The sequence below is a fragment of the Chrysemys picta genome, chromosome 20 (genome assembly GCF_011386835.1).
Source record: "Chrysemys picta bellii isolate R12L10 chromosome 20, ASM1138683v2, whole genome shotgun sequence".
In the NCBI taxonomy this organism is placed as follows: domain Eukaryota; kingdom Metazoa; phylum Chordata; order Testudines; family Emydidae; genus Chrysemys; species Chrysemys picta.
The window spans coordinates 20,529,257-20,651,152 of NC_088810.1; the positions used below are offsets into that span (position 1 = coordinate 20,529,257).

Genomic DNA, 121,896 nt, shown 5'->3' on the forward strand with positions numbered 1-121,896 from the left:
AGAGCGCTAATTACTGGGCGGGAGCAGCTTGGGTACTGCCGGATCCCTAGAAAACAATGGGTTAACCGCAACTCATTTTCCCCTTGCATGGATGCACCTGGCTTCCCAGTCATGGTGGGAGACTTGGGCTGGCTCCCAGCTGGGGCAGTTTCTCTTACTCCATTGATTTTGGCTTGGTGATCTGCTTTGATTTCCTATCCTCTGAGGAAACCCTTCACTGATTGCACCTGGTATGTGCCACACCAGCTCACCAGCCCTCCAAAGACACAGGGTCTGATTCTCATGCTAAGGCCCCTTTATTCTGCTTTGACAGCATGAAGGGGCCGTAAAGTAAGTTTAACTGTCATTTTATGCCCACTTTAAGGGCCCTTTATGCTACCAGAATGGGGCAAAGGGGCCTTAGTGACCATGAGAATCAGAGCCCTTTAAGAACAATGTGGATCACACACAGCTTCTGCTTCAGGTGCGGATTTGTTTCCTCTGCTCCTTTGCTAGCTATGGCCCCACTCAGCCAGGTAAGCATGTCTGTGGAGGTGCAAGACATGAGTTGTTTTCCCAGATTCTTCGGTTTAAGCATTTTAAACTCACTTTGCACGGGTGTAAACGAATACGCCAAGTGCAGCGGAGAATCAGGCCCCACGTGACTTGGATGGCAGACTCAAGCTCTAACTATAAATACGTATCGATTGCAGAATCAGAGAAGTAAATAGGCAAACTGCACCTAAACCTCATTTGCAAGGCCAATGGAAGTCAGGACTCCTGGGTTCTATTCCCAGCTCTGGGAGGGGCGTGTTCTCTAGTAGATAGAGCAGAAGCTTGGGTTCTATTCCCAGCGCCAGCAGATGCACGTTGCAGAAAACAGCTCCATTTCCAACACACACCCTCATGAAAAGCATCCAGCCCCGCCATTAGCCTACCTGTAAACAAAGCTGGGACCACGGAGCTGGCATGAACTCTCCTGCCAACAGCTGATGCTCTGTCGCAGCGCAGACCCCCACCTGTGGTCTTGGCCGCTGCTGGGTGTCTTGTCTGGCCCACAGGTACCATCTCAGCAGAAGCAGGAGGATCTGAGTTCTCCCTGCATGCGAGCAACCAGGACACAACAGGCATCCTCGCACCATCTCGCTGCAGATCTCTGTACCAGAGCCAGCGTCAAACAACAGCGCTGGTCCCGGGAATTGCTGAATGCTCCGGATCGCTGTCTTCCCCTTTTGCAACAGAGCGGAAAATATAAGGGAGACAGAAACACTCTGTTAAAAAGCTTTGAAGGCTCCCACTCTAACTACGAACAATAAAATAATTAACAGCAGCGGCTTTTGTTCAAGGATCTCATGGCACTTTATTACTGTTATTTTTATTATTATTTATTATTTCTCTTACCGTAGCACCCAGGAGCCCCAGTCACGGTCCAGGACCCCATGGTGCTAGACGCTGTACAAACACAGAACAAAAAGATTGTCCCTACAAATGTTAATGCATTTAGTCCACTATCCTCCGAGGATGCTGATATGATTATACAGGTGTGGAAACAGAGGCACAGAGAGGGGACAGGATTCACTCATGGTCACAAAAGAAGTCAGTGGCAGAACAAGGAATAGAACCCAGGAGTCCTGACTCCCACTTGCCTGCGCTAATCGCTAGACCATGCTTTCCACACCCGAACCAGGAATAGAACCCAGGACCTATCGGCTCATGTTCTAACCACTACATCCCACTCTCCTGAAGTAGGTGGGATGAGATTCATAGATTCCAAGGCCAAAAGGGACCATTGTGATCATCTTGTCTGACCTCTTGGATAACACAGGCCACAAAACTTCCCCAAAATAATTCCTAGAGCAGATCTTTTGGGAAACCATCCAATCTTGATTTAAAATGTTTCAATGATGGAGAATCCACCACGACCCTTGATAGATTGCTCCAATGGTTAATTATTCTCACCGCTAAAAAACGACACCGTATTTCCAGTCTGAATTTGTCCGGCTTCAACTCCCAGCCATTGGAGCATGTTAAACCTTCTTCTGCTAGATTGAAGACCCCATTATTAAATATTTGTTCCCCAGATAGACACTTATAGGCTGTAATCAAGTCAGCCCTTACCCCTCTCTCTGTTACATTGAGCTCTTTGAGTCTAGCATTATAAAGCCTGTTTTCTAACCCTTTAATCAGTCTTGTGGTTCTCCTCTGACCCCTCTCCAATTTATCAACATCCTTCCTGAATTGTGGGCAGCAGAACTGGACACAGTATTCCAGCAACGGTCGCACCAGAGAGTAGAACCCACCCACTCGAATGCTAGACCACGCTGTCTCATGTAGCCAGCGCACCTGAAACTGAAACAAAATTACAAAGTTATCCACACGCGTGGGTGTGGGCGGGGTGGGGAAGCAGATACAACGGTACAGGATTTTGTCTGCTGATGGCTCTCCCCTCTCCTGCAGATCCCGGGGATCCACAACATTTAAGGGTGGACCCCGGGATCTCTGGGCAATGCCCTGATGGTGTAACGAGGGGGTGGGGGGATCTCTCTGTGACAGGGGAAGGTCTGGCCTTCAACACAGAGCACCTGAGCCTTGGCAGTCTTTAAGGGCCAGCTCACCCCCCTGCCAGATCTGCTTAGATCATAAGCATTTTGGGGGAGCAGGGAGCTTGTCGGCTTTATGTGTCTGTAAATTAACCAGCGTCTTTGCGTTGCTAGGGAAGCAAATACAGGAAAAAATAGCTAACAATAAGGAAAGGGATCAATTAAACAATAACTACAGGAATAATTAATAATTGGCAAAAATAACGAATAATAACGGCTAATAAGAACACAGCGCAACGCAGCAGCCCGAGAGCCGCTCATCCAGTGCAGAGATGTGTATGATGGGGCAGAATGGCACATCCGAAGGGGAGCACAAGGCCAGGGTGTCTGCTGCCTGCGCTCAGTGCCTTTGAAGCCCAGAGAGTAACAGAAGTCAGGAGGGATCAGACATTTATCTGGATAATGAGAACATCCAGATTTATCACAGGCTTGACTCGACTCGGGGCCCGATTCTGCCTTGCCCTGAGCCTCGCACGGTCACTGACATCAGTGCAAAGCGAGCGTGAAACGCTGTCACCCTGCCCCCACTTTGCACTGGTGTAAATGACTACACAAGGCACAGGGAGATGCAGAATCAGGCCTCAAGCGTTTGGGAAGGGTTGAAAATCCTCCTGCTTCAGGGCATAAACCACCCCCTAGCCGGTGGGGTCAGGAGGAAGCAGCCGCAGAAGGCAGGTTATCCCGAGATGAAGGCGCTCTTGCAACTTGTGTTGCAGCAGCTGGTGCTGGTCATTGTTGGGTCCGGGACATTGGGCGAGGTTGGCGGACCCCAGGCCTAATTTGGGATGGTAACTCTTATGTTCCTGTGCTATCCCAGCAGTTCATCCTGTGTTGCTGATTGCCCCGATCACCGCTGATGTCCTAGAAACGTCATGCCCCTTTGCTTTCCATTTCCCCACTAATCAGTGACAAGCCGCGAAATCGGAGACTCTGCCTCAAATACTCAACAGCCAATTCATCGAATGCATGGAATATGTCTCCAGCCATCATTTGCTTGACAGCCATGGCCACTCGGATGTACAGTGTGGTTTCTCTCTTGTATGCTCTTACCTCATGGATTCTTTCCGCTTTAGGCTTCCAGCTGATGCTCTAATTCATCTTTATCTGTTCTTCTCATTGTTCCATCAGCATGGAAAAGGGACATAGGTACAGGTCCTACTGGGCAACTAAGAACCATTGCCACTGAAACTTTACCGCTGCATCTTGCTAAGGACAGGGCTCTGCAGAAAACAATTGCTGGATTGATGGCTGCTGTGATTGTCCCTCCCTAGCCAGACTCAATTTTGGTCTTCTTGGCCATGTCAGCAAGTGTTCTGATGCCAGATTTATTGATGGGGCTGAGGGAGCTACATGTCCCAACAGAATCAGGTGCACCTCTCACAAGTCTCTCCATTTGTTCTTCACCAACATCTGCTATTTTCACTAGAGCCTCTTGTCCATCTGATGTTCCATGAAGTCCACTAGATATGTTGATAAGCACCTCTGGATGCGCTTCAGGCCCAGATGGGTTTGTTGTGTGGTTGATTGCATGGTTAGTAAGGTTTGTAACATACTCTTCATCCTCCTTCAGTGCCGAAGCTTGTGGACTTCGTCTTCACTACTTCTTGTTAGGCCACTTTGTTCACTCCTAGCTTTTGGATATTCGTAATATGAAGCTGTGTATTGTCATTTCTAACACTAATACTGACCTGTGCATGAGTGTCATCAAATTAAAAAGCTAGTTTCTAGAATATTTCAAAGGCTAGTACTACAGGCATAGGCAATTACAAATGAAAACCTTCTTCCAGGGAGACTAGATGCTACAGTGCATGTACAAAAGCCTACAAATAGAGAAGCATTACATTAGGAATTCACAAACATTTATATGTACCCACTATTCAGTGCAAACCATGGGCACGCAATCTACTGCTACGGGTGCACAACCTTCAGTGTGAGACTGATCTAGTTAGCAAATCTCAATTGGAAATACAGAAAACTATTATAATTACTTCGGAGATATTTTGACAATTAGGAATATGCGATGTGAAAACATTTCATGTTAGTATATTGCACAATGTTGATCTTTGCCATTTTTTCCATATGCTAAACAGCTTCATCATTTTTGAAAAGACAAACAAACAAAACTTGCCCATGTAAAACCAGTAAAAATCTTTTAATACAGTGTCTTTTGGTAGCTCTGACCAATGAACTCAACATTAAGGTGTTGAAATGAACTTAAACAGTGAGTTTAGTCATGTTGCAGTGTTTCTGGAACTGTGCACACAATGGCATTTTCTCATTTGGGGGACCATTGTTTCACCTCACCTATAGGCTTATGCCACCGCTTAACAGCTCGACATTAGGCACCTCTCTGAAATGAGTTTGCTGAGTCTCAGCCTAATTCCTAGCAGACAACTGCCCACATCGCCAGATTCACCAACACACCAGGTGAGGGCTGTCCTCCTTGTTAGCTGTCTCATCACAGAGGCTGAGGAATGAATGAACCGGAGAGGCTGAATGTCATAGAATCATAGAATAGAATCATAGAAGATCAGGGTTGGAAGGGACCTCAGGAGGTCATCTAGTCCAACCCCCTGCTCAAAGCAGGACCAATCCCCAACTAAATCATCCCAGCCAGGGCTTTGTCAAGCCGCGCCTTACAAACCTCTAAGGAAGGAGATTCCACCACCTCTCTAGGTAACCGGTCACTTTGGATCAAGGTTGAGGGAGATTTTGAACATCTCAGCCTAAATGCATGTGATCATGTTGCCCACGCTGGCTGGGCCAGCAAGGAGAAGCACCTGCTGCTTTGTGACTGCCAGCAAAGCTCTTTAGCTCAAGTCATAGGGCTCTGTGGGTGCTGACAGCCACCACTTCAGGCCCCATCGATGACCATGTTTATAGGCGTTGTTCTATTTCCTTTTAAATGTCTCATGAGATGTCACTTCCACTGCTCCCCTTCGGAGTAATTGTTAATTACTAATCGACCATCACTAATCATTAGTTAATTTTAATAGCAACATTAACTATTAATAACACGAATTAATAGTAATTAGTATTAATATTAATATTATTTATTTACTATTGCTGTAGAGCCTAGGAACCCCCGAGTCAGAGATCCGAATCCCATTGTTCTGTTTCTGCACAGCACCCCGCACAACAAGAAAGCAGTGGTAGTTTGTTGCAATCTCTACCGGGTGACTAAAACTAGCCTCAACAGAAAGCATGCCACAGCCTCCCTGACTGAAAGGAACAATTAAAGCATCTTCCGAAAGGAGAGAATACCTAATGAAATGTAATAACATCCTTCTCCATCCAGAGCACTAAGGGCGACAGTGTGGAATGGGAAAAGGGAGGTAACCCATCTCCCACAGTTTAAATCTGAGCAGAGGAAGGATTTTTTAAATACAGATTATTCTGCCCCAAGGGGCAAAAAATTAAGAAAAAGCAGCTACCTAAATGAATAAATAAAATGTCAATGCATAAAATGAGAATACTACTAACAGGAAGTAACTGTTATCAAGACCAGTGTTTCTCAACCTTTTTGATACCAGGGACCGGCTTGCTGCCTTCCTGAACTGTGTCAGGGAGATCTCAGGGACCCACGCCAGTCCACGGACCTGTCCTTGAGAAACACTGGTCTACAGGTTGCAGGAACTGGGAGCAGCTACAACACCTGGGTTCTATTTTTGGCTGTGCCACTGACTCACTATGTGACCTGGGCCAAATGACTTAAAGGGACGCCATGAATTTACGGCTCCTGCTACTGCCTGAATATTCGTCACCTGCTTTGGTTATGAGCAAAACTCAAGATTAGAGGATAAACAAAATAACTTTCTCTTTCCTTGCTGTTTAACTTTGTCCATTGGACAGCATTGTGTGTATAGTCAATTTCACAGTTTCTCCTGTACAGTCCGCTAGGGCTGGGGTTCTCAACCTGTTTCTTTCGGAGGCTCCCCACAACATGCTATAAAAACTCCTCGGCCCACCTTTGCCACGACTGTTTTTCTGCATATCCAGTAGATTAAACGCCAGGGCCAACATTAGGGGGTAGCAAGCAGGCAATGGCCCGGGGTCCGACACCACAGGCAGCCCCGCGATGCTAAGTTGCTCAGGCTTGGGTGGCAGGGCTCGGGCTTCGGCTTTCTGCCCTGGAACCAACAAGTCGAACGCCGGCCCTGCTCTCTGATTTATGTTGACGAACCCCCTGAAACCTGCTCACGGCCCCCCCGGGGGCCCCGGACCCTTGGTGGAGAACCACTGCACTAGGGCAGTGTGTGTAGGGGTATCAGAATCTGGCTCTTGGCTTTCCTTTTTTAGCCCAATTCCACAAACAAGGATTAGTGCAGTCAAAACTGGGCACACCCGCCTGCATTCTCTTGAAAGTCGTTGGGATCTGCGATGGGCTTCAGGGTTTCCTTAATCCCTTAGCTATTTTAGCATAAAAATCACACCCCTAATGGAAATAGGTAAATTGGCATTAAAACTGTGCGTAGAGCAAGCCTTAGAGGGGGAGGATAGTTTAGTGGTCAGGCTGTTAGCCTGCAGCGGAAGGGTATGTCCACACTGCAATAAAACACCCCCGGTGGGCCCATGTAACTGACTCGGGCTCATGCTGCAGTGTGCAGCGAGTCAGCTGATGCGGGCCAGCCATGGGTGTTTTATTGCAGTGTAGACATAACCTAAGAGGCCACAATACAATTCCCAGCTCTGCCACAGACTCAGGGCCGGCTCCAGGCACCAGCCCACCAAGCTTGTGCTTGGGGCGGCACCTGGAGGGGGGCGGCGCGGCGCTCTGGCTGCCGGGGAGAGCGGAGCCGCAGTGGGCTCGCCGCCCTCCCCCGGCGCTCTGGCCGCCGGGGAGAGCGGAGCCCCGGCCGGGCTCTCCGCTCTCCTCCCGGCGCTCCGGCTGGTTGGGGAGAGTGGCCCGCGGCCGGGCTCGGCACCCTCCCCTGCCGCACTCTGGGGGGGGGGGGGAGGACGGCGGCGGGAGGCTTTTTTGCCTGGAGCGGCAAAAAAGCCAGAGCCGGCCCTGCACAGACTGCTGGGTGAGTCTCAATTAGGCTCAGATCCTCATCAATATTTAGGTGTCTAACTTCCACTGGGAATGAGGTGCTTACATGCCTTTAAGGATCCAAGTCTCAATCTCTCTCTGCTTCAGGTCCCCAGCTGTAAACTGGGAATAACAACACTGCCCTCCCTCACAGGAGGAGAAGTATATTAAAGATGGCGAGCTTGCTCAGATGCTACAGTAAATAAATCGACAGCCGCCTTCCACTGCTGTATTGTAGGATTGGGGCCTTCGTTTGTGTGGGTCCAGCGGAGAGAAACATAGTGTTCTTTAAATAAGAAAATGTAGTTGTAAAACCACACAAGCTGGCAGTGAGACTCAGGGCCAAGTGCAATCCCTGTTGCACCAATGTTCAAAACTGACTAGATTTCGAAGTGGGCAGATTTCCCCAAAAGCTCAGGGTCAGGTTTCCAAGCGTTCAGCACCCTCAATAACTTCACTGAGCTTTGAATTAAGGCCTTGACAGATAATATTTACTTATCTCACACAGGGGCTTAATGACCGAGTGTTTGTCGAGCACTTTGGGATCCTTGTCTGGAAAGCACGGTCACTGCAAGATCTCTGTTGCTGTCAGCCCATGCTACAAAGCAAACAGGTTTAAGAGCAGTAGGTTCCCAATGAATTGTATGAACATCAGCTACCACAGGTGGGGATGTAATGCGGCATCTGTAGGTAGCTCAGGGTTTGAGCCTCAGACCTCTAGTTCTTAAAGCACGAGCCGCTATTGCTGGAGCTGACGGACCCAGCTCTGTTAGCCAAGACCTTAGTAGGCTGATCAACCTCTACATGTGGCTCAGGCACAACTGGAGGGGGCAGAGGGGCATGGGTTAGGGGGACAAGCCGCTAAGGGTATGTCTACACACAGCAGCTGGGAGTTGTGATTCCCAGAATGCCAATGGGGAGATGTACTTGCTCTACCGCTGGTCGCGCTAGTGAGCTAACAATAACCGCGCGGCTGTGGCTCGAGCTGGGTGGTTGGGTGCGATGGTACTTGGGCGGGATTGTACTTGGGCAGCTAGCCCGAGGTGTCGCCGGGGCTACACTGCTATTTTTAGGTGCTAGCTCGAGCAGAGGTGGCGTAGGTGTCTACCCGTGCTGGGCATTACACCTCCCAGCTGCTGTACCCTCACACCCCAATCCCACTCTTCTGCCTGGGTAGACCCCCTGCACCCATGTGCAGTCTGACTGAAGTCACTGGGGCATTACGTGGGCACAGCTATTCCCACCACCGGGAGCAGCTTGCAGGATCAGGGCCAAATTGTGGATCTAAATTCGCTGCCCCAAAAGTTAGTTAATGTAACATTAAGTTTCACTGGCAGTGCCCCAGGCCCTTCCAGAACTGTCAAGTATGCTGCTATGCTTAAACCTCTGAAAACCAAGAAATACAGAGTTAAGGTGCACCCCTACCCCTCTGGCTGTTACACAGTAAACTAGTAACCACAACTATGGCGGTGCTGCTGCTCCACCATAATCCAGATCAGGATTCTGAACACCCATCAAACTCAAAGGCATGTTGGGTGTTGGCGTGACCTATTTGTATTCAAATCCCAGTTTGGATTTTCAAGCATAGTAACCCTTCCTACAAACAGAAGAACGGCCATACTGGGTCAGACCAATGGTCCATCTAGCGCAGTGTCCTGTCTTCCGAGAGTGGCCAATGCCAGGTGCTTCAGAGGGAATGAACGGAACAAGCCATCATCCAGTGATCCATCCCCTGTCATCCACACCAAGCTCCAGGCAATCAGAACATGGGGCTGCATGAGGTTAGGCACACTCAGAGCATGGGGCTGCATCCCTGACCATCTTGGCTAATAGCCATTGATGGACTTATCCTCCATGAACTTTTCTAGCTCTTTTTTGAACCCCAATATAGTGTGGACCTTCACAACATCCCCTGGCAAGGAGTTCCACAGGTTGACCTTGCGTTGAGTGAAGAAGTACTTCCTTGTGTTTGTTTTAAACCTGCTGCCTATTAATTTCATTGGGTGACCCCCAGTTCTTGTGTCATGTGAAGGAGTAAATAAACACTTCATTATACAAACGCTTACTCATGTGAGTAAGTAACAAGAGAGCCCTTTGCAAGTTGCCCCTCTGACATTAATGGGGCTATTTGCCTGAGTGAGCCAGTATTTGCAAGATCAGCCTATAAACATCAGAATTACTCTCCCCCCTCACTTTCATTGCTTTAGGGGTCACAGTTCTGTTCCTGAATTATAGGATGGATCATAAAATGGGGGTTGCAAGAGAAACTGTCTCCCTAAAATGAAGTGATACCTACAGACAAGGCACCTCTGTCTGTCTCTCTAAAGAGATCAAACTCTGACCAGGTGGAAAACAATTCTTGAATGCTGTAATTTAGAAGACAAGTACATTGTTTTTCAAATATATATATTCTGTCACTCACCCCAAAAGCTATAGTGTGTGTGTATGCTCACACAACTATATATATGTATTATATGTACACACACACACTTGACCCAAAAATATATACACTAAGTATGCCCACACACTATATATACGCACTCACACACCTTACACACACTTTATGCACACAAATATATGCACTATTATGCATTCATGTACACAGTACATATCTATATATACTCACATAATTTATTCTCTCTTTATATATCATTGTCTATGTGTGCATTTGTGTCATTGATATAGATCATGTGTGCATGTGTACGCGTGATTGCGTGTGAGTATATGAATATCTATATTAAATAAATGCACTTATAGACTTATCCTGTATTATATGTGGTGTTCATGTCTCATACATGAGTATGCATGTGTTATGTATACAATGTGTGTGCGTGATGCGTGTAGGTTTATATGTATGTATATACATACACATTACACAATTCTAAAATCATGGTCAAAACAAGATGCATTAAATATACCCCGGTGGCTTTTTTGTTCTTGTTATACTTGGGTTTTTTTCCGATCGCATCATAAACATGAAATATTGAAACAAAAATCAGAATCATTTCATATGTTTAAGTAAAACAAAACATGCTGGGCTGTCTGATCTGACGGTGTTGCAGCATCCGGCTGACTTTTTGCCATGGATCAGGGAGGCTGGTTGGAAAAGACGCAAAATACCCACTCCCAAACTGTCCAGGCAAAGTTGCAAAGAAAGCTGTAGCAACACCTTACCTTGTGAGTCACTGGATGAGACATTTCCTTGTGCAGTATCCCTCATCTGCTTAGTTCATTTGCAAGCTGAGATCTTCTGCCGCAGCAGAACCAGAAAAAGAGAGAGAGCGAGCTAGTTGCAAGGACCTGAGAGAGAGAGAGGAAATAATGCAAAATACAGTGCGGGGTAGCAAATTCCTGCTTCAGTAACAAGGCTACCCCTCTACACACACACACACACACACACACACAATTCCCTCCAGCCAGAGAGGCAGACGTGGCCTCTGCCAAAGCTGCAGTGTAATGTGGCTCAATGGGGTCTTGCATCTTTCTGCATTGTCTCTCTTCAGCGTGAGCTCATGCAATCTCATTTCATGGGAGAGACATCTGGTTTGATTCAAAGGGAAGAAAGGGGAAGGAGGGACGAAAACAGCTTTGCGGGCTTGGAGCTGAAAAGCGATTTTCAATGCTCCCCTTCCACCAAGTCACCCCTCATTTCAATAAGAAAAGGGAGCACTGTATTTCTACCACCCCCGATCTCTAGATTTGGGGGAAAGGGAGGTTGGGTTATTGCAATCAATTCAAGAGTTTTCTGCGTTTGCATTGAACAAATAGCACATGAGTTCCTTTGCCCCCATCCCCCACCCCAGCAGCTCTGCCAAGTCTGGCTCATGTAGAGAATCCTTCATCGGGGAGTCATCTGAAAGCAGGGTTGTTCGTCTTTTCTTTCCAAGGATCTCACTTCTTTTGGTAGATGGCAAAAGATTTTTTTTTTTTTTTTAAGCTGGGTCTCTGTCCGTTAAGAGGTTTAAAAAAATCTTGTCTGAGATGGCCCAATACCGCTTACTGGGCTCGATTCTCCTGCCCCTTGTGCTGTCATTTACACTGGTGCAAAGCAAGTGTTACCAAACGGAGTGGTACAAAGGACTAGTGCACACGGCAGTGGTGAATCAGCCCCCCTCCCCGCTGCCTTTTTCTCTCCATGGGCCAATTCACTGTCACCCTACGACTTGAGTAGTAATTTACACCCTCAGGAAGTGGGAGCATTCTGATCTGGTAGTGTTTTGCACTAGATTCACAAAAAGAACAGGAGTACTTGTAGATTCACAGATTCCAAGGCCAGAAGGGACCATTGTGATCATCTAGTCTGACCTCCTGGATAACACGGGCCATAGAACTTCCCCAAAACAATTCCTAGAGGAGCAGCTCATTTAGAAAAGCATCCAATCTTGATTTGAAAACTGTCAGTGATGGAGAATCCACCAAGATACTGGGGAAATTGTTCCAGAGGTTAATTACCCTGGTGCAAACAGCTGCACAAGGCTACAGTGAAATGACCCTGTGTGTCTGCTTCTCTGGCTCTGGGTCTCTTTCTGTGTTGCTTTCTCTACAGGGCCCCGATCCTGCAATGAATGTGTCGATTCCTCTGTCAACTGGAGCTCCCCACGGAAGTCAATTAGACTCTGCACAGGCACAGAGCACCCACATGCAGCCCCGTTGCTGAATCAGGGGCCTGTGTGCATGTATTCCTTTCTGTTCCCAGATAGCTTCTTTTTCCCCCCACCCCTCCTTCTAGCTTCTGGGGTTTAGTGGACTCACTCCCCATTTGCCCAGGTCTCTCTCTCTTTACTCCTGTCTAGTTTCCTCTCCCTAGTACTTATCACGACAGGATCTGAGCCCCTCGCTGTCATTCATGGATTTTATCCTTACGGCATCCTGTGGAGATCAGGAAGGATTATTGTCCCCATTTTACAGGTGGGGGGATCAGATGCTGCAAGATGAAGTGACTGGCCCAAGGTCACAAGGGGAACCAGTGGCCAAAGCCAGATCTCCTGCGTCCCAAGCCAATGCCTGACCCACAAGACCAGGCTTCTTACCTTCTTTCATCCGTTCCTCCCTCCCTCCCCTTCTTTCTTTCCCTCTCTTTCCTAGACCGCAGAAGCAGCAGGAAAAGGGGGTGTGTGCGCCCGGGTGCGAAACTACATCCCCCAGCAGCCTCCGGGGCCCTCCGGAGTGTCAGTTTCATGCTGCAGCCAGGGAATTTAAAACAAAAGAGTTCCCCCCCCCCACCCCCACCCCCGTCTCGTCTCCCTCCTTTTGCACACGCTGGCTGGTGCGGTTTCTTGCGCCTCTCCCTCCGCACACCCCTCAAAAGCCAGGCGGGGTCTGCCCAAGGGGGGGGGGGAGGGGGCTGTGTGGGGGAATCTTTTCTGTGCAAAGGTGGGAGGGGATCCACATCGGAGTGGAAGTGCCTGGGAGAGAGAGAGAGAGAGAGATCAGGTTACAGAAAGGAACCGAGAGAGACAGAGAGAAAGGGGCTTGGCCAGTGCGAGGGGAGGTGGGCGGAGGGTCCCTTTCTCTCTCTCCCTCTGTCTGTTTCTCTCCCTCTGCCTTTTCCCCCCTCCTCTCTCTCTCTCTCTCTCTCTCCCAAGCTCTTTGTTCCCCCCCCCAACTCCCCTCCTCTCTCTCTCACACTCCCCCCCCCCCGCCAGCACCACACACACACACACCCTCCCCAACCCACCACCACCACCCAACCCCCCTCTCAAGTCTTTGTTAGCCATGCCTAGCCTGGTAGTATCAGGGATAATGGAAAGGAACGGGGGTTTCGGCGAGCTAGGCTGTTTCGCGGGGAGCAGCAAGGACCGGGCGCTGCTGGAGGATGACCGAGCTTTGCAGCTCGCCCTGGACCAGCTGTGCCTGCTCGGGTTGGGGGAGCCGTCCTCCTCCTCCTCCTCCTCCGCCGCGGTGGGAGCGGAGGACAGCAACAACAACAACAGCCACCCGCCGCCGCCGCCCCAGCCGCCCCAGCCGCCGCCGCCGCAGCCGCCCCAGCCGCCGCCCCCGCCGGCCCCCAAAGGCTCCGCGACCCTTTCGTCCTCCGCGTCCCCCGCCGGGGCGGCCGAGACCAAGTTGTGCGCCTTGTACAAGGAGGCCGAGCTGCGGCTGAAGAGCAGCTCCAACACCACCGAGTGCGTCCCCGTGCCCAGCTCCGAGCACGTGGCGGAGATAGTGGGCAGGCAAGGTACGCGTGGGAGTGGGGAGGGGGGGTTGTGTGGGGGTGCCCTAAGCGTGCCCTGCTCCTGCGCCCCCCCCGGCCGAGCGACCCCCCCTTCTTAACCTGCCTCCACTGCTCACTCTCCCCCCTCTCCCCTCCCAGACACCCCCCCCCCCAGGGCTCGGGCTCCTCTGTCCTTCCTCCACGCCCCCCATCTAGCATCCCACCTAGTTCTTTTGTTAAGATGGGGGGGGGGAGGCGTAGAAGTGGTAAAACTTAAACCACCCGCTCAGTTGGCATCACTTGGGAAACACCCCCCCCCCACACACACACACACACCGGTTTTTCCCCTTCTTTGGGGGGGGGGCGTGGTGGAACTCGAAGTGGGTTTTAAAGTTAAATAGTGTCCGCTTGAGATTATCTTCCCTCCCCCCCCCCGCCCCATTCTGAGGCCTCCTCTCCCATTGTTATCAACTAGGTCCATCTATTAGGAGTATTTCCACCCACCCTCTCCGGTGCTGAATAATGGCCACTGCAGGGGGAGGGAAATGCTCCCCCCATATCCCTTCTCCTTTCCCCCCCGCATCCCGTCTCCTTCCCCCCATATCCCTTCTGCTTCCCCCATATCCCTTCTGCTTCCCCCCCCGCACCCCTTCTCCTTCCCCCCATATCCCTTCTGCTTTCCCCCCCCGCATCCCGTCTCCTTCCCCCCATATCCCTTCTGCTTCCCCCCCCATATCCCTTCTCCTCCCCCCATATCCCTTCTCCTCCCCCCCCCGCATCCCTTCTCCTTCCCCCCATATCCCTTCTGCTTCCCCCCCCGCATCCCGTCTCCTTCCCCCCATATCCCTTCTGCTTCCCCCCCCCCGCATCCCGTCTCCTTCCCCCCCATATCCCTTCTCCTTTCCCCCCCATATCCCTTCTCCTTTCCCCCCCGCATCCCTTCTCCTTTCCCCCCCGCATCCCTTCTCCTTTCCCTCATATCCCTTCTCCTCCCCCCCGCATCCCTTCTCTTCCCTCCTCCCCCCATATCCCTTCTCCTTTCTCCCTCATCACCCTCCAAAGTGTTTCCTAATGCCAAGAAACAAAGAGGGGAAATCTGGCTGTTCCGCCCCCGGGAGAAATAAAGCTCACTTCTGATCCCCCCCCCCCCCCCCGACTGAAACGAGAAGGACTTCTCTGGGCCGAAGTGAATGGAGGGATGGTCCGGAGTTTGTTTGTTTGCTCGCTTGCTCTAAAACCCGGCCGGATGAAATCTGGAGGAATGTGTGTGAGATCATTCCGCTCGTTCGGGGGGAAAAAACCCTCCTTTTTGCTACTTTGCTGGTGTGAAATATGTCTCTCCCCAGCCACACTCCCTGCCTTCCGGCTGGGGAGACTCGTCTGCTCATTCCTTCCACGGGGGCAAGGCGGGGCGAGGGGAAAATCCCCTTTGTTGGGCTCCGTGCGGGAAGTCGAGGGGTTGTGCTGTGGGTTGGGGTGGGGGGGGGGAGGCGTTCTTAAGGCCTATAAAGGATTCAAATAACAGATTAATGAAAGTTGAACTCTTTCTGGAATCATGTGACTGGAGGGTTTGGAATTTAACAATCCTGCTTGTGCCCTATTCTTCATTTTCCATCCTCCTTTTCTATCCCCCCCCCTCCCCCCAGAGCTGACCAGAATCTCTTTGACAGTGATGCTTTTGTTCTCTTTACGGGCTCCATTCGAAGCGAGGTAGAATGGAGGAGGGCTTAAAAAATTATATATATACCACACCCACTCTTAAGTCGCCCATCTCTCCCCCTCCACCCCCTTCCAGTCTTCCAAGTAGCAGGATTATTGCTGGAAGCCATCAGTCCGGTGCTAACGCAGGGTTAAAATTAATACGTCTGGCGGAGAGAAGTTTTATGTTGTTTGGGGTGGGGGGGGGAAGCAGTGTGGGCTAAGTGGGATGTGTTTTTTGTTTCTAAACAAGTAACTTGATGCACTGTGTGATTGGTAAAAACTGCAGTTCAAAACCCAAATGCCTCCTTTTGGGTCTTGAGTCAAAATTGCCATGAGCAGGCAGTTCTGCTGTTGGACAGATGTGGAGAGAGTAGAAAGGCAAAGGGGGTCCTTTCTTGAGGTTGATGCTCCCAGAGGGGAAGGTGTGGGGGGGAATTAGAGAGGGAGAAATATGGATGACTAATGGTTGTGCATGGTTAAGTGGAACATGTATTGGAACAATAGGGCCTTCGGTGGCTTGACTTTCTTCCGTGAAGGCGAGTTTTAGGCCTTTTGCCATCAGTGAGGTGCCTGCTGCCTTGAGAGGACCCCAGCGTGGGCAAAAGTGCCTCAGGGGTCTGATTTCGGTGTAAACCTAGGGCAATTCTATTAAAGTCAGTGGATTTCACTCTGGTTTCATACCACCAAGCTCAGAATCTGGCCCAGTGTCTCTGCGAATAGAGGGGATGGGGGTATGTTGCTACCAAAGAAGATCTCCCTGGGCCCAATTCTCAATGGCCCCACACCATGTGAAGTCATTTACACCAGAGCAGAGTGAGCGTGGGCAGCAGGGTAGTGTTTGCACCAGTGTTAACGATTGCACAAGGTGCTGGGCAATGGAGACTCAGGCCCCCTTTGTTTAATAAAGTTAAAAGAGAGAGAGATTTGTTAGGCCGAATCAAAACTGGACATGTTCTATGGTGCCAGAAAGATGCCTGTGTTGTTTTCTGTCTGGGTAGCATCGCTGACCCAAACTCTAAAGCAGAGGGGTGTGTTTTGATTTGTTTTGCATGCAGCAGTGTGTGTGTTGTGAATGGAGTGATGGAAGGCAACACAGAAACCTGCTGCAATTCTCCCACTAGCGGTTTGCCTGTGGGGAGGGAGGGTTGCTTCCAATGTCTGGGAAACTGGTAAGTATCCATGGGCCAGATTCCCAGCTGGGGTAAATCAGCATTGCTCCATCTAAAGTCAACATGACACAGTTTCAGCTGGTTTAAATCAGTTTCACTCCATTAAAGTCTATGCAACCACACTGATTTACCCTAGCTGCGGATCTTTCTTTCTTTCTTGTCTAATTTTATGCCTTTGGGGGTCTGTTTTTTGTTTGGCGGTTAGATGATGGAGTACAGGTTTCCAAAAGTGCTGGGCATCCGTTGAGGACAATGGGTGCTGCTTGGGTGCTAGGCACTTTTGAGAACCTGGTCACTTTGGTTAGGTGAATGGGTGCTGAGTTCTTTTGAAAGGCCTGCCTGGAGTCTCTAGAGAACCCACTGCATGAAGATTATAAATGAGGTCCCTTGTTTAATAGAGTGGATGAAGCCAATGCAAGCCTGTGATACATTAAAGGGGAATGGTTGCTTTCAGTGGATATCTGAGGATAAGGAGATAAAAATGTATGGAAAAGAGATATAAATATCCTTAAAAAAAAAAAAAAAACTTGTTTGAGGATTTTTAATCAAAACCAGTTTTTCTTTTAAACTTGACATTGTTCCAATTAAATACATTGCTAAATTTCTTGATCTTTAAAAAAACTTTTCCCAGCTGTCAAAATGCAACTTATTAAAAACGTACACACACAGGGCCTCTTTGCACACTTCTGGCAGTGCAATGTATGCCCACTTTAAGACCCGTTTGCACTGCCAGAACAGTGTAAAGGGATCTTAGTGAAAATGAGAATCAAGCCCCATGTCTTTTTATTTGAATGGTTATAACTCTCTTTGCAAAGTGGTTTAATTTGGGGGCGGGAGGGGTGGATCCAGTTTGAATGATAGACGCTCCAGGAAATAAACTTGTGCTTGATGGATATGCACGTTCCATGGGAACTGCTAATATGCCCTTAAAGAGCCAGTTGCATTCTGTAAACTGCACTTGAGTTGTGGTGGTGCCGGTTGCTGTGCTGAGAGCCTCATTAATGATGCAACCCCAGGCTATGTGGGCTGTGGACTTTAAAAGGGACAAGATTCTGAGTCACTGGGACACTGGCTTTTTCCCTGGAGAGCCTGGTTTTTGGAGGAAGCGGCTAGCCATGTACATAGGGCCGCCTCCTCCCCCATCTTGCCACAAAGGTCAGCAATCAACCTGGATGTCTGGTGGGATGAGCCAGTTGCTGCCTTTTTAAATCAGAGTGGATGGAAGGAAACCAGAGAAGGTTCGACAGGGAACAAAGTAATAATGATTCTTGAGAGTGGCATTTATGAACTCCAAGTGCACAGGGATTGGAGGGGAGGCAGAATCCACCCCCCAAGCCATGGTCAGTACCTGGACCAGCCAGGTATTCCCTTCCACAGCTAGAGTGGGAGCAATGACCCCTAGGCAAACCCCTACTTGGCTGCTTATGGCCACTGGAGGTGCAAACCCACTGCGGGCACCTCTGCCTGGCCTGGCCCCCAGTTCAATAGGTTTGCAGCCTTTGCAGGTGACTTTGAAGAGCAGAGAGACCAGAGTTGCAAAGGAGAAGGCTCTTGTGCCCAGACTGTCAAGATTGTCCTAGAGGGGACTGATGCCAGATGAGAGTGGAGGGGAGCGAGAGGTGTGACCCCTGGCTACACATGCCTGGGTCTTTAAAAGGGACAAAATTCTGAGGCGCTAAGACACCTGGGTTCTTCCCTGGGGAGCCCAGGGCCCAGTTGTGGAAAGGCCCGAGAGAAGCAAGGAGCTGAATTTTTTGCTGGGGTAAATTGGTGCCATTCCCACCCACAGGGAAGGTAGGCCCTGGGGCTGGCTGGGGGCTTCCAGTTTTTGAACAGCATCCTGAGCTGATAGGCAGTCGCATTTCTTTGTATGTATGGTGGGGGGATGGGGGAGGATTAGGTTTGCTTTCTAATGCTCCCAGCGGTAGGTTTGCAAACTCTGCGCCCCCACCCTGTCTGAGAAAAGAAGTCCTCTGTAAGATCTAGGTATAATTATAATAACAATGAATAAAATATCATTTATGATGATGATTTATTATTTTATTAGCAATGGCAACATCCTTACTCCCTAAATCCGGAGAGACTCTCTAGTGAAGCCTCTCCCCGCCTGCTCTTACTCGCCCTGTTGTCAACAGAGACGAGATTATGCTGAGAGGGAGCTTAACATAAATTGTGCTTTCTTGGTGAGGTGAAGTCAAATAACAAGAGGCCCCAGTAACCCCAGGTGATTGGGCTCTTTGTGTCGCTGTGAACATGCTCTAACGCTCTCTGCATTTAAAAATAGTCCGAGGGAGCCTTTTCATTCAGGCGGCCTGATGATTCTATCTCCTCCCCTCCGCCCCCCATGTGGAGGTGTGTCTAAAAGAATCAGGGAAGCAGCTCTGGGTCAGATCCTGCTGTCTGCTCGGCCGTGGAAATCCCAGATTTAGCTCCTTTCGGTGCAGTGGGGCCTGATTCTCCCTCTGGCAGTGCAAAAGGGCTTTAAAGTGGGTGTAAATTGGGCTGTGTGCCCGAGCGGGGTCAAGGAGAATCAGGCCCATCTTAGTCTGGATTTACACCAGTCGATGCAAGAGGGGAATCTGCCCTGAGTGGGTCTTGAGAACCTAACCAAAAGTGTGTGGCAGGAGGAGAAAGTGAAGCCTGGAGAGACAAAGGGAATTTTCCATGTGTTGGGCTGGCTGCTGGCTGTGCTACTGCCGACCAAATGAACCTCGCTGCAGAGTGGGGTGGCTGGAATCTAGGGCGGCAGGAAAACATGTTGCTGTTTGGTCCTTGGTCCCCTCCCTCCAGATTCCCCACCACCACCACCAATTTCCCACCTTTGTCTGGCAGCCCCCCATCCCTGTGCAGTTCTCCTGGCCCCGTTCTCCCAGCGAGGTCTAAAACATGTGACAAAGTCAGACGTCAGGATTGCGCCATGCGGGCACAACAGTGACACACCCACCTTACCCTGCATGATGATGCCTTGCTGTTTGAGATCTGCTGCCGAGGTTGGGTTTTTCTCTAGCATAACTTCCATCTGCAACACAACAAGATGGTGATTGTTTGTGGTGTCTTGGGGTGTATATGCGTGTGTTTGTTGAATAACTTCAATCAGCTATGCAAAAAAGGCCTCAACCACACGGAAATTCAGTGACTGCTTATTTTGGGGTGTGTTGGTTTTTCTTTAACACAACTTGCATCAGCAGGGCACTAAGGCCTCGCTGCAAAGAGATTTAGTTGTTGTTTATTTGTGGTGCTTTGTGTGTATGTGTTTTTCAAATACAGTTTTCATCAGCAACGCAACAAAATCTCACCCAACAGTTAATTAGTGGTTGCATGTCTCTGGTGCTTTGTGTATGTGTTTTGAACTCAACTTTCACCAGCAACGCAACAAAGTTTTGCCACACAGATATATTTGATGGTTGTTTATTTTACAGGCCTCTTTTAATGTTATGAATATTACAGATAAGGGGCCAGGTCCTCATTTTCTCTGAGGCCCCTTTACGCTCCTCTGGCCGCCTAAAAGTGCCTTAAAGCAGGTCCATACGTATGTAATTTACACCAGAGCGGTCTAAAGGGGCGGCGTGAAAGAGAATCAGGCTGAAAACTTTTGTCTGTGGGAATTATTTATATCTTAAAAATATACGTGTGTGTAAAGACCAATAGTGATTTGATGGGATCTGTTTAAAAACCTCAGGACCAGATTAGCAGCTGATGTAAACTGGCATAGAATCATTCGCTCCTTGATCTGAGAGTCTAACCCCCTGGCTTCAGTGGAGTTAGACCAGTTTACACCAGCTGTTGGCTTCAGTGGGGCTAAAGCGGCTAAGGATCTGGCCTTCAGTCCTTGGAAATGAAAAGCTGCATTTGGCTATCAGTGACATTAACTTTGGATTTACACGGGTGTGCACTTCCAGTGGCCTGATTCTCTTTTGCCCCGCGCCTTGCGTCAGCATTTACACCCAAAGTGAGTGCATCTGTCATTTAGATCCACTTTAAGGCCCCCTTGACGCTGCCAGAGCAGTGCACAGGGATCTTGGTGTAAACAAGAATTGGCTCTCAATGGAATCACACTGGTGTAAAACCAGTATGAGAAGAGTATTGGGACCAGTGTGTGCAAACGATAGCATGTTACACCCACACTGCGCTGATTTACTAACTCCTCTAGGTGCAAGGCAATGACAAATCAAGCCCTTAATCTCTGATCCCTCAACTTCCATGTATTTTTGGAGCAGGCTCTTACATTGGGGTAACAGAGAGGAGAATTTGACTCAGTCTATCCCAATCTTCCAGCATTTCTAATCACCATATTTGGGACATAGCCAGACTAGACTGTTTAGCTGGAGTTAACTGATTACCAATTGCCTCCAGTTAGCTAACTCGTTTGTAGGTGCAAGTCTGGACATGCCGCAAAGGTTTGTTCTCCGACAAAGGTTTGTAGTTCAGTGAAATAATTTACAAATTTGTTAGTGAACTTGAGTTAATTGGCGATCAATGAACTTGAGTTTTTTTTTAAAAAAAAAAACACAACCTGTATAGACAAGCAAGGGCTTATTTCCCTTCCCAATATAAAAACCTAGCTGACAGGGATAAATTAGGTGATGTTTGTGCAATGCCTTAAAGAGTACTGCCCTATAGAAATGTGCTGGAGGTTCTCTTCTCGACTTAGTTTTACATTCTTAATAGCGTAGTGGGTAATTCTGCCCCTTTACTAATCCACTAACTAAAGAGGTTTGTTCTGTGTTGTTAGAGATGAGAAAAAGCCTTGAATAGCAAAAATGGGGGAAAGGAGTGTATGTGTGTTGTGGGGAAAGGAGACCCTCCTTATTGCTCATTCCAGCTGGGATGAATAGAGCTAGAGCCTGACCCGGCTTTGTGCTGCCCAAAAGTGCACCCACTGAAGTCAATGGAGTTAAACCCCTCATTTACACTGGCATAGAGTGAGATCAGGATTGGGTGTGGGCTCAGGATTAGGGCCCCGTCATAGGTATAAATGGATAAATCAAATATAAGAATGGCTAGATTTTTAGCGGGTGTAATTCAGCGTGGCTCCCTTTGGAAGTCAATGAGCTGTTTACATGAGCTGCGGATCTGGCCCATTGGCCTGTGAGGGGCCTCCTGGCTTAATGGTTGGGTGTAGGTCAATCTTGTTTCCTGTGTTTTTCAGTTTAAAGCAAAGGTTCCCCCATCTGTCTGTCTCTGCAAAGCCAGCTCTCCTGTCTGCAGGCCGCTTGGAGACCCTCCCTCCTCCCCCCTGCTTCTCACACCATCAGCTGCACCATGCGTCCTTTTGTCCGTTTCCAGATCTTCCCTCCCCCTTTCTCCTGTGCTGTCTCCTTGCCTGTGTCCCCTTTGCCATTCCGTGCGTCTCTCCTTCTCCCCCGCCCCCATCACTGTTTGTCTCTCGCTATCAATGTAACCTCTTCCCACCCGCTCCAGCTTATATGATCTTGTTCTACATTTGTCCCCATTCATGTATATCTTGCCTTGGTTTCCTTCCATCTGTCCCCAGCGTGGAGCCCCCTTCCTTTGTCTCTGCCTGCATGACCCTTTGCGTCACCTGCTTGATTGTTTCCTACCAGGCTGGGCCTGGATCTCCCTCCATCTGTGTGCAACCATTGTCCCAGGTTCTCCTGTTAGCAGATCCCAGGTCCACCCCGGCAAGTGCGTAACCCGACATCCTATTTTGGATGCAAACGGGACTCTTGCTCCTGGGATGCAGACCTGTTTACCTAAATACCAGGGCGTTTAGGCAAACATAACTTCAGTCCCACACAATAGGTGGACGTTCTCCCCAAGGGAGAAGCATGTCCTTAACGATATAATGGTGGGGTGATCTCCCACAGGACATCATGGCCTCTCAGTGAATCTTATGAAGATGGCGAGCTCCGTGGGATAGGGACTGTGTTTCTGTTCTGTGTTTGTACGGACCCGGATCCCTGACTGGTGCTACTGCAGTACAAATAGTAAATAATAATCAGTCCACGTGAGCCATTTTAAACCTTGACTGGACAAAGCACTGCAAATCTACTGCAGGGCACAATCTCAATGGGGAATAGCATCAGGCTAGATAGCACTCAGTAGGGTTTCTAGCTGGCCTGGATTTTCTGGGAATTGTCTTGATCTTTCTCAGGGTTGCATCTAGCAACCCCCCTCCATGGGGCTCCGTGAAATCAATGCCTTGGCAGAGAGTTAGGTGTAATGCAATGTTGTCACATTACTTATTGTGCTAGGCTCTGTACAGATTCATCGTAAGAGACAGGCCCTGCCCTAAATAAAGGACAGCGGAATATTTTCCCTAGAGAGGCTAAGTGACCTGCTGTAACTCATATTGAGAGTCTGTGGCAGAATTGGGATGTAAACCCATGTTTCCTGAGTGCCAGGCCAGTGCCTGAACCACCAGACTATTCTTTATTCATGAGCTAGTGATGTTTCGATGTGGAGTCATTGTATTTCATAGCCACACATTCTAATCCAGCCCACATGGTCGTGTTGCACCGTAGTTGACTAGCATGATGTGGTGGTCCAGTATGCTTTATATGGTTCAGTCACTAGCTAGGGTTGCATAAACAGTCTACCACTATTGCCAGCTGACAGAGGGCACATCTACAGGGCGGGGGAATCCCACAGCAGTGACTCTCAGAGCCTGGGTCAGCTGTTTCAGGCTTGCACTCCTGAGCGAAAACGAGCAGTGTAGGTGTTCCAGGCTTCAGTGAAACCCAGCGACGGGGCCGTATCTAAGAGCCCGGGCTCCAGCCTGAGCGGGAACAGCTACACTTCTATTTTTATCCGCGTCGCACAAGCCCGAGTCAGTTGACAATGCAATTGCTGCTGCAGGTCTTAAAAAAGGAGGAAAAAACGTGGCTGTACCTAGAGTTATCCTTGCAGCTCAAGTGGGTGGCCTTGCACGGAAGGGGCAGGGTTCAATCCTTGCCGCTGACCCCGGCAAGGAGAGTGTTACATCCGTGTAAATGCTGTGATGTCACCATAAGCCAGTGTCTTGCTAGACTAACTCCAGTCCAGAGCTCCCAGCTCAGAAACTTGCTGTTACTTATTAGGAACTATATAAATAATAATGTTCCAGCCTACGAGCTGAGGAGTCCCAGTTTTTTGGGTACTGAGCACCTCTTTGTAGGCCCTGGTGTGTTAAAGGTGTAATGTAAAGGGAGGAAAGGAGGTTGGGACCGGAGGGCAGTAGAAGGAAAGGAAGTGGCTTATCTTCCAGGGAAGGGGGTTACAGAGGTGGTGGAGGGCAGTCTCCCAATACAGATAATGCCAGTCAGAGGATCAGAGCCTTGTCTCCTTGCTCCACCAGGAACCCTATTGGGCCAAGTGCTCCATTGTCCTGCACCTCATGCAGTCATTTGCATCGGTGCGAAGCCCTACAGACAGTTCTGAGATGGAAATGACTGCACGAGGCGTGGCGCAGCAGAGACTAGGCTGCCCTGAAGTTTGCTTTAGAGTTTGGGGCTAGAATGAGCTACAGAACCTCCCGCTGGATTGTGCCTGATTTCCATCTGAATCTGCTGGGAAGGAACATGGGGCCAGATATTTTAAAGGGCTGATTCCCAGGCGAGCACCTTAACCACACCACCACTGTTCCTCTGTTCATTGGTTATGTTCCGATGTGATGTCATCTCACTTGGTGCCACTCAGTCTAACGCAGCAGGGTGTATTTAGGCCCCTAACAGTGCAGATAGGCACATAGTGTGATTTACATAGGCACTTGGGGGAATTGGGTGCCTGGGTGCTTTTGAAGATCCCACTAGGCACCTACCTCGATCATGAGGCTCCTAAATACCTTTAACATCTAACCCTTGGTCTATCTCAGGGGTAGGCAACCTATGACACGCGTGCTAAAGGCGGCACGCAAGCTGATTTTCAGTGGCACTCACACTGCCCGAGTCCTGGCCACCGGTCCTGAGAGCTCTGCATTTTAATTTAATTTTAAATGAAGCTTCTTAAACATTTTTAAAACCTTATTTACTTTCCATACAACAATAGTTTAGTTCTATATTATAGACGTATAGAAAGAGACCTTCTAAAAACGTAAAAATGTATGACTGGCACGTGAAACCTTAAATGAGAGTGAATAAATGAAGACTCGGCACAGCACTTCTGAAAGGTTGCCGACCCCTGGTCTATCTAGGAGGTACATTTTTGGCCCTCACTATAGTATCTGAGCATCTCACAATCATTAATGGGTTTATCCCCATTTTACAGATCATTTTCAAATCTCATTCTTTCCCTGGTATAAGGCTATTTGTACCATGTCTCCTTCCTATATCAAACCACCATGAATCTCCTTTCCCTCCCTTTGGAAAGACAGGAAGCAATTTTGGACCAAGGGCGAGGGGACTGGTAATGGGGTAGGTACCCTTTCCCGTTTAGGATGGTGTGTAAATCTCACCCAGGTTGATTATGACCAGAAGCCTCGCAACTGTTCCGTGGCCTGTGTGGAGTGAGTGTGGTGGGGCTAGTCCAATTCCATACCAGAAAAACCACCAGGCTGCCTGAGTAGAGAAGCTGAGTGACTGGACCTTGGAGATTCAGTTCTCCTCTTTGCTCGTTGATGGGGTTCCTCTAGCGTCTAGGATATTGACAGGCAAGTAGTTTAGGAAGGAAGCTCACCTTGCTACCGTTCATGCTGTACTATCAGCGGCCAGGGCTGTTTATTTTGCATATCTCACCCCTCTGAAATTCATCCAGGGCAAAATGCGGCCCCCTCTGTGGCAGCAGATGCTGCAGATTTGAGGCTGTTCCACAGGGAGATTTGGGGCTCACGGGCAGGGCCCAAGCCTCAGGCAGTCCTGCGCTGTGCACTTCTTCACTGCGGGGCTTTGGAGAGCGGGGTGGAGCTGGTAGATGCGCTGATCCCGCACAAAGCCTGGGGGTGCAGCTGCTGGCTACCTGCAGGCTTGGTGCTGCAATGGGAGAGGGAATGGTTAGCCCTAGACAAAGTGAAAAGAGGAATTTCTAGGTGAGCCGCAGCTTGGCAGAAAGGCTGCGAGCCAGCTGGTGAGATCATGTGCCCTTGGAGCACTAAACCTGGCCAGTGACTGGTCTTTCCAGGAACTTCAGGGTGCGGGCAGAGCTGATCATCTGCAAGTTTTCAATACCAGCATAGCAGTGGCAATGCAAGGTTCTACCCGCCACCCCAAACGTACCACGCTTGCCAATGTGCCTCAGCTCTGTCTGAAGGGGATCATCTCTCTGACCGAGAGGGGCACATTCAATTCTCTCTCCACGGAGGCTGACAATAAGGGATCCAGTGACAACACCCGGTTTTGTGCTGCTGAGACCTGCTGAACTCGTTTCTCACAAGGAACCCAATAGCCTCCAGATGTTAACAACACTGGGTCACTACCAAAACGATTTGAACGGATGGGTTAGAGGTGAAAGGCTCCATCTGCCATCCCCCTTGAGCTTGCCAGTCCCCCGGCTTCGTTATTTCAAACAGATCAGTGCCTGACATGATTTGTCCCCGAAGTTGAGATGCTTTAAAAAGGAGTTTTTAATAGAATCTCTGTCCTACAGGAATGCCCCCAGGAAGAATTTTTCTTTCAACTTACAAAGGACACATTTGTTTTTCAACTAGTAATTATCCCTTATTGCCACCTAGAAGAAGGATGGTCTTGTGGCTGAGGTGCTGGGCGAGGACCCGGGACATCTGGTTTCCTGCCTCCACCACACACTCCTGGTGTGCCCTTATGCAAATAATTTACTCTCTGTGCCTTGGTTTCCCATCAGTAAAAGGGGGATAATAATTGTTCCTTTGTCTATTTACATTGTAAGCACTTCAGGGCAGGGATTGTCTCTCACCATGTCCCAGCACAATAAATCCCAATCTTGGGAGGGGCCAGAGATGCTACCATAACAGGTAATCTCGAAGGCCTAGCAGGCCTACTGTATCTGTGAGCCAAGCCAATGGAAAGTGGATAAAGGTTCATGAATTGTTACAATGACCTGTTACATAAAACTGTTTTAAGAAAAGATTTAAGGAGACAGAAAGACTGAATTAATTTCAGCAGAGGGGGCTTACTGATATTACCCAAGGACTGCATTAAGATTATGACCGGTAAACAAGGGGAGCAGCGGACCAGAAATTAATAAGCCAAAACTGGTGCTTTGGAACTTAGGCCTAATTGGTGGGCGAAATAAGGAGAGAATGAGCCGTTCCACCCATCACGCTTTTTGGGGCACTAAAAAGAGGCTTGGGAGGAAAGGGAACTGCTACAACCATTGTGGCTGCAGTATAGGGATTTTTACCTTGGTACTCCATTGGGGACGCTTGGCCACCATCGCTGCTCCAGTGGGGAACCCAGGCTCACACGAGTGAGATCCTGCTCTGTCTTCCCCTCCTTCATGTGTCTTTCTGTCCCCCACTATATTCCTTCTGTCCTCTCTCTCTCTCTCTGCTTTTTACTTGATCTTGAAGTCAACTGTACCACACTGCAGACTGACATAAGGCAGTCTATTCAGTCCTGCAAGGCCTGAGATGGACTGGGAGAGGGACCTGACCAGATCAGTGAGATGATTGGAGGTGAGGCGGGGTTGAGAGCATCCATTCCTGACTGACCTGCCACCCTGTACCCTAAAACCATGGACAAAACTGTATTTTCCCCATGTTGCCCTCCTCTCCCTTCTGTGTTGAGGCTATCATTTCCAACTCAGAACTGAACACCAGAACTAATCCTTTTCCCCCCACCAAGGACTGTCTGACAGAATAAAAGTCTTTAACCAGTATTCGTCCTCTTTAAAAAGCGGTTTTGATTAAATTTGTTTTGCATAATCACTCAATCTCAGTTCCAACGCCTTTTGCCGCCTTTTGATTCTTTTCCTTTTGTGTGTTTCAATCAATACATTTCTAACCTTTGGCGTGAATTTCCTAGCATGTTTGCCATGGTACTTAGCAGGCTCTGTATACCAAACCCCAGAGGTTATTTAACACTGTTTTATGTGGGACAGTGACAGACAGGGTCAAGTTAACAGCTTTAACTCTTCGGGCCCATATATTCCATCTAAATTAATATAACAAGACTCACCACTGGCTCGCCCCCTCGTCGCTGGATATGACATAGCAGCTCTTTCCTCAGTAGCACTCCCTGCCAGTGATCACTCCAGTCCTGCAGTGGGTTGTCTTTTGCTGCAGTTCAGCTCTTCGGACAGGCCATGTTTTTAATTCCACCCCTTCCAGGGTAACAAAGTCCATTGTCCTCACGTGTGGTCCTCAGTCCAAACTCTCAGCCCCTTGGCCTTACCACCCTTCGCTCAAGGGTTTAAATCATCCTTATCCCCTTTTGTCGGGGGGGGGGGGGCGGGGGAGGCTTCATGCCATCTTCCCACTGGCTGTTTGGGGAACCCAGGCCCCGCCATTTGCATTATCCCTTCCTCACCTCTTCCTCCTGCTCTCTGCTTCATGCTTTCCATCATGCTGCCCCCTAGGCCGGGACACTTTTCTGCCAGGCACCTGATCCGTCCTTTAAACCCATCTCTTCAAGCAACCCACCTCTTTTTCACCACTAATCTCCTCTCCCAACGTTACGTTCAGGAGCTGGACCTTCAACGTGCTGAGAGGGGCTTAGCTTCCCTCGTCTGCAGTCGGGGTCCCGTTATTCCCCCATGGGAGTCAATGGGATGAGGCCTGTTAATGTCAATGGGAATGACGGGTCGCCCCTCGGCGCATTAGGCAGGCTGAATCCTGCGTTGCCATGGGAGCCGTTTAATCCCCCTCAGGGCCCAGGCAGTGTGTAGGGAAGAGGACAGGGTTCTCAGGGTGACATGATGGGACACCTGGCCTGGGGGAGAGGGGGAGAAGGGGACCGGGGGCACAAGCCACTGTGGGGCAGAGGGCAGGTGATTTCCTGAGGCCTCTACATGCAGTGTTTATGTGGGGGGCAGGGGTGGGGGCCTCTCCCCAGTGTGTGGCTGAGAGGGGTGGGGGCCTCTCCCTCCCCTCTCCCCAGTGTGTGGCTGAGGGGGGTGGGGGTCTCTCCCTCCCCCCTCCCCAGTGTGTGGCTGAGGGGGGCGGGGGCCACTCCCTCCCCAGTGTGTGGCTGTGGGGGCCACTTCCACCCCAGTGTATGTCTGGGGAGGTGGGGGCCTCTCCCTCCCCACTTCCCAGTGTGTGGCTGAGGGGGTGAGGTGGGGGCCTCATTCATTAAGTGACCTATCCCTGCAGTGGTGAAATGAAGCTTTCCTCCCCAGTGGTTGCATTAGCCCCTTCCTCTCCTGGGCTGGGGTTGCTGGTCTGAAGATGGTGCCACCACCAACAGTCACCAGCCTTGCCTGGTCGCCGGGGGCTGAGGGTCAGGGCTGATGTAAGGGGGAGAGAGGAGGGCAATTGTACTGGGACCCTGAGCTCAGGGGGCCCCCAAAACACTTGTGATGTCTGTGCAAATAAAATGAAATGGGGAGAGGATGAGGCCCCAGCGAAGGATGTACCAGAGCCTCATATTTCTCTCAACAGACCTGCTGGGTGGAATCGCTACCCAGCACCCGCTGCTGGGGAGGGAGGAGTCGGGGGAGGCTGCTGATCATAAAACGCTGAGCTATATCGCGTTAAGGCCCTAAATTTCTGGGGGAGACCATTGGACAAACTGGTCACTATGCACAGGCCTGGGAGTGTAGAATATATGTCTCTGGTCATTTGGCCCCTGGCAGGGCTGGGCCTTGAGTGGGAGGTTGCTTGGCCTCTGATGGGGCTGGGCCCCAGGGTAGGCCTTGAGGGAAAATTGAGTCCCAGGTGGGGTTTTGTGCAGAGGATGTTGGGGAGAAGGCCTTGACTCTAATCCCTCTCCCTTGTTTTCTTTCTTTGCTTTTCCCCAAGGCTGTAAGATCAAAGCTCTGAGGGCAAAGACCAACACCTACATCAAGACCCCGGTGCGTGGCGAGGAACCAGTCTTCATGGTGACGGGGCGGCGGGAAGACGTAGCCATGGCTAGGCGGGAGATCATCTCGGCAGCTGAGCACTTCTCCATGATCCGGGCCTCCCGCAACAAGGCCGGCACCACCTTTGGCAGCGCCCCTACCCTGCCCGGCCAAGTCACCATCCGGGTCCGTGTACCCTATCGTGTGGTGGGCTTGGTAGTGGGTCCCAAAGGGGCCACCATCAAGCGGATCCAGCAGCAAACCAATACCTACATCATCACACCCAGCCGGGACCGGGACCCCGTCTTTGAGATCACAGGAGCACCCGGCAACGTGGAGCGGGCCCGGGAGGAGATTGAGACCCACATCGCAGTGAGGACGGGCAAGATCCTGGAATACAACAATGAGAATGACTTCCTGTCCAGCAGCCCTGACTCGGGCATGGAGAACCGATACTCAGAGGCGTGGCGGGTCCACACGCCTGCCCCAGGCTGCAAGCCCCTCTCCACCTTCCGACAGAACAGCCTTGGGTGCATCGGTGACTGCTCTGTGGACCCGGTCTACGAGACACCCCGACTGAACGACCAAAATGACTTCAATTATGGTTACCTCTTTCCTAACTATGGTGTGAACAAACAAGATCTCTATTATGGGGTGCCAGAATCTGGTGCCCCCATGTGGGCCGGGCAGGAAAACACCAACCCCGTCTCAGTGCTCTTCTCTAAGCAGCAACGATCCGGCAGCACCGGCGCCGTCCATCCTAACTCGCATCGCTCCCCATCCTCTTCTATCCAAGAGCCTAACCTCTCTGGGCTCCCCAGAAGGTCTCCAGGGGAACCACTGCAAGGATTTTCCAAGCTGGGAGCCAACACCACCGCCCGGACATCCATCTCCAGCAGCCGGGAGTGCATGGTGTGTTTTGAAAGTGAAGTGACGGCCGCCCTGGTGCCATGCGGCCATAACCTCTTCTGCATGGAGTGCGCTGTGCGGATCTGCGAGAGGACCGACCCGGAGTGCCCGGTTTGCCATGCTGCAGCCACTCAGGCTATTAGAATATTTTCTTAAAGAGACAGGACGGGGTGGTGGGGGGAAGTGGGGACCGAAATGGGGAGGGGGTGGGAGTCCAATAAAAAGATAATGATGATGATAATAATTAATGACATCTGAAGAATAAACAAATGAATGAAAGAATAAAATAATTAATTTAAAGAAGAAGAAAAAAGAAATTATTTTACGAGCAATGTACATTATTTTTTAAAAAAAGAAGTGAATAATAATAAATTAAAATGAATAGAAAAGCCAGAAATTTTGAAGGGCAAACGATGCTCCAGCCTACGATGTCTTTTTAAAACAAGTACTCTGAACGCACACTTGGATCTCGGAAGCAAAGCGGTTTAGTTAATTTTTTTTTTTTGTGGCGAGACAGGACTCACAGCTCTTCTGCATTGACCAAGCTTGGTCATCTTTATTTGACCGAGACACCAGGGGCACGTGGAAAATGAGGGGCTTCCCCAACAGCTCTTCCTTCCCCACCAACACTCCCTCTTTTAACTTGGTCTGCAGCTGCCCCCCGCCCCCTCCCGGGGACATCAAACCAACTGGCAGAGGAGAGCTCGGAAAGAAACAAACAGAAAGAAAAGAAAACAGATGGCAAAGGGGGGAAAAAGAAAGAAAAAAAACATCAACCTCTGGGAACCTGTTAGAACGAGGGCACAACTCTATTACCTCAAAGATTTTAAAAAATACAAACAAAAAAAAAAAAACCACAAAACAGCAGCTAAAGAACTTTTATTGTTTTCCTTTTTTTTCTAAAAAAAAGAACATTGAAAAAACAAATAAAAATGACGCCGGTGAAACTGAAGAAGGTTTGGAAGAACCTGTAGGAGTCACACTGGGTGCTTAGCATTTATTTTATTATTCTGAGCCACCGCGGAGTTTGGAACTCTGTTTGTTTTTTTTGTTTTTTTAAAATCCAAACTGGGATTTGTTCATCAGTTGAATCAGGAGTCACTAACAGGGTATTTCAAAACCAGTCTTGAGTTCCCATCCAAGGGCAAGGATTGACTTCCATGTTTCCATAGTTCACTCTTCTTTGCTTTTTCCAAGTGATGCCAGCTGCAGCTCTACACACAGCTCTACACACACACACACACACACACACAGCATTGTTTTTTTCTTAAAGTACACACACACACACGCTAACATTCTTTTCTTTTCTTAAAAAAAGTATACCGCACCAAAACCTAAGAAAGACGATCATGCAATACAGGCGATGAGCCCATTTGAAACCAACATGCATCCCGACAGAAAGCAAAAAAAAATGAGTTTATATATATAATTTTGTCGTCGTCGTTGTTTTTAAACTGGACCAAAACTTTTGTTACCCAAAACCAAGTGGAAAATTTAAAAAAAAAAAAAAAGGAAGAAGAAAATATTTCTTTATGGACCAAAACCTCTTCAACTGTCCTTAACCTGGATCTTCCGGAGGTTGCCACTTTTATATATTATATTTTTTTCAGAACAAAACAAAAAAATAAATAAATGAATTGCCTTGTTGAACATCCTTTTAATCGTTTGAAGACTCCTGGTTTTGTTAAATCAGATACTTTTTAAACTGTTGGGAAGTGGGAGAGACGGGCTTCGAATCTGGCCTCGACGCCAATCACAATCCAGCATCTTAACGTGATCAGGTTTGTTCAACCAGTACCTGGATGCCAAATTGCCATGGTGGCAAAGTTACATGTGTTGGATTAACCTACCAAGTACCAATATATATATATATATTTACCCCCACCCCATTCTCTTCCTACCCCCAAATTACTTCTACTCACGAATCCTGGACCCTGATTTAGAACTGTGGACCAACGAGCTTAGCAACTTGGGAGAGACAGTTCTGCGGCCAAAAAGTAAATAAATAAAAATAGCCAGAGATGTTCTTTGATTTACAGGAGACTTTAATTTCATCGTAATGTGCTTCCTGGGACTATCCCCTCTTCCTCTTGGTTCCTTGCCACTCGACCCCAACTGAGCCCCTTTACAATTCGTTCAAGACATCCTTCGGTCACATACAGGGGGTGGATTGCTGATACTGAGGCAGGCCTCTGTTTGGACTCTAGGCTCGGAAAAGGTCCATGTATGATCTTCAGATGTGAGGTGGAGGGGCGTGAAATTTTGTACTTATAACACTTTGCATTGATGGTGGATTGTTATACAGGGCAGGGGATAGACGGCGGTAGGAGGTTGTGCTCCTAGCTTCTGCAGCGGATGCTGATAGAAAATGTTGTACAAAAGGGGACACTGTCATGTCAAAGTTATGACCCCTCTTCTTCCCCTCACAGCTTTAACAAACCTTAAGTAGCCTAATTCTCCATTGCCCTGCACCTTCTGCAGCCATTTATACCACTGCAAAGAAGGGGGCAAACTGCTACCAAATCATTTCCATAGCATTTTAGACCCACTTGCTCGTGTCGTCGTTTACTCCAGTGCTGCAGGGCAATGGCGAATTGGGCTAGTTGCCTTCCATAGGAGCAAGAGGCTAGTACCACTCAAATCTTGAGGGCTTATATGGTGGTGCATGGGATTCGGGCTGTCTCCAATGTGCAGCAGTGAGATCCCCTCCCAGCCACTTCAATGGAAACACGGCCTCAGTGAAAACTTGAGGATCTGTCCTGTTCTGACCACGTCCTTTTCAGAAAGGGTCCAGTTATTATTTGAAATCTAGATTTGTTTCGATCCCAATAGAAGAGAAGGAAAGGTAAAAAATAAGTTTTTCTTTTTGGGGAGTAACCTCCACAATTCTGTTCCTCTTTGCGCAGACCTTTCCTACTGATGTCAGGAGAGTGGTTGGGGGGAAAAGCGAGTTGGAAATCAGACCACCCTTCCAAAGGGGCGTTCAGAAATATCTGTGTTGGTAACGGATGGGATTACAACGCAACAGCCGGTGCTTCCCTGGCTGCGTCCCATGGGGCCAATATCTTAGTTGAGTGACTAGTCATTATTGGCTAAGTGAAGTCTGTTCGTGGTAATGTGAGCGAGTTTTTGATCAATGTTTTTCTTTGATGCCAGGTTGTGAAGAGCTTTGGGTGGGGTGGGATGGGGTAGGGTGGGAAGATACCTGGACTGGGGACCTGGGTGGGACGGGGGCCATATTCTAGCACTGACCCTAGGGAATGGTGGGGAGGAAGGTCTGAGAGCTTAGACTCTCTCCCTCCCCTTCATGAAGTAAAATGATATAAAAGCCTCCTGCATGCTGAAAATGTTAGAAAAACCTTTCTAAAGAAAACAAAAAAAAAAAATCTAACCCAAACAACTATCCAAGGTTGCCGATCGGAACCAGGAGGGGAAGCCATCCGTATGGCCAGTAGGCAGCCTGTCCATATCTCCATGGACTGGGCATTCCCACTCCAGCTTCCAAGTTGGCCTTTAATGAAATCTTTAGTTCCAATAACCTTTATATATATATATATATATATATACACACACATATACATATATATTAAAAGAAAGCTTGATGTAGCAGTTCTAGTTTATACAGAGTAGCAGTATTGCGACCTGTTTTATTTTGTTCTCCCTTCCTTGCCCCTCTTCTCCCTCCCCATATTTTGATGTAGCAACTTCAGAAGAAAACAGGCTGCAGGTGCACCAAGAGCTACCTCTGGTCTGAGAGGGGGCTATACTTTGGGGGGGAGGGAGGCACAGGGGGCCTAAATCCTCTTGAACGCCTGTAGGGGGTATCCAACTGATGGAATGCCCCAGGCCCCGTCTCTTAGTAGCTCGCCAGGACCCCAACGTGCGGCAGAGCATAAATTTGAATAACTCCTTATTTTCTTTTTAAATATATGTATATATATTAAAAAAAATCTTTAAAAAAAAAACCCACAAAAAAAATAAAAAAAATCAACCACACAAAAAATGCCCATGACCTTAACTATTTGCTCTGACTTATACCTTCCTGGATAGGTGACTAGAAATGGCTTGTTGGTCCAATTCACCAGCAATGAGGATAAAAGAAAGAAATGCCCCCTCTCCAGTCTAATCTGTCTGTACTGGGTTTTAGTTGCTAACTTACACTCCGTGTAAATCTGAGTGGGTGTATTTGCGGTGAGGGGTAAGATACTGGGTGACCCATCTTGCAATTGTTACACCCGTGCAAATGTCTTTAGTTTAGACAAATCCTTAGTGTCTCCACCTCGCAATCATGGGAGAAGGGACGTATTTTAGGACTCCATGAGGCACTATTTGGGGTGCTAAATTTATGGGGATCTCCCTTCCCCCTTCCCTCCCCTAAAACATCCCTAGTGGAAAGAGGGCAATGTTGGACTGAAATGGAACCCAGCAAATGGGACCAGTATCGGGTCTCATTTGAGATGTTCCACCCTCTCCCCACCTCAGGGTTTAAGAACAAAAGGAATGCTCAGTGGGAACTGGATCAGTCCCCAGTCCTGCAAACACTTGCACTTCGCTATCATGAGTCATCCTGTTGTAATCAATTAGGCTACTAGTAATAGTAAAGTTACACATGTGCCTAAGTATTTGCAGGATCGGGGCCTTAGAGGGTAGGTCTCTACTAATGCTGCTGCGGCTCTACCTCTTGGCGCTGCTGGACAGGCTAGAGGTGGGTTGCAACTTCAGCATCGGGCGATACTAGATTCCAATGGGCTCCTGGGAGAAATGGAGCAGGTGGGGGCTTGACCCTATAGAACAGCAGTGACCATATAGAACACCTAGGGAGTCGCATGAGGGGCTTGATCCTGTCAAGGTGCTCAGCGGTGCAGGCACGTGTTTAAGTGCTTTGCGGGGCAGGGGGCAGATTGCACAGCAGAGGGCAGGACAGAGCCCTCGTTGTGTGTTAGCGGCCAGGCCTGCGGGGTGATGGAGTCAATAGGAGGTGAGATGGCTCCGATACCATGCTGATGGGCGCGCTCCCAAAGAACTAGATCGATTAGATGCATAGGTGGATGGGGAGAAAGGGACATCTCTGGTACATGGGACCTGACTTATGCAAATAGTCCTTAACTCATACGAGTAGTGACATTAACGTCAATTGGACTTGAGAGTGCTGAGCCCTTTCTCCTGAAGCGCTCAGGACCTGGCAGGATTGGCCCTTAGGAGTCTGAGTGGATAGAGAAAACAGGGACATATCTGGTACCCAATTCAGCAGAGCCTTGGGACTTAAGCACATGCTTTGTTGAACAGGAATGGATTTAAGCCTGTGCTTAAAGATAAGCACACGCTTAAGTGCTTTGCCTAATCCTGCAATCTTTACTCACCAAGCCACCTTCAACAAGTAGTCCTGATGGGCGAGTAAAGATTTTCAGGACCGGAGGGGAGATCCCTTGGTGTTGTATATGGTACTGCAAGGTTTTGGCACAAATCACCCCTTGATGGTGGACTGTGACACTAGAAGATGGGGGCTGTGACAGGATGTTCAGAGGAGGGGTTAATTCATTAATAACATCTGCTTTGCCTGTGAAAGGAGACACAAATATGCTATGTCTTTGGCCATTATTTTAGAGGTATCGGGGAGGGGTTGTGGGGGTGGAGGGGATGACTTGGGGAGGAGGGATGATAAATGTAACAAAGGGGCAGGGAGGGATATAAAATATACTGTGATATCCTCATCATCATAAATTATATAGAGAATAGTATGTATTATAATACATAAAATTAAAAAAAGAACCAAAATTGGATTTATATTTAATGAGGAGATACTATAAGAATATCTTGTCCTAGCTCCCATTTGCAAACATATTTTTCAGCTGGAGGGATATCTATTCTTTTTTCTCTTTTCTTTCTTTTTTTTTAAATCTCCATACATGCAAAGGCTAAGACTGTTAACATTCAGAACCTCTTAAATCGCAAATATTCAACTTGCTTATTTGGTGTTTGACTTTTTATTTCGGTTCGTTTACAGGCGTTTTTTAAAAATAAAAAGAGAGAGAGAAAGAGGAGGAAAAATAAGATTTAAAAATTAGAACATTTCTTTATAATTTAATATTCTATTTTAATAAATGCATTTATTACATGTAAATGTAGCAAGGAACTGGGCTAATAAAAATACTTTTTATTAGGTAATTTATTATAAGAAAAAAAAAAGGATATTTTATTTTATGATAAAGTGATCCTTAAAAAGTTTAGAAGGGTTAGAATATATGTAGGTTAAAAAAAATACATTTGTATCCAGAGTATTGCTTAAAAAGTGTTTTTAATATATGTTTCTTTTTTGTGTGTGCGTGTGTGTATGTAAAAGGTGATAGTTACCGTGCAAATGGCCCTTCCCTGAAATAAAAAAGTTACACAAAGTTGTATGTATTTTAAAAAACTTAAAAATCAGAGAAGAGAAAAACCACTATGAATTCAAAATCTTGCTGCCATTTAAAACCCCAATCCTCCGAACAGCTCCTCATATGTGTCACTTCACGTATAGGGGTAATCCTACTGCCTGGGGGAGTAAAGTTATCAGCAGGCATGAATCTGCCAGATTGGACCCTGAGTCATTGCAGGATCGGGCCACAAGCCTTCGCTAAATCAGTGGCATATTTCACTATGGCTCCAGTCCAGGAACCCATCCCTGTATGGGAAAGCACTTAAGCATATGCTTAATTGCCAGTAGAGTCAAGGGTTAATCATGTGCTTGAGCCTTTTCCTGTCTGGTGCAATCATGCTGTCATTTCAAGCCCTGATTCAGTGAAGCACTTAAACACGTTCTTAAGTCCCGTTGACTTGAGCAGGACTTAAAGTTAAGCATGCACTTAAGGGCCTGAGCCAAAGCCCATTGCGTGAATTCCTGGCCTCACTGAAGTTCTGCCTTTGACTTCCGCAAGGCCCGTTTTTCACCCCTTTGGATCAAGCCCTTTGTGAGGAGCAGAAGCTTGACCCTGAGAACTGTAGGGAGCGGGATTATTGATTTACCACAAGAGCCCAATCTTGCAAACATTATCAGGTGCCTGTTGTCATAAGTGGTTCCGCAGCGCCCAGTAGCTTTTACAGGACGGGGGCCTTAATGCAGCCTTCTTAGATTATAGTAAGTGATACGACCAAGCCAGAAGGATGGGGAAGAGGGTACGCAGAATAGAGCCCGGTCTCTATCTTTTTTTATTTGGATTTCTGGCTACCCTGACCTTGCCCTCTTTTGACCCCCTACAAGCTAGAACATTAGCAGCACTTGGTGCAAAAACCTATAAAGATAATGCATCCTCTTTAAGAAAACCGTGGGCTTTTGGAGGGGAGGGTGGGCATGTTAATTCCCCTGCCCCCTTTTAGCCATTAAGGTCCCGATCCAGCAAGGCGTATGTTTAAATCCATCCCTGGTCAGGAAAGCACTTAAGTTTTAATCGTGTGCTCAAGTGTTTTGCATGATCTTGGCTCAAGGACCTGACTTGCAGAAGTGCTGAGCACTCTTGACCCCAGTACAAGTCAGCGGGAGCTGGGTTTTTTTCAAGGCATCAGAAAGGTGGTAGTGGGGTGTTTCTAATCTGTTGCCTTCTAAAGAAGCATTTTAAAATAAGACTTGTTTGTTTTTAACCAAAAAGAGGGGGGGGGGAAGTTTGAGTTGATGGGTATAAAAATGTTAAAATAATAATAAACATTGAAATTTATTTCATATAATCCTATAGAAAAGATTAAAAAATAAATAAACTTAACTAGTTCATATAGTAGATGCTATCCATATTGTTTTATCTATAGTAGAGGTGATGATCCCAGACAGAACAGAATGTAAATTAGACTTGTAAACAAGGTCAGTTGTTACTGTTTTAATTTCCCCACCGAGTCCATCCATTTTTGCTCAGTACTATTTTCTGAAACTTAAAAAAAAAAAAACAAAGCACCTAACAAAAATTCAAACCTCCGTCTGGTACCTTCTGTTAATCAAAGTCCTGAAGTTATTTTTATAGAGGGGGGGGGGGGAAATGGGATCTGATAATATGTATTTTTTTAAAAAAGATCAGTTTGGGGTTTTATGTTCCTTTTTTTAATATATAAAAATTGGCTATCCACTGAACACACAAAACTGGCAAGTGAGGCCCTTGTTTTTGCCTTATTCTGACCTCCAACCTTGGGCTAGCATGGGTGGAAGTGGAGATTTCAGAGAAAGAAGGGTTAAAATTAAATATCTCGTGGTCGTTATGTTTCTTGTACTATTACTTTGGGTTTTTTAAACTTCTCAGAAGCACTAATGGTTTTGGAAGGTCCCTGAAGCAGGCTGGTGGAGACAAGTTACATTATACATAGGCAGAGAGGCAAAGGAAAATAAAATCCCTTCTGTAAAGGCAAAGAAACGTGCTGTAAAAGGATGGTGCTTTTTAACCTCTTTCTTCTACCAAGTGTCTTGAGGTCAGAGGAGTGCGTTCACCACCTCGTGGATCATGCAATGTTGGGTTTGGGGCCTGAGTTTCATTTGCACCTAAGGCCGGTGCCTTCAAGTGACTGGAGTAAACGAGAATCAGGCCCTCTGACACTGTTGTATGGCTTCTAGGTGGGCATGTGGGATTCATGTAGGGTTCTGTGTGATGCACCGGCCGAACGCACACGCTGTGCAACTCTCAGAGCAAAAACTGATGGCAAGTTTCTCTTGGAAATTCTAAGTCCAGCCTGCTAATATTCTGCACCCTGACTATCTGAGCCACACAGGGAGAGCATCAGGCCAGTAAGCCCAGAGATGAATGAGGTGCGCATCCAAAGTCTCGCGTGTCTGTCTCATAGCGTTACTGACCCTGTCCATTAGCGGGCGACACTAAACTGCAGAGGGATGGAGGGATGGCGCAAAAATGAACCTTGGCCCTTTGTCACGTGAAAGTCCCCTGCTTGCTAGACAATCTGCAGATTCTGGCAGAGCCAGTGGCATTGTGAGGGGAATGTCATACAATCCACTTTTCCATCCCAAACAGCTTAGTGTGCGTGGAGAAGCCAGTGGAATGACTGCTCAACCCCCCGGGCTTTTGCTCAACTGCAAGTGTTTGGGCTCCCTTCAGGAATCACCAGGTGAAACGTTCTGGCCTGCGCTATGCAGGAGGTCAGACGAGATGATCGTAATACCCTGGAAAACCGTGACCAGTTTCCATGGACAACTAGCATTAGCGGGTAGACCTAAGCGTTTGTACCATTCTGCCGGGGCTCAAGCGCTGGAGGGCACAGAGGTGTCATGTTTGGGGAGAAGAGTCTTTTGGACTTGCTGGGGTGGAGGGGGGAGCTGGTTGCTCAACTCTCTTGTGCACCCATCTACGCCAGTTTACATCGGAGCTGCCAGTTCAGGTCCTCTGTGGGAAGGTTAATATTTATGCTCCGGTTCCTAGATAGAAACGGAAAGACAGCAGTGTTATCTGTTGGTTAGAGAGAGGGACTGGGAGTCAGGAGTGCTGGGTTCTATTCCTGGCTTCGGGCTGGGAGTGAGGTCTATTGGGTAGAGAAGGGGGCACTGGCTGTCTGGATTCATGGGTTTGATATCCAACTCTAGAGGGGACAATGTGATTTAGAGGCTAAAGAAGGAGACGTATGTGTTCTTATGCTGGGCTTTGGAAGGGCAGTATGATCTAGGGGCTGATACAGGGAATCAGGATTTCTGGGTTCTGTTCCAACCTTTGGGGGAAACAGTGTTATCTCGGGGTTAGAACAGGGGATTGGACATCAGGACTCCTGGGCTCTCCCAGGTCTTGGAGTGAGTGTGGTCTAGTGGTTAGAGCACAAGTCCCACGCAAGGACTCTGGGATTCTATTCCCGACTCTACCTCTGAATTCAGTGCAAGACCTTGGGCAAGTCACATCCCCTGGCTCTGTGCCACAAGCTTCCTCTGCCTTTAAACTGGGGATAAAGCAATTTGAGATGCTCGAATGGAGGGGGCCGATGGAGCGCAGAGTACCACTATGGTGCAGGGATGGAAGTGAATGAACCACATACCTATTTTATTTTTATGGCTAATCTATGAATCCAGAGTGAAAGACGGAACTATTCCCAGTTCTGCGGCTGAGATATTATGATCTCAGGGACAGATCAGCCTTGCGCTCCACATGCCTGACTTCCCCCTATGTAAAAGGGGAGGCAGGACTCCTGGGTTCTTTTCCCGGCTTTGGTAAGGGGTGTGGCCAACACCTCCCTACCTGGCAGAACAGTGTTCAGGTTTAAGGGTCTGATCCAAAAAAGCCATTGAAATCAATGTGAGCTTTTACACTCAGTTCATGGAGCTATGGATCAAGGACTCGAGCTTTGAGATCTGCCGATGGAATCTTATCCGGTGTCCTGGGCATTCACTCAAGGCAGGTTTTACTGTAGGAAACAGCCCAGAGGGTGCATTGGACAGCTGTAGATGGGACAAAGGTTGCCCAGCAACCTTGAGTATTGTCATGCTACACCCTGTGTCCCACAGCAGTGGCGATGGCACCAAAATCTCCCATTTATATGATATTATTATAAAATAAATAACATAGTTTTAAAATATATAGGTGTTACGAGAAGAAATTAACTACCGCAAAAGAGATGCCTCAGAGAAGTAGGTGTTGCCTTTGTTTTTAGTTTTTAATATTTTGTGCTGTGATTCATCCACAAAGAATCCAATAACATCCTACAGTTCACTAGCACCCGGCAAGATCCCAAAGCATTTCCACAGGCAGTGCAGTTGCTGCATCCCTCCCCCCAACTGCTGGAAATGCAGCTGCTTCTGGGGTGGGACGTAGCAGCTGTTTAACAGCGCACAGTAATGCCGTTTGGCAGTTTAGGATGGAAGTGAAGACAATTGGTTCTTGTTACTGCACTGCAAATCAGGAGTAACTCCATTGGGCCTGGTTTCTCTCTCTGACACTGCTGTAATCAGGAGAGCAGAAACGGAGCCCGAACCACCATCGCCCAACTTGCAACAAAATTTAAACGGTGACAGCTTTTTGAAAGCAGAGGGTGACCGTTTCTGGTTTGTGTGCCGGCCCTTGGAGTTTGTGGTGGGTGGAGTGAAGAGGTCTAGTCCTTCCCAGCAGGGGGTCAAGAAACAGGCTGTTTGCTCGTTTATTTTTATTTTACCTCATTTTTGTTTTTAATACTTGAACTGTCAGTGATTGAAGTTATGCAGTGATGCCCTGGACTGGAGATCAGATGCACTTTATATTAACTTTTACACTGGTCCCATCCTACCTCTGTTAAGTCCATGGCAAAATTCCCATTGGCTGCAGTGATAGGAGTGGACCAGGAAAGGTTAACTAGTCAAAAAGTCGTTTCTAGGATTTTAGGAGGGATTTGTATTTTTATTACTATTTTTCACATACTGTAGAAGCTGAAGGCCAGATTCTGCTTTCTCTGGTGGAATTCCAGTGTCACTCCATTGGAGTCAATCTAGAATCACCTTACTGGAGTGACTCCAGATTCTATGCTGGGGTGACTCCATTAAAGTCAATGGAGATAGAGACTCCAGATTTTTAATCTATTAACTTCAGTTGAGTTGCACAGTGGAATCTGACATCCATGGAGTAAATCCAGAGTCACTCCACATGTGTCAGTGGAGTTATACTGGGATAAAATTTGGAGCCACTATTGGAGTGACACCAGATTTAGCCTGGCAGCTAACGGCAGAATTTGTTTTTCAGTCTTATGATTTTCCAAGCTTGTTTTGAAACAACTTGCAAAGAAATGTAGCAGCAACACCCATCAACTCTCTCTAACTCCTTGGATCTCCGCTTAAATTTGTTCCTTCTGCAAGCTCTCTGGAGCTGGTGGTAGAAGGTCTGGTTCTTGCAAACTGCTTTGCTATTCTGTAAAATAATCAGCACTTTTTTTTTCATAATTACGACTGACTTGCTTTTCAAAATACAACTATTCAGGGCCAGATCCTGTTTTGCCTACAGGATTTGCTCCTAGATTAGAAAAGATGTTAAGCAAACATGAAGGGCTTCAGGATTATGAGGATGAGTTTTGGACACTGTTGGCTCCTAAAATGACAGTGCCGTTTTCACCTCAATCTCAGCAAATTCTATTCTCCCGTTCACACTGTTCCACTCTCCTCCGACTGAGCCAGATTCTGATCTCGCCTCTGACATATCTGCACTGAAATTACACTGGAGTCAAACTGAAGTTAACATGGGAGATTCTTCTCTCATTTGTCCGACTGCAAACCACATTTGCCCCACTGAATTCAGTGGAGTTACTCCACATTTCACTGGAGCAACAGAGACTGGAATCCCGATCATGGACTTCAGCGTGCTCCACAGGGACCCGGCGTTGCAGAATTGGTGAGATGAGCGAAATAAGAAGAATCACAATTATCAGTGGGCCAGATCCTCAACTGGTGTAAATTGGGTCCGCTAACTTCAGTGGAGCTATGCAGATTGGCACAACTAACGAATCTGGCTCAGTGCATTCAAAGTAAATTACAAATGTCCCTTCAGCCCTTCCTGTATTTTGCTTAACAACAAAATTACCATCCTCTTGTCTGAGATTGCACTTGCAGTGCAAACTTGTGTGTGCGCTTTGTTTTCCTTCTTACCTGGGCACCGTTGTACGTTCCTATCACTCGGTCTAAAACAAAATCTCTCTCTTGATAAACCAGCCAGCCACAAAATTCCCCAGCGTTAGCCTTGATTTCCCAGTTGTGTGGCCACTCTGTTGAAAGTCCATTCCTTGTTTTATTTTGTTCTCATCATAGGAAACCTGTAGTTGGGATTGTTACTAGCAGAAACAGATCACATGTTCCATCCAGCTATTTTCATCTCTCCAGCATCTCGCAAAAATAAATAAATTAAAGGCCTGCGAGAGATATAACCGAACATAGAAAAGTAGAGTTAGGCTCGATGTCTGAGTTTTGAGGCATATAGTAAAGGGGAGAAGAAGAAAAAAAAATTAAAATAAAATAAAAAATTAAAATGATGTTGCACAACTTGTAGAAAACAAAGAAGGGAAAGGGTTAATGTATTAAATGTGCTAAATTACATTAAGAACTTAATTTTATTAAAGTATTATTACTTAAGAAACTTGGTGTCATGTGTTCATTGTTTCCTGCATCTTCCTGCCTTCGCTTTGAGATGGGAGAAATTCAAAGACTTGTTGACTGATCCAGTCATTCGAGCTGCCCATTGAGGGTGGCCTCCATCCAGGTCTGGGATTTAAACATAGGAATTGCCAGATTGAATTACACCCAAGGTCCTTCTAGTCCAGTATTCTTTCTCTTACAGCCCTTTCAAAATTGTTTGTCATAATTATGTCATCTCTGGATATTGAAATCCATATCAATGTCCAATCTCTTTCAGAGTCTTGGTATGTTTTTGGCCTTGTCAACTTCCTGTAGCAATGAGTTCCGCAGTCTAAATGATTAGTTATTGGTTTTGAATTTCCCACCTTTTGATTTCATTGCATTGAATTAAAGATTTGGGATTTCCTCTTTGAGCTTTAGCTCAATCCCAAAAAACATTCAGTGGCTGAAGGTGTCTTCCATGGAATATGTTTTTAGAATCAAAATCCATCAGACTTAGTTACAAATTTGAAGTATGGTGGTGATTGGCCAGGAGGTACCTGAGGCTAGCGGGCTCTTTAATCTAGCAGACAAAGGCAGGACAAGAATCAACGGTTGGAGGATGAAGTTAGAAGAAATCAGAGCAGAAACAAGGTGTATGGGTCATTAATCATCAGAGCAGCTTGGAATTCTCTCTCATTTGGGTTGATTTCAATTGAGATGGGATGGTCTTTCTAAAAGCACCCGAGTTACTTAAGAGTCTCTCTCCCTTTTTCAAAAGTCACATTTGGGATTGAGAAGTCTAAAGCTCATTGATTTTCAACAACACTTCGATACACTCAAGACCCAGGCCCTCCAAGGTTTTCAGGCACCTGACTCCCTTTGATTTAAGTGCTTTGTTCAACCCTACAAGGACAAAGAAGGGAGCAAGTGCCCCAAAAGGGTCCCAAGAAAAAGAAAACCTTATAAATCACTCGCACCAAGGAAACGGAACCTTCTTACCCCGCACGTTGGGCAAGTCACACCCATGCTCTATGCCTCAGTTTCCCCTCTTGCTCTTTGTCAGTCCTGTCTATTTAAACCTGTTCTACACATAGTTGTATAACTAAGCTGTTAGGGATATGATTTTTTTTTAAATCAATGTACTTATACGAGTTCATGCCCCAATGTGGACACAGTTATATAAGGAAAAAGGTGCCTTATAACAGTATAGCTATACCAATATAAAGTACCTTGATATCACTATAGTTGTGTTCACACAAGTGAGGCTGTACTGGTTTCACTATACCAGGCTAGCTAAAGCAGGGCAAATTCTGTGCGTAGACCAGGCCTTAGGGGCACGTCTACACAGCCAAAAACCACCCACAGCAGCAGGTCTCAGACCCTGGGTCAGCTCACTTGAGTTTGCAGGGTTCATGCTGTAGGCTAAAAATACCAACATAGGCATCTAGACAGGCTGGATCCTGGGCTCTGAAACCTGGCGACGGGAGAGGGTCGTGAAACCCAGTCTCCAGCCCTAGCCCAAATCTCTACCCTGCTCCTTTTAGCCTGAGGCGTTGGAGCTGGGCGCCGAGACGCGCTGCCACGGTTTTGGGGTATTTTTGCTGTGCAGTGTGTATGGTCCAGATCCTCAAAGGTAAGGAGACTTCTAATTTCCACTGAAATCAATGGCAGTCAGGTGTGTAGAGAGCTTTGAGGAGCTGAGTCCAAGCTCTGTGGGCCAGGGACTGGGACAAGCAGGGGTGAGACTTTTTACACACTTTCCTAAACTCCTTTTACCGTGGGAAACTGACCTGTTGCTCTGCCCCTAACCAATTCAGCGCTGCATCCAGATCCCCACTGACCATGTGACCCAGTCACCTTTCCATGGGGAGGGACCCGTCTCGCACCTGTTCCGGCTCCATGCGGGAAGAATGAGTCACCAGCCACGGTGTGTTAGAATAACATCACCCTCCTCATCTCCACCCTGGCAGCGCCAGTGGGCGAAGCAGTTGGGGACTAGGATGACATCACCATTTGGCACTGAGTCACGGTGTAGGCAGATGGTGGCAAGGAAGGTGTGTATGTGTGTGTGTGGGGGAAATAACACTTGGCTGCTCCATCAGCGTGATTGATGCAGGCAGAGTAATCGCAGCCACTTAGTGCGTGGCCGAGGTGCGACTGCCTCTTCCACGCTCCGTTCGGAGGGTTATTTTTGTGTGTGGGCTCAGTGCGGAGTCATGCTAGCTAATAATAATATCCCACCTGGAGACAGTCATCTTCAGCTGGCAGGGCCCCAAAGTGCACCACAAACAACACATGGCTAGGGATTGGCTGGTGCACCGGGGATTGAACTGGTGACCTCCAGGGTTAAAAGCATGAGCTGAAGATCCCCAGCTCTAAAGGGGGAGTTGTAATTACTGATATGCGCTGTGGCTCAGCATGGGGGGAGGGGATCTGTCACGCACACGCCCCGGCGGTTATAATTGCTCCATCTGGCACTGAAATGCAGCCACTTCTACGGTGGAGCATGGCAGCTGTTTAAGAGCACACAGTAACATTGCACTGGGATTGTTTCACCCGCTGCTGAAATGCAGCCACCTCTAGGGTGGAATGCACCAACTGTTTTGTTTTTTAAACAGCACTCAGCAACACTCAGAGGTGAAAGACAATTAGGAGTCAAGTTCTCCGTTGTTTTAAGTGTCTGTAGCCAAGGGAGCTTTGCCACTTTGAACCAGCTGAGCATCTCTTATACAGCCCCATTGTTCGTGAGCCAGGATGGGATGGGGCAGTCGCCTGATTTTCCTGGACCAGTCCAGAGCTATGGAGACCTGTGAGGTTGGGAGCGAGCCATTTCCATGGGCTAGTGGACCACTGTCCCCTGCATGGAACAGCACAGGGGGAGCACCAGTTAGACAATGCAATTGCCTCTCTCCCCCGCTCCCCAAGTTCCCCTTGCAAAAGGCCTGACAACAGCTGTTCAAATGCCAGCCACCAGCTTGGCCAACGCTGGAGATCAGCCCAGGGACCCTCCAGAGCTGAAAGCACAAGCCCCTCTAGCTTCAGCAGTTGGGCAACTATCAGCCCTCTCTCCGCTACAGCTGGGGTGTAGAGGAGGAAGCACGTCATACTATGCCCATTTGGCTACACTAGCATTTACATTCTGTCTGTCACACAACGGGGCTCCAGGTGGCTTCACAGGGTCATTGTTCCTATTACACAGATGGGGAAACTGAGGCACAGAGTGGGGCAGGGACATGCCCAAGGTCACCCAGGGAACGAGTGGCATCATTGGGAACAGTGCCGGCCCAGATGCCTCCTCTTCTGCCCTGTCGCCATGGGGGACCCTCGGCCACCAGGGCTCGGTTCATGGCTGGCCCTCGCCGACTCTCACCTGGGTCTTGCCTTCCTGCGCTGGCTCACGACAAGTGAGGTGGGAATCTGGCTCTAACGGCTCTGCTGGAAGGTCACTTGTTCCCCTCCCTCCCATCCCCCCGCTGTCCCCTCACCCTATGCTAAGCCACAGGGGGGCCCCGTGCCCACCACCGAAGCAGACAGGAAGGGACTGGAGCCCAGCCTTCCCTCCAGCTGACATTGGCAGGGGGCGATCTCCCCCCCTGGCACCCACACCCTTCATATGTGGTGCTGCTGCTCCACCACGCTCCTGGACTGCAGCCCCCCCCGCCAGTCCAATCTGGGGCCTCTCTTGAATAGCCGCTGCCCATCACACCAGGGTGGTTGGGGTTTTTTTTTTTTTTTTTTTTTTTGCAATACAGGGAATCATGCACCAAGGGGCTGCGGCACAGATGAGATAAATGGTGCCATTTGCCCCAGCAGCCTAGATCCACAATCAAACCCCGAGCTGCAGAAGTGAAAGGCTCATTTGTTCCCCTGGGCCCTTCTTAGGCAGGGGATAAAGGAGCAGCGATCATTGATTGGCGTTTCAAGCCACCTGTTGAATGGACAAGCACCCACTGTCACCCCCTAAAACCAGCAAATTGCGCCACCTAGTGGCAACAAGGGCATATAGCGACTTGATGCTTCCCTTCCCATTCACCCTCCCTTAACAATTGAGGGGGGTGACAAAGGACGGGTGTTCAGAGCCCTTTGGGAGCACACTGCCCCTGGAGCTGAAATGCAGCCAGTTCTGGGGTGAAGCAAAGTTTGCAGCCATCTGGGAAGTGCATGGCACATGCACATGAACCTGAACGGCAGGTGGGGCATTGAGTCTCCAGGCCACTGCTTGTCACACCACGTCACCTCACGGGCAGCCTTAGCAGAGAGCGACGGAGGCTTGATTGTGGAGACTGCACGCGGGGCCGCCAACTCAATGCTTTGCATAAAGCCCCAGCTGCTGGAGTCATGTGATTTACAGCAGCATGGCAGTTTTCCTTTAAACAAATAAAAACCATAAAAACATTTCCAGCCCTCCTGGCTGAGGAGTAAAGCTTGGTGACACAACCGGGCTAAGTATGACCTAAAGCCTCGGAGACCAGCAGGCAAAAGACAGAGCATCCCAATAATCTTATTTTGTAAATGGATCTCACAATATTTTTGAGGCCAGCCACATGATTTGTAAATGCCTGGGATCAATCCTATGAAGTCCCGCTCTTGCCCCTAGCCGGGGTCTCTCCAGAACAAAATGCTTTGCTCCTGGGGGGGCAGGGAGGGAGAGAGAGGGTTGCTTGCAAGGTGTTGCCCATATGTCAATCCCCACAGAGTTTGCGATCTGGCATCCTTCACCACCCTTTTAAATAGGAACCTCAACTCCTCCTCCCCCAGCTGGTTTATGCTGGGGAGTGTCCACACCATTGACCCCTAGAGGATAACAGCCTACTACCGCTGCCACTTAGGAGTTATCCCCTTGAGTAGGAGAGGCTCAGGCTTTTTAAATGCAGAAGGTCCCCGGGTTCTGACCCCACTGATGAGCCCGGTGGTGCAGGCTGAAGTCCCACGCCCCGTGACAGAGAGAGGGAGGCAAGAGGGAAAGATGTTAGATATTTTATTTAAACCTTTTTTTTAATACACACATTCAACAAAAACCAAGACGCAGTCAAGAGCAGATGTTAAAAGGCTCCATGATATTTACACAGGTTGGGTGATGGTGGGGTGGGGTGGGGTGGGGTGGGGTGGGGCAGGGCAGGTTCAGAGCTGCACACAATCCAACCACAGCAGACAAAGGAGGGGGAAATAAGCCACCACCAGTTACCCCCCCAGCCCTGCTCATCATTGGCTGTGGCCCCAGCAGACAGGCCAATGACCATACAGACTCAACAGCCCAAACTCCCTTCTCAGCCCAGGTCCCTCTGAGACAAGCACTGGGGAATCTTGCCCGGACCTTCTCCATTCTTGGCTCAACCAGGAATGAGTTTCCAAGACTGGCTCCAGACAAGGACATGCTTAAGCTAACCAGCAGCCCCTGGCTTGCCCTTGTCTACACGTAGGGCTGAGCATAGCTGCGGCCACACCAAAGGCTGAGTAGGGGGTACTCTCCAGGTGGGCGGGATCACACTGGGCAATTTTAGTAGGATTGGTGCCGAAGAGAGCAAAGCTTTGGTTGCAGCAATGAAGTGACACCAGTTGACAATCCCGAGACAGCAGCTACCCCGTTTAAAGCGGGGGCAGAAAGACCATCAAGTTCCTTTATCTTGAGTCCAAGGCTCTGCTAGGACAGCAAAGAACAGCGCCGGCTCTCCACTCCTTGCGGGAAACAGCCCCGCCCCTGGGGGGCGCCCTCGGCTCTCGGGGATGTGACGGAGACACTGAGCACCCACCGCGCTGGGTGAAGCCAATGGGAGTCGAGGCTCAGCCCCTCTGGAAATCCCGCGCTAGCCGGGGACCAAAACGGTCAGACGTGGGTGCCCGAAACGGAGGCACCGCAAACCACTAGTCACTCGCCTCGTCAGTGCTCAGCCTGTGACAAAAGGCCGGGGATTCCGACGCCATTGATACTGGAGTAAATCCGGAGCGAACGCCGCCGGAACTCAAATCTAGCCCGACTCAGGAAGGACCAGAAAATCGTCAGCCAATCTGGGCTGGGCTCTTAGTGTGTCGCCCCAGGGCTTTCAGCGGAGTCACTCTGGATTAAGGCAGGTGTAACTGCACTCTGCGTCCAGCCACCTCACTGCAAACAGAAGGGCTCTCCCCAGTGTCCTAATCAGACCTGTCTAGCAAGCCTACCTAGCAGCCACACCTACAGGGTTGGGCCGTCAGGGCCCTTTGAGTCTTGTGTGAACCACACACATGCACTAGGCGATCAGGGATCTTAAAGAGGTTTTTTTGTTTTTGGTTTGTTTGTTTTTAAAGGAGAGGCAGGGCCAAAGGGGAGATCCCCACAATGTGTCTTCTCCCATTAGAGTAGGCCCTATATAAACATACGTCCAATAGTGTGCGGGAAGAGAGGGACATGATACCAGAGGAAATGATGATCTCAAATCGATAACACCTGTCTCCCCAAGGAAACAGCTGTGGCCCAGTTAGGTTTACGTAGGAGTTACATTAAATACAACAGTCCATGGGTTGCGGGAGGGAACAAGAGACAGGGAAATGACAGGATCTTATACAACACATGCTCCGACACCCCCCACACACACCCAGGGAAGCAGCCCCGGCGGGGGACGACGGCAGGGGTCCGTCTGCCTCTGGTGTCTCCCCTCAGGATCATATGTTCTGGCAGCAGGGAGCCTGTTTCCCCTCCTGGTGAGTGGGCAGGACTTTGATAGGGTCAATGGCCGTGCTGGACCCAAACTCCGGCTCCTGCTGGCCAGTCATCTGCCTCTGCGACACGATGCGGTAGATTTCTGCAGGCGGGAGAAAGAGCGAACCCAGGCGGTGAGGGGGGTTTGTGTGTATCCCTTCCCACCCTCCCCCCACAATACGGGCCGCGGTCCCCACCCCACAGGAGCGAGGCCGCTGTGGGCCCCATACCTGCCAGGCTGCTGTGAAAGGCTGTCTCCACGTTGGTGGAGTCCAGGGCAGACGTCTCGATGAAGGACAAGCCGTTCTTCTCTGCAAGGAGAGAAAGCGGAGGGTTAAGACAGACGGACGCACCCAGCAGAACTCCCAGGCCACTGGCAGTTCCCAGTTACCCAGTCACTCGATCCCCCCCCCAACAGGACTCCATCCACCCACCCCTGGGGGAAATTCCAGCTGACTCCTTTAACTGGCCTCTCTTAGAGGAACTGGTGCAACCCGCAGCCCAGCAGACCCCATTGCTCATTGGGCAGGTCGGGCTGGAGATGGGACGTGCCGCTGGCTCCCCAGCTGTGACTGTCCAGAGCCCCCCTCTGGGTACCCAGCCACTGGACGGCAGCGCCCTACGGACACGCCATCCATCCACGTCCGCAATGCCAGGCACATCCTCGGGTGAATGAGGAGGTGCCCGCTGCTGATTTACCTGGGGGGAGGGGAGAAGAGAGCAATCCCCATCCCTCCCCCTTTTCCTGATGTCCTCTGCTAATTCGCCTCCATCTGCATTAGAGCAGCCCTGACCCCTCGCCTGGGCCGTCAGCCCCCTCCACACAACTGCCCCCCGACCCCCACTCACGCCAAGGAGCAGGGCTGGCCGGGCAGACCCAGAGGCTGGGGTTTGAGAGAGTCTCTAGGGTGAAATTGGCATGAAAAGCCATACAGGCCCCAGCTGAGCGGAGGGAGAATCTCCACCACTGGCGAGGGCCTATGACACATGGTTATGCAGTGCCAAGGCCACCCAGAGGAGGGCAGTGCGCTGGCTCGCTCATGCGCCCCCAACATTCGACAGTATTGAAGAGGCAACACAAACCGTGTCAGGCTTCCCATGCACACCGGCCAGCTGCTACCCCCGAGTATCACCCTCACCATTTAGCCTGTCCCCACTGAACCCCAGCCCTGTCCCCTCCTGGGATGCCAGCCTTGTCTCCCCAGGCGGGCCCTGCTCTGGGTTTGATCCGGTGGGTAAAGCAAAGAGAAACAGGAGGGAATTCCGGCGCTGTTCTCCCTGCAGCTCCCGGAGCAGGGAGCCGGGCCCGTACCTGCAAAGCTCTTGGCCTCGTCGGTGGGCACGGCACGGAGATGCCGCAGGTCGCTCTTGTTGCCCACCAGCATGATGACGATGTTGGCGTCGGCGTGGTCCTGCAGCTCCTTCAGCCAGCGCTCGGCGTTCTCGTAGGTCAGGTACTTGGCGATGTCGTAGACCAGGAGGGCACCCACCGCCCCCCGGTAATAGCTGGGTGGGAGAAAGAGCAGTGGTGTTGTCACGGGCGAGGCAGGAGGCACAGGGTGCCGGAGTGGAGCAGGTCAAGCTGGATCCAGCTCAGAGCAGCACGGACAGGGGTTCGTTCCTGCTTCATACGGGGAGCTGCTGTGCTGTGAGAACAGTGGGAGACTGGGAGTCAAGACTCCTGGGTTCTATTCTCAGCTCTGGGGAGGGGAGTAGTGTCTAGTGGGTAGAGATCGGGGGGGGGACTGGGGACTCCTGGGTTCTATTACCAGCTGCGCCCAAGGGGACATACCAAGCTATGCCTCAGTGCACAATTAGCCTGTGGAACTCACTGCCACAGGATATCACTGGGGACTTGTAACAGGCTGCTTTGCCCCTTTAAGGGTTATCACACACAGGTGCCAGGGAAGGGAGCAAGTGATTATAAAATGCCAGCGAGTGGCTCAGTTGTGGAGGAGACACAAGCAGCTGTATTGAAAGGGAGGGAGTGTCTTTTCAGCACAGAGAGCCAAGGGGGGCTGGGAGCTGTGGCCCAAGAAGCAGCAGGTGCTGGCTGTTCTCCGAGACAGCATCCTGGACTATCTGAAGCTTTGCTCCGATCCAGCCCGTCAGTTTCTATGTTACTGTGTGCTGCTAGGCAGCTGCCGTGTTCCACCCCAGAAGTGGCTGCATTCTGAAGGGACTTACTGCCCCTGCAACCCAGGCTCGAGGGTGAAATGCTACTACTCACGCCGAGGTGATGGCGCGGTAACGCTCTTGGCCCGCCGTGTCCCAGATCTGAGCCTTCACGGTCTTGTTGTCCACCTGGATGCTCCGGGTGGCGAACTCCACCCCGATGGTGCTCTTGCTTTCCAGGTTGAACTCATTGCGGGTGAAGCGCGAGAGGAGGTTGCTCTTCCCTACGCCGGAGTCCCCGATCAGCACCACTGAGCGGCACAAAGCGCAAGGTTAACGGCGGCCTACGGCACAAGGGTGCTTGCAATCTTCAACTCTCACCTGGCATCGGCTGATGCAGAGCGAGTATTGTCCCCATTCTGCAGCTGGGAAAACCGAGGCACAGAGCAGCAATTTGGAGCACACTCTCAGGGCCTAGTCTACCCTGGCACTGGCCCTGAGCAGCTACACCAGCGCAAACCCTTCCTGTAGGTTTTGCACCAGCGCATACAGTAGTGGGAAGCAGCATTGCCCGAAAACACTAGGGGCTCCAGCCGCGTGGCTGTCCTGCTGCAGTCGGGCCTCACGTTAGCACGAAAGCCGGATTAGCACCAAGCGTTCTCCGTTTCGTGGCCCGGCGCCATTGAACCCAGCTCTGACTCATGCTGGGTTTTGGCCCCCGGAGCAGCCCGGTGGTGTAAAGCCATGGCCCCCAGTGCACCTTGTCAAGGAGCAGCCCGCAGTCAGACCCTCGATCTTACCCTAACGTGTCCCCGGTTGCTGCTGTTGTCAGGGCGCGTGTGGCCGGGATCAAGGGGAGAGGCGACAGTTTCAGCAGTTGGGTTGTAAGGGACAAGGACGAGGGATAGCTCAGTGGTTTGAACATGGGCCTGCTAAACCCAGGGTTGTGAGTTCAATCCTTGAGGGGGCCACTTAGGGATCTGGGGCAAAATCAGTACTTGGTCCTGCTAGTGAAGGCAGGGGGCTGGACTCGATGACCTTTCAAGGTCCCTTCCAGTTCTAGGAGATAGGATCATTTAGTGGAACCAGCAGCAGGGACTTGGTAAGGCAAGGCTGACTCTTAAAGGGGTGCCTGAATCCAGCCCACCCCAGAATAATCTCAAATAGCCCTGAGCAGGCTCCGACCCCTTTGACTCCATCAGCCAAGCCTACTTGGGTCAGTAGTTTTGTAATAGCCACATTAAACCATTTTTTAGACAACAAATCCTGCGCCTTGCCAGGGGTCAGACTATCCGTGTTTCTCAAGGACCAGTCCGCGGACCGGTGCCGGTCCCCGAGAGCTCCCTGACGCAGCTTAGAAAGGCAAGCCGGTCCCTGGTATCGGAAAGGTTGAGGAACAATGGACTAGATGACCCCTTGTGGTACCTTCTAACCCTCTGGTTCTATGATTCTATGAAATGTGATCCCAGAACCCCCCGTTCTCGGACATTGGAACCAAACACCACAGACACTCCACAGGCTTTAAACAAGGTCTCAGGAAAATTCCTGCCAGAGCTGGAGAGATTGCAAAGGTTTCAATCTTCTGCCTCCTCCTCCCCCAATAAGACACACCCAAAGCAAGAAGTTGGCACCTGATGCAAATTTGGAGCCAGGGTTTGGGGTGGATGGAATTTGATGGAGAACTATAAGCAGCAAGAGGAAGGAGGGGCTTGTGGCTAAGACACTGGGCTGGTTTTTGGAAGACGTGGGTTCCATTCCCACCCTCTGCCACTGACTCCGTGCGTGACCTTGGGTGAGTCACCTGGTCTCCCTGGGTCAGGTTCTGATTTATACCACAGAGCAGTGTGAAAGGGCCTTATTGCAATTGGCCGTGTACTGTCACTTCACCCTGATGTGTAACTCCAACATTCTGATCTGGAGCAGCTACCAGCTGGAGCTCTGGTGGAATGAGTTTGCTGGGTCTCAGTTCTTTCCAGACAAGCATCAGAAACTGCTGCTACCGATGGCATATACAGTCCCTGTCTGAAGAGCTTACAATCTAAACGGACAAGACAGATGGGGAAACTGAAGCACACAGTAGAACGGACTTCCCCAGAGTCAGAGCCCGGACTAGAACCCAGGTCTCCTGAGTCCTAGTTGTGTTCTAGCCACTAGGCCACACTGCCTCTTGAAGACAAAGGCCTGTCTTGCCACAGAGAATAGTGGCCTACTACTGCTGCCAGCTAATGGAGTTGCTCCTTCATCTCAATTCGCAGAGAGGCCTCCGCACTTGGTGCTGAATGCCCAGAGGGTGGGTTAGAAAAAGCATTTCCTAGGAGTCCCAGCTTAGCCCTGTTCCGGGAGAACCCATGCATTAAAACGCCTCAATTAAACAAAAAGTGGTGCCCTGGGTTTTCTCTCTGTGGTTTCCACATCAAGTTTGTTCCGTTTATGACTCAGCAGAGAATGATTTTCCCCAACCACCGGCTCTGCAAACCCAGCTTGGGAGCGGAGACACAAAACTGCTCTGTCTCCCCCATAAACCAATGCTCCAAGGCAAAGCATTGTGTGTGTGTGTGTGTGTGTGTGTGTGCGCGCAATTAAACCCAAAGGGGGTGAATTCCAAACCAATGAAAGGAAAATACTTTTCTCCACACATACCTACAAGAGTTCTGTGAGCTCCGAGCAGGGTTAAACAAAGATTCAACATTTATACAGAGGGTTAGACAGGAAGATCTAGAGTTAGAAGATTGAAAACTTTGGAAAGGACAGAAAGCTGAGAACTGTGAATCAAGTTCTAGCTAATGGATGGTAGGGGGGGGGGGGATATCCCCAGAAGCAGATTCCAGCCATGGCAGAAATTCTTGCACTTCTCTCTGGTACTGGCCACAGGACAGTCTCGGAAATGGTTCTCTGGCTCCCCTTCTCTGAGCACCTCACAATCTCTAATGTATTGCTCCTTAAACCCCCTTGTGAGGCAGGGCAGTGCTATTATCCCCATTGTATGGATGGGGAAACTGAGGCACAGAGCGAGAACAAGTGACATGCCCAGGGTCAGACGACTGTGGCAAACTAGGGAATTGAATGCTGCTCTCCCAAGTCCCAGGCTAACGCCCTAACTACCACACCATCCTTCCTCACTGGTCTAATCCACTATAAATTACTACATCCCCAAAAAACCCATTTCAGGCTTCCTTTTATCCCCAGAAATGCCAAGGTAGGGGACTGCTTGTTTGCCGAGTCAGACGACCAGACTCTAAGCCACAGGGAACAGCGAGAACGTTTCATAAAAATTACTTTTTCTGACTAAAATCTCTTTTTAAATAAGCCCCAGATAACTGAGTAACGCAGGGCCAGGGCGTGGGGAATCGCTTGACTGCAAGTGAATGACAGCAATCTATGAAACCTATTGTCGTGTGAAATGAGTCGCTGTTATTAGCAAGGTCGTTTGGAAGGCATGGAAGCATCGTTAATGATTGCAATATTTTTTAAAAGGTAGGACGTAACCAGGAGGGGCTGGACTTTGGAAATCCAGAATCAAAAGTCACCTGGTGTTAGGAGGCCAGAGAGGTAGCTGGTTTCTCAGCATATCAGGAGTGAGAATTGTACCTCGTATGACGGCATCAGGCAGCAAAAATACAGACCCAGGGGCCTGATTCTTATTCACGTTAAGGCTCTTTTGCACAGCTCTGGCATTGCTCATTCACCGTGGGGGCCATTCACATCACTGGCAGCATAAAGGGACTTTAAAGTAAGAATCAGATCTCTAGATATCACCACCTAGCTCTCATCCAGCACGCAAAGGAGGGCAGTATCACTATCCCCATTGTACAGCTGGGGAAACTGAGGCACAGAGGGAGCTGTGACCTGCCTGTGGTCACCCAGGAGGTCAGCGGTAGAATTGGGAATATAACCCATAGTCTTCTGAATCCCAATCCAAAGCTTTATCTGCTAGGCCAGACTGGCTCCCTTAAGGAGAATAAGGAGTCTTCTGAATATTTCACACTGCCTGCATGGCCTGGAATTCAGAAGGCCTTTCTTTCTGTTCTCAGCTTTGCCACCAGCTTGCTGGGTGATCTCAGGCAAGTCCCTTTCTCCCATGGCTTGGAACAGAGCTGCCCAGAAAACAGATTTTCCATCCCGCAAAAAAATTCAAGACTGGGGGGGGGGGGAAAGAGAGGGGTTGTCCTTCCTGATTGAGAAGAAAGAAAATGTCAGACATGTTTCTGGCAAAACAAAATTCCAAACACAGTTTTGTTTCGGGTGAATTTCATCGCGCTAACCGTGAAATATTTTCATTTGATTGTGACCCTTGGCACTAAAAACATACAAAAGCACATTTCAAAATGAAAATGCTTTTGAAACGATAAATCCCAAACTTGTCATGCTGATAGCTGGACATTTAGACATTTTCAACATGCCCTTTATAAAAATAATTGTCCAAGTTGATCGGATTTTGCCAAAACTTTCTGGTTTTGTTGAAACTGCATTTTCCAAGGGAAAACTGTTTCGAGGAAAGTTTTCCCACGAGCTGTATCCAGGAAGTGATGAAGAGCGCACACAGTCACTCCAGAAATGAAGACACTACAGGAATAAACCAGATTCAGTGAGCCCTAGCAGGCCTCTTTGGGATTTGCCAATCAGCATTCATCAACAGGAACGTATCACTTCCCCTTGCTTAACCGCAGGGCTTCCTCCAGTTGCTGGTACTGCTAGTGTAACAGGTGATTCTGCCAAAGGAAGTAATGCCCACGCCTTTCCTCTCTGCCTACTTGAAAGCCTGAACTGATGGCTTTCTCCCCATGCTACAGGTGGGTCAAGTTGAGGAACGGAGAGGTGACGTGACCGACCTGGGACAGCAGGCATCAGACCTCACTATACATACCCTCAGTAAGAGAGTCCCTGCTTCTGAGAATTTACAGTTTAAATAGACAGGCAAAGGGTGTGTGGGTAAACTGAGGTACAGACAGGGGACATGACTTGCCCAGCATCACCCAGCTGGTCAGTGGCAGAGGCAGGAATCCAATTCTCTCCTCAGCTACACACCACAGGGAAAGGCATTACAATAGCAGTGTAGATGTGGGAGGCGCTGCTTGGGTGTGTACAGAGCTGGGTAGGACGTATACCCTTGGGGTTCAAGTGTGTAAGGCACTCTAGTGTGCGCACCCAAGCCGTTCCTCAGCATCTACATGGCTATTTATACCCAGGCTAGCCGGGCCTGCAGTGTCCCTGCTCACACGCCAATGTAAGTGTAGACGCGCCCTCAGACACACAGGACTTGGGATCAAGTTGGTTTTCCCCATGAATTAGCTATTCGGTGTCTTCTGCCCAGATGGACTGCCATATAGGGTGCTTCTGCGGTTCCCATCACCATAGCAACTGAGCAGGAGTGCCCCCAGAAATATTTCACATGGCCCAGGGCTCCCCGCCCCCTTCTCCCCATGCTTGTAGCCACTCCGGAGGTTGACGTGACGTGTATACGGCTGCGGGCGCCATTGTAGGGGAGTAACTTGCAACTGAGCATCCCCTGGGAAGGAGGGAAGTCATTTCCTCCCCCATTGGAGGGATCAAAGAGGTTGATTGTGAGATCTCTGGACAGCTGAGAAGAGGGGGGAGTCTCCTACCACGCATAGCAGCTGCCCTCCAATACAGTGACAATTTCTCACAAGACAGCACACCTGAAGGATACTGGGATGCCTACCCACAATGCAACATGTTTAGGCCAAGCCGAGCCTGATGCTATGAGGATGCAACCCAGTGAGAACCCCCAAAATATCTGTGCCGATGGCCAACAAAACTATTCTCCAGGACAACTGTCTAGTGCAGACCCGGCCTGTGCAACTTGACACACATGGAGCCCACGACACAGCAGGGAATTGACCCTGGACCTTCCTAGTGTTAGTGTCTTAACCCCCCGGCCATCTTTCCTGTCCTTGCAAGCCTCTCTAACCATCGCTTCCCCAAAAATCATACCCATTTCGCTAGCTGTTTTCTTGGGTCCGCTCTGGCCCAAGGAGAGGTGGAACAGCGACCCAGCATCTTGCCTGTTTCTTTCCGATGATTGTCCAGGTTTCACACATCTCCTAAGTACTGAACGACTCAGAGCTCCACGCTAGGGTTCGTTTGCTGTATAAGAAGTGCTCGGATCTAACTCTCCTTGTTTGTCTCTAGCCCACAGAGGAGTATTGGGGATTGACGCTGCAGTAATTTGTCACCGCCTAAATTCCTATCTGGTGACGGGAAAACGTGTCACCGTGGTAAAACCTCAGAAGATTGGGTGGGGAAAAGGAGAAAGCAACAGGTCTGAATTCTCACTTACGGTCAGGTTTGGTCTGCACCAGGCTTTTTACCAGCATAATTCTGTTGGTCGGGGGCCTGTAGGAGTGATCCTTGACAGACACGTGCTGTGGACTTTGCCAGTCTGGAGTGTAACTAAGAACTCGGGTCACGGGCTTTGTACCTTTGGATACATTGTGAGAAACAATGACTCTTACTCTAGCCACCTTTCATGCAGAAAGCATCTTACAACCGCATGAGACACAACACCCCTGGGGAGTTGCACCTGTTTCCCAGGTGGGGAAACTGAGGCACTAATGCAACTTGCCCAAGGTCACGCAGCAAGTCAGTGGCAGAGCTGGGAAGAGAATCCAGCAGGCCTGTGGTCTCTCTGCTCAAGGTCCCCATGCTGCTTGCCTGCAGTAGCGGAGGAGAGACGAGAAGGCAGGATATAGGGGAAGAGTGAAGAGACTGAAAGGGGCACGCAAGTGGGATTTAACAGAATATGGCTGCAAGGGAAGAGTTCTGGAGCACATTAGCTCATCGTCCTCAGAGGTGAGGTGTGAGCAGTGGGCTGGGAGCCAGGAACTCAGAGCTGTAATCCCAGCACTGACACCCACATGGTTGCAGGATCCTGGCCTCTGTGCCTCTATTTCCCCATGGGTGAGCCAGGGACGAGGACTCTGACCCCCAATCACAGCACGGGTTTAATTCAGATTTGCAAAGTCGTCTGAAATCAGAAAGGCCGATGTCAGTACCGTGAGTGTGTACGTAGCAAATGCGGTTATTAATAGGACAAGCTTGGGAGTCCAGAAGGAATCGAAAATAGCCTGTAAGTCACCTAGGAACTATGGTAAGCCCCAAGCTGCTCACATGGCCGTTTGGAACGTCACAGCAACTGTGGGAATAGACTAAATCGAGGCCCTGCCGTCTGAGTTAAAGAAGAGTCGCCACTAGGTGTTAGCAGTATAGGGGCTATGACCTACAGCAGAGCAGTTCGGATTCCACCCAACACACAGAGCATATGAAGAAGTGAAAGCACTGCAAAGCAGGCTACCCGTCAAAAGGGCATGTGGTCTAGGGAAGGCTTCCTAGCCTTGAAAATAAGCAGTTATAGGTTCAAGTCCCATTTGATTATTTATAGAAAGGGGTTAAAAACGCTCTGTCCGGTGCTTTGCAGGAGACCAGAACAGTCCTTTCTGGCCTTAACATCTGTGCAATCGGATTTAAATAACTTCCATTCTGCTGCCACCTTGCAACCCTGCGCAGAATTCACCCTGCCTTAACCTTCTCTCGGCAGTGCCTTTTGCACTGAATAGCCCGTGTCCTTCAAAGCCTCGGTAGCGGGCACCATGGATATTCCACTGGAGAGAACAATGGATACAGCCTTGAGCTTACAGGAGCGCCAGGGAAGAAGTGGAGACTGAGAAGGGTTGGAAGAAAGACTGAATTCACAGCCCCTTTGCATGGCCAGAGCAATATAAGAACGGCCATACTGGATCAGACCAATGGTCCATCTAGTCCAGTACCCTGGGTCAAACAGTGGCCAGTAACAGAGCTTCAGGGGGAGTGTACAGAACAGGCAAATTTGGAGAGATCCACCCAGTCTTCCCCTCCCAGTTTCTGGCCGTCAGAGGTTTAGAGTGGCTGGAGCATGGGATTGCGTCCCTGATCCTCTTGGCTAATATCTTTTTAACTTATCTAGTTCTTTTTTGAACCCAGTTATGCTTTTGGGCATTACAATGTCCCACGGCAACGAGGTTAATTGTGCGTTGTGTGAAAAAGGACTTCCTCCTGTTTGTATTAAACCTGCTGCCTATTAATTTCCTCAATGAAAAACAGCCATAATTTGGGGAGAATGGGCCCAATTCAGATCTCACAGACACTGATTTTAAAAGGTTGCAACTCCACTGATTGTAATGGAGTTATTCTCGATCACCATGGGGGTAACCGAGCTCGGACTCCGGCCTGAGGTTTCCTGCATGTGTAGCAACCTGCACGGAACTGTGGAGGGAGGAGCAGAGGCTGCAGGAGGGAAGAGTTTGGAGGAGGCACCTGGAAGTCAGTCTGTGTGCACATGGCTGGAATGCTAGCTGTAGCATTTGCATGAACAGCTCTCTTAAGAGTTTTAGAAACCTGGAGGCCTCTCATGTGTGTGGTACGTGAAACAATGGAGATTTAGGGCCTTATTCTCGTTTATATTCAGGCCCCATTTACAATCCTCTGGCAGCATAAAGGAGCCTTCAAGAGGGTGGTGATGATAGTTGTACATTAAGGCCCCTAGAGAGGAAGGATGTCCCAGTGGTTAAGGTGCAAGTTAGGACCTGAGAGAGCTGGGCTCAATTCCCTGCTCTTCCACGGACTCTGTGGGTAGCCTTGGGCAAGTCATTTAGCCCCTCTGTGCTTCTGTTCTCCCTGGGGCACAATGGGGATAACAGCTCTGCCCTGCCTCACAGAGACGTTGTGAGGATAAATACCTTGAAGATGGTGAGATGCTCCAATATTACGGGGATGGGGCCAGTTACGTATCTTAGCACCTGTTGCCAGAGGGGTGTCAAGGAGAATCAGGCCATAGCCCTTGTCCACACCCAGGCTTAACTAAAGGTGGGGCTGTTTTAAAGTCAACTAGTGAAAACCCCGGTTTATAGCAATTTAGCTCAAGTCGATTTCTTGCCTGTGAAGCTATCACATGCTGCCGCCTCCAACTGACCAGGAACCCCCCTCAAATCCCCTTTACCTTCAATGGGCTGGCAGCTACAGAAGGCGGGCACCCCCAAGTCTTTCACTAGCGAGTGGGGTGAAGTTTGAGTTCCATTGGATTCGTATGTTTCGGGTACTGCAAATACCCCAGGGTTTTCAATGATCTGCCACAATCGGGGTGCACAGAAGCCATGAAATGCTTGAATTAAGGGAAAACGAGCTGGGAAGGAGGCTCTCTTCACCAAAGCACCGATTCTCTGCCCCCCGCTATCTTATCATTTGCACCAGTGCGAAATGCTACCATGCCGGAATGGAAGCATTTTGCCTCAGTGTCAAGTGACTCCATGTGTAGGTGCGGGGCAATGGAGATTCAGGCCTAGGTCTCACCCCCCACCTTTAGGTCAGTTTCCCCATTGCCCGAAAGAGCTCTGCACAAGAGACAGGTGTGTCCGGGAGGGAGCCAGGCAAGGAGCTGCTGGTTTGATAGGAAACCACCTGAAAGGCACAAGCGGCTTGAGCCGTTTATAGCCTTTCAGAGAAGTGCTTGGAAAGGGAAGTGACTCATCAGGAGCAGAGCAGGATGACTTCATGCATCCTGGGCTTGATTCATCAGTAGAGGATATCTTGCCACTCCAGCCTCTCCTTGCTTCCAAACCCTTTCTGTGTCCTAATTCACCTGTGGCCGGCTACCGCTAGATGGTTGCTAATCGGCCCCATGGCAGGCACTTGGAACGTCATGGCAACGACGGGGATAGAACCCAGGTCCTCTAGCACAAGAGCCTGCCACCTGAGCGACAGGAGAATCCCCATCAGCTGGCAGCAGTAAATAGCCTATGACACACAGTGGAGCAGTGCTGGTTCCATCCAGCAAAGGACAGTGGCACAGGGGGGAGGGATAGCTCAGTGGTTTGAGCACTGGCCTGCTAAACCCAGGGTTGTGAGTTCAACACCTTGAGGGGGCCATTATGGGGGGGGAGTCTGTCAGTGACAGTACTTGGTCCTGCTAGTGAAGGCAGGGGACTGGACTTGATGACCTTTCAAGGTCCCTTCCAGTTCTATGAGACAGGAATATCTCCATGTAGTATAGTAGTATACATGCAATAGCATGATAACATGTTGAACAAATCTATGTTCAAAGCATTTTAAGTCCCCATAGCCTTTGCTGGAACTTCGAGAGAGAAGTGTGTTGGAGGTCAGAGACACACACAACTAGCAGCAGCTAGTGCCTGGTATCCACGGGTCTCAAAGCACTTTGCAAACATTAGCACATTAACCTTTGCATCCCCCCCCCCCCGCGAGAGGTCAGTATTATTCCCATTGCACACACGGGGAAACTGAGGCACAGAGCATTGCTGGGACTTGCCCAAGTCACCCAGTGACTGGGTGTAGAGCTGGGAGTAGTAGAACCCAGGAGTCCTGACTCACAGCCCTGTGCTCCAGCCACAAGCCCCTCCCCTTCCCAATTGCAGCAGAAGTAGTGACATCACTTGTTTCAATATTACTCACTTAAAGAAACCAGCATCACCTCTGTGCTTTGTGCACCAGGTCAGCTCAGAACAGGCTGCTGAAACCTGCCGGGGCAGGCAGATACCGAGGGGATGGGCACTGCTCAGACACCGGGGCTGCGTGGTGCAGGGGGAGGTATACGCGGCAGAACTGTGAGGCTGCATTGAGCTGACTGGGCTAGCAAGGGGTTTTCCCCTCATCACAGCCCAGCTGGGGCATCCCCCCACTGATTTTCCCTCACACACACACACTCTGGGCCCCACACCCAGGCCAGTAATCAAGGCAGGGTTGCCAGTCCAGTGAAGCCAGAGAGAACCACATGGGCTGTCAGTATCCAGCAGCCTCCATAAAGTAACCCACCCACCCGCCCTGCTAGGACGCTCTCTAGGTCAGGGCATCTTTCCATTGTAGATTTGTACATGTACCTAGCACCCCCTGATCAGGCTGCTAGGCACTACTCCCCTCTCCCCCCCCCCCAGACAACCACCACCACCAATGCCCATCACTTCCCCCCACCGACCCCCTGCAATGCACCTGGCCGTAAAGGACTCTTGCCTCAGTGAGCAGTCCTCTTCCCATCCCCCAGCATCCGAGCAGGTGCCATAAAGTCAAGGGGATGCCCTCCCTCCCCCCGATTCCGGATTCAGAGCAACCCACGCAGGCGGCTTTTTTCAAGTGGGATCATGGATGATGATTATTTGCATTGCAGTAGCGCCGGGAAGCCCCCATCTTGGCCCAAGATCCCACGGCGCTAGGTGCTGTACGAATACAGAACAAAACGACATCCCTTGCCCCGCAGAGCTTGCAATCTAAACATGGGCCATGGAAGGGGGATGGGGAAGACAGAGTTAGACCAGCAGGATCCCCAGGTGAGCTGAGTCAGGGGGTTCTGGTTCCGGGCCATCTCCGGGTGGAGGAGAGAGCCGCTGAGACTGGTAATAACTCATCTCCCAGCCCAGGCTGGGCAGGTGCCTCCCAGGGATGGAAGCAGCGAAGCCCGGTTGCAAAGGAAGCCCAAGGAGGAAAGTTACCTTTGAAGAGATAATCATACTCATCGTCCTTGCCACGCATCCTGCCGCCCGCTCCCTAGGTGAGGCGTCCTCCCCGTGCACACCTGGGCTCTGGTCCCCCTGCCCCCAGACTCTGGCCAAGCTGATCTCAGCACTCTGGGATTTCCTGGGCTGGGCCAGCAGGCCTCACCAAGCCTTCCCTGCACGCCCATTGGCCTGCTGCTCTCCGCCTCTCCTGCTCTGACTGGCCGGCGGGGCTGTCCCTCACTGGCCAGGCCGGCAAGGCACTCACCTGGCACAGGTATGCGGGGTGGGGCTTACATGATTTTTTTTTAAAGGAGCCGTGTCTCTTTTTTCCTCTCTCTCTTGGGTGTGATGGGAGAGGGTCAGAAGGCAGATGAATGGGATGGGCGGAGCAGGGAGGCTGGCTCTCTCCCCTAGCTGGCAGCCCCTTTGAGGGAGAACTTGTAAAGCACACCCAGTGCCTGTCATATTCCTTTAACTCTTTGTCTTGAACATGCAGTCACACATGGGGGGGGGGGGAGGGAGGAGATGGGGGGAGGGTTTTTTTGTGTGACTATGTTAATAAAATGATCTGCCTGGCATGTGTATATGTGTGCACCACTGCCTCTGCTGGATGGAATCAGAACTGCTGTTCTGTGTGTCACAGACCCTTCACTGCCCGTGGCTCTTGAGCTAGGAGGATCTTTTGTTCTAGCCGTGGTAGAGCAGCAGAGGTCAGCTGCCCCCTCCAAATGCACATGTGTTTGCTCAGACACGTGCATACCCACTCTCACTTGCACACTCATGTGCAGGCACATACACATTTATTCATAGAATCATAGGGTTAGAAGGGACCGCAAAGGTCATCTAGTCTAACCCTCTGCCAAGATGCATGAGTTGTGTGTTCACTTGCACACTCACTCTCATGTTCACTCACTTGCACACTTGTATGAATGCGCACACACTTTCTTTGCACAGTCAGTACTTGTACTCGCACTCGTGTGGATGCACACTCACACTTGCACACTTGTGTGAATGCACACACTTGCTTTGCACAGTTGTGCAGGCGCACCTGTACTCGCTTGCACTCTGCGGATGCACACTCACACTTGCACACTCGTGCATGCACACACTCGTGTACACTCATACTCACACTCATACACGTGCATGCTCAATCATACTCGTGTGCATATGTACGCACCCGTTTACACACGTGCATTAATGCACACACACCCACACACCCCGCGTGGCTCTCCCCCACACACCAGTTTTGGGTTTGTTCCAATTAGCCCCAAAATTTCAGCACAAACTCTAACCCGGCTCCCCTGGGCTGGCTGGGAAGCAGGGCCCCAGCGCTCAGCTCCGAGAGCCTTGCAGCTAATCTGACCAGACCTTCGGGTTGATGGCTCATCGGCGGCCCCTGAGGCTGATGTCATTAGCCAAGGTCCCTGCAGCTCTAGGGAGGGGCTGATTGACATGGCTGCTCCCTGGGAGGCGGGTCTGTATGCAGTGAACAACCTCTGGCCTCCCTCCCTCCCCCAGCCCATGACCTGCCAAGAAGGCAGTTCAGCCCCCCCCCGCCCGTAGCAGACCAACACTAAGCAGCCCCCATGGGTGAGATACAGTCTCCCATCCCCCATCCCTTAGCGTAACCAGCTCCTCTTGGGCCACTAACAGGGCTAGAACTGAGGACTTTCAGGGCTCAAAGCAGGGAGCAGCAGCCAACCTATAAAACCTCTTCCATGGACCAGGCACTAGAGGGCAACAAAGAGACAAACTCTGAGCTACGACAGCCTTGGGGTCCTTAACTAGGACCCCCGGTTACCCAGAGCTCTGGGGGAACACCCATGACTTTCCGTGTAGCTGACCAGCAGGCTTTGAAGTCTGAGCTTAGAAAGTCCCCTGACATGGAGTGCAAACTTGCAGCGGTCTCTGTGCAAATCATGCCCTCTGCACCCCGTTTCTCTCCTGAGGCATACAGAAGGGGTGGGGACAATGCAGTTTTCCCAGCCTTGGGAAAAGCCAGCCAGCCCACTGCCTGAGCCTCACTGCTGGGGTTCTCCGCACAGGAATGGCCCTGCTCCCCAGACATAGAATATCAGGGGTGGAAGGGACCTCAGGAGGTCATCTAGTCCAACCCCCTGCTCAAAGACAGATCCCCAGACAGATTTTTACCCAAGTTCCCTAAATGGCCCCCTCAAGGATTGAACTCACAACCCTGGGTTTAGCAGGCCAATGCTCAAACCACTGAGCTATCTCTCCCCCCATGAAGTCTCGCAGCGCTGCAGGGAAGTGATCTCCAGGGCCCTGTAGTGCCATGGTGCAGCAGCAGCTGCAGGACACAGGGATGCTGCCTGCTAGTTTAGGACAGGACATGAAGGACTGTCTCCCGTTGAAATGGCCGGGGGCAGCGTTCCCTGGTTTGGATGGGGGCACTGGATGTTCTGGGCCTGGTTCTCCGTCCCAGTGAGGCCCCGCCAGGCCATGCTGGAAGTGCAAAGGGGGCTTAAAGTGGGTCGAAACAGCCCCCAAAGAATCCCCCCTGTGCGAGGGGCCTCCCCGTTCCATCGGAGTCAGGCCAGCGTCCGGCAGCGACACGGGGCACGACCCCTGGGCACCGGGACTGCAGGGGGCGAGGGGAAAGCACGAGCAGCGTGGTCGCTAATACTGTAGTGGACGGAGCCCAGCTCCCGAGTGGAAAAGGCAGGACATTTGCTCTGCCCCACCCCTGACTTACAGTGATGTTGCAAAACAGGATGGAGAACATTGCTCAAGTTTCCCTGCCGTTGTAGCAACCTGGCCTTCTAGCCCACTTTTGCTGCCAGCCTGGCCCTCTGCCTGCCATGCTGTGTGCGCTGTCCCCTCTGAGGGCAGTGCGGGGGGCCCAGGGCGAACCAGCTGTTGTCCCCGGCCTGGCTTCTCTAAGAACAGAAACTGAGGCAGGGTGACTGCTGTGCTGAGGCCCGGCCAGCCCTATGGGACTGACCCTGCTACCCTCCCTTTAAACTTGGATGATTCCATGTGTGATCTTTGCAGCCCGGCCCTGTCTCTGCCATTTAGACTTGTAACAAGGCCTTGGGTTGACCCAGATCTCCTAGCGAACAGCTGTGGGGTAGCTGTGCTGAGACCAATGGAGTGATGCTGATATACACCACCTGAGGATCGGCCCCACTCCTCAGAGCCCTGTGGGAGCTAATACAACACAGGGAAAGCCGCTGAATTCTTCTCCCACCCAGGGTGAGAGTCACCTCTCTGCACTGCTTTGAGCCTGTTTAGTTGGAGGGTAGGGTCGGGGTTGGGCTTTTCCTTAGATGAATTGCACGAACCGTCAGCGGAGATCAACTCTTGCTCCCCTTCAGCCCATGGGCAGAGTTTCGTCACAAGGCAAAGTATGTATTTTCTTTCTTCTGCGTAGACCAAATGCAACTGGGAACCATGGAGAGGGAATAAATGAAGCCCCCCCACAATGGCTATAAAAAAATCTCGCTGGGGGAACCCAGGGCTGGAACAGCTGGGGGCTGGAGTGGGTTGGAATGAGGGGCATCAGCAGAGCCAAATGAAATTAATTGGCAGCAGGTTTAAAACAAATAAAAGGAAGTTCTTCTTCACACAGCGCACAGTCAACCTGTGGAACTCCTTGCCTGAGGAGGTTGTGAAGGCTAGGACTATAACAGGGTTTAAAAGAGAACTGGATAAATTCATGGAGGTTAAGTCCATTAATGGCTATTAGCCAGGATGGGAAAGGAATGGTGTCCCTCGCTTCTGTTTGTCAGATGGTGGAGATGGATGGCAGGAGAGAGATCACTTGATCATTATCTGTTAGGTTCACTCCTTCTGGGACACCTGGTATTGGCCACTGTCGGTAGACAGGATACTGGGCTAGATGGACCTTTGGTCTGACCCAGTATGGCCGTTCTTATGTTATGAGCCCAGGGGACGCTGAGGTGGGGCTACGGGTGAGGCCTGAGATGTGCTATCAGAGCTGTGTGCTGTGAAATCTCCCCACACGACCACCCCCGCTGATGGAAGTAGAGTTACAGGGCCACTGCAGAGCTCACAGACACTTGGTCGTCCAGTCTGAAACCCCATATCTTGCAGGTTCACCCCACATCCTGCCCATTAACATCCCTGAGGAAAGGGAAGGGGAATGAAAAAGATGGAAAAATTAGATGAGATCCTAAAGGGAAACCCAGCAGGAATATGCAGGAAGTCAAGGTAGGCAGACCGCTGTCTTTGAAACGTTCTCTAAATGTTTTAATGTTTGGGTCAAGGTCCTATAGTCCATCGCATCACGCACACTCCCTCACCAGGGCTGCTCGTGAGACGATCTGTACAAAAAGATCCAGCCCCGCTCCAGCGATCATATAAATAATTCCCACTGAATTCAGACGTTCACAAGATGCTGCGGTTAGATTAACAGCGGGCAAAAGCCAGGTTTAGACACGAACGAGAGGCGTAACAGGGATTTAGTGTTTCTGTCTCAGCACAGAAACTGCCCCAGTGAGTTAAATTGCACCAGTGCAAATCCAGAGTCACCCCCCTAACTCCAACGGCGGTGGGCCGCGTCTGATCTCGGCTACCTTGGCACACACGGAGCCAGAGGTCAACCCACTGGGCAGGTGTATATCGGCATAACTTGGGCGGAGTTTTGCCAATTGACACCTGCTGAGACGTGGCCCACTGACGTCAGCGACGTTAGATTCTGGTGTCTGTGGATTTGCTCCACTGAAATCAGCACGACTCCAGCTTCCCCAGAGATCACAATCCAGCCCAGGTCCCGTAAAGAGCTCAGACGTTCAACCATTAATTACAGGCAAGCCCCTCCTCCCCCCGCCACTCCCTTCTCTATAAACTGGATCCAATGCCCATTGAACTCCCTGGGGAGAACCCTGGTGACATCAAGGGGCTTTGGGTCAAGTCCTTAGAAGCCAGAAGTCAGTCGCCCCATGTTCAGTGTATATTGATGGAAGGGATGATTTGGTGAGGTAGTCACAATTCCAACCGCCCCTCTGAAATCCAAGCCCTTCGTTGAGTTATTTTAACAGAGTTCCTCCCTCCATGTCACCCTCCCATCTCCAAGATCTCAGACCTTAAAGCAAGGCTGAAGCAGAAGTTAAGACTAATTAGGCAACCCACGCCCTAGAACTGGAGATGTCTGCTTTCTCTCTCTCCACTCCTGTATTGCCACTCGGTATAGGGCACAGTCATATTTTCAGAGGCTGTCTAGTCAGAGGAAGAGATTCTGTACCCAGGGGCGAGGACAGCGGGGTTGTACGGATCTCACTAGGTGAACGAACAGGTTATGGGAGACAGCAAAATGGACGGGATGTTTAAAGCGGCAGCATCCGGGCGAAAATCGTGGCTCCGATCCTGGAATCGGAGCCATGTGGCCGCACCCTCCACTGACTTCGACAGGGAGGGCCGGGTTCTGAGCTCAGATGCAGCTGTGTGAATCTGGTGCAAGCCCCACTGAGCTGAGCGGCGTTGAGGCCAGATTCGGAGCGTGCGTGGATCCAATGGCAGGATCAGACCAATATATTGATCATATTTAAATGCCTTCCTTGAAACCTCACGGTTGCAGGAAGAGAGGAAGGACTGCCCAGCCGTTAGGGTGTGAGCCTGGAACTTGGGAGACCCAGGTTCAATTCCCAGCTCTGCCACAGACACCCTGTGTGACCCTGGGCATGTCACCTAGTCTCCCTGTGCCTCAGTTTTCCCATGTGTACACTGGGGATAATAGCATAATAGCACTGCCCTATCCCACAGAGGGTTGTGAGGATAAATACATTAAAAAGATGCTCAGACACTGTGGTAATGGGATCAGGTAACTAAGATAGATGGGCGTGTTCCTAAGGCTGATTCCCCCTCTGCTAGGGGGAAGATTGGCCCGCCGACCCCTCCCTGCCCCAAGATTCCCCCTGCTGTGGCTTGGCAGACCCCAGCGGGCAGAGGTCTGGGTATGCAGCATCCCCTTCTCTAGTGGTGCTGCCTGCAGGATGGGGCATGGGTAATGGCTTTGCGGAGGGGGCGAAGGGACCGATCCATTGTAGACGTGTTTCTGTGGCCCAGCCCCGGCCTGGCTTGGTGCAGTTACGGGGCGTTGAGGGAGAGGACGGGCATTCCCCCTGGTCAGAAAGCAGAGCGGACGGAGGGGCTCGTGCCTCCACGGCGAGTCCCGGGCCGGCTCCCGCCCTGCTCTCAGAGGCTCACGCAGCACGCTCGCTTTTCCTCCGGGGTCTGGGAGGCGCCGTGGGGGTTCTCGCTGGAGAGCGACACCTTGTTGTCCTGGGGGCTTCTCTGCTGCTGTTTCTGCACTTTGCTGAAAATGTCTGGAAGAGGGAGCGATAATAAGGGATCCTGGAGCGTTCCCCCTGGCCCAGGGTAACCCCCACCGGGTGGTGCTGTGTCCCCCTCGAGCCGGGGCTGGGCCACAGACAGAGGCTGGTGAACCTCCTACTGCCTTAACCAACTCAGCTGGCGCTATTAGCCGGACCAGCTCCTGCTTAAAGGGCTAGCGGTCCCTGCTGGGGCTTGGCATAATATGGGTGGATCTACAGGGCCTGCTAGGTTTTCACTGTGGTGCAGGCCCATAGAGAGAAATGAGCGGCCCTGATACAGCCTGTTTGCTAGGGTCCTACCTCCTCCCATTTCACTTTATTTACACAGACATTTTGGGGCCCTCCCTAACCCTGCGCTCAGGGCTCTGGTACGACGGTAGAAAGCGAATACGGAAAAGTTATTTACTTGTTCCCATAAGATAAAAACTAGGGGCCACCAAATGAAATTAATGGGCAGCAGGTTTAAAACACAGCACACAGTCAACCTGTGGAACTCCTTGCCTGAGGAGGTTGTGAAGGATAGGACTGTAACAGGGTTTAAAAGAGAACTGGATAAATTCATGGTGGTTAAGTCTATTAATGGCTATTAGCCAGGATGAGTAAGGAATGGTGTCCCTAGCCTCTATTTGTCAGAGGGTGGAGATGGATGGCAGGAGAGAGATCACTTATTGTCCCCATATTACGTCCGCCCCACATCAGCCCTGCTTCGGGGTGTTCTTTAGTCGTGTCCCCTTGAACCGTGGTGGAAACAGGCAGCATGAGGGTAACTCCTTGCCCAAACCTGCTCCCCAGCCTTCTCTCTCTCCAGAGTGTCCCACGGTGTTAGGAAAATCCCCTCTCTAGACCAGTTGGCCTAGTCGTTAACCTGCCCCCCTTGGTGCAGAGAGAAGCTCCAGGGGCAGACAAATGGGCTGGTTTGTCATGGCAGGAGGTGGGATACCGGATTCCACTCGGTCTCCTTAGCGCTCCCTGGTGGCGGGGCAGTTGTCACATGGCATCTTGAGCTCTTTCTATGGAGAGTTCACCCCCCTGGGTGCTTCTCCGTCAGCCATCCCCAGAGCGTGCTCTGCTCAGATTCCAACCCCCCCGACTCCACGTTCCCCTGCCCCCGGCGCACCTCTCAGTATGGTCTCGAAGGCCTGCTCGACGTTCGTGGAGTCCAGCGCAGACGTCTCGATGAACAGCAGCCCGTTGTTTTCTGCAAGGACAGGGTCACGCAAGAGGCATGGGAATTGTGGTACCCTTTGGGGATCCGGCTACTCGAGCATCCCCCTTCCTGCCAGAGCAGGGCAGGCCCTTGGCCCATCTAGCATGGCATCTCCCCCAGCAGAACGACACTGGGGCATCAGGGTCAGGGAGGGGAGAGCACCCCACAGTACAGCCCCCCCCAGGGTCCTATCAATACTGAGTCAACAGGGAGAGCGCCCCCTACTGAGCCCCCACCTCCTTGCAGCCTGGCACCCCTTGGTCTATCACATTATGGACCCTGCTTAGCTCATGCGGACCCAGCACCATGAGTTCTGGCTGGAACAGGAGGCTTTCAGGACGTGTTCTCGGGGAGGGGTAGCAGAACCCAGCGGGCACTGGCTGTCTCGGGATGGGTCCACCCGGGGAGGCGGCTCCATACCTGCAAACATCTTGGCCTCCTCGGTCGGCACCTCGCGGGCCTGGGCTAAGTCCGTCTTGTTGCCCACCAGCATGACGATGATGGTGGCCTCGGCGTGGTCATACAGCTCCTTCAGCCAGCGCTCCACCACGTTGTAGGTCTGGTGCTTGGTGATGTCGAAAACCAGGAGGGCGCCCACTGCTCCCCTGTAATACCTGCCGAGAGGGAGCGGGCGGCCTTCACCACAGGGTCTGAGCTGGAGCCTGTCACGGCCCCACCGCCTCCAGTGGGGTCAGACCTCTTTGGGTGTGTCTCCACTGCACACTAAGCCCAAGCTCTGACTCAGGATTGAGCCCAAATCTCTCTTCCGTCCGCACACAAATCCGTCTGACTCGGGTCAGTGAGCCCTCAGGACCTAGGTCCAAGGACTCTGCGAGGGGGGTGGTTCAGACAGACCCCGAATCCTGATGCACCTCGGGTCCAAGCCCTGTCAGTTTGCTGTGTGGATGCAGCTCAAGCCTCAGACCTGAGTCAGAAGATCTGCGCAGGGCAGTGTGGACGCGTTAGCAGGGCTGTGAGACCTGGGTCCAGCAACTGTAAGCCCAGGTTTACAGTGCAATGTGGACGCTCAAGCACAGGCTTGGAAACCCGGAGTCCTCAAGGTCAGGTCCCACTGACTGTGGCTCACTATGCAGTGTAGACATACCCACAGTGCGCCTACCTATAACCCAGTACTGCTGCTCCAAGAGCCGGCCCACAGAGTGGCTAGCGCATCCCTGTCTTGCCCCCTCACTCCCTGTGGTTGAGCTATTAGGATAACCGCCTACTACTGCTGCCAAGCAGTGGAGTCACTCCTTTAACTCCACCGGTAGAGATCTGTGCTGTGCCTGTGAAGGGCTGGGGTTCAAATGCTGCCGGGCGTCAGTCACGGTCAAAGAAACACCCTGGTGTCGCTGACTTTTCCCCCCTTCATTTTCACAGTAGTGTCCTAAGCCCGTTTTGCACGCATGGAAATGACTCAGGAAGTGCAGGGCAATGGAGAATCAGGCCCTGCGGCTTCATTTGGGTGAGACACTCTCCATCCCACCTGCTCTAGGGGTACCATGACTCCTCTAAGCAGGGGGGCTCCAACCCAAGAGCTTTGGCTCTAAATGCACAACATCTACCACCTGAGCTAAAAGAGCTGTTAGCTCAAAGACTGTAGCGGACTCATAAACCCCAGTGTGGCCCAGCCGCTGGAGGGAGACCGTGAGTCACGCTGAGTATGGGCAGGTCACATACAATAGCCCCCTGTGCCACCCCCGTGGAGTTCTGTGTTCAGAGGCGCTTGCCTCCCGTGGGGAGTCGCCCGCGCCTAGGAACCGCGGCCGCCATCGCCACCCCTCCCGCTGTTGCACTGAGCCACGCGGCCCGCTTACGCTGAGGTGATGGCACGGTACCGCTCCAGCCCGGCGGTGTCCCAGATCTGTGCCTTCACCATGGCATTGCCCACCATGACGGTGCGGGTGGAGAACTCCACGCCGATGGTGGTGCGGCTGTCGTGGTTGAATTCATTGCGGGTGAAGCGCGAGAGCAGATTGGTCTTCCCCACACCGGACTCTCCAATCAGGACCACTAGGGAGACAAGAGGGGAAACTCCTAGCAAAATGAGATGCAAATGGGACTTGTGCACCAGGGATAGAATTCTGATCCTTCTAATCCAAAAGCACAGGAAGATAGAGAATCCTCATGAGCTGGGAGCAGTACAGGGCATATGACACCCAGTTCTGATTTCAGTAGAGAGCTATGGAACATGACTTTGACTGTAAGCTCTTTGGGACAGGGACTTTTGTTCTTCTTGTATCGCACCTATCACAATGAGGCCCTGATCTACGACTAGAGCGTCTGGTGCTACCGCAGTATAAATAATCATACATACCAACCAGTCCATCATTGTTTTATTAACAATGTACTGAACTCTCTCATGGTGCACGGTGCTGTACAAACGCAGAGGAATCATTATCCCCAAGGTGGCTGCAATGCAAATATTTGGGTGCCTGATTCTCCACTGCCTTGCGCCTCGTGCTGTCATCTACACCACCAAAAGTAGGCATTGTGTGCTACCAAGGCAGAATCACCATTGTTCACTGGTGCAAATGATGACACAAATTGCAGGGAAATTGTGAGTGAGGCCAATACTCTAGTGCAACAGACAACTGCTGCATCTAGGAACATAGCAGTTGCCGCGTGGGAGCAGCTCATGTGTCCATTTAGTCCAGTATCCTGTCTCTGCATTAAGCAGTTATGGGAAAAACATGCCCGTAAGGAAAATTTCTTCCTAGCCCTCATCTGTTTTGTTTTTCCATATGCAAGGAGCAGATTTCAATCAGAATCAGATTAAGGAAACCAACCGAAAAAGAAAGAACAAAAGGAAAGTCCCTTATGAGAGAGAGCACAGTGTATACAGCTCCTCTAACAGTCTGCATGGAACTGACTTCACAACAGCTGCTGTCTCTGCATCCAGGGAGAGTTCTTAGAAATACGGTGGTGCAGGACACAGAAAACAAAAGTTTTCTAGCTACACGCACCATTGTAGCCACATGATACGGCTGCCAATGCTGTCCCAAGTTTCTCAATTTTACAGCAACTCTTGAGCTATTTGGGCGAGCTTAAAGTCCCAGCTGCTGGAGTCAGCTGACTTTGTGATGTCAGCTTTCATCTAAAAAAACCAAGGACGTTTCTAGCCCTTGTGTTGGTGGAGAAAAACTAGAAAACGTGAAGCAAATGAATCCAGAAGACAAATAAAAAAAAAAAAAAACCCAAATTATTTATTTTTAAAATCTCAAGATTTTAAGCCAGTCATGATTTGGGGGGCCCAGTTCATGATTTTTGAATACTTGGGGTTGGTGATTCTGGATCACCCTAGACAACAATCACATTGTTTGCTGGAACTTTCATAAAATACTCCAAATTTCTTCTGCTGGGCTACAGTTTTCCTTCTTTTCATGCTACAGCCTCTTAACACACCTGTATTAAGCCAAAGTGAAAATAAAACCTGAGAGCGCTTTCTCTCTGCCTCTCTATTCTAAACAGCAACCGAAAAACCTTTATGGAAGATTTGCCTTTTCTTATGTTGCTGTATCTTCTGATCTCTCTGTTTGGTGGAATGCACTTGAATTTTCTAGCACAGAGCCAGGAATGTGGCTTAGTATCTAGGGGTATGTGTACAGAGCAGAAAAATACCTGCAGCAGTGCGTCTCAGAGCCAGGGTCAAATGACTTGGGTTCATGCTGGGGGACTAAAAATAGCAGTGTAGACGTGCGGGCTCCAGATGGAGCCTGGGCTCTGAGACCACCCCTCCCCTCCGTCCCGCAGGTCTTTTTTTGTGGTGTGGACACACCCTATCGAGCTAAGGAACTTTTTCTGGCCCCCGTTACCTACCTGAGTGCCTCACAAGCTTTAATATGTTTATTCTCCCTCCTTGTGAGCCCGGGCAGTGCTATTATCTCACTGTACAGGTGGGGAAACTGAGGCACTGACAGGCTAAGTGGAGGGATAGCTCAGTGGTTTGAGCATTGGCCTGCTAAACCCAGGGTTGTGAGTTCAATCCTTGAGGGGGCTATTTAGGGATCTGAGGCAAAAATCTGTCTGGGGATTAGCCCTGCTTTGAGTAGGGGGTTGGACTAGATGACCTCCTGAGGTCCCTTCCAACCCTGATATTCTATGATACATATAGCAAATAATCTGTGGAGCTGTACCAGTGCAAAGTAACTTGCCCAAGGTCACATAGGGAGTCTGGGGCAGAGGAGGGACTCCTAGAAATGCAGGGCTGGGACCTTGAGAAGTCATCAAGTCCAGTGCCCTGAGCTGAGGCAGAACCCCGTAAACCTAGACTGTCCCTGACAGGTTTTTGTCCAACCTGTTCTTAAAACCTCCAGGGATGGCAATTCCACAACCTCCCTTGGAAGCCTGTTCCAGAGGTTAACTACCCGGAGATTTAAAAGTTTTTCCTAATATCTCACCTAAATCTCTCTTACTACAGATTTAGTCAATTACTTCTTGTCCTGCCCTCAGTGGACATAGAGAACAATTGATCAAAGTCCTCCTTATCACAGCCATTAATATATTGGAAGACTATCAGGTCCCGCCTTAAACTTCTTTTCTCAAGACTAAACATGCCCAGTTTTTTTAACCTTTCCTCATAGGTCGGGTTTTCTAAACCTTTGATCATTTTTGTTGCTCTCCTCTGGGCTCCTTCCAATTTGTCACGTTTCCTAAAGTGCTGGACACGGGACTCCAGCTGAGACCGCACCAGTGATAAGCAGAGCAGGACAATTCCCTCCCGTGTCTTACCTGCGACTCTCCTGTTAATATACCCCAGAATTCTATTGGTCTTTTTCGCATCTGCATCACATTGTTGACTCATATTCAATGTATGATCCCCCAGATCCTTTTCAGCCTAGCCGCCCCATTTTGTAGCTGTGCATTTGATTTTTATTTCTTAAATGCAGGACTTTGCCCTGGTCTTTATTGAATTTCAGACCAAGGAACATAAGCCAGATCGCCCACCTCCTAGACTACGCCCCCAACCACTGGGCCAGACTTTCTTCTCCTGTCTCAGCCCTGTCAAATCTTTCACAGTTTTGATGGAATTCATTTATTTACAGCACTGATTTTATCTCTTAGAGACTCCACTGCAATTAAAGTAACAATTGTCAACCCACAAATAAACTCCCTCCCCAGTCCTTAAAAAACGCATTAAAGGACCAGTGGGTGCTCACCTGATCATCACTGTCGTAATAATAACTCATGATCAAACCCACCTTATCCGCTCCTCCCCTCCCTAAATACCTGTGTAAACTTGCTGCCTGTGTAGCCTGCCTGGGAAGTTAACAAATCCCCCCCATTTTAAACGGACACTGGCACTTGGGAGTTTAATCCGGATTAAGCTAACTCAGGGAAAAGGCACTCTTATTCTAGAATAAGAGTGTCCACCTGGGAAATTAGTTCAGAATAGTTTATTCTGGGCAATCTCCCCATGTAGACAAGCCCTTAGTTTCAAACCAGGAGTTCATAGTCGTTCCAGGCCCAGCACATGCCCTTGAATCCCTTCGTCCACTGTTGCAGCTTTATAAATGCATGCTCCTATTTCTCTTCAGTGCTTTTACCCTCTTCTCCACCTGCCACATGGGAGATCCACACACGCGACAGGGGAAACTGAGGCTGTGTCCGTATTGGAAGAGAAGTGGTGTGATAAGGCAGGTAGGGCAATCTGTAGACATGAGTTCTATTCTTGGCCCTGCCACTGACCTGTGGGGTGTCTGTGGGCATGTCCCTTCCTCTCCGTGCCTCAGTTTCCTCTCCCACCCAACGTCTATATAGATTGTTAGCTGTTCAGGGCTAGGCATTGTCCATGTGTATGAACGGTCTCTAGCACACAGTAGGGTGCAGATCAAATGTTGCCAACTTTTGCAAATGCTCATGATATTTGGTGCTTTTCTTAAAGCCCCAGCGCCCAGGGTCACGTGAGTAAATGAAAGCTGAGATTCGCATGTCAGGAACAGAAGGCAGTTTTTGGCCTTCATGGTTACAGAGCGAAGCATGAAAATGTGACCTCTAAAGCCTTCAACATCAGAAGACAAACAAAAACAACCCCCCACTTCACTACTGTTAAAATCTCATGATTTTTAACACAATCTCATGATTTCTACGGCCTTGATTTATAAGTTTGAAGACATGGGATTGAAAATATTGGTGATCTAATAATAACCAAGGGCTTGCCCTAACGTAATCTCCTGGCATAGCTGCACTTCTGCAAACCACTAAATTAGACAGGAAAAACAATGAGGAGTCCTTGTGGCACCTTAGAGACTAACATTTATTTGGGCAAAGTAGACAGGGTAAACCTATATATGCCACGATTTGCACTGGGATAATTTACCCTGGCTTCCAGAGTAAAATCCCCAGTTGGACTTCATCTTCATCAAGACTGGATATGTTTCTGAAAGATCTGCTCCAGGAATTAGTTTGTGAAGTTCTCCGGCCTGTGTCCAACAGGAGGTCAGACTAGATGATCACAATGGGCCCATCTGGCCTTGGAATCTGTAAATCTCCTCCCATTGTGCATCACCACCCTGGGACTGCCACAATACACCACCTCCCCTTATCAAGAGCAGAGACCACAGTGCATCTTGGGAGATGTAGTCTGATTAGAGAGCCTGGCCTGTAGAGGAGAATGGGAGCACGAGGAACTCTAACTACAGCTCCCATGAAGCACCATGGCAGTATTCTGAATGGAAATATTTTGGATTTTAGCTGAAATATTTTGCCAAAACCTCAAAATTTTCCATGGGGGGAGAGGAGAGGAGAGGAGAGGAGGGAAGGGAAGGGGAGAGAGACAAAAAATTCCTGACCTGCTCTCCATCCTGATTCAATTCCTGAGCACCTCATGTCCTGACTGTTTGGCGCATGGGCCCATTTCAAATGTCAAGGCAATTTTGCTTCTCATCAAAATGGATTTTTGCTACGTGTTTCGGTGACACGTTTAAGATCCCGCCCCTTCAAACGGACACAACCTAACTGTCCTGGGTTTGTCCTTATTCATAGTGACTGGGCCTGATTCTCCCATCAAACTGTGTCATCAATTACACCAGGGCCGAGCAAGTGCGAAACGCCTCCCGTTCTGAGTCAGAAACATTTTACCCCCCACTTTGCCCTGGCGTAAACACCGGCATGAGGCGCAGGGAGAATCAGACTCATCGTTGTCTTTTTACGGCCAAGAAGGATCATTCTGGTCCCCTCAGTCTGACCTCCAGCACAACACAGTCCATAGAATTGCACCCAAGAGCCAGGATAGTTTCTGAGTAACTGGCCCACCAGCTGGGAATAGGCGGTAACAGCTGGGCAGGGCTAGTCCTAGAGGTGACTCCCTAGGCAAATAGGTTTTGGCTGTTGGCTTTCTAACAAATCGAATCCTCCATCTTTTTTTCCTTTCCCTCCTAAGCCTTCTCCGGACTGACCCCATCTGGCCTCCACTCCCCACTCCCTACAGTGAGGGATTTGTCTTCATGTCAGCCTGCCTCCTCCTGCAGTTGGCGCTTTGCGAATGGGCTCCCTAAGTGTGTGCACGCGTGTATGTCTTTTGTCCAGATGGCTTATGTAGTACATATTCCACCCAGGTGGCAATGGAGACCGTCTCCACCCTGTTTCAAGCCACCCGGCAGCGTATCTGATCTGTGTCCGCTCTGTTTGCAAAGCAAGCCAGTAGCTCTGATCTTCTGCTCCCTGGGGAAGGGGGGCAGCTAACCGGGCAGTGGCTGCTTGAAACCTGGCTGAAGAATCCCATCTGAGCTTGCCTGTGCCCTGATACTGTCAGGCTGTGTGGCTCGCTCACGCAGGTGTGGCAGGCGGCAGCGTGTGCAAAGTCTGCACAAACACCAGCCTTCCCGCGCCGTCGCAGCTGTGTGAGTGGGACATTAAAGGGCCAAGCAGCCGTTTGTCTCCCTGGCTTTGTTCTGAAAAGGACACCGCCAGCTTCAAATGCACGTAGCTAATCTGTGGCTGCCTAGGATGTGGAACTTCACGGTGACCCGGGGGACAGAACTCCGATTCCCCCTGCTTCAAAAGTTCAGGCCCCTAGCACCCAAGCTAAAGGCAACTCCTCATTAGCACCTGGCAATATAGGGCCTGTGACACACAGTTGAGCTGTTCTGATTCCATTCAGTAGGGGGCAGTGACACATACCAGAGAGGCAGTGTTATCCAGTGACTAGAGCACTGGACTGGGAATCAGGAGATCTGGGTTCTTGGCCCAGCTTTGCTGGTGCCCTTGCCCAAGACACCCGCCTTGTTCTGTTTCCCCTTCAACTATCTTGCTCTAAGCTCTGCCTGGCAAGGGCTGTCTCTTATTATGTTTATGTACAGCACCTAATGTACTGTAATACAAGTGATGACACACACACCGGCCAGGTCATTATAATATTTCTAAACCCTAAATTGCTTTACCTACAATGCTAATGACAACTCCCAAGATTACTGAAGCAGAATGACTTTTAAATGTACTTTCCCCATTTAAGCTGCTTGGACAATGTTTATGTTTTGCATTCCACTCAGCTGTGTTGGTCCAGTTTGCTTTTCTTTGCCTCTCCTGCACTGTCCCAATTCCCCACCAAAAGAGTTTTCCCCACCATCATCAGCACTTAATTCCTGAGTCCTACAGAACCCCTGGACCATACGAGGCAGCACCAGAGCTGGGAAAACCTTCCTGACCCTGGAACCAGACAACACAAAATGAAATAACAATGAATGTAAATTACACCTCAGTTGGGATTTGAACCTGCAGCTCAAGACCATTCAGAAGCTGAAGCTAATGCAAAATGCTACAGCCTATTTATTAAGGGGAGTTGCACGTTGGGAGCCCATCAGTCCATGTTCCATGTGACCAACACTTGCTCCTGAAAAGCTTCTGGGTGGAATTCAAGGTGTTGGCTTTCACTAGGGAGGATCAAACATTTTCCATCCAAGCCGCTTTTCTCCAGTAAGTTGGGGTTTTCCATTAAAAAAAATTTTCACAGGAAGTGTTTAATTTCCTCAAAAAATGTTGATTTTTTTTTCTTGTTGGAAAAGCAAAAAAAAAAAAAAAAAAAAATAGAATCTTTGGGCAAAATCCAGTTTTGTACAACATTTTTTCAAATGTTCATCTGAAAGTTTTGAGGATTTTGTTGTTTGTGTCTGTTTACCATGGAAGGCCCCATCCCACCCACCCCCAACATTGTCCGGTTAGCTCTAGTTTTAACCTATCAAGCCCTGCAAGGTTTGGGATCTGGTTGCCAGAGCAACTGTCCTTCTCCCAGCGAAATATGGGCACACAGAACCGGCTAGAAAACAGTAAACATTTCCTCAAAAGATTTCAAATTTTTTTTAATGTAAAAAATTTTTTCCCTGCAAGTAAAATTTTGGTTAAAAAAAATTATTTTTTTTTTCCAGAAAAACAGAACACTTTCCTTTTGGGGGAAAATGAATGCGTTTTCGGTTTTTAACAAATGCAATTCGGTCGAGCTTTTGTTGCAAGGCCAGTTACTGAACACGGCCTTGGCCGGGTTAGAATAAACTGTCCCTAGAGGGGTGCAATCCCGTCAGGCCCTGATCCTCTCGCTGGGCATTACGCTGTGGGGGCATTATTATTTTTTGTATTACGGGAGCACCTGGAGGCTCGTACCAAAACTGAGGCTCCAGCGTGATGGGGCCTGTGACTACACATAGCAAGAAACAGTCCCTTGCCCCTTATGGGGCCTGAGAAGCACAGACTAGCCACAGCACGGGGCATTCTGGCCACACCCCTGAGCCACTGTCTATAGCCCTTACCTCAGCTCCACACCACCTGGGGCAGCCCCATGTGCAGGCAGGATCCTTACGGGGCTATTTCCACCCGTTATGGCTACCAGCTCCCCATTCGCCACTGCTCTCCACCTCGTGCAGGCGTTTGCACCGGGGTGACCCGTTCGGATTCGGTAGCACTTTGCATGGATGTAACTGAGCACTCGCGGTGCAGTGTGAAGGAGAATCAGCCCCCAGAGTGTTCAGGCCGGACATCCATCAGGATCCCTGCAAATCTCTGGGGAGCTGGGTTGCCAGAAGCCCACGTGCCTCCACAGCGACCTCGGTGCCCTCCCTCCGTCCCACTCCACTGGTTCCCCAGCAGTGTCCCCACTGTAAGGCCACATCCGATTGGCCCACCCATCCAGCTAGGTCAGTACCTAATGCTTAAGAGGGAGGTGTCAAACCCCCTGACTGCACCCCACAATGCAGCTGTCGGCCCAGGCACTGAGCTGGGCTGTGGATTTACTGACAGGATGCTCGGTGGGTTCCCAAAGACAGTCACAACCTTGCAGTGACTGTGGGGGGAGTGGCAGAGGGGCTCATCTGACCCAAATTCCTGGTGCATCTGCACTGACTTCACTGGGGCTTATACCCAGGCGTGGTGGGATTTGCCCTCAAAGATCCACCGCCAAGGACTCCCCACTACCACAAGAGAGAGACCCAGCTGCCCTTCTGGATGGCTGCTTCCCCTCCACCCCTTGTTGGCGCTACGTGCCCCAGCCCACCGCCGCCGCTCCATCCGGCCTCCAGCACCCACCCCACATCCCATCCATCCTCTGCCCGCCCTGCCCCGGGCCCCCAATTCCACCTCTTTCAAAAGGCAGAACCAGCCCGTTGCAGAACACGCAGCCCAGCCTGAAACCAGCCACGGAAAGGGGGTACCAATAAAACTCACCCTTAAAGACAAAGTTATAGTCCTCCTCCGCCGTCCCCATCTCTCCCAGCCACACCTGGCCCCCTCCGGCTTGGGTTCCTCCTCTCAGTCTTCACCTGCTTCCTTAGCAGCCAGGGTGTGTGTGGGGTTTTTTGGGTTTTTTTCTTGCCACGATCTGATAAACCAGGAAGGCGGAGGACAAAATTTCCTCCCAAGACAGGGAAGTTGAAAGCGATTGGGAGGAGAGTTGCCAAACGAGGGGAGGAGACCCACAGGGCCAAGTTCCCTTTGCTGCACCAGCCAAACAAACAAAAAATAGCCAGCCCTGTGCTTCCTAGGCCTCTTTTCGAAGGGGCCGGGCGGGGAGTAGATCCTTGCTAGGCAGGTTGAAGGTGCAGCTCCGCTGGGTGGCTGACTCAATGGGGTGTGACCTGGGTGTCGCCATACAGGTTTGTCAGGTAGTGCTCACCGCCCCCACCAGTGTCACATGGCTGCTGAACACACCCACGCACGCTGCCTCTGCTTGTGTTCATGCTGGACTAGGCCAGGGTGCCAACTGTGGTCGGACACAATCCCGGGGGTTTCACCGCAGGACATAATCTCGAACGAAAGATTCAGCTTTAATTCCTGGGCACTCCAGGGCAATCCTGGAGGCTTGGCAACCCTAGGAGGGTGGGCCTGATCCTGCACTTTCTTTGCTCTCCCGTGGAAGTGCCCACGACTTGCAAACTGGCCCAGGCTGCAGAAACCACAGGCACTGCGTTTTATTGATGAGCTGGCATGTTAGACCCCCACCCGCCCGCCACAGGACCTCCTGGCCAAAGTGCAAGCTGCAGGAGGCCAGAGAACAGGGAGTGGGAGGCTGAGGATGGAGAGAGGAGCATTGTGCAGTTTGAACCAACTCTGCTGATCTGGGGACAAGTGCCTTAGCTGCTTCTCTACGTACCGCTGGCTCAGCTCCCCTCGCAACAGCTAGTGGCTGTCTAGTGGCTGATACCCAGGACTGACTCCAGTGTGAAAAGCCCTAGCCCCGATCGCGTGAGCTCCGCTCTGTAGGCAGGGGCCGTAGCAGAGGCCTGTCCGCTGTGGCTAGGGCAGAGAGAGAGGCCCATCACACACTCTGCACCGTTTTTTTTCCTGGAGCACTCCTTGGAGGAGCAGAGAGCCAAGGGGATGTTTATATCACATGAGACAAACGACTGAGTATTTGGGAGGAGAAGGGATGAGCTGACAATAAGATTCTGGCCAAGGTTGACAAGAAGGGAGGGAAAGAGGGTCCAATTGTACCAGGGCTCCTAGCTCAGGGAGCCCCCAAATACCTGTATAAATAAAGTGAAATGGGAGGGACCCCAAGGAACACAATGTACTTGGGCCCCAAATTTCTCTTGCTGCCCTGCAGACGGTCCCCCTGATACTGCTAAAGTGAACACAAGGAGCCTGAGGGAGGCATTCTCTATCATCAGTATTTATATGACTATAGCACCTAACTGTCTCCATTGAGATCTAGGCCCCGCGGTGCAGGGTGCTGTACATAGACACAGTGAGAGACAGACTCTGTCTTTAGAGAGTTTACAATCAAAACAGAGGCACGAAGGTGGGACAGGGAGTGATTTCCCTCATGGTTAACAGCAGAGCTGGAAATAAAACCCAGCTCACCAGAGTCCCAGGCCAGGGCTCAATCCACTAGGCCAGGCTCTCCTCTCACACACATGGAGTGTAATTGCATCAGCATCTGCTCTGGGAACTGGTAGAGGAGAACTGGGAAGCCCTCTAGAGAGGTTGATGGGAAAGGATTTAAACCCAGGTGTGTTGGTGGGGAACCCCCAATATATTTGTAGATCGTTAAGCGAAGGGGTTTCTGAGGTCCTAGTCTTAGAGCCACTATAATCCAGACAGCTGGCGCCCCAGAGCAGTGGCTGCAAAAGAATCCACCATAGGCTCTTAGGGGAGGGAGGGGGCATGACAGAGCCAACAAAGGCCTTATTCTGTGATTGGGACCACACCTCTTTACTGGTGGGTGGAGAGCTGTGTGTGCTAATGCCACCGCCTACAAATGCAGGTGAACATTCAGCAGGGATGGGAGAGGCCAGGCTCAAGCAGGAGAAACCAGACGCATTAGGGGATTAACGCTGCTCAGCACTGACGCCACGCTCCAGCAAGCCACTGAATGTCCGTGCAGTGGGTGTGACACAAAGTCCCGTGGGCTGATTCTCAGTTGCACTAAGGCCCTTTTACACTGCTCAGGCACTCCACTCCACTGCAGTGGCTGGCAACGCTCCCACTGGCCTCACTTGGGCCAGCTTTTCCCTCTGTAACTATAGCCCAGATTTTTCTCCTGCCAATCTCAAAGTGCTGTACAAAGGAGGCCAGTATCATTATTCCCATTTTACAGACAGGGAAACTGAGGCACAGAGCAGGCAAGTGACTTGCCCAAGGTCACCCAGCAGGCCAAAGACAGGAATAGAATTCATGGCTCCTGACTTTCTGTCCAGTGCACTATCCACTAGGCCACACTGCCTCCCCCTTAGCTCTCAGGTAGCAAATGTCCTTCTATGTCCAATCATTTGTATTGATGGGAGGGAAGGGGAGCGGGGACACACAGGGTGTGTGAATTGGCGCGTGCTCTCCGGTGTTGCACTCGCTCTGCCCTGTGTAGACCCTGCTGGTGTGAACTACAGGGTACCTAGTTCCTACTGATGTAGTCTTGTGTCAGACAGGACAGGCAGAACATACCCCTGAGGTCCTTGGTGTGACCCAAGCCTGCAGCCTGAGCACAGCGCTAGATTAATTTGCTAGTTTCACTTTAAAAACCACCAGGCCAGATTTGCCAGCTGCTGGTGTAGATCAAGAGTGATGCCAGTGACTCGCTCCAGATTTACACCGGTGTTACTGGCAGCAGAATCTGCCCCTGTGCATTTTGTCTTAGAATATGAAAGTTGTGTTCCTTATCCTCTGCTGCCATCATGTGAGCAACAGAGGGAAAAACTAGACATCACAGCAACCCCTGAATCCTCATAGGAGTTAACTCCCTGCTCCAGGTCAACTTGTTCAGAAATCCACCTCCAGCAGTGACCAGCACCAGCTGCATCAGAGGAAGATGTAAGAACCTCCTTTCTCCCCCACCAATGGGCAGCTATGGGATAATCTGCCCCCAGCCCCTTGAAGAGCTCCTCCCACTCCCTCATTGTTAGAGACTGATTGAAGCCTTGAGGCGAAGGCTTTGCACTGTAGACGGGCTCGATCAGTCTTAACTATTCTAACTGAGTCTCTTGTGCGTGACATGTTAGTCAGGCCGCTTAACGTACTAGAGCACAGTTACTAGAGCGATGACCTCAGTACAAGGGCCTATGTAAGGGTAGTCCCTCTTTGCTAAATTCTTGCCCTCTATATGATCTTGTGGCAGAGAGTTCCAAAGTCTAATTACACAGTGGGTTGCGGGAGTGGGGGGGGGGAAGGGGGAATATCTGTGAGATTGTGGCACAGAGGTCTATGTACATTACAGGACCACCCAGAGGCACCAACCAAGATCTGGGCCCCAGTGTGCTAGGCTATATAGAGAAACATAGCAAGGGGTAGCCCTGTCCCAGAGAGCTTGCAATTAAAAGAGAGAAGGCGGGAGGGGAAAACAGGAACAGAGAGGGGAAGTTACTTGCCCAATGTCACCCAGGCAAGTCAGTGGCAGTAGACCCCAGGACTCCTCATCCAACACTCCACCTTATGCTGCTTTCCCTGGACTCACAAAGTCAGCTTTGTGCTGGCTTTCTGCAGAGGGGTGAGTTGAGCCCAAAGTGAACACTTCAGGGCCCTTAGCATGGGCAAAGCTCATTTAAAGATCCAGCCAAGTGGTGGTGGGGAAGTAGTCTAGGCTCCAGGTAGCTGGAGCCTGCACCTTGTTAAAAATATATATATATTAACACCACGATCAGCTCAGGAGAGGGGAATATTGCTCAAGAGGGATGCAGCCGAAATCTGTCCCACTGGCTGAGCCGGGCTACTCCATCCAGGCACTGCCTCTGATGGACAGAGCCTAGGATCACAGGCACGATGCCGCTCGGAGGTTGGGTGGAGATCCAGATTGACAGGCTTCAGCTGTTACACCATCCTTGTCAGATTTCAGTCCCCCTCCACCACGCGCTGATACATCCATCAGTCTGTGGCTTAGGGACACAGCTGCTGTAGGAGCCCAGCCTAGGTTTAGATCAGGCCTTAGACACGTGCCCTTGTTTGCATATCAGAATGGGAGGGTGTAGACCACTGGTTCTCAACCAGGGGGACACGTACCCTTGAGGGTATGCAGAGGTCTTCCAGGGGGTACATCAACTCATCTAGATATTTGCCTTGTTTTACAACAGGCTACATAAAAAGCCCTAGCGAACTCAGTGCAAACTAAAATTTCATAGAGAGCAGTGTAAACAAGTCATTGTATACTATACACAGAAAATGTAAGTACAATATTTATATTCCAAGTGATTTATTTTATAAGTATATGGTAAAGAGGAGAAAGTCAGCAATAGTGCGCTGTGACACTTTTGTGTTTTGCTGTCTGATTTTGTAAGCTCATAGTTTAAGTGAAGTGAAACTTGGGGGTACACAAGACAAAGCAGACTCCTGAAAGGGATACAGTTGTCTGGAAAGGCTAAGAGCCACTGGTGTAGACTAGAGCTGGTCCGGAGTACTCAAAAATCACAAAACGCCCATTTATCAAAGACAAATTGTGGGGAAAAGGTTGATTGGGCCAAATCTCACTTCAAAAGAATGCTGAGAAGAGTTTCAGAGGGGTCAGGACGCTCCATTTTGATTTTTTTTTTTGTAAATGAAAAGTTCTGTTTGAGTCAAAAATAACTGTTGCAAAAGTTAACATAGTAAAAATAAATAAAGGTTGAAATAGACAAAATGTTGCCATTGCCCCAACTGAAATTTGTTGGGAGATTTTTCAGTTCACAGCAACTTGCAGGATTTTTAACTTTTCCATCCCAATTTGCCATGGGAAAAAGTTTTGAATGTCATCCTAGGACAGGAGACCTGATTCTGACCCAGCTCTCGTACAGGCCCATGCGCCTCTCCTTTTCTTAACCACCTCCTTCACAGACTCCACTTTCCAGCTCTTTTTAACCTCTTGAGCCTGGTCTACACAAAAAACTTAGGTCAACCCAGTTGCACCCCTGAGTGACGTAATTAAGCCAACCCAACCCCTGGTGTAGACAGCGCTAGGTCGACCAAAGAACGCTATGATGACAGGAGAATCCTGCCCATCGGCGTACATTGTGTCTACACTGCAATGGCGCAGCTGTAGCGTTTCAAGTGTAGAAGAGCCCTAGGATGAAAGTCCCCAGCCCCTTCCTCATCTGAAAGAGGCGAGACGGGACTCAAGTGTTAAATACTCAGTTTTATTTTTCTTTTTAACGATATATAAAAAAAGGCCCCAGGTGCCCTCCACTGCTGTCAGCTGGCTTTCAGTGTGATACCAATGCCTGGATTGCCCATGGAACCATTCACGTGCCCACTTCACCGGTTCTCCGTTATAAGAGCTTTTGGGGGAAGGGTTCTTTGCCCTTGAGCTGTGACGGCCCCATTCATCCTCCGCTCTGCCCCGCCGTAGTTTGTTCAGGACGCTGCCACTTGCGTGAGCGGTTCTTCCAGATACTGGACAAGGGCCTGGGCCTGGGCACGGATTATTACACAGCACAGTGAGACGAGCATTAGTGAATGGGTAATAAGCCACACTCAGCCTTGACTACAGCCGAACTGCTCAGAGGTAGGGAAATATCATCCCAATTTTACAGTGGGGAAACTGAGGCAAACAGCCTGCCTGGGGGTACAGTGGCCCAGAATTGGGACTGTTGCGCTAGGTGCAGTACAGACACAAAAGACAACCCAGGCCCTACCCTGAAGTCACACGGATTTTGTAGGCCGTTATAAAATCTATGCTATACACCACGGATCCCACATTCACTAAGCTCTGGTAGCTTACAGAGGCCTTAAAATGTAAGTGCAACTTGTTCCCAATTTTAGGCTCCCCCTTTGCTAGATTGGGGTTAAGGGGCCTTTGGGTAAAGTGAGAATGAGGCCCTTTGGTTCCCCAAAACTTCATCTAGGTTCCCCCCCCCCAATGCCATTCTACAAACCCCCCCGTTCCCCCAACATCAGTTAGAAATCCGCTCATCCTATGCAGAGCTCACTAATCCACTTTTCAAAAAGAACAGGAGTACTTGTGGCACCTTAGAGACTAACAAATTTTCAACGTACAAACCACTTTTCAAACTGCAGCTACACAGCCGGCTACCAGCAGCCCCTGCCCTCCCCTCAGATGAGATCAGTCAGCGCAGCATCACCTTGGCTTTCAGCATCCCAAATCCAACGGTCTCTTTTGCATACATGCACAGCAAGAGATTCGCCACCCGGGTGATAGCAACACGACCCTCCTGCAAAGGGGGAAGAAAAATGCATTTGATTGATAGGTTTGCAGAATTCTGCCCTCGCACCCCATGTCCCAGGGTCCATAGGTACCCTAGAATAGCCATTTTGACCTTCTGCTTTTAGAGTCAAGATACTGGGGACCTGGATTCTCTTCCCAGTTCTGCCACTGGCCTACTGGGTGACCTCAGAAACCCTCTGTAAGACTGGAGACTGTGAATGGCTGAGAGATCTACTGATGCCAGTGTTCTGCTTCAGAGCTAGGTACCACGTTCCTACTGCCCTGCACACGGTGGTCAAAACAACTGTACAATGTTATCCAATCGGACTGTCCAGTCACACTTGAAAGTCTAGATCATTCTTAAAAAGCAAGGCATTTGCTCTGAAATAAGCCCTTTCAACTATGTGAGGGTGGGGAGAGGGGAATGACAACCTTCTTAAAGTTTTGGCTTTCGATAACTTGCATTCTTATAGCACGTTCCATTATAGGATCTCGGAGCACTTAATTTCTACCTCCACTCCACCCCATGAAGCAGCTATTAGCCTTGTTTTACACCTGGGGAAACTGAGGCAGAAAGAGGCAGTTGCCCAATGTGAGTCGGTGGCAGAGCTGGGAACAGGAGTCTGTAGTCTTGTGTGCTAATTCCACACTTGTTTCAGGGATCTATGGGTTAAACTGGGAAGAGTAGAGACTTGCAGCTCCCCTCCTGCAGAGAAACTCAGCCTTCCGTATGGGAATTCAGCCCTTGCCCCATTCCTCCCCTTCCCCCCTCCCAATGTACCATGCAGTCCATAAGAATGAATTTCAGATTATCCTCGTTGAAAGCCTGGTGACCATTCTTGTCATAGGCCACCCAAATGTTACTGGCAATGGCCGCAGTGACCCTGGCATCTGTGTCTCCATAACCAGAATACGCGAGCAGAGATCCCTCATTGTTCAGAAGCCTACAAAGGAGAGAGGAGGAGAATTTGAGCCAAACACCCACAGGGCTTTACACCACGTCTGCTTAGGCATGGGCTTTATTCATAGGGGTTTCTATGATGCTCCATCACCTTAGTACCCGATCAGACAGATCATGCACTGACCCTCCTGACACAGGTCTCACCCTCCTTTTACTGAGAAGGAATCTCAGGCTCAAGGTGAAGTGACATACCCAAGGTCAGACGGGAAGGCAGTGGCAGAGTTTTTTCTTTATCCACCAGACCATCCTTCCTCCTAGCAGGGATGCTCTTTTTCCATGGGTGCAGCTACTAGGAAGAAGGAGTTAAGGGGGAATGGACCCACCCCCCCCCCCCAATTTTTTTTACCATCTAGTGGATATTTCTCTGGATTCAGCCACAGCAGTTGTGCAAGCTCAGGATTTCCCACCCCCAGTTCTCATGTGGCTGGAGCTCTGCCCGCCCTCAAACTCCACCCGTCTACAGTGGGAAGGGGTGTATTAAACATATTTACACAGATCCCACTGTTACCCACTCCCATTTCTTTGCACTGGTGTAGCTGCCCTCATGCAAACTCCCAGCATGGCTGGCCTAAGCAAGGAACACAGACAACGGTCATGTGATGATACCAAAGCGCGCTGCAACGGTGTCCCTCAACAGGGAGAATACTAGTAATCTGTTCTCCAAGTCCCCTCCCCACAATGCCTTTTGGTGGGGGGATGAGTATTCCTTATTGGGGTACACTGGGCTGCCCCCTCCTCCCCACTGCTTTCAGGTAGGTTGTATTGCACAATTCCTTGTGTGTGTGGTGGTGGGGGAGGGGGGGACACGAGACGAACACGGAGATGTCCCTGTTCCTACCTGGGCACCGAGTGTGTGTGTGTGTGGGGGGGGGGGGGGGGAGATGGGGAAGACCATTTGCACCCGGGGGGGGCACTAATCCTTAATGGGACCACTGATCTAGCCACAATACTTTAGGGTGAAGGCTCCCTGACCCATACCCAGCCACCCCACACTCCTCCCCCAAACACCTTTATACTCACAGGGTGCTCTGGACCCCTCCAGTGTTGGCCTGGCTCAGGACCTGGGTAAGGGCCTTGGGGCGCAGCATGGTCGCAACAGACCCTCTCTCCTCCCTGTGGTGGTGGAAACACACAGCTCAGAGCTCCTACTTCCCCATCAGCTGATCAACCCATGCCGGGGACCTCCGCCCAGAGCATGCTGGGAGTTGTAGTTCCTGACCAGGTCTTTGCATAGTCAGGCCCATGTGGAAGGACATGGCATTTCATTCACACAGATTGCTGTGTAATTTCTCTGTATGTTACACACATACAGCTCGTGCTATACACCAAAGGAGCCCAATCCTTAAGCAGTTCGCACAGCAGTATGTGATCTCCTGTAATCTCACTACAGGAAACAAACATAGCATTTATTGACATACAAGCTACAAACACTGATCATGGAGGCAACTCACACTATTTGGGGTTTAAAAAACAACCACCACCATCCCCAGCTCCTGGAGTCAGGTGAATCTCAGCTTTTGTTAAAACAAAGTTTCTAGCCTTCATGTTTGCAGCGTAGCAAATCCCAAGCATTTAAAAAAAGAAAGAAAGAAACTCATGGGCCAGACCCTGAGAAGTTATAATAGATGTTGGGTTCTTTTTATTTGCTTTCTGTGTTTTGAGCCTTTAGGAACACCCAGGTCACATTTTCAAGTTTTTTCCCCAAAACCATGAGATCCAGATCTATGTGTGATTCTCACGTGACTCCAGGAGCTTGCACTTTAAGTCAGACACCAAATATGGCAAGACTTATGATTTAAAAAAAAAAAATCTAGTTTGGTAACATTGCAGTTGCAAAGAAAAGATTACAAGCATGACATCTAAAGACTCAGAAAAAAGAAGTAAATACGTGTTATTTTTGGAAGAGCTTGTCCTTAAGCCAATCTCATGGCTTTTGGGGGGGCTCACTCATGATTTCAATCATTTGGGGGGGTAACACTGCTGTCCCATCAGTTTATAATTTTCCTCACTACTACCCCAGGTACCCCAAAATCCTGTGGGACCAGTGGAAGAAAAGCCTAGGTGGCTGGATGAGTTAACTGGGAAACTTGTGTCTTCTTAGCACTGCACCTTTTAACAGCAGAGAATTCTGGATCTACGCAAGGGCACCTGTCAGTCTATGAGGCAGCAGGTTACTGCCAGTCACATTTCTTGCCAAACGTAGAGATACAGCAGTTTTCACTCCACCACTGTGATCAAGGGGGGACAATAAAAATGCAGAGGCCCTTATTCAGGTTTCCAGAGGCACACACATCCCATTTTATACCCAACTGGTGACTTTTTTTCTTTTTTAAAAGAATAGAAGAGTTCAGCTGGGCTGGACACAGGCAGACACGTTATAGTAACACCTCAGAGCTCTAATCATGGAGCAGGATCAATGCTATAGCACCTCAAAGACTTTAGGACTTAAATAAGTCCAGCTATAAGTATCCCAGCCAAAGCTAGTCACTTTGACAAAGTCTGCCCCCAGTTGAGAGTGCTGAATATCAGGGGATTGGGGTGGGGAGGGAAGGGGAACTAACTTCACACAAACTCTGCTTTAACAACATTGTACCCACAATATAACTACATTTGTAGCACAGGTACCCCCTAAAATCAAGGCTCAAATAACTAATTAAGTCACTTTTACACTGCTACTTACATTAAGAGATTCATTTTCTATCAAAATACTACCATCACCCTCCTTCTACATTCACTTTCCCCAGGAGTACCTCACAGCGGGGCTTTTTATAGTTCCTCTACACCAGCAAACTAGTGTGGGTATGTGGGAGGAGCCTTTCAACCCTCCCTCTGACAGGCTTTGTAGCTAATTAGAGTGGGACTCGGGGATTCCCTGCTCTGCCATAGACTTCCTGTGTGACCTTGGGGAAATCATTTAATCTTTCTATGCCTCAGTTCCCCATGTGTAAAAAATGGGGACAACTGCCCTGCCCTGCCTTACGGGGGTTATTTACAGGATAAATACACCATAACTTGGGAGGGACTCACATACTAAGGCAATGGGGCCAATGGGCCATATAAGTACCCTAGATAGATACACACATTAGAAGAAACAGCTGGGCCCTTGCCTTTACTTACTGATCAGCCCCAGGCCAACTGCCCCATTGTTGCCGTTACTGAAATACGGGGACCAATTTTGCTATGGTAGACATGTCCTAAAAGGGCAACTTGTATTTCTCTCTGTGTTTTTGTTGCCATCTCAGCAAACCTACGGGGTGGCTCTTGAATAATAATAAAATGCTATCCCTTGCTGATATCCCTAGGCCTTGCCCACAACAGCGGACTGCACAGCCATAATTAACCACCCGCGCAGCTCTGGAAATGGATGCTGTAGTATAGACAGGGCTCTCACCACACTTAATTCACACTTTTCCTTCTCACTCCAGATGCCCATTCCCAGCTATCAGTCAGAACTGTCTTTTCCTATCTGTTCCTTCCCAGCTGCCACGGAACCCTCTCATCCCGACGTTCCGTCCCCGCTACCACAGAACCCTCTGATCCCAACATTCCATCCCCAGCTACCACGGAACCCTCTCATCCCGACATTCCATCCCCAGCTACCACGGAACCCTCTCATCCCAACATTCCATCCCCAGCTACCATGGAACCCTCTGATCCCGACATTCTGTCCTCGCTACCACGGAACCCTCTCATCCCAACATTCTGTCCCTGCTACCACAGAACCCTCTGATCCCAACATTCCGTCCCCAGATACCACGGAACCCTCTCATCCCGAAATTCCGTCCCCGCTACCATGGAACCCTCTGATCCCGACATTCCATCCCCAGCTACCATGGAACCCTCTGATCCTGACATTCCATCCCCAGCTACCACGGAACCCTTTGATCCCAACATTCTGTCCCCGCTACCACAGAAGCCTTTGATCCCAACATTCTGTCCCTGCTACCACAGAACCCTCTGATCCCAACATTCCGTCCCCAGATACCACGGAACCCTCTGATCCTGACATTCCATCCCCAGTGGCCACAGAATCCTCTGATCCCAACATTCCGTCCCCACTACCACGAAACCCTCTGATCCCAACATTCCATCCCCAGCTACCACAGAACCCTCTGATCTCCACATTCCATCCCCTCTCACCACACTTAATTCACACTTTTCCTTCTCACTCCAGATGCCCATTCCCAGCTATCAGTCAGAACTGTCTTTTCCTATCTGTTCCTTCCCAGCTGCCATGGAACCCTCTCATCCCGACGTTCCGTCCCTGCTACCATAGAACCCTCTCATCCCAACATTCCATCCCCAGCTACCACGGAACCCTCTCATCCCGACGTTCCGTCCCCGCTACCACGGAACCCTCTGATCCCAACATTCCATCCCCAGCTGCCACGGAACCCTCTCATCCCGACGTTCCGTCCCCGCTACCACGGAACCCTCTCATCCCAACATTCCATCCCCAGCTACCACGGAACCCTCTGATCCCGACATTCCATCCCCAGCTACCATGGAACGCTCTGAACCCAACATTCCATCCCTAGCAGCCACAGAACCCTCTGATCCCAACATTCCATCCCCAACTACCACAGAACCCTCTGATCTCCACATTCCATCCCCGCTACCACGGAACCCTCTGATCCCAACAGTCCATCCCTAACCATAGGTGCTGGAACTAGGGGGGCTGGCTGCTGGAGGTGCTGCGGTACCCCCTGGCTTGAAGTGGTTTCATTATATACAGCGTTTACAGTTTGGTTCAGTGGCTGTCAGCACCCTCACTGTACAAATTGTTCCAGCAGCCCTGTCCCTAGCCGCCAGGGAACCCTCTGATCCCGACATTCAGTGCTTCTCCTGTTCAAGGGACATCACCCGACCTATTCTGCCGGCTGTCAGACTAGGAACCCAAAGGAAAGAATGCCACACGGTCAACCCCACCCCCCGCCCCAGTTACCCTCTCCTGCCCCGAGTCCTTCCCCCACCCTGCACCGTGAGTCTACCCCTCCCTCCCCCTGCAGCTCCCACTCCGGTCCGAACCCTCCGTGGCTCGCCCAGCACTGCAGCTCCCTCCCTGGTCCCCCTCCCCTGTTGCCCCCACTGAGATCCCCTCCCCGCCCCCCCCCCGGCTGCAGTTCCCCGCCTGGCCGCGCGGGGGGCGGTGTGCGCCGGGCTCTCTCCCCCGGCAGCGGCCGGGCGCCGCTCTCCCCACGCCGGCTGCCCCCGGGCTGGCTGGCTGGGCGGGCGGCGAAGATGGCGGAGCTGAGCGGCGGCGGCGGCGGGGGCCCGGGCCCCGGCGGGGAGGGCGAGGCGGAGCTGGGCGGCTCCGGGCCCGGGGGGCTCCTCATCCGGGTCACGGTGAAGACCCCGAAGGACAAGGAGGAGATCGTCATCGGGGACGGCGCCTCCGTGCGGGAGGTGGGGCCGGGCCGGGCCGGGGGGTGCGGGCGGGAAGTGGGGCCGAGCCGGGGGGTGCGGGCGGGAAGTGGGGCCGGGCCGGGGGGTGCGGGCGGGAAGTGGGGCCGGGCCGGCGGTGAGACCGGGCCGGGGGGTGCGGGCGGGGTCGGGGGCCTGGGCTGCGGGCGGGAAGTGGGGCCGGGCCGGGGGTGAGACTGGGCCGGGGGCTGCGTGGGAAGGGGGGCGTGGGGGGCCGGCTCGTGGGCTGTTGCGTGGGGGGGGGGCGGCCCGGGGACTGCGTGGGAAAGGGGGCGTGGGGGGGTGGCCCGGGGGCTGCTGCGGGGGGGGGGGGCTCTGCTGCGTGTATGGCGGGGGGGGCTGAATTTGGGGACGGGGTCTGCAGGCGGGTAGTGGGGCTGGGGGGCTGCGGGCGGGGGCTGGAGCCGGGGTGGGTTCGGGCCGGAGGGGAGTGAGGCCGGGGACCGATCTCTCCGGGGTGGGGGTGAAGGGCCTGGGGCGTGTGAAACCAGGGAGCATTTGGGGATTTCACTAGGGAGCATTTGGGGAAAGTGAAAGGGCTGAGAGGGGCTGGATCTGGATCTGGAGAGGTTGGGGTGGGTGCACAGGAGAGAAGGGGGTGGACTGAGGCACGGGTTGTGGGTACTTGTAATCTGGGCGCCCCTGAGTGGGACCAAGGGGCCCAGAGTGGAATCGCCGCTTGGGCAGCGGGGGGGGGCCCCGGGCTGGGGAGTGAGGTTTGGAGGAGAGGGGCTGGGGTTCCGCTGGGCCTGGGGGCGGACGGGGTTTTAGGGCACGGAAGCACAGGTTGTGAAAGGATTTAAAAGGCACATCCGGTGTTGCAGAAACATGTGGTCATGGCCACCAGGGCAAAGTATGCCTGGTGCTGCTTGTGGTAGCAGAGGCCGTGGCAACCTCGGTTGGATTCTGGTCTAGGATATGGCGGCTGAGCTGACGGTGTAGTGGATGTGATGACTGTAGCAGAGTCCTTGGTATTAGACACTTCTGGTCCCTTTGAGATCCCCACTTCCCCGCCTTCAATTCCTAGCGGCCCCTCGGTACAAACACGGCATTAAGTGAATGCGGCATTCAGAGGAGGGTATGAGGGATGCCTTTTTAGTTGTGTGCCCTGGATGGCTTCGGGCTTCAGAGCTGTATGTTTGCTGGAGTTGAGTTCAGCGGCTGGGCGCCAGTGTAGAGCAACTGGCTTTTTGAATTTTGAGAACAACCCTTTCCCTTGCAAAGTCTACCCCCATGGTGTGTGGCTACCAAAAAGCAAAGCTGAGGAATTAGCCGTGCAGGGGGTAATCCCACTCCGTCCCAAAGAGTAGTCGTCAGCTAGTGTTATACCATGTGGCATGCTGAAAAGGAATATGACGGTAGAAGTTAGACCTAGGAAAGACCATTTAGTTTGTTTCCCCTGGCTAATGCAGCGTTGTTCCCTGGTTTCTAGCCCTGTTTTAAAATCACTCAAGAACTGGGTTTCCCTTTATGAAACTCAAACGAGCAGAGAGACAAAAAAAGTTGTAGACGTTCAGAGGATAAACAGTGTCTTTGGATGAGATCAAAAAGAGACAACTGGTCTGGCTTTGTCAGCCCTCGTTTCTGTTTGAGGTGATTGCACTGTGGCTTCCTCCCTGCCCCTTCCCCAAACCGGAGCTGCGCTCCCCAAGTGGATACTGTTAAACAGCTCAGGCAGAGACACTCTAGAAATGTCAGCTGTTGGTAATGTCTGTGTAATGAGTGTGATGTTCTGCGGCAGACACTTCCACATTTTAAAATCGCTGCTTTCATTCCTTTGCCTGCAAAAAAAGAATTAGATAAGTTCCTGGAGGATAGGTCCGTCAATGGCTATTAGTCAAGATGGTCAGGGATGCAACCCCGTGCTCTGTGTCCTCAGACTCTAACTGCCAGAAGTTGGGCGTGGACGAAGAGGATGGATCACTTGATAATTGCCCTGTTCTGTTTGTTCTCTCTGAAGTATCTGGCATCGGCCGCTGTCGGAAGACGCGATACTGGGCTAGATGGACCGTTGGTGTGACCCGGTGTGGATGTTCTTATGTTCTTAAATGGCCTTGTTGTCTGTTTTCCAGTTCAAAGAAGAGATTTCCAGGCGGTTTAAAGCCAAACAGGATCAGCTGGTTCTGATCTTTGCTGGAAAGATACTGAAGGATGGAGACACTTTGAATCAACATGGGATCAAAGACGGGCTGACTGTGCATTTGGTCATTAAGACCCCACAGAAGTAAGAAATCATTCCTTCCTGGTGCTGTCAGAAACTTACTTTGTGAAGAAAGTATGTTCGAAAGGCAGTGTTTTGTCCAGGGGCTAAAACAGGGTACTGGGAGTCAGAACTCCTGGGTTCAATTTCTGGCTCTGTGGCGGTGCTTGATTTTATGTTTAGAGAAGGGGAACCGGGGTTCCGTTCCCCTTTCTGACACGAGTGTAAGTCACTTAACCTGATTTTGCCTCATTTTAACCATCTGTAGAATGATTATTACTGCTTCTTGGGGTTTGAGCTTTTGTCACGATAATTCTTATGTAGAGCTTTACATTTGAAGAGAATTTATGATTTACAAGCATTAGTTAAGGCTTGCGCTAACCCAGGCAAGCAGGTATCATCCCTATTTTACAGATGGAGAGACTGACAGAGGTTAAGTGACTTTCCTACAGGCAGATATAGTGTCAGCACTGATGCCAAGGACGAGACCCCAGCTCCCCTGACTCCTGTTCCTTGACCTTTAGTTCATGCTGTCTCAAGTGCTTTGAGATCTATTGCTGAAAGACATGTAGTGAATACAAAGCTTTATCCACAGTATGTAGTTCGGGGAGCTAAGAAACATATATGAAAATCAACATATCAGGTGCCACCAGATGAAACTTAAGTAAATGTCCTAGATGTCAAATGGTCCCAAGAGCAGTTGCTGCATTTTAGATGTGAACACGTGTCGTTGCTTTCTAAATGCCCTTCGCAACAATTTCATGGGTCCCCATTGCTGCCTGAGCAGCCGTGTGCTGGTGAACAAACCGGCTGCGTCTCTTTGTGAAGCTGCATTGCTCCCTTGGGAGTCCTTGCTCACTGGCTCATTAAAGATCAATGTTTTTTTTAAAAGAAGTATGGGTATTGTCAGTCATTGCCAAAGGCCCGTATGCTAAATTCTGCATTTCTGTGTAGCGTGGTAGGTTGATGCCGTTTTCTGCTCTCTTTGCAGTGCTCACACACTATGTCAGTAAACATCTGGCCAGTGTCATTCATTTTATTCCGTGTGATGGTCATTGGTAAAGGTGCTGTAGGGCTTATTGCAAACGTTACAGCTTCTTCCTGTGCAGAGAGGATCAAGTGATCTCTGGCCAACTACCCCTCTTCCTTTTGCTTTAAACTTCCTATTTCCCATCCACTTTGCTTCCTACCCTGCCCTGCCTCCCTCTGAGTGAGGGCTGGTTTCCAGCAGCAGTCAGCTGATGCCGTAAAGTGCTTGGGGATTAAAAGGTGCTCTGTACAAGTTTAAAAACACGCACCTGACAGTTCCTACCCTCCCAGCTGCCTTGAGCTTGCTACCTGGGGAGTTATGCAGCTAGCTCTGGTTCTGCTAGGTCTCTGAATCCAGTGTCTTATAACAACTGGCTAGGTGCACTCTGTTTCAGCCGCTTTTGTTTGAGTGGCGGGAGATGAGCTGCCTGATAAACACAGAAAGATGGTAGCCCAGGGAGGCTGTATGGAGAAGGATTCTACAGATCGTTTATCTCTAAGTAACTGGCCAGTTGGGCATTCTTTAAAAGACAATGGCTATCTCTGCAAGCTTCAAGCCTCTGATCTCTAGAAGGGGGATGAGTCCAGATTACTTTTTCCTGGTCTGATCCCTCCCCTCCCCCATTCTCAGATGTTCCCAGAATATTTTTGTCTTAAAAAAAAAAAATAAAAAAAAATCTTCATGCGTTTTTGCTCAGCTCAAGTGGCATCATTTGCCATCCATATGATTGAGTCACTTCCCAGCATACCTTGTTAAAGCGCAAGGCTGCTGCAGCTGGAAATCTAGTCAGTTTAAGAAAGTTCAAAGTAGTTTCAGGTTTGGCCCTGCATCCCCTTGTTGATTTTTGTGCCTTTGTAGATTTTCCTATTTTAAAAGACGTTTCTTTCTCCTGCTGCTGTTAAAGACCCAAACAAAGAGGGGAAACCGGACACAAAACACTGTCAAATGCGCTACGTTAAAGCCCAAGAAGTAGTGAACCCTTTCCCCCTAATCTTGTAGTTATAACCGTAGTCCTGCAAACACTTGTGCATCTTAACTGTAGCCTTGACTTCAGCAGGATTGCTCATGTGCTTAAAAGTTAAACATGTGTATAAGTGTTTGTGTAATTCACTGGTGAGTATATGTTCCAGGTACCCATTTATGCCAATCCACAGAGGATATGGCTTGTTACCGCCCCCTGTTTTTACAGAGCGTTAGCAGTTCATGCTTTTAACTCTGCTGGTCCCTGGTTCAGTCCCTGGAGTGTCAGCCAAGATTGTGGCTGTCACATTTGCAGGATGGGGGCTGTAGTTCTCTTCAGTTGATTTTAACCAGCATAGTAGGTTTAAGAGAAAATCCCACAGTGTAAGTTTACTGTGTCTGTTTAGCAATCAAAACACCGGTAACTAAACAATGTAATATTAAACATTAAAGTCTGTGACTTGTTAAACCAAAATGGGAAACAAACTAGAGATTATTTAATATTAGCGACCTTGCCCGAGTTCAGTATACATATACTAAAAACCAAATTATTTCCTCAATAAAGACTTCAGTGATTGAATCTGAAATGATTTTTAAAATTAACGTCAGTGACGTATTTGCTTTTGCCCAGCTTGGAGAATGAAGATGAGTTAGTTATGCTTGTTTGTAATCCACTATCAGTTGAAACCTCTCATGCACTAGCCCAATAATGTTGGGCTTGTAAACACGCCAGGGGAGTTTAAAAAGAGAAACATGGGGGGAAAAAATCATGATTCTAAGCTACCAGTTCAGGTTGGCTCCACAGATGGAAGGCATTACAGAAAAGCAAATGATTATTGTAGTAAGCATGGTTTAACCTGCTGAGGTTTCTAATGAGGCAGCGGGAGGCTTTTCCTGCTTGGAATGAACTCTGCTGCAGGGTATTATTGAGGCAAATAGCTTAGCATGATTCAAGAAGGGGTTAGACGTCATTCAGAATAAGACTAGTGCCTCCATTACACTGGCCAAGGATGTTGTAGAAGATCATGGCAGACGCCTAGTCACCGGGGTGGGGGGGAGATTTGAAAGAGCACACTAGGGGCTGGATGGAAGCATCCAGAGCAGATGTCCCATTGATCTGACATGGATATTGCGAAGTTCCTCTTATGAGCTGCAGGTGGTGCTATTTAGATTACTGAGCCCGAGGTGTGACCTTCTGTTTTTTTTGTAGGGTTCAAGATCCTGCAGCTGCGTCTACCCCTGCCCCCGCTGCTCCTGCTGCCACCGCCGTCCCCACTACAACCCCTTCCTCTCCCGCTGCGCCACCTCAGCCTTCCACCTCCAGCAGCGCCCTCTCTGACGCTGGGAGCAGCAGCAGGCGGAGCAGCGGAGCAGGGACCACGGCAGGTGCTGGAGATGGAGCACCCAGCAATGCGGCATCCATCCTCTGTAGGTGACAACTTTGGTTTCTTGGCATCCCGGTGCCTGTTCTGTGAAGGGAGAGTTGCCCAGTGGTTAAAGCAAGGCGGGCCATGCATTAGGACTTCGAGGTCCTATTCTTGAGCCTGCCACTTGCTGGATGACCTTGGGCAAGTCACTTCTCCACTCTGTGCCTCAGTGTCCCCGTCTGTAAAATGGAGCTAATAGTACTGCCCTCCTTTGTAAAGCGCCTGGAGTTCTGGGGATAAGAAGTGGGGGAGGGATAGCTCAGTGGTTTGAGCATTGGCCTGCTAAACCCAGGGTTGTGAGTTCAATCCTTGTGGGGGCCACTTAGGGATCTGGGGCAAAATCAATACTTGGTCCTGCTAGTGAAGGCAGGGGGCTGGACTCGACCTTTCAAGGTCCCTTCTAATTCTAGGATATAGGATATCTCCATTTAGAAAAGCTTTCTGTCAGAGCTGGCTATTACCGAACTGGAAGGTGGTGGTATTAGCAGTGAAGTATCATTGGGTTGCAGTGGATAGAATTCAGCCAAACTCTTTCACACACACCCCCACACACGCACACCCTCTTCCTTTCCGGTCACAGATAACTGCACTAACTGGCATGCGTCTCTCTCCATGTCTTGTTCCCTCTCCAGCTGGCTTTGGTGGCGTCACCGGGCTCGGCAGCCTCGGGATGGGCTCCGCCAATTTCATGGAGCTCCAGCAGCAGATGCAACGGCAGCTGATGTCCAACCCGGAGATGCTCTCGCAGATTATGGAGAACCCCCTCGTGCAGAACATGATGTCCAACCCCGACCTCATGAGACAGATGATCATGGCCAATCCCCAAATGCAGCAACTGATGGAACGAAACCCGGAGATAAGCCACATGCTGAACAACCCCGAGCTCATGAGACAGGTGGGTGAGAGAGTTTATACCTGGGAGCCTGTTTCAGTTGCCTCTGAGATCATCAGCGTGGTCTCCCCAGCTTCTCGCTGCTCTTTGCTCCCTCAGCATCAGTGTCCGTTCTGTAAAGGGAGCGAGTGGAGTCCAGATCCAGTTGATTCAGAGATCAGATTTTTTTATCTACCTGCGGCAGGCTCCGCCCAGACACATGGCGGTCTGTGTGTAAACTCATGTGTACCACAGTCATGCACCCATGTGCTTCCAGTCCTTCTACCCGTGTCAGTGCTGCTGCATAGATCACATGCCTAGGGGCAAAAAGGATCTAGAGTGTTCTATTGCAGGACCAGAAGCAAAAGGCGCTGCTTTCCGTAGGAATTAGAGATGGCAGAGAAAGATCTCATGGTCCATCTCCCACTGCCAGTGTAGCATTGTTCTCTACAGTGTGTTCATTTCATTATTTGTAAGTATTTTTATTACCATAGTGCCTACATTCCCCAGTCCTGGATCAGAACCCTCTGATACTAGGTGATGCACAAGCACAGGTCAAAAGACAATTAGACAAGAGACAACAGATGGAATCAGGCGGGAGCACCAGGAAGCAATGAGAACTCTAGTTTTAAATACAGCAAGTGACAAGACTTACATCATGTCCCTTGCGAGAAGAAGAGATCTCATTGTCAGCAAATGTTTCTTGGTATTCGGCCCGATGTTTTCTATGCCCAATTTCAGTCTGTTACTCCTAGTCTTATCCCTGCTTGGGCCACGCTAACCAATTCTTAGCTTCCAAACTCCCAGTGAATTGTCACTGTGTGTTAGTTGGACTAAATCGTCTTGTGAATGTTCTGTGCTTTGGTTCTTTGAGTTGGAGCTGGACTTTCCCCAGAAAGGCAGAACCTATCTGAGATCTGGAGGACCTGTCGGAGGTCTGGAGCTACAAGATGGTTTTATTTTTACTGAAATGTGAGGGAATCGTTTTCTCGTCAACCCTTGGATAATTTTCAAATGCAGTCCATCCCGGGGGTGTTAGCCAGGCGTTTGGGCAGAGGTGACTTGATCTTGCATAGAAACTACATGATCCTAACCAGCTGAATTGAGGTTGTAAAAAAAGGAAAGCATCGTAGCTTAGCAGCGATAGCAGGGCACTTGAGAGGCTAGGATCCTGGGTTCTCTTCCCTTGCTGTGCATTATCTTGGACAAATGATTTCCACTCTCTGTCTGTAAAATGGGTTTATTTATGCTTTTCTCCCAGGAGGTCGAGACTTATTTTTTTTTCAGTGCTTGGATGTAGAACAGTGGGGTACTGCTGGGGGCGGTGCCACCCATAGTTCAAGCCACTGGAATCTTTTGTGGTGTAAATGGGCCTGATCTCCCCAAATTCTTCTTTTTCCCCCAGACAATGGAATTGGCCCGCAACCCCGCCATGATGCAGGAGATGATGCGGAACCAGGACCGAGCTTTGAGTAACCTAGAGAGCATCCCAGGAGGATACAACGCCCTGCGCCGGATGTACACCGACATCCAGGAGCCCATGTTTAGCGCAGCTAGGGAGCAGGTATGGAGCACTCCTGCTCCAGTTGGTGTAGATTGGTGGGTCTTATCCCCCCCCTGCCTGCAGGGGGTGATAGAGCTAATTCGTCCCACTGTCTGTATGGTCCGGTGCAGATTCCTCAACAGGGAAACTGCACAGAGGGTGTCGCAAGTCCTGGTGAATGTGATCTGCAGGTGTCAACGGAACACACGGAGCACAGAAGAGGCAGGATGGTTAAGGCACTAGCCTAAGACTTGAGAGACCTGGGTTCAGTTCCCTGCTCGCCACAGACTCCCTGTGTGACCTTGGACAAGTCACTTAGCCCCTTTGTGCCTCAGTGAAAGCCGGGTATAATAGCACCGTCCTGTGAGGCTGAACGCATTAAAGATTGTGAAGCGCTTTGGGCTCTGCTGGTGAAAAGCGCTATAGAAGGGCCTGGTATTCTTGTGCGGCGGTGGGTTTAGTCTGCTCTTCTCCTTTACGGTGTCTGATTCAGCGATCTCTCTCTTTCTAGTTTGGCAACAATCCTTTCTCATCCTTGGCTGGGAACTCCGACAGCTCGAGTTCCCAGCCTTTACGGACGGAAAATAGAGAGCCTTTACCCAATCCCTGGAGCCCCACGCCGCCAACCTCCCAAGCCCAGGTACCCAGCAGCGAAGGGAGTACCGGATCAACGACAACCCAAAGCACACCCACTGTATCCAATCCCTTTGGGATCAGCGCTGCCAACCTGGGGACCGGTACGTACCCAGCAGCGAGGCGCCGGTGACAGGACAAACCAGTCAGATGTAGATGGCATCAGATTACTTCTAGCATTTGTATGTTTGCTGTAGCGGCTGAGTTCATCAGATTGGCCATTCTGGCCCTGTGGCAAACTAGAATGGGTTATTCCTCGTGTGCCTGACCAAGGGCTGCATTGGGAGCTCAGGTGCATTGGGGTTCTCCATGTGCACAGGATGAGACAGGTAGCAGCTGTAGGGGGAGCCAATAGAGACAAAGTACTTCCTGCCTGGCTGCTCAAGATGGAGCATTGCATGCTGGGATTTGTAGTCTCCCTGGGCTGCTGCTATTTAAGATGAGGGCATTTCCATGTATTGGTTTATCCCATCCTTGGCTTATTTACTTACCCAGCCTGAAAAGGGTTAACCACTATTCTGCTGGATTTCCTCTCCAGCATCCACACCCCCACGTCCCACTTGAAAATCTCAAATCGTCGGGAGCATGTGTTGACTTACCCTCTGACCCTTTCTCTTACGAAGACCAACCGGTGGGAAATGAACATCAAGATTGCTCAGTGTTGCTGTCTGCTCCATCTTCTACCAACACTAAATTCAGACACGGCCTCCATCTTCTCGGTGTTTCGAGTTTGCTTTTAGCTCCTGTGTTAGCTGCGATCAGGCTTGTAAGTTTTGCTCTCTCCCGTATTGCTGCAGGGATGTTTAACAGCCCAGAGATGCAAGGTCTCCTGCAGCAGATTTCGGAGAACCCCCAGCTGATGCAGAACATGATCTCTGCCCCTTACATGCGCAGTATGATGCAGACTCTCTCCCAGAACCCAGACTTCGCAGCACAGGTAAACACGTAGCAGCATCTTCCTCTGTCACAAACAAGCCTTGGGTCCCAGCACAGATGCAGACGTTCTGTCACCATAGCATGAGGTGTTGCTCATTTTAAGGAAGCAGAGCTCTGTTGTGCTTCTTAGCTGCATGAGCCCAACCACAGGACTGAGATCCCGGACGAATGAAGTCTTCTGCATATCCACACAGTGTGTACAACCTGGGCAGAGGGAGGGCAGGCACCAGCCTGACTGTGCTGTCTTCCTGACCTGGGAGGGATGAGAGGGGGAATTCAGATTCCAATGGCCCATTCAGTCCTCCGCCCCTCTGCTCAGACCGCCAGAAAAGGTGGGGTTAGCCAGTGCCAGTGGCTATTGTGAGTCAGATGCACCTGCCCGCCGTGAATCTGGCTTGAGAGCCACCAACTCTCCTGGGTGGCAGCTGCCATGCTGGGGTGTATTTGGACTTGGATCGGGGTGGGGATGGGGAAGGCTGTGTATCTCAGCACCCCGGGAGCCGTGCAGTCATCTCTAAAGGGGTGAGGGTGGGGGTCTTCACTAAAAAGCACTCCCACCCCTTCTGCTGGGTGCGGCTCCCATTCATCTCTGATGGCAGGATCAGGCTGTCAATTCCTGTTGGAAGTGGAACATACCAAAGCCACCGGTGGCAAGGGGTGTTAAGGACCCAGTTAACATGTTCTTCTATGGAACTAGGCCATGAAGAGAGTTTAATAACCCCGTTGACTCATGCTGTGTGTGCTGTCTCCTGGCAGATGATGGTAAACGTCCCGCTCTTTGCCGGGAACCCGCAGCTTCAGGAGCAGCTACGGCTTCAGCTCCCCGTCTTTCTGCAGCAGGTAAGGAGCCTAGTCCCTCGCTCTGCGCTGGCCATCCAGTGGGCCAGAACTGTTCCATGGCTTTCGCAGCGGGGGAAGCCTTTGGTCCAATCGGGGTGGGCCGTGATGCTGAAAGAACAGAGACTTTGCCTTGGTAGGTGATGCAACTGAGGCGTAGAGAGCTGACGGAGAAATGGATCCAGGAATCCACTCTCTTGCTGTAACTACCATCCCGCTGTGTCCCATTGGATGATCCCTAGAGCTCATGTTTAAAGGGCTTTGATTGGCCAGGGCCCTCCTGCCTCTAATGCGGCTCTTTGACTGAAGGAAACTCTGGATCTTTGGTAACCGTTGATTTTTACCGTCCTTGTTTCCCAGATGCAGAACCCAGATTCCCTCTCGATCCTGACGAACCCCCGAGCCATGCAGGCTCTTCTCCAGATTCAGCAGGGACTCCAGACGCTGCAAACGGAGGCCCCGGGACTAGTGCCAAGGTAACTCAGACCTGCAATACCTGTCGGGCAGGTCTGCCTTGGGGGAGCAGTGGCAAATCCCCGGCTACTTCCCAGCACAGCTGTGTGCAGCCTCTGGTGAATTAGCTCGCCCTTCTGCCTGCTCACACTTGCTGAGGGCTCCCCCTGCTGCTCTCTTCCAGGAATGACGAGAGCCCCCTTCTGCTCTGCAGTTCAGAGTACGTAATATCGCCTGGATTTAGCACGGGGGAAAGGTTTGAGATGCACAGCCCTGGAGACGGATAGGTACATCGGGGCAAATAATCCTGCCAGCGCCCCTTAGTCCTGCCCTAGGGTGAGGATTCCCTGTATGGGCGAGGGGGGAGTGCAGTCTTCACAGCCCCTTTAGTTCTTGTCTTCTGCCCAGATTGCCAACTGATAATCCCCGTTCTGCATGGTCTAGCGATGTAGGTACCTGCTCAGTAGGGCCAGGACTGGGTACGACCGGCTCGTTTCACAGAGGCCATGGAACGGCTGTCTCGTGATAATGGCAGCCAGTTGCTCCTGCCCTTGGCTGGATTCGAACTGGCGACCTAGAAAAGACTCCACCCCCCGTTATTAGAACGCTTGTACCATGCAATCCCAGAGAGACAGGCAGGAGCGACCTTGTAGCATCTCCTGCAGCGAGCATTCTGCTTTCGTTCTCAGCCTCGGTTCCTTTGGAATGCCTCGAATCCCCCCACCCTCCACAGGAGGAAGCACAATCCCAGAGAACCCTGTATCCTCCACTTCGACGCCTGCCAGTGCCTCTCCAGCAGGGGGCAGTAACCCCCAACAGCAGCTCATGCAGCAGATGATCCAACTCTTGGCCGGAGGAAACTCTCAAGTACGTAATGTGCAACCTGGTTGTGTCCATGCAGCTGGGATTCTCCCAGTACCATGTGATCGTCAAGGCATCCTACGGCTGCTGTCATAAGCCAGGTGGTTATTAGTTCAACCCATCACAGCAAGCTGCATGGTAAATATTGTGGGAGATTAGGAGCCAAACTGCAATACTCCCTGTGAACATTGACCCGATAATAGTCCCTTGAATACTGCATGCACATGTCACCCCATCTCAAAAACGATGTATTGGAATTGGAAAAGGTTCAGAAAAGGGCAACAAAAATGATTAAGGGTATGGAACGGCTTCTGTATGAGGAGCGATGAATAAGACTGAGACTTTCCAGCTTGGAAAAGTGACGACTAAGGGGGAATATGACAGATGTCTATAAAATCATGACTGGTGTGGAGAAAGTAAGTAAGGAAGTGCTATTTGCTCCTTCTCATAACACAAGTACTAGGGGTTATCAAAAGATTTAAAACAAACAAAAGCAAGTGTTTCTTCACACAACGCACAGTCGACCTGTGGAACTCTTTGCCAGAGGGTGTTGTGAAGGCCAAGGCTATAACAGGGTTCAAAAAAGCACTAGATAAGTTCATGAAGGATAGGTGCATCAATGGCTATTAGCTAGGATGGGCAGGGATGGTGTCCTTGCCTCTGTTTGCCAGAAGCTCAGAATGGGTGACGGGATGGATCACTTGATGATCACCTGTTCTGTTCATTCCCTCTGGGGCATCTGGCATTGGCCACTGTTGGAAGACAGGATACTGGGCTAGATGGACCTTTGGTCTGACCCAATATGGCCGCTCTTATGTTCCCTAGCTCTTATCAGCCATAGATCTCAAAGCGCTTCACAAAACAGTTCAGGATCACTATCCCCATTTTATAGATGGGGAACCTGAGGCACGGAGAGGGGCCGCTTGCCCGGGGTCCCCCAGCAAGTGAGTGGCAGATCCGGGAAAACCACCCAAGTCTCCCGAGCCCCATTCCCGTGCCCTGTCCACTAGCCCACACTGCTCAACACCACAGCGTCGTGCTAGGAGGCACGACGCCACTGATGGTGCCATCTTTCTGAAAATGGCTCATACTGTGGCATCTTTTACATGAATCGGGGGTGTTGACGGTCACATCCCATCTGGAGACTGCGAGTGCCCACAGCAACTTTTTCTTGGGCATGGTATTCCCCATCCAACACCGTGCCCTGTGAAATGTGCCAGCCCAGAAGTGGCTGTATTTTGGCTGGAGCGAAGAGATTTTAGCATGTGACGATTACATGCCTATTGATTGTGGGAAGGAACTTGGCCCGGTGACTCAGGCACCAGCCTGGTATTCAGGAGACCTGGGTTCTCCTCCCAGTTCTGCCACGCAGGCACTGTGGGCGAGTCACGTCTCTCTGTGCCTCGAGGGTGGATTGGGGTGGTGGGGCAAACTCGCCTCTGCCAAAGTGCTTTGAGATCCTCTAATGAAAAGCGTCAAATAATTACCAAGGGTTTGCTACCCACCCGAAAGGGTTTGACCATATATACGCCTACGTCTATCAAGGTACTTGTACACTACAGTGATGAGGGTGGTACAAACCTCTCTCAATTCTTAATAGATTTTAACTGGACCAGATCTTCAGCTACCAGGCATGAGTACAACTCCATTGCTTCATCTTGGGAGCTGGCCCCTTGATTTCAATGGAACTACTCCCATTTAGACCAGCTGGGCATCTGGCCCTCTCTCTATAGTGTTATCTGTCCCAATCTAAGATCTTTGATTCCCTTCCACTGGCAGGTGCAGAGCCCCGAAGTGCGATTCCAACAGCAGCTGGAGCAGCTGAACGCTATGGGCTTCATTAACCGCGAGGCTAACCTCCAAGCGCTCATCGCCACCGGTGGAGACATCAACGCAGCTATTGAGAGACTGCTGGGTTCCCAGCCTTCTTAAACTCAATCGTGCTGTCCCACAGTCATCAAACACACACCCACACACACACACAGGGGCCTTTCAGGAAGACCCACCATCATTTTCATATCCTCTGACAGCTGTCCATGTATTTAAAACAAACAAAAAAAAAGATACAGCTTCACCCCGACATTCCTACTAAGTTAAGATTTCATGTTGAAATGCTCTTTAACTGGCTTGTGTGTGGATCTCGATTCTCAGCAAGTGGCCACAGAGACTTCAGATGTGTATTTTTCCTAAATATGCCCTCTGTATCTCAGACACTCTTCCCTCTCTAGATGGTAGAGACGATACTTCTAGTTACTTACCTGAATGATTGTGTTTGAGTAGCTTGATTTTAACTGTACGTTATTCCTCCCCATTCCTCCTTCCAGGCAAATATTTAAACCTAGGCTGAGTTTTTCTCCCCAGCATCTTATCAGGAATGGATCAAAAGAGGGACTGAAATGACTTGGATGTTTCTGATGTCATTTGTCTTCAAATACTCCCATCAGACGCACTGGGCGTGATTTTCATTTACTCCACTATGGAAGTGTGTAAAGGGGGACTTAACATTGGGTGTAAAATACATTTGCTTTGAGCCCCCTCCCCCCACCCCCTCATGCTGCCAGAGTGGTGTAGATGTGCCTTGATGTGATTGAGAATCAGGCCCCTCCTCGTATTTTTATTTTATTTTATTTTATTTTATTATTTTCAACCCAAGTTTTGGAAGAAGTGTACCCTGCCAAGGGGAACTTTTGAGAAGCAGTTTTCTGCCCAAACACTACAGTTCTCTCACACTGTGGCGTTACGGGGGTGGTGGCTCTTGTGTCTCTGCTGTCTGGTTTTTGAAAGTGTAAAAGCAAAATGGGGAGGGGGGAAATTAACAAAGATCTTTCTCTCCACTGGAAAATGTTGAAAGTCCTCGTTCTTGTGTTTGTACGTCTGCTCTCTAATTCAGGGGTGCTCAAACCTCACAATGAGTCCACCCTCCTGAGGACCAGCGGGGTAGCTTCCCAGAAGCCAATACAGCTACGTCATTTGCATCTAAATTTGCATACCACTCTTATTGAAAAACAAAAGAAATGAACACAACCATCTGTCTCCCCTTGCTCCACGTATTTTCCTGGATGGCTCCATTTACCCTTTGGGGACCCTGTGGCCCTTGAGTGACCTGCAGTTTATCAGATTTTGTCCCCCTGCCCTTATCCCGCAGATGGTGCTGGGTTTTGCATGACCGTCGGCCTGTCTTTGTGGGACACCCTTGCTCTAGTTGTGGCGAGAAGCTTTCTGATGCTGGCTGAGGTGCACCAGGAAACCCAGGCTGGCAACTTGACTAATGTCAGATGCCAGGGGTGATTTGTTAGAAACCTCCCATGTACTTAGAGCTTTGAGAGTGTGTACGACTTGTTAGCATCTCCTCTCTAGCAGGCTCACCTCATGTTTCATTGTCTAATTTTACCACCTCTCTCCATTGACCAATCAAGATCACCAAAGGTCAGCAGCACTCTTTCCACTGACTTCAATAGGCTGTGGGTCAGAACTCCTGGTAGGAAGCAGAACCACCACCCAACGACTGCCTCTCTTGTCTAGCTTCCTCCAGGGCTGGGGCGATCCTGAAGAGTACAGGTGGTTGGTCAGTTCCATACACCGATGAATACACCTCAGGATCTCAAAGCAACCCACTGGGCAGTGTTGTGATTGATCACAGACTGTTGACTTGGCCTCCAGCTGTTCAGAAGTTAGCACAGGCACTTGCCCTGGGCTTCATATTTGGTGGTGGACAGGTATCAAGTCAGCTCTCTTTTGTGGGGGGTGGGATGGTGAGTGATCCTGAGCTTTCCTGATTCCTTCGTTTCTATTAAACCATTCCAGGCAAGTCCATCTCCGTTAGTCCAATGAGGGAATCCTACATCCTTTTGTCAGAGTGTAGCTGGGGCAGTGGCTGGTGGGAGAGGAGGGAGGAAAAGGGAGGTTGTGTGTGTGATGGGGACAGAGATGCTGCCTCTTTTGCCACAGCATAAGTACTATGGAGGCAGTGTGGACTGGGATTTAGGAGGTTTAGGTTCTAATCCTGACTCTGCCAAAGGTCTGCTGAGTGACTGGGCAAATCACTTCACCCCTCTCTGCCTTGGTTTCCCCACGTGTAAAGGAGCTTGGAGATCTAAGGATAATAGCGCTATATAAAGGCAAGGTGGTGATATTACTGCACAGGAAGGTGAGGACAGGAGAGTTCTCGTAATACTCTTGATCAGCCCCCTTAGTGTTCGCTCGGAAGGCTGCCTGCGCAGTCCTTAGAGGGATTTTCTGCTCTGCCAGCAATCTAGCGTAGGAATGGAGCAGGCTTCCTGGGGCAAGGCAGGTCTCTTACCTGCGGGGAGCTCTGATCACTCAGTGCGGGGTTTACGTCCTCTCTGCTTGAGCCAGCGGTTGCAAAGGAGCATATGCCTGCAGGATTTGAGGAAGGAGTCTGGGGTGGCAAGATATATTGGATGAGAGGATAAGGGGGAATAGAGGGAACTTAAATTCATCTAGTTTCAGGTGGGTGATTAGAAGCAGGGAAGCATGTGCTGCAGAATCTCTTGTCTCAGATGTTTGCTCCAGACATGGACCGCTCTTAAAAACAAAATAGTCCCTATTTCTTATAGAGCCAAAGATTGCCTTAAGCCTCTGTGGCCACATCTTTGTGCATCTGCAGACAGCCAGAAACAGAGGCATGAGCTGCCTCCGTGCATCTCCATTGGAGTGTTGATTCTGAAGCCTAATGATTACATGTCAGCGCTGTTACGTGTTTCGCTGCTGATCTCTTGAACAAGATGGTTCTGCTACTTGCTTATCCAATTAAAGCCAAAAGTCCTAATTATCCCATGTCCAGCTGCCAACATCAGTCTAGGCCTCTCCCTAGCTTTGTATAGTTTTTAGACAGATCAAGTGAGTTCTGTGTGGGTCGTGTGGAGGGGCCAGCGAGTTAGGAATGAAGTGGGAGCAATATATTTACTCTTTTTTTTGTTTATTTGACCACTGGATGTCTCTGAATGCTACAGGGCAGGGTGGGTGGTCTCTGGTAAGCAGAGACACAGCTGGGGCTCGAGCTGTGTAGAAACCAGGTGTTGTGTCTATAGCAGAGTTGATTGGAAACAGGTCTATTCCTCCCCCGTGGAATAATTTAGACAAAAATGAACATTATTTTTAGTTGAAATTTTTTGGTTGAAAACCGTTTTGTTTAAATGTTTGGGGTTTTCCTAAAGAACATTCAATCGAAAACGTTTCCTGCACACGTTTCTGTTTGGACAAAAGTGTTGTTTTCCACTGGTAAAAAAAACATTGCTACAGGGCAACTTTTTGACCAGCTGTAGGCTGGAGCTTGTAGAGTTTTTTTTTTTTTTCTAACAGAGCCCTAATATGTCCCAAGCCAGCGATCGGTCCCACTTTCCCTGGGGTTCAATCTCCACCGCCCAGGCAGTCCTTGATGGCTCTTTGCTGGTTTAAGCAGAAAACACAAATCTCCCGTCTCTCCCTGACGGCAAAATCTGCCATCACATCAGCAGGAAGCCATCACTCACTCGTTGCTGGCCCAGCATCCCAGCTGCCAAAATACAGATAATAGGGCGGCTCGCTATCTCCCTTTGCAGCCCTTGCTTGCGTCCTGTGTTGGTTTACCGGCTTTCCAGTTTCTGGTGGCTAATTTGGCAAGGCTCCCATCCCCTGCGCTCCACTTCCTGCTGCTCAGCAGGTGCTTTGTCCAACACAACAGCACCGCCACCGCACAGTGTGTTTGTGTTACTTGGCTTGAAGCGTGTGTTGTCCCTTCAGCAACACAAAGGTTGGCCTATGGCAGCCATGGTAGGCTGAGATGGGCTAACAGGTTTCCTCCATGCTGGACCGCGCTTGTCAGGTAAGCGCATGCAGCATCTAAGCTGGGGTGCACTGCAACGCAGGCGTGTCCAAGTGCTGGGGGTGGGCAAGCCCTGGAGACTGCGTGGTCTGTATTCGCCGTTTGTGTGTTTGGGCAGGGACAGAGTGCAGGGGAAGGAAGGTTATGTCACGCCACTGTTGCACGCTCAGATTCATGGCCTTTGCAGGGTCCTCCTTGAAGCTTAACATGTTCTGGTTCTCTATGGTCTCCAGGAAGCAGAACTAGCTACAGTAGTGTACCCTGGCTACTGGGGCTGGGAGCAGGGAGGGTGCAGAGCACCTCCTCCACTCCTGAAGGCCCCCTGTGCAGGAGGATTCTGGGCCAATTTCCCCCTACTTTTAGGCCTGAGTGTAGCTGAGAACCAGACCCTCTATCCACCGGACAGGGGTGGCCCAGGCAGTGGTAATGAAAGATTTCCCCCATGCCAGCATATCTTATCCGTGACCTCTCTGAGATGAGAAGGGATTTCAGCTCCATGGCCCATTCCGTCCTGGTCTTCTACTGAGCCTGCCTGACAAAGGAGCTTCTTGGGGGCCTGGATGCTTTCCCACTAGGGACCAGACTGAGCTTAAGAGAAGCTACTGGCCCAGGATCCCACTGCTGGGAAGAGGATGCAGAGAGGCACGGATCCGAGGGGCCCCTTGTCTGATCCCTTCCCAGCCCCTGGGATCGTGCGTAACGCATGGCTTATCAATGGAGCAAGAGCTATTGCTAAGTACGTGTATTCTATATTTGGGTCTTGCTGACAATCTGAGAACAGGCAAGGCCTCTAAGACACAGCCGCTGCACCTGTTCTCTCTAGAGAAGCCAGCGTGGCCTCACCTTTAATTAGCTGATGCTTTCAAGGAGGCCGCTTTGAAGAAGGGAGCTTCTTAGTAAGACCTAAGCCACTCAAGGGAGCTAGAATCAGCCTTAACACTCAATAATGTGCTATTCTAGGGGCCTTTCTTAAAGGAACAATTATGTTCTTTCTATTTTTCCTTCCCATAGGGGCTGATCCTAAAGTGCTGCCTGCTGCCCTGAGTTCTGTTATTAGTGTCCATCAGACTTTACTCAGGTAAATAGATTTAATTCCCTTAAACCTGATTATACTTAATACAAAGAGAATTTCCCTAAAGTTGTTTGTGTGTTGGGAGCACGAGGGTTGCTAAACCTGATCAGATCTATCATGCTACTAAGCCAGTTGCCTGAAGCCGGATTCTCAGCTGATGTAAATAAGCATATTTCCAGCTGTTTCAGAGAGAGGTTGGAAGCTAGAAGTTGCATTAAAAAATGGTAAGTGTTTTCAGCAAAAGAACCTTCTGAATGAAACATAAATTTCCTGGAAAATCCATCCACTTTCGTATGAAATGTTTCATGGAATTGTCTGATGTAAATGACTTTTATTTCAGTTTTTCACTGAAATGTTTAGTTTAGCTTTTTCAGACCCTCACATTTCTCCCTTTTTTTTTTTTGGAGAAAAGCTCCCCTCCCCCAAGCCTAAATTATAAACTTTCCATTTGAAGCAACCCCCCAGCTTGTTTCAAAGGGCTTCTGGAAAGGGACAGACTTTTCAATCGTTACAGCCCTGGGCTCCTGATGTAAAGGCTCCAAAGGCCATTCCCATCTCCCTGCACCATGTGGCTTCCCCTGCATGGACTTCACAGTTGGCCAGCTTAGATCTGTGCTGAAAGTCATAGGAATTGCTGAATCAGACCCAGGGTCCACCTAGCCTGTCTCCAGCCATGGTCAGCACCAGAGAACCCTGCAGTGGTAGGATAATCGCCACCCCAGAAAAGTCCCTTCCTGACCATATTGGTTAGAAGTTGATTAGTGGCCTGAAGCAGGCCAGTTTATAGCCCTTCTAAGTTGCTTTGTTGTTTTTTTTAAACCCCTGCTGTTCTAGAATAGCAGGGTTGGAAGGGACCTCAGGATGTCATCTAGTCCAACCCCCCCTACTCAAAGCAGGACCAATCCCCAGGCAGATTTTTTTACCCCAGTTTCCCCAAGTGGCCCCCTCAAGGATTGAGCTCACAACCCTGGGTTTAGTACGCCAATGCTCAAACCACTGAGCTATCCCTCCCGCGGGCAGTTCAGGTTAGTCCTATCAATATCCAATCGTTGGCTGAATCCCTGTGGCAATCAGTTCACAGGCTGTGTGTTTTCCTACTGCTAGAAGAAGAACAGTATAGATTCACCTTCTCTCCTCCTCGTGCTGCTGGGTCCCAGGGAAGGTACCGTGGATGGATTCTTGGAGGCCAGTCCTGGGGCTGTGAGGAGACTGGGATTTGTTGTTCGCTTCCCTGACACTGGAAACAACAAAATCACAAGTCTTCCAGACCGACCCAGAAACGAGCGTGGCGAGGATCTGGAATGAGAAGCATCTTCCCCTTGCGAAGATCTCGCTGGGTCACTTGGCTCAGGGACGTTGCGTTAGCGAGAATCTGAAAGAGATACAGAGAATGGGAGCTGCGTTCTACAGAAGTTGCTTTTATTAGCATGCTGCCGGGCTGGTTTCTGGGTCTCCCAGCGCCTGGTGATAAGGAAACAGCTGGAGATCCTGGGCTTTTAGTCTCATTTTTACGAAGGCCCCTTTTACACCACTCTAGCAGTAAGATGTGTGTAAATTAATTACTAAATAGACCTACCGGGGCTTTACTGTGAGAATCCGCTCCTGGTGCTCCTATCCCCTCTAGGTGGGAGCCCCTCACAAAGAGCCTGGGCTACAGGCATCCTCCCAGTGGCGGTGAAGTTACGAAAGACTTATTTAAGAGTTTGTCCACCTTGAGCTTCCTCACGGGCTCTGAGGGAATAAGTGTGTTGAGATCCTCAGAGGAAATGTCCTAGTGAAGGACAAAATTGTTATCGGAGAAGAAATCCAAGCCCTCTGCTCCAGACAGAGTCAGATGCCCCTCTGTCACAGCACCCAGGTTTCACATACTCCCAGGGTTAGGAGTATTCTGCATGGGCGAGATCTGTTCTGTGGATTGGAACGGCAGATCTAGACTCCGTTTCAGACCCTGGATGCCCTCAAGTTTGAACAGGGGGTTCTGGTTTGGGATCGTTGCTGCAAATGACCCTCCCTGAGGTGTTTGTTCTTCGTGATCTGACCAGCATAAACCCCACAGTCAGGTGGGGCCTCCTGAGAGAGAAGCTGCTCTGGGAGGGTGATGGCTGCCATCTTGGCTGACTTACTGGGGATTGAACCAGGCACCTCGAGAGCTGAAAGCAGGAGCTGCTACAGCTTGAGCTAAAGAGCTCCTGTAACCGACCCCTGTCCTCTGTGGCTTGGGACCAGAGTAGGACCTGTAATGCACATTCTCTTGTGGGTTATGCTTATGCTAGCAGAAGATAAAGTGTCGGGGATGGGGGGGGGGAGAGGAGCTGACCTACTAGGGATCATTGTGAACCCCCCACACACACAGGAAGTGAAGTGTTATCAGCAAATCCTCTTGATCCCGTTATTTGGGACCCAGGGAAGAACATGTTGCCATTCTCTGCACAGAGACCTTGGCCTTCTCCCGTTGCCAAGGCAACCACCACAATCAAAATGGCCTCGCCTGTCTTGGTCATTCTTGTTGTGCTGCCTGGCGGCCAGTTTCCTCGGGTGGAGAGATAATGACGCTTGTTGGCGGGGAGGACTTTGTGTCCCACAGCCCCTCTTGGCACCAAAGAGGGTCAGGGCTCTACGCCTGACAGGATCGGGCCTCGTCCAGAACGTTTATGATTGGGGATCTCGGCCTGGGGCAGCCCTGGTTTGAAGAGAGGGGGCGAAATACCCAAGCGCTAGATTAGGTCTCTCCGCCTTTGCGAGAGGAAGTACAAGGACTCTAGCCCAGATGATGGGCCTTTTATATTTCGCCCCAAAACCCAGCTAAATCGGCGCGAGCTATTTCATGGGCTGTTCTGAGCTAACCGACTGAACACCATGCAGGGACAGGAAAATGGAAGCTGCTTGGCTCCAATTTTTAAAATATTTAACAGAACAGATTTCTCGTTTACTTAATAATTGACCAAAAAAAAAAAAAAAAAAGGAGGAGGAAAAATGCCCCGCATAGGATGGAAGTATAGTCTATGATACTGTGGAAGTCAGGACTCCTGGGTTCCTTTCCTCACTCTGGGAGAGCATTTAGTGGCTGGAGGTGGGACTGGGACAGTCCCGATTTGTGGGTCTTTTTCTTATATAGGCTCCTATTACCCCCCCGCCCCCGTCCCGATTTTTCACATTTGCTGTCTGGTCACCCTAACTGGTAACTACTAGGTTTTTGTTCCCAGGTCTCGCGGGGAGTTTAGGCTAGTGGTTGGAGGTGGCGGGGACAATGGTAATCAAACTATTGGTCCAGTCCTGTCCCTAAAATGATTGACACCAGCTAGGTGTCTAGCTCCTTATTCCTTCCAGGCATTTGGGACATCTCGGTGACAGAAGCTTCTGTATCTTGGTCCTTGATGTAACTCTACTTCCTTTGTTCTTCAGAAAACCCCCTCCTTCTCTTCCTCCCCTATAAACAAGCTGGGGTTGGGTTTTAGGGGGCTAGGGCAAGGTGCCGGATTCAAAACCCAGGCAGCTGAAACCCTCTGTTTAGCCACAGAACAGGGATCCCCCAAACTCATTACAGGCCACCGAACGACGATCAGATTCCAGCGAGATGCCTTCCATCCAGTTTTGCTAAGGCCAAGGCAGTGTACCATCTTCTAAGGATGAGACAGGTTGGTTTCTCCTGGACACCTGCCTGCCAGAGCGCAGACTAGCATCTTCAGCTCATATAGGCCACTTAGTGATGTTTGTATTGTCTCATGGGCTGGCTGTCAGGACTCCTGGGTTCTATTCCCAGATGTTGGAGTGTTGGCTCATATTTAGGACACAGGTCTGAGTCAGGACCAATTGTTTCTTCCCCAGCTCCTGAAGAGTGTGGCCTAGTGGTTAGACCAGGGGATTAGGCTGCAGGACTCGTGGGTTCTGCACTAAACTCTGGGAGGAAATGTTGCCTGCTAGTGAGAATGGGACAGAGAGCCTTTTGTTCTAGTCCCAGTTCTGCCATTGTCTTGGTATATGCCCTTAGGTGAGACACTTCCTCCCCCCGTCACTGCCTCAGTTTCCCCACCTGTATAGCAAGGGTCATAATACTCACCCACCTTTACGAAGGGCTTCGATCTCCCATGGAAAGGCACTAGTTAAATTCTAGGGATGACGGTTGTTATAGGGACAGCTGGAAGAAGGAACTTAGCCAGTCCTGGCTCCTTCTCAAAGGTTATTTTGTTTTTATCTTCGCAGACAGAGCAGATAGCGAAGAAATATGAAAGAGTCAAGGATGTTGCCCCGATGGATGCTGGGCTGAAAGCTCAGATTGGAGACAACGCAAGGGAAATGCCTTTCATTATTAAGTGCGGGTGGAAGAGGAGGAGGGGGCTAGGGAGAGATGGGACTGGACAGATCAAAGGACGTAGCAACAAGTCAAACCCCACGTGGGCATCAGGCCATCTGGAAAGGTGCGTCACGTGCCAATTCAAAGGGCCTGAGAGGCCTGTCCCAGTTAGCAACTTTTAGGGTCCCCTGGATCCGACAGGCAGGAGAAATCAAAGCAGCTGCGTTAACCTAAGAGCTGCATTAGGGCTTGGATGGATTGTTCAGATGACAATCAATGCTGAGCATTGGTGCAAAGTGCTGGATTCCCGGATGAAGCATGGGGGTGCATCCGTTGTGAAGCACAGTGTGTGAAGAGGGCCGGGGAGGGAAGCAATGCAGAAGGGGGGAGGGTCTGATTCTCTGCTGTGCTGCCCCCTGTTCTGTCATTTACGCCAATGCAAACTGAGAGTAAAATGAAGCTATTCTGGTTCGGGGCGGGGGAATTCTGGCCCCGCTGAAGTCAATGACAAAATGCCCTGTACTCACAAGGTCAGATCCATACGGATAATTTAGTTTTTAAACTCCCTTGGCAAAGGGGATGGTGATCAAGAGATGGCAAAATTGGTTTTCTATCAGGTAGATTTCGGGGGATTGGTGGATGCGTGGGGGATGGGGCAAGGACCGTCTCTTTGTTCGGGGTTTGTACAATGCCTGGCACTGTGGGGTCCAGGTCCATGACTGGAGCTGCTAGACATTATAGTAATACAAATAATATATCCTAATGAAGGACCTAATTAACACTGATCATTTCTGAAACAAGGAGGCCAAATCATCAGCTGTTATAAACCAGTGTAGCTCCCCTGAAGTCAATAAAGCTATGCTGATCTACACCAAATCTGGCCCCAAATCTCTATACGATCCAAACACCAGTTAGAGAGGTAACAACTGCACCACTTGTCCAGGCTGAGATTCAAGTGATAATGGTTTTGATGTCTGGGAAACCTATTCCTCGTCCACATTACAAAACTGTTCCACAGTGTCTAGGACTCATGTAGTTTCCAGGACTCCAGGTCAGGATCGGGCTATGTTGGCAGAATTGGGGGTGGGGGGCAGGCCTGGAATAGCAGAAGGGCTGGGGGTTGAAACTGAGAAAAACTGATAAAACTGAGTGGGTGGGTGGAAAGGGCATTCAGGTCTCAAGTAGCACATCCTACCCCTGCTCTGGGTCCCGGTTTCAATGACACTGGCGCAAAAGCCAGAGTAACTCCAGTGAGGACCACGGTGTCAAGCTAGAATTGCCGCTGGAGTCTCTGGGTACGTCTACACTGGAATAAAAGACCCGCAGCTGGTCTGGATCAGCTGACATAGGCTTGAGCTGCCGGGCTAAAAATTGCTCTGTAGATGTTCAAGCATGGGCTCATGAGGTCCCTGAGCTCGGGCTCCTGCCCAACCCCGAAGGTCTACACAGAAATTTTACAGCCTTGTGAGCCCAAGTCAGCGGACCCAGGCCACTCGCGGGTGTTTAACTGCTGTGTACACGGACCCTCTGAGATCAGAATCTGGCCCTGGCCCGTGTACAGCTGTGAAGGCACTGTCCTTCATCTTCCAGACAGATGGGAAGACACCTTTGGTTCTATGCACACTCACACAGAGAGACAACACACAATCTCTCCCTCTCCGTCTCTGCACACCTCTGCAGACACTGTCTCGCAAACCCAAACCACGGGCCTGATTCTCATGTACACCAGCACTGCCTTTGCACCACTCTGGCAGTGCAAAGAGCCCTTAGAGGCATACGTTACAGTGACACGCTTTCCGGCCCTTTGATACTGTCAGGGCCGTGCAAAAGGGCTTCGGTGTAAATGCAAATTAGCCCAATCCCGCAAATATGCGCGTGCACAATCTCATTCACCGTTTCCCACAGACGGACTGTCTCTCTCACACACACACACGCTGTCTCGCACTCCTTCGGGTACACACACGGGGTCTGATTAGCTTCTCCCTGACTCCGGTGGAAATCAAGAACTTTGCTTGAAGCCACTGGAGTTACAGAGGGGGGGTACTTGAGATCAGAATCTCACCCAGGTCTCACAAACACACAAACTGCCTCACACAACACATGTTCTGTCTCTTACACATTACACACACTGCCTCACTCAACAAGTGTTCTGTCTCTCTCTCTCTCTCTCTCTCTCTCTCTCTCTCACACACACACACACACACACACACACCCCGACTGCCTCACTCAACAGGTGTTCTGTGTCTCTTACCCACACAGACACACACACTGCATCACAACACATGTTCTGTCTCTTACACAAACACACAGACTGCCTCACAACACATGTTCTGTCTCTCTCGCACGCTCTCTCTCACACACAGACTGCCTCACACAACACATTCTCTCTTACACACACACACAGACTGCCTCACACAACACATGTTCTGTCTCTTACACACAAACACATACACAGACACACACACACACACACCTTTGCCTTGGTGTTTGCTAGCAGGTTCGTTCCACTGTCAGGATGACTCGAAGTGGAACTGATCAGACAGAGAGTTCAGAGCCACTTACCCACCAGGCTGGTCTGTGTCCATCTCGTTTTGTTCCTTGTTGTGCCCAAAAGCTGCAGCACCTTCAACACCCAGCCCCTCTCAGTTTACGAAGAAGGGGACTCCGGGAGCCTAGAAACAAGATCGACCCCTCCCTTCCCAAAATCCTGCACAGCCCCCTGCCCCCCTCCAGCCGACACCCGGGGAGAGGGAGCTCTGAGCCTCAGCCGCCTTGTGTGTGTGGGCGAACCCCAGGCAGCTTGGGGGGAATTTTATATCAAGACCGTTCTCCGAATAGGCTGGCCTTGGTGACAGCTTGAGTGGCAGCCTTGGGAAAGGGATGGAGCTGTCTTCATCAGCGAGAGGGAGGGAGGCAGGGGTGGGGGCTTGTCATCCACGTGAGTGATGTCATCTTGAGCACTGATGCAGCCCCTTCCTCCCCAAAAAGAGACACCTTCCCCACTCCACCTCCCTGGTGGCTGGGACACTTCTGGAGTAGGGGTGGGATGGGGGGTTGGATTAGAGGGGCCTGATCCTGCAAGCCGGTGCGGGAAGCGGGGCGTTCGCTTTGCCAGGGAAGGAGCAAACATCCCTCCTCCAGGGAACTCTTCGCGCATCAGGTCAGATCCTCAGCCGGCGCCAATGGGTGTAACGGTGTGGGGCAGCGCCAGGACTGTGCCCCTTTACGCCAGCTGAGGAGCTGGTCTGCTGCCTTCTCCTTGCTCCTGCACCCCCACCTGCCTAGTCTGCACAGTGTTGTTCTGGATCGGCCCGGGCTCGAGAGGGTTTCAGGAGCAGCGCCCCTGGGTCGGGATTCAAGAGACCTGCCCACCAGCTCACGTCGCTGTCCCAATGCTTCCGAGGGGCGAGGGGCCTGTATGTGCAAAGGATTCTGGGTGGGGGGAATGTTTGTGCCTATGGCTTAAAGACCCCGAGGCGGTGGATTAAACCCGTCTCCCCAACCCCCCCCTCGCAGCAGATGCCGTCGCGTTCAAGGGATCCCGAGGGTCAGGGCTGCCGTTCGGGAAGCAGAACAATCCCGTCCCTCGGCAACCCGGGCGAGAGAGTCCTAGCTGGATTCTCAGGCGTGCTAAGGCCCCTTTGTACCCGCTTGGGCTGCATAAAGAGGTCTGAAAGTGCCTACTTCCGGACCCCTTTACGCAGCCAGCGCAGACTGGAAACCTAGTTGACACAAGCCACTGCATTGGCCTAGTTAAAGCAGTACAACCCCTTCCCCCCAGTGTGGACCCAGCATATCAGTATAAAGGTGCTTATATCTGTCTGGGAAGCTATAATGGTATAAGGCATGAATATAGCTGTGAATAAGTATAATGGTATAAGGCACCTGATATAATGGTGTTCACAGCAGGGGTTCTCAAACTGGGGGTTGGGTCCCCTCAGGGGGTCACGAGGTTATTAAATGGGGGGGGGTCGCGGGCTGTCAGCCTCCACCCTAAACCCCACTTTGCCTCCAGCATTTATAATGGTGTAAAATATATAAAAAAAGTGTTTTTAATGTATAAGGGGGGTTCGCACTCAGAGACTTGCAATGTGAAAGGGATCACCAGGACAAAAGTTTGAGAACCACCGCACTAGAGGTTGTACTGGTATAACTGTGTCAGTAGAAAAATCACACCCCTAACTGACATAGCTATAGTGAGATCAAACCTGTGTGCCGACCGGGGCTGAGTGTAACTGAGAATCAGGCCCTCTGAGTTTTGCTGGCTCCAGGGTAGGTGAAGGAGCACATTTACTCTGGATCACTAATGGT

The 121,896-nt window shown here is 50.3% G+C and overlaps 5 protein-coding genes across 7 annotated transcripts; 2 read left to right on the top strand and 3 right to left on the bottom strand.

The window, feature by feature from the left end:
• Positions 1–13,172: 13,172 nt before the first annotated feature.
• Positions 13,173–38,360, top strand: MEX3A (mex-3 RNA binding family member A). Its single transcript, XM_065574457.1, has 2 exons — positions 13,173–13,789; positions 29,447–38,360. Exons 1-2 carry the CDS (start codon positions 13,327–13,329, stop codon positions 30,550–30,552), a joined length of 1,569 nt encoding a protein of 522 aa, XP_065430529.1. The 5' UTR covers positions 13,173–13,326; the 3' UTR covers positions 30,553–38,360.
• A 10,016-nt stretch (positions 38,361–48,376) lies between these two features.
• LOC101933362 (ras-related protein Rab-11A-like) lies at positions 48,377–63,861 on the bottom strand. Its single transcript, XM_008171987.4, has 5 exons — positions 63,692–63,861; positions 52,315–52,510; positions 51,397–51,590; positions 50,315–50,395; positions 48,377–50,187 (listed from the first exon to the last, which is right to left on the bottom strand). The coding sequence occupies exons 1-5, from the start codon at positions 63,729–63,731 to the stop codon at positions 50,048–50,050; spliced, it is 651 nt and encodes a 216-aa protein (XP_008170209.2). The 5' UTR covers positions 63,732–63,861; the 3' UTR covers positions 48,377–50,047.
• A 4,044-nt stretch (positions 63,862–67,905) lies between these two features.
• Positions 67,906–82,602, bottom strand: RAB25 (RAB25, member RAS oncogene family). The gene is made up of 5 exons (XM_005280701.5): positions 81,869–82,602; positions 73,036–73,231; positions 71,639–71,832; positions 71,129–71,209; positions 67,906–70,002 (listed from the first exon to the last, which is right to left on the bottom strand). The coding sequence occupies exons 1-5, from the start codon at positions 81,906–81,908 to the stop codon at positions 69,872–69,874; spliced, it is 642 nt and encodes a 213-aa protein (XP_005280758.1). The 5' UTR covers positions 81,909–82,602; the 3' UTR covers positions 67,906–69,871.
• A 4,618-nt stretch (positions 82,603–87,220) lies between these two features.
• LAMTOR2 (late endosomal/lysosomal adaptor, MAPK and MTOR activator 2) lies at positions 87,221–91,955 on the bottom strand. The gene is made up of 5 exons (XM_005280699.5): positions 91,904–91,955; positions 90,244–90,336; positions 89,044–89,206; positions 88,180–88,269; positions 87,221–87,508 (listed from the first exon to the last, which is right to left on the bottom strand). The coding sequence occupies exons 1-5, from the start codon at positions 91,915–91,917 to the stop codon at positions 87,452–87,454; spliced, it is 417 nt and encodes a 138-aa protein (XP_005280756.2). The 5' UTR covers positions 91,918–91,955; the 3' UTR covers positions 87,221–87,451.
• Positions 91,956–94,422: 2,467 nt separating this feature from the next.
• Positions 94,423–109,240, top strand: UBQLN4 (ubiquilin 4). Of its 3 annotated transcripts, none has more exons than XM_065574207.1 (11): positions 94,423–94,629; positions 96,720–96,871; positions 100,048–100,265; positions 100,897–101,159; positions 102,541–102,699; positions 103,190–103,415; positions 104,109–104,248; positions 105,004–105,087; positions 105,445–105,560; positions 106,227–106,536; positions 108,178–109,240. In XM_065574207.1, the coding sequence occupies exons 1-10, from the start codon at positions 94,465–94,467 to the stop codon at positions 106,492–106,494; spliced, it is 1,791 nt and encodes a 596-aa protein (XP_065430279.1). In that variant the 5' UTR covers positions 94,423–94,464; the 3' UTR covers positions 106,495–106,536; positions 108,178–109,240. The 3 variants fall into 3 exon arrangements, with proteins under 3 accessions (XP_065430279.1, XP_042699220.1, XP_005280755.1); XM_042843286.2 differs by having other exon boundaries at positions 106,227–106,499; XM_005280698.5 differs by having other exon boundaries at positions 94,424–94,629; positions 106,227–106,404.
• Positions 109,241–121,896: the final 12,656 nt, after the last annotated feature.

Bases quoted from the DNA above. Each gene is read 5' to 3' on its own strand.
- LOC101933362 (XM_008171987.4), bottom strand. From the start codon at position 63,731: ATGCGTGGCAAGGACGATGAGTATGATTATCTCTTCAAAG. The intron at 50,396-51,396 runs GTACGGGCCCGG...CTCTCCTTGCAG, and splicing joins CGAGGCCAAGAGCTTTGCAG to AGAAGAACGGCTTGTCCTTC. The intron at 50,188-50,314 runs GTATGGGGCCCA...TCCCGCCTGCAG, and splicing joins CTTTCACAGCAGCCTGGCAG to AAATCTACCGCATCGTGTCG.
- LAMTOR2 (XM_005280699.5), bottom strand. The intron at 88,270-89,043 runs GTACATTGGGAG...CCCCCTTTGCAG, and splicing joins TCATTCTTATGGACTGCATG to GAGGGTCGTGTTGCTATCAC. The intron at 87,509-88,179 runs GTGATGCTGCGC...ATCCGTGCCCAG, and splicing joins TTGGGATGCTGAAAGCCAAG to GCCCAGGCCCTTGTCCAGTA.
- MEX3A (XM_065574457.1), top strand. From the start codon at position 13,327: ATGCCTAGCCTGGTAGTATCAGGGATAATGGAAAGGAACGGGGGTTTC. The intron at 13,790-29,446 runs GTACGCGTGGGA...CTTTTCCCCAAG, and splicing joins GGAGATAGTGGGCAGGCAAG to GCTGTAAGATCAAAGCTCTG.
- RAB25 (XM_005280701.5), bottom strand. From the start codon at position 81,908: ATGGGGACGGCGGAGGAGGACTATAACTTTGTCTTTAAGG. The intron at 73,232-81,868 runs GTGAGTTTTATT...TTGTCTCCCTAG, and splicing joins CTATAACTTTGTCTTTAAGG to TGGTCCTGATTGGAGAGTCC. The intron at 71,833-73,035 runs GTAAGCGGGCCG...CCCTCTCGGCAG, and splicing joins TACCGTGCCATCACCTCAGC to GTATTACAGGGGAGCAGTGG.
- UBQLN4 (XM_005280698.5), top strand. From the start codon at position 94,465: ATGGCGGAGCTGAGCGGCGGCGGCGGCGGGGGCCCGGGCCCCGGCGGG. The intron at 103,416-104,108 runs GTACGTACCCAG...GTATTGCTGCAG, and splicing joins CGCTGCCAACCTGGGGACCG to GGATGTTTAACAGCCCAGAG. The intron at 106,405-108,177 runs GTACGTAATGTG...TTCCACTGGCAG, and splicing joins TGGCCGGAGGAAACTCTCAA to GTGCAGAGCCCCGAAGTGCG.